Raw genomic sequence first — 143,006 nt, 5'->3', positions numbered from 1 at the left:
AGATGTAGACCTGGACCCAGAAGCTCACACCCTTGGATTCAAGGCTGGGGCCTAAGCAAGCCCCCTTTTTCCAGGAGTCATCTTTCCCCTTCCCTGCCCATGGGCTGAACCTGATTCCTGATCTGGGGAGTTCGAGGGTGACCCCTCCTAGGAATACCAGTGGTTTACTGATGGACCTTGTCAGCCAGAGGCCCAGTAGCCTTCGAGGGAGGACCCTATAGGGGGTGGAGACAGCTCTGTTGGGGACCAGCGACAGTCCACTCAAGGTAAAGTGGGGCAGCTGGCCGGCCCTGCTGATTCTACCCAGTCTGTAGGGCATAGAAACAGGGGCTGTGACCAGAGGTGCTCAACTCATGGCAGGTGGGGACAGAACCTGCAGGGGTTCAGCCAGGGGAGGGCACCTGCAGGGTTTGCCTGGGAGCTCAGGACAGGGGGGTGTTCCTGGCTCCAGCATGCTGACTGTGCGGCTGCATGGGTTTCCAGCCTCCCAAGCCTCAGGCTCCCCTTTGTAAGATGGGGCACTGATGGCCCCCATCTCTGGGAGCAGAAGGTAGGGAGGCCCTGCCAGCAGATTCACTCAGGACAGGTCAGGAGGTGGCTGTTGCTTAAAGCAGCCCAGGGCCTGTCCCCATGAAGAAGGTGCACACGTCCATGACCCCCAGCTCTGGGGTCCTGCTGCCAGCCTCTGGCAGTGACCCTCTTCCTGCCCTGTCCCCTGCCCCTGTGGATACGGGGTCTTCCTGGAGCTGTTCCTGCAGAATCACTTCCTGGTGGACACAGGGTCATCTACTATGTCTTCACCGACCAGCAGGTTGCTGGTGTCCCGTGTGCCCCTCCAGGAGCACTGAAGGGTGGTGGTTCTTGAGGTCTGCGGTGCCCCACACTGGCAGGATGTGTCCATGCAGCAAATGGCGATGATGAGCCGCTTCTGTGAGGAGCCCTTCCTCCATGAGGTGGATGACATGGTGTGCGGGGATGTGGACATGAAGTTCTGTGACCACGTGGGCGTGGAGATCCTGTCCCCCCTCTTTGGCACCCTGCACCCCGGTTTCTACTGGGTGGCCCGTGAGGACTTAAGCTATGAGCGCTGGTCCCAGTCCCAGGCCCACATCCCCAAGGACCAGGGTGACTTCTACTACATGGGGGCCTTTTTTGGGGGGTTGTGGCGGAGGTTCACCGACTGACCTCAGCCTGTCACCAGGTGATGGTGGTCAACTGGGCCAATGGGATCGAGGCCATGTGGTACGATAAGAGCCACCTGAACAGGTACCTGCTGGACCACAAGCCCACCAAGGTGCTGTCCCTGGAGGACCTGCGGGACCCACAGCTATTGGGCGGTCCCTGGAGGACCTGGGTGCAGCTGCTGGGCTGGCCCCAGGTCATGAAGAAGCTGAGATTTGGGCCGTGCCCAAGAATCACCAGGACACCTGGAACTCATGAGGGGCTGTCCCCGTCTCCAGCAGCGGGTGCTGACTTCAGCGGAGCCATCAGAGCAGGTTCCTACTTCTGTCCCCTCGAGGGACACTGTGGAGTCCAGTACTGTCTGCACGGGCACGTCCAGTGCCCCAGCCGCACCTGCTCACAGGAGGCCTGCCTGGGGATACAGCGTCCTCTCTTTGCGTTCACTACATTTTCTTCACTTCTGGGTCATTTGCAGCTGTGAACGGCTCCAGTTTTATGTCAGATGTTTTTCTGTGTCAATGCTGAGCAACCATTTTTAAAAAGAACAATTGAGGGAAAAGGTTTTCTCCCTGGTTCTAAACAGACACCGCCTGGTGGGGCTGGGAGCAGCCCTGTAGCAGCCGTGGAGCCAGAACGGGTCCTGGCTGGGTCTTCCCTCCCAGTCCTTGCACCTTGCCATGGCCATGGGGCTTCAGGGTCAGGGGTGCACCGAGCCACCTCTCAGAACCCCGGTGCCCTCACCGCCAGAGGTCTTGGCCGTGACCGCTAGCTCAGCCTCCAGGAGCATGGTGCCCTCTGGGTTATTTCCATTTCCTGCCGTGGATTTATTTTTTATTTATTAATTTTATTTAATTTTTTAAATTTAAATTCATTAGCCAACATATAGTACATCAGTAGATTTTGATGTAGTGTTCAGTGATTCATTAGTTGCGTATAACACCCAGTTCTCATCACAACATGTGCCCTCCTTAATACCCATCACCCAGGTACCCCATCCCCCCACCCTCCTCCCTTCTGTAACCCTCAGTTTGTTTATCGGAGTCCAGAGTCTCTCATGGTTTGTCTCCCTCTCTGATTTCTTCCTGTTCAGTTTTCCCTCCCTTCCCCTGTAGTCCTCTGTGCTATTCCTGACATTCCACATAGGAGTGAAACTATATGATAATTGTCTTTCTCTGATTTATTTATTTCACTTAGCATAATCCCCTCCCGTTCCATCTATGTCAATGTAAATGGTAGGTATTAATCCTTTCTAACAGCTGAGGAATATTCCATTGTACATATATACCACATCTTCTTTATCCATTCGTCTGTTGAAGGGCATCTCGGCTCCTTCCACAGTTTGGCTATTGTGGACATTGCTGCTATGAACATTGGGGGGCAGGCGCTCTTCTTTTCATTACATCTGTATCTTTGGGGTAAATACCCAGTAGTGCATTTGCTGGGTGATAGGGTAGTTCTGTTTGTAACGTCTTGAAGAACCTCCATACTGTTTTTCAGAGTGGCTGTACCAGCTTGCATTCCCACCAACAGTGTAAGAGGGTTCCCTTTTCTCCACATCCTCACCAACATTTGTTGTTTCCTGCCTTGTTGATTTTTGCCATTCTAAGTGATGAAGGTGGTATCTCAATGTGGTTTTAATTTCTTTTTCCCTGATGGCTAGTGATGTGGAGCATTTTTTCATGTGTCTGTTAGCCATTTGTATGTCTTTGGAGAAGTGTCTGTTCATGTGTTCTGCCCATTTCTTGAGTGGATTATTTGTTTTTTGGGTGTTGAGTTTGAGAAGTTCTTTATAGATCTTGGATGCCAGCCCTTTATCTGTAATGTCATTTGCAAATATCTTCTCCCATTCCATGGCTTGCCTCTTAGTTTTGTTGACTGTTTCCTTTGCTGTGCAGAAGCTTTTTATCTTGATGAAGTCCCAAAGGTTCATTTTTGCTTTTGTTACCCTTGCCTTTGGAGACGTGTCTAGCAAGAAGTTGCTGTGGCTGAGGTCGAAGAGGTTGCTGCCTGTGTTCTCTTCTAGGATTTTGATGGATTCCTGTGTCACATTGAGGTCTTTCATCCAATTTGAGTTTACCTTTGTATATGGTGTGAGAGAATGGTCCAGTTTCATTCTTCTGCATGTGGCTGTCTAATTTTCCCAGCACTATTTATTGAAGAGACTGTCTTTTTTCCATTGGGTATTCTTTCCTGCTTTGTGGAAGATTAGTTGACCATAGACTTGAGGGTCCATTTCTGGGGTCTCTATTCTGTTCCATTGATCTGTGTGTCTGTTTTGTGCCAGTACCATACTGTCTTGATGATCACAGCTTTGTAATACAGCTTGAGGTCACCTGCTTTTGTTTTATTTTTATTATTTTAGTGAATTTTAAATTAATGTATAATATATTATTTGTTTCAGGGGTACAGGTCTTTGATTCATCGGTCTTATACAATTCGCAGTGCTCACCATAGCACATACCCTCCCCAGTGTCCATCACCCAGTCACCCCACGCCTCCCAACCCCCTCCACTCCAGCAACCCTCAGTTTGTTTCCTGAGATTAAGAGTCTCTTATGGTATGTGCTCTGGTAAGCGCTGTGAATTGTGCAAGACTGTTGAATCTCAGATCTCTACCTCTGAAACAAATAATGCAATATATGTTAAGAAAAAAAAAGAAGAAGAAGAAGGTAGCAGGAAGGGAAGAATGAAGCAGGGGAAATCGGAGGGGTAGATGAACCATGAGAGACGATGGACTTTGAAAAACAAACTGAGGATTCTAGAGGGGAGGGGGGTGGGAGGATGGGTTAGCCTGGTGGTGGGTATTGAGGAGGGCACGTTCTGCATGGAGCACTGGGTGTTATGCACAAACAATGAATCATGGAACACTTCATCTAAAACTAATGATGTAATGTATGGGGATTAACATAAGAATAAAAAAAAAGTCTCTTATGGTTTGTCTCTTTCTCTGGTTTCGTCTTGTTTCATTTTTCCCTCCCTTCGCCTATGATCTTCTGTCTTGTTCCTCAAATTCCTCATATCACTGAGATCATAGGATAATTGTCTTTCTCTGAGTGACTTATTTTGTTTAACATAATACACTGTAGTTCCATCCACGTCGTTGCAAATGGCAAGATTTCATTTTTTTTGATAGGTGCATAATATTCTCTGTATATATATATACACACACCACATTTTCTTTATCCATTCATCTGTTGATGGACATTTAGACTCTTTCCATAGTTTGGCTATTGTGGACATTGCTGCTATAAACATTGGGGTGCACGTGCTCCTTCGGATCCCTACATTTGTATCTTTGGGGTAAATACCCAGTAGTGCAATTGCTCGGTCATAAGGTAGCTCTTTTTTCAACTTTTTGAGGAACCTCCCTAGTGTTTTCCAGAGTGGCGTCTGCCTTCGTTTTAAATGGCTATTTATGCTGGTGTTTGTGAAATGTGGGCACTCACTCAGTCTGGATGCATGTGCCGCTGGGATTCCTCAGTGCCCACAGATGGTTTGTGCACTCTCTCTGGACCATCTGCCTGCACTGTGTCTTAGCAAGCATTTAGTGATGCCACTGTGAGCTCAGGCACCCAACAAGGCGCAGAGCATGAGAGCAAGAACTAAGATACAGGATCCCTGCTCTTGGGCCTTCCTGGGACTTTCGATGGACCCGTCCTCCTGACTCACTACTCTCCTATTGTGTAATAGACATACAACTGATACCATTAAGCACGTTTCAGGGTACAATTCAGTGGCAATAAGTATATTCACTCTTCTGCACCTGCCGCCTCCATCCACTGCCACAACTTTGTCATCCTCCCAAACTGAACCTCTACCCAGGAGACACTAACCCCCCATTTCCCCTCCCCAGCCCCGGCACCCAGCAGCTCCTTCCACCTCTATGAATCGGAGTGCTCTCTGTCCCTCACAAGTGGGGTCCTCCCGTATTGGTCCTTTAGGGACTGGCCTATTTCACATAGCCCAATGGCCTCAAGGTTTGTCCCTGTGAGCCTGGACCTGACCCACTTTCCCCCCAAAGGAGTGTCTCAGCCCTCTCCTGTCTAAGCCAAGCCTCCTCAGTCCCTTCTGCTCCCCTCACCTTCCTCCTCCGCCTGAAGATGATCCCAGCCAATCTGCAGCTTTGAAGACCTATTCAGTCCAGATGCCAGGCACATACCCCGGGGACCTCGGGCCTCACCTACCCCATCTGTCCACGTCAGGTCCCTGCCCACCCCCCACCAGCTGGCCACCTGCTCATCCCACAGGTGTCCCCATCTCAGGAGAGGGAAACACCAAGTCCAGACCCTTGGAGTCCTCTGTGACTTTTTGCTTTCTACCAACTCTCCCAGTAGTGAAGTGGCTATGTACTGAAGTGGACATCCATTGTCCAAAACATTTAAAGGCATATGTGAGTCTCTGCTGCCTAGGCAATGGATGACAGTTGGGGCAGATAGAAACCGAACAGAATCACTGGAAGAAAGGCTGAGGAATGAGGAGCTTTAGGGAAGAAGGGCCTGGAAGCTGTGACTGCCCGTACCTGACCTTCAGATGCCCCTCAGTGACTCCTGTGCCTCTGGTGTCTTCCTGGAACCCTGACCTGGCTGTTTTCAGACAGCTCATCCAGCGGTACCCTCAGTTTCTGGCAGGGGGATTTGCTGGAATCTGCAGTGTGTCCTGCTGCCCCACCAGGATCACTTTCTGAAGGCACATTGTCTGGGACCCAAGACTGTGGGTCTGTGGCTTGGAGGGATTCTGAGCAGAGCTGGTGGGATGGGAAGGCTGCAAGGCACAGAGGTAGGTTTCCAGAAAGCCAGCTGGGGTCCCCGGCATCCTACTGTTTTTGATTCAGAGCCCTGAGATCTTTAATATGCCAGCAACGTTACAGCATGGGCCAGAAAAGCAAATTTCCCTGTGCAACCAACACCACCTAAACTATTGGCCATTTCTTGTCACTTGAGCTGAGTACAAAGGATTGGGAGTCAGGACTTGGTGGGGGGGCCCTGGACCAGACTTTGTATTTGGGGGACAAAGGCCATCCAGAGAAGCTTGTGCTGAGCCTAAGGAGAGGGTCTGTGTGGAGACCCCAGCTGCAGGCACTGCTGTCCAATGATGCCCCCTCAGCCCGACCCAGTGCACCTGCTGCTGGGGGAGCACCTGCCCCCTCCTCTCTGCCTGAGGGCTCTCTCCTGCACTAGGTGCCTCTTCTCCTGCCAGCCACTGCCAGCCTGCAGCCTGGGAGGGTGGATACCCCGAGTTCCTCCAGCTGCTGGGGGAGCACCTGTCCCCTCCTCTCTGTCTGAAGGCTCTCTCCTGCACCAGGTGCCTCCTCTCCTGGCAGCCACTGGCAGCCTACAGGCTGGGAGGGTGGATAGCTGGACGACCTCCAGCCCTGGGGACAGAGCCAGTGAGGGTGGGATGTGGTCTCCCAGTAGGCCTGAGCGCCAGGTCCCCACGGTGTTCACTCTCCTCCTGCAGGCTCACTGTGCCATGTCCTCCCTCAGGCTTCCTAGGCTCAAGTCCTCCTCTGCTCGCTGACCATCCTTGGCCCAGGCTCCACACGTTGGGACTGGGAGCAGGTCATCTGGACCTTCTGGACTCTCGCTTCCATGCCCGTGACACGGACACAGGTTGGTCTCACAGAATGCTTGGAGGAGACCCAGTGCAGGAAGATGCAGGCAGCTGCAAGGGAGATGCCATGTGACCCCAGAGGGAGCGCACAGGCTTTGCACAATGCACCGGGCTCACAGGACCCCCATGGGATGCGGGCGCCAGGCCACGGGGCACAGGAAGTCCTGGTGGGGGTGGCCCTGGCGGGGAGGCCAGAGAAGGGTCCCAGAAGGGGCAGGAGACAAGGAACACGACAAGACAGAGCTTCCCAAGGAGGTCAATGGAAGGATCAGAGGATCGCAGAGGCCCTTGGGGAAACTCGGAGGCCCTGGAGATGTTGGCTGAAATGCCGTCATTGGGTCAGAAAAGTTAGTCACAACCACCCAGTCGACACTGGGTAATTTACTTTGTGGTTCTAAGAATCAGTGCGTACCTGCCATTAGAACTCACACTGCAGGAAGTCTAGGATATACTCACTCTTCATCACTTTTCAGGACTCGACTTTTCTAGAGGAAGTGCCAAGCATTGGCCTCTGTTTTCAGGAGCAGATTCTTGGTGCTCATCACCACTCCTAGCCGTGAGGACTGACCCCTGTCACCTCCCACAGTGGACGTGACCATGTGGGTTGGGGGGTGCTCACTGATGAAGCCCCAGTGCTCAGTACACAGCAGGGACCCCCGGTCCTCTGCTGAATGAGGGAGGAAGGGGGGAAGGAGGGAGGGAGTGAGAGGGAGGGAGGATGGGAGAAAGGGAGGGAGAGAGAGGGAGTGAAGGAGGGAGGGAAACCACAGAAGTTGGGTCCATCCATCAGGAGCCCTTATTTGGGGTGAGGTCCGAGGGCACCACAGCCCCGGCCCTGGATGGTGGCTCAGGTCCTCCCAGTGCTGACCTTCCTTCTCCTTGGCCCTCTGTCATCCTGGATCCTCTCCACCTCCTCCTCCTCCAATTCTGAATGTTCCCAGGAACAGGGTGGCAGGAGGGGTCTCAGGAGGGGCTTCCCAGATCCTGTGCCCCGAATGACAATGTGACAGTGGCTACAGGACATTCTATCATGAGGACTGGGACTGTGGATCCCATCCATCTCCTCGGGCATTAGCGTTGTTCCATTCCCTGCTCTCTCCACCACTGCTGTGATAAACACTCCTGAGAGCAGATCTGTGAAAAACCGAGCCAGAGTTTCCGGGGGTTGGTCAGAGGCCAAGCATGCCAGGTGCACCTGTGGCCTGGGATGGGTGCTGCTCACTGTTCTCCCAGACAGGGGTGCCTGTCATCCTTCTCTCCAGGGTACCTGCAGGGGATCTCCGCTTCCTCACGTTCTCCCCAGACCAGACACCTGCCAGTCTGAGGGTGACCAGTGCTGCCTCCTTAGGGTTTCCTTTGCCAGAGTCCTTCCCCGGGAGCTCCCTCATCTCTGACTCTGCACGTGCCTGTCCTCCCCCCTTGGACTTGCATGCGTTTGGTGTCTGTCCTTGTGGAACCCAGTGACTTGGTGTGTTGTTTGGACAAGAGGCATAGGAAACCTTTCTCTGGCCTTGGGTTGTGAGCAATGCTTTTGTCCTTTGTGGTGTGTCTTCCAGCTTCTGCATTTTCCTGGTTTCTGTGTGGGCCACAGGAGGAGCCAGCCCTGTCCTGTCTGGGGTCAGGCTGTGGTGTCCCAGCAGGAACAGGGGTCTCGGCCCCAAGATTGTGCCCATAATTCCTAAAGCGGCCTCTCTGATTACATCTGATCTGTAATCCATCAGGCATTTTAATATCGAATAAGGGAAATTTTATGACAAATAAACACAGACGAAAACAAGTCCCCTTTGAAAATAGGTGGGCAGACACAAAGGCACCTATTGCGTGATTCCACTTACAGAAACATCCAGAACAGGGAAAGGAACAGGGAGAGAAAGCAGCTTAGGGGTTTCCAGGGTCTGGGCTGGGGGAGAAATGGGCAGGGGGACTTCTGGTTCGGGGACTCCTTTGGGACACGAGATATTCCGCAGCAATGTTCTGGGGTGTGGTGGCACAGCGTTGGGAATGTACTTCTGCTCATCACATGTTCAGTTGAAAACAAGTAATTTTATTTAAAACAAATAATAAACATTATACAGAACATGAAAATGAACAATATGAACCAGAACAATATGAACCAGAGAGAAAGAATATAGGGGGAGGGGATGAAACAATCTGGCGGGGCGTCGGGGTCCGGCGATGGAACTAAGGGCAATTGTACAAGGAGCTCTCCCCGCAGGGCTGTGGGCTCTGGATGTGGCTCTGGGAGCCCTGCAGGAGCAGGAGTAGGGGCAGGGATTAGGATAGGGGTAGGGCCAGGGACAGGGCCAGGTGTAAGAGCAGGGCCAGGGGCAGGGCCAGTTGTAAGAGCAGGGCTGGGGGCAGGGGAAAGGGGAGGACCAGGATCAGCAGTTATGGCAGGTGCAGGATCCAGGACAGGACCTGGGTAAGGAGCAGGAACAGGAGCTCCGGCAGGCGCAGGGGCAGGGGCAGGGGCAGGGGCAGCAGGTCATGCAGGGGAAGGGGCAGAAGCAGGAGCAGGAAAAGGAGCAGGAACAGGAGCTCAGGCAGGGGCAGGGGAAGGGGAAGGGGCAGCAGGTCTGGCAGGGGTAGGGTTATGAGCAGGAGCAGGGTCAGGGACAAGAACAGGAGCCCAGGAAGGGTCAGGGGAAGGGGCAGCGGAGTCTGGCAGGGGCAGGGAGAGGAGCAGGAGAAGGAGCAGGAACCGGAGCTCAGGCAGGGGAAGGGGCAGTGGCTCTGGCAGGGGCAGGGGAAGGGGTAGGAGGAGGATCAGGAGCTGGGTTGGAGCAGTGGCAGGTGCAGGATCCAGGGCAGGAGCTGGGTCAGGGGCAGGATCCAGGGCAGGAGCTGGGTCAGGTGCAGGAACAGTAGCAGGAGCTGGGCCAGGGGCAGGTGCCAGTTCTTCCTGGTCCACGTCAGGCTGTCCGTGGGTGGGTGCCGGGTCACCTGCCGGCTCCTGGTCTCCTCCTGAAGTCGCTGCGGTCACCACCCCTCCGTCCAGAGCTGCCGAAGGAGTTGGAGCCGGCAATAGCTCCTCAGGTGGTGGAGCAGCTGTGAGAGGAGAAAAGCTCACCCCGAGCCTGCTCTCCGTGGGCCTTTGCGGAGACAGAACCCAGCCCAGGGCCTCCCAGAGAAGCCGCAGCCAGGAAGGAGCCCTCCCTGGGGTGTCTCCCCGACTGCAGTCCACCCGCTGGATGCTCTGCGCCCAGTCTTTGCTCCAGGCCCCACTCCAGCCTCTGGAGACTCGTCCCTGTGGGGCCAGCACCGACCCATCCCCACACACCACAAACACCCAGCCCCAGCCTTCTCACCCTCGGGCTCAGTCTCCGTGGGCTCCGGCTCCTGGACCACTGTCCGGTGACCAACCACCTGGGACAGTGGTCTGGGTGGTGTTGGAGGTCTTGCCCGGCAATCCCCAGCACTTGTTTTTGGGGATGCCTGTAGGGTCAACCCCTCCGTCAGGGAGGAGGGCATGTCCGCCAGCCGCCTCGGGAGGTCATCCGTGGCCTTCTGCAAAGACAGGGACGGGTAGCCGGCTGGAGGCTTCACAGCCCTGCCCGGCCATCCTCACTGTCCTCCTGCCCAGTCCCCCTGCTGCTCCCAGATCAGACACAGACCTGTGAGTGCACAGCCCTGCACCCGGGATGCAGCGACCCATCCCTGCAGGGCTATCGGGATAAACCCTGGGTAGAAGGGGCAGCGCCCGCACACCCCATCCCACCCAGCCAGCCTTGACCTTCAACATGACCTGCCCACTGGGAATCTGACCCCTCATCAGCCTGCTCCTGCTCAGGGTGGCCCCACCCCGCATGACCCCTCTTTACACACACACACACACGCACACTCACGCACAGACACGCACAGACACACACATACGGAGGGGGGCCTGGGGCTGCACAGGCAGATCAGAGCGTGTGGGGCTGCGTGGCAGGCTCTGGGCCTCCTGGTGTCACCTTTCTGTCCTTCCGGCCAAATGGCCAGAGGCGGTGGGGAGCCCTGATTCGACATCCCCAGCGGGGGACAGCGTTTGCAGGGCGCTCTTTCTTCAGCCTACAGCTTCCAGATTTGGGGAAGCAGCACCCGAACATGCTTTTTGTTGGAGGGTCTCCAAAGAAATGAGCTGGGCAGGGGGCTGTCTCTGGAATGTGGGTGCCTGGTTACCGGGGTTCCAAACTCTGTTGGGCTCTGTTGTCAGGGAAGTGAGGTCACCACTGTCTGGGGTCCCCGTATCCAACTTCCTCCTCACACAAGAGCCCCCGAGGGCCCCCCTTCCCCAGCTGCTCCACGTTCACCCTCCCCCCATGCCCCATCCATACAGTGACACCCATACAGTCCATCCACAGCCCCTGGGAGGCCCGGGTTCAGACCGGGCTCCTGCGCGTGCCCGGGGCTGTGACCCAGGACAGACCCTGTGCCTCTCAGGGCCTACCCAGTCTGCCCATCTGCCCATTGGGGGTATTCTGGCTTCTACTTCTAGGGACGCCATCAGGGCTAGGACCTCTACACATGTTCCATACCTGCTCTCACAGGAGGCTGGGGCACACTTGGCAATGCAAGGATGAGCCAGGGGCTGGGCGGGACATGGAGCACAGCTCAGAGGGGCCTGGGTCTGCTCTGGGGTCTGGGCAAAGCCACCCCCTTCTTGCCTGTTCCCAGCCCCTGTGGGAACGTTGCAATGAACGGATTCCGACCTTGTCCCCTGGTGACACACACTTCCAGGGGCTCCCATTAGGTTTAGGCTCAGGCCCCGGGGCCTCGTCTGCGCCCATGTGCTGGGCAGTCCCCACAGTGGTTCCCGCGCATTCCCGCATCCTGCTCACACATCCCTGTGGAATCCCCTCCCCTCCGGGGTGGATGGCCTGTGTGACCGCGCTCTCAGGAAGAGAATGGGGCCAAATGCTGGGATGTCATTTCCAAGCTGATGGAGGAAAGTCTGTGACTTCTTCTGGTTCCCTCTCTCGTGTGTTCATTCTCTGTCTCCTTCTCTGTTTCTGTCTCTGTCTCTGTGTCTCTCACAGGAGCAGGATCTGTGGACTCCAGGGGTGATGTGAGAAACCTCAGAAGCCTCCCCTGTCCGTATTTCCCTCTTCTGTCCCGGTGCTCCATTCCTTCCTAAGGCCTTGTCACCCGGACCAGAGCAGTGAATCTGGAACCTCTTCCAAAGGGAGACCCGGAGGCTGCAACAAGGAGGGTCTTGGCCTTGGTCCCCAGACTAGTGGTCAGTGCTCTGCCACGTTCTGCGTACCCAGGTCCTCAGCCCCCCAAGCCCCCAGTCTGTCCCCTGCTCTGAAGGACCTCGAGGGAGGACAAAGCATTTTCCCAGGACTGGGAGCACAGGGGGTCGGGGATGGAGATCCAGGGCCAACAGGCTCTCCCACAAGCCTGTGGGACCCTAGGGACACTGCATCTCTACAGCCCAAGTGACAGAAGAGTAAGCTGAGGCCTTTGTGCTGTAGCCCCTCTGGACTTGGGGTGGGTATCTCTTCCTGCTTCCAAGTGCCCAGGCTGGTGATGGACACCGGAACCCAGACCCTGTCCTCTCCCAGTGCCCTGGCAACCTCCCTGGGCCCCTCGGGGACCCCTGACCCTCAGCCTGGCCTGTCTCCCCTCCCCATGCTATGGATCTGGGTCCTTGCCAGGAGTCCTGATGCCCTGCCCCATGGCCCAGCTGTCTGCAACCTATTTCTTCTTTCCCCCTTGTCACCCACCTCGCTCCCAGGGTGTCCTCCCCTTCCGACCCCCAGCTGGGCAGTCAGAGTGGTGTGTGTGTGGGGGGGGGGGGTTGTGGGGGGGCTGGGTGTGCAGGTGCACGTGCCTCTACGTGCCTGGAGATGCCAAGGTCATGTCCCCACATGGGACGGGGTGGGTAGCTCTTCCCGAGGATCTGAGGGGCTCTCACCCCCAAAGCAAACCTCATGGGAGGGTTGGGACTGGCCTAGGAATGGAAAGCAGCTCCTTGGACTCTGCACCCCTCATTTGTCCTGGGCCAGTCCCTGCCTCTCTTGACCCAGGTTCCCAACTGTCCCTGAGGGTCGGACATGGAAAGGCTTGAACGTGGCTGCTCCTCCAGGGGTAGGTGGGGGACAGGTGCACCAAGCACGCAGGCCTCCCCACCGAGAAGGCCAGCCAGGTGTGTCATGGCCAGGTGTGCACAGACGACCTGCCCACACCTCCTGTACCATGACCCAGCCCTGCGGCAGATGTGCACGAGACCCATGGCTCCGCACCTGACCGGTCCCCCACGTTCCCTCACCACCTCGGAGACAAGGGCTCTTCTTCGTCCTAGGGCCCGTCATCCTTCGGACAATGAGAGCAGAGGGATCCGTATGTAGAGGAGGCCGGCAGGGCGTCCCACGGAACGTCGTGTGCCCATCTCTGCTTTGTCGTCTAGGCTTAGCGGCGGACGCCCACCTAGAAAGAGGCCCGCGGGGCAGGGACATTTGTCTGCCCTGTTCCCTGAAGTATGGGAAATGTCTAGAAGGGGCTTCCTGTCCATGTGTGGAGTCGATGAAGCCCAGCCAGCACCTTTCAGATGTCTGAGTGGCTCTGGGGCCCCTCTGCCAGCCCCCAGGGATCCCTGCTCTGGCTCAACCCAGGATGGGAGCCCCAGATGGAATCTGAAACCTCCTCACAGCCAGGAATGCGGCTTTGCCCCGGACACAGGACAACGAGGCTTGGGGCAGAGAGCTCCTTCACGGTGGAGAGGAACGGCCTCAGCCCCAGGCCACCCTCCCCATGGGCCGGCCACAGGGTCGGGGAGCGGTCCCAACAGGCCCGACGGCAACCCCGTGTGTGGGGCCTGGCCTCGTGGCACGCAGGGTCCCCAGGAGACACCTGCGGTTCGGAGAGGGGACTTGCCAGGCCCGAGACACACAGCCCGCAGGTGAGGGGGAGTCTCCGGGCGGGACGGGGGGCCCTGCTCACCTTCGTGAGCAGCAGGTGTGGGAAGGGCTGGGGAGGCGTTCCTCTGGGAGGTGCTCGGCGAGAGGGGCCACAGGAGAGGGCCTTCCCGGCTCCACCAGCTTCCTCAGGCTGTCAGCACGGACCGCCCACCGCCTCTGGCTCGCCCCCAGCGGCAGGGCCCACTCAGGTTCACGGTGGGGCTGATCTGTGGTAAAGGAGGGACAATTCACAACACAGAAACTGCAAAACTATTCCTGTCCGTGTCCTGAAGTGCAACAGAATATCCAAATTGGTTTGGATCATCTTCCACGTATGTAAAGGGTGATTTTGTACCTGGCCAAGGCTGGGGCTGGACCGGGTGTGTGTGTCTGTGTGTGAAGGACCAGGTTTGTGTGTGTGTGTGTGTGTGTGTTTGAAGGACTGGGTGTGTGTGTGTGTTTGGCGTGTGTGTCTGTGTGTGTGTGTCTGTGACGGGAGCAGCCCAGACCCCTTGGGTTGAGATCATGGCCACGTAAGGGGCACAGCCGTCGTGGCACCCCGGGTCGTCAGTGTCCCGAATGGCGTCGGGGCAGGAGACCCTCCCGGCCCTCCCCGAGCCCGGTCCTGGAGCGCCCTCGTCCCCACACTCCCCCTGAGCCCGCACCAGCCCTTACCGACTGCCTGGTGCACGTGCCCCATGCCGGGGAGCCGTCGAGTGAGGCTCCTGTTGACGAGCTTGTCCCCCATTTCTTCCATGGGGCTCTGCGAAGACAGTGAGCGGCGCCCGGCCCGGAGGCATCACAGCCCTGCCCGGCCGTCCTCACCGTCCTCCTGCCCAGCCCCACTGCAGCCCCCAGATCAGACACAGCCCCGTGCGGGCACAGCCCTGCGCCCGGGGTGCAGTGACATGTATCGACAGGGCTCCGGATCAACCCTGGGGAGAAGGAGGCCGCCCCAGCACACCCCGTCCCTCCCAGCCAGCCTTGACCCGGGGTGTCAACATGATTCACCCATCAGGCATCTGGCCCCTCATCACCCTGCTCCTGCTCAGGGTGGGCTACCCTGCCTGAGACCTCTGCACACACACACACACACAGAGGGGCGCTGGGCTGCCCGGTCGGATCACAGCGGTGTCTGGCTGGCATGGCTGGCTCTGGGCCTCCTGTGTTCCCTTTGGGCCCCTCCAGGCAAATGGTCAGAGGTGTCAGGGGTGGGACCTGACCCCAGGTCTGCAGTGGAGGCAACGGCTCTCACTGTCGGCTTCGCTGAGACCACATCCTGGGGACCTCGGGATACAGCAGGATTGCAGCATCTCCAGCCAAGTGAACTGAGTAGGAAGGGTGCTGTCTCTAGAATGTGGGTGCCTGTGACAGCCCTTGGGCATCTTGGGGACGCCCTGGCCATCAGCCTGGCATGTCTCCCCCGAGCCCCATGCTACGGCCCCGGGCATGTTCCCATTAGACAATGCCCACAGCCCACGGCCCAGCTGCTTCCAACCTCCTCCTTCATTCCCCTTGTCCCCTCCAGGGTCCACGCCCCCTTGGACGCCCCTGGGGAGTTTGTGTGTGTGTGTGTGTGAGTGTGTGTGCGCTTGCGCGCGCGCACGCAGAGAGCCTTGTGCGTCCGTGTGCCCGCGCGAGGGTGACCAGAGGAAAGGCCCCTACATGGGAGTGTGGGCAGATCTTAGGGGCCCTCGTTCCCAAGGAAACCCCCTGCGAGGTGAAGCTTGGCCTCGGAAGCTGGAACCGTCCCTGTTCCTCTAGGCTCTGCTCAGCTGGTGGGTCCCAGGCCAGTCCCTGCCTCTCCTGCCCTCAGTTTGCCGACTGTCCCATGAGGGCTTGGAGGAGGACCTTCATTAGCATGGCTCAGCATGGCCGGTCGGCTCCCACCTTTTGGGTGGACGTGGCGCAGGTGCACTCTGGGTGGGCGGGGCCCTCCCACCAACGGTGGGTCGGAGGCAGGTGGATCCTGCGCAGGCGCACACGGCCCAGCAGACGGCGCCTGCGCGGGACCCCACCTGCCAGCAGGCCTGCGCAACCCCGAGGGGCTGGCTGTGGCCTTGGTCCTCCGTGTCCCGATCTCCACTGCCTGCTCAGTGACCCTCACGTCCTCTTAGGCCGGGGGCCAGCCCCAGTCCCGCCAGGCAGGGCCGCTGGACTGAGTGGACATGGAGACCTGGGGACTAGAGAGAAATGAAATATACCCCCGCTGCTGTCCTGGCCCCCACGTTCCACTTCAGTGTTCATCTCAGTGCATGGCGGGGGGGTCAGGGGAGGGTGATGGGGACACGTGTGGCAGGGAGGAGGTCAGGCTGCCTTTTCCTCCTCTACATCCCCTCCCCCTGTCTTCCTGGCAGCAGCCCCTCTCCCCAAAATCCAGGACTCACGCACCTTCATCTCCCTGCTTTCAACCCCAACCCATCCTCCTGAGGTGGGAGTCACTGACCCCATCTCCAAAGTAGAAAACTGAGGTCCCAGGCGTTCCCACAGGAGCTTGCCAGTCACAGGGCCGTGACATGGCCCTGCTGTGGGTTTGAACCCAGCTCAATCTGACCCAAAGCCTGAGCTTACAGAGGAGCCGGAGGAAGGAGCCTTTGAGCCCAGGCTTGGAGGTGAGGCCATCCTGGATGGGCGTCATAAGGAGGGATGGGAGGGGTTCTGAGGGGCAAATTCCTGCCGGGCTCCCTGGGGGACGAAGGCCCTACAGAGGCTGGAGTGGGCTGAGGGGTGCACACTGGGGAGCATGTCTAGACCAGATCACGCAGGGCTCTCTGGATATTGGGCGAGGAGTTAGGGGACACTGCGGGTTGGGGGGTTCAGGGGACACAATCCGGCCAGTCTTACCAGAGCCACAGCATCGTAGATTTAGAAGGAGCTTGGTGGGCATGTTATTGTCCCCACCCAAGCATGGATCACCAAGCAAGCACCAGCCGGAGGTGAGGAGGCTGCCGCAGTTTCCTCCTGTGTAGAGTGGGGGCCGTGGTGGTCGTCTGCGTCCTTCCAGGCCTGGGCATGCTGCCTGGAAGTTCCAGAGGTGGCTTCTTGTCAGAGTAGCTAGCTGTTCCAGTGAGGTCATTACTCAGAGACGTCTGAGTCAGGAGACCAAAGGGACGCCCCACGTGCCCAGTTCAGCGGGATGCTCTTGGACATGGTGCCGATCTTCATGTCCAGGCTGATGGGGTTGAGGCAGCAGCGCCCACCTGCTGCATGGAGAGCGGCAGCGAGGAGCCGTGGTTGCAGACCCCGAGACACGGCACTCGTGTGAGTCCGAGGCTGCCACAGATGTGATGGAGGCTGAGGAGGGGGAGGTGCTGACAGAGGCTGAGATGATGCCTGAGGTCTCCAGCGACGACTGGGAGGTCCACTCCGGAACTTGAGGAACGGCAAGGCCAGCAGAAACACCAGACTGTGTAAGGCAACCCCGGTCAGCATCTAGCCCAGAAGCTTCTAGAGACTGAGTCTTCTTGGCACCTTGTGGCTGTGGAGTGGGGACCCAGGCTCCAGGAAGGGATGTCTGTCAGGGAGAAAGGGTGGGACAGTCACCTCCTTTTCCTGGCCATCAGGGATCCTGGGACAAAACCCACACTAATGTCGTCCACATCTACATCGGGCTGGAGGAGCATGCAGAGCGGGTAGGCGATGTCCCTGCTGCGCAGGTAGGGGCTGCATCTGAGCTGGTCCCAGGACTTGGAGTGAGCGCTCTTTTTGGTCTTGGGTGTTGTGTTGGGGGTGTGGTGGCAGAATTGAAGGGCTGACTTTGCATTGATCCGACCCCCTGGGTGAATGGGTGCTCTAGGGTGTCCATGGGCACAGGTGGCTGTGACCCACACATGGGAAGGTGTGAAGGAAGCACACAGAAGACAGTGCCCTGAGCTATGCAGGTTTTCTGCTCATGGGCAGTGCTTCTTGGCAAAATTCAGCTAGTCTGCTTGTTCCTAGAGCACAGAAGTCCCCTAAGGTCGTGAGTGGTTCATGGGAAGTCAGGTCAGTCTGTTGCTGGGCATCATGCCTGGCAGGAGGAGAGCTTCAGCCTGAAATGACGGTCTGGGGGTGACCTGGAATGCCAGGTGAGGTAGAAATTGCCGAGGTAGCCTGATCCACTGCAGTCTGTATTGCTTCTCTACCCAACAACCCAGACCTAGACAATGGCCCTCTGGCTGGCTGGCATCTGGAACAGTTCGAAGGTTCCTCTGGTTCAGTCGAAGGAGAAGATCAACGTTAGTAGAGCAAAGGAAACTATGAAGATTAGGGCAGAGATACATGGAAGAGAAGAGCACGTGAGAAAAATCAGTGAAAAGAACAGTTCTTTCGTTTGCAGACTTAACAAAATTGACAAAAAGACAAAATGGAACCACTTTATACCAACCAATTGGCTCCCTGAGATGAAGCAGATCATTCTGAGAAGCACACAAACTACCAAAGTGACTCCAGAAGAAATGGAAACCCTGAGCAGACCTCTAATAAGTAAATAGACTGAAGCAGTCATGAGAACTTCCCAAGAATGAAAAGTCCAGAACCTGATGCTTTCCCTGGTGATTTGTCCCACACGTTTAAAGAAGACGGAATACCAATCCTTCTGAAAGTCTGAAAAAAGTACAAGAGGTGGGAACACTTCCCACGTCACCCTAGAATGCCAGCATTGTCCCGATTCCAAAGACTGACAAAGACCTTACAAGAAAAGACAGTTGCAGGCCAAAATCCATTATGAAGCGCGAGGCAAAAATCCTCAACAGAATTCTAGCAGACAGAATCTAGCAGCACATTGACAGGACTCTACATCATGACCAAGTGTGATTTACACCGGGAATGCAAAGGCTGTTCAATGTATCTAATCAGTGTCCTAGACCACATCCAGAAGAAACATGACCATGTCAATTGTTGTAGGATAAGCTTTGACAAAATCCAAACCTTTTCATAACAAGTGTTCTCAATAAAATAGAAATAGAAGGTTAAATTGTGATAAAGGAGAGGTGCCTGGGTGGCTCAGTGGGTTGAGTGTCCGACTCTTGGTTTGGGCTCAGGTCATGATCTCAAGAGTCTTCAGATTGAGCTGCAGGGAGGGCTCTGCACTCAGTCGGGAGTCTGCTTGGAGATTCTCTCCCTCTGCCCCTCCCCACTCTTGGGTTTGCATGCTCTCAAATAAATAAATAAATAAATAAATAAATAAATAAATAAATAATTCTTTAAAATTATGATAAAGGATATTTATGAAAAATAACTCATATGTATATCATTCTCTGTGGTGAAAGACTGAGAGTTTTCTCCTTAAAATCCCCAAAAAGTCAAGGATGCCCATGTCCACCACTTCATTTCAATATTGTCATGGAAGTTTGGTCAGAGAAATTATACAAGATTAGTTACTAAAAGCTCACAAATGGAAAGGAAGAAGAAAAAGTTTATTTATATAGGACATGATCTTCTATGCAAATAATCCTAAGAATTGGAAAAACTCTGTACGAGATTATAATATTTCCCGAAAGGTATGAGCAGAGAAGACCAACACATATGGATCAATGGGATACTGCTGAGAATCAAGGAATACATACATGTACAGTCAGTTGTTTTCGAACACGGAGACCAAGATCATTCAATGAGGCAAAAACAGTGTCTCCAACAAACGGTGTTGAGAAACCGGATATCCACATACGAAGGAGTGAAGTCAGAGCATTCCCTTCCACCCTATAAAAAATGAACTCCACATGGATCCAAGAATGAACTTTAAGAGCGAAAATTCTTAACACTCAGAAGGAAGCTAAGAGCACCTAGGGGCAGATCTTCCTTCCCTTGGATTTGGCAATATGGTGTCTCTTGTATGGCACCCGAAGCCCAAGCAACAACAGAGAAAACAGAGACACTGGACTTCAACGTTGCTAAAAACTTTTGTGAATGAAAGGGTAATCTCAAGAGAATGTAAAGAAACCCAAAGAATGCTAGGAAATATTTGCAAATCTCATAGGAGTCTTGCATCTAGAATGTGTACAAAACTCCTCCAACTTAAGAACCTAAACAACCCCACTGAAAATAATAGACATTTCTCCAAAGAAGATAGTCAGACGACCCAGTGAGCACATGGGGCGATTTTCATCATGAGATCGTAGGAAATGCAAGCCAACACCACAGTGACATGCCTTCCCCCACCCAGGAGGAGGGGCTCCAAGATCGGGTCAACCTTCCTCTTGTAAATTTCCACAAAAGGAAGCAAGCAGAATCCTAGAGATGTTCTTCCAGTGGTGACCCCTGTGACGCTCCTGGATCCGAGTGGTGCCAAGGTGGACTGCAGCCAGCGCTACAGTGTGCTGCCCAGATGCGCTCCTTGGGACAAAGGCTCTCATTTCCTCCGTGGCCGGGAGTGCTAGCTGCTGATGGCTCAGAGAAGTCCCTCTGAGGAGCTGCCTGCAGCTGCAGGGCCCCCCTCCCAGGGGGCAGCCGTGCAATGACTGGTTTGTGCACAGTGCAAAGGCTCCACCCTCTGGTCTCAATTCAGGATCTCTCTCCAGGTGGCCCCTCACCGTTCAACCTCTCCTCCCCAAGAAGCTGCCTGCACGCAAGGATCAGCCATGCCCAAGACTCCCCTGTTACCCAGCGCTCCAATCTTTGTCTCCCTGCTGCAGCTGTGATGCTCCCTCTCCCTGGAGCCACTCCTTGCATTTTGTCCCATCTTGCCCGCTCGCCTTAAACTACAGTCACAGGTCTCATCAATTGTCCCGACCCCTCCACGCCTCTCAGTGAACGCTGCTCATTCATTGTCTCATCCTTTTCCAAGAGTGTGCTCACAGACACAGCAGTAAGAGCTCCGTAATCAAACATTTTATACATGGGAGAAGTCATAAATAATATAACAACAGCAGCATACATTCCCTCGGCCATCAGAAATAAAGCATAATCATAAAACTGAAGCCCCTTGACTTCCTTACTTACTGATCAAAGTCCCCACCAATACCCAGAGGCAACCACTCTCCTGAATTTAGTGTTTAGCATTCTTTTTTACTCTAAAAGAATGGAATTAGGGGCGCCTGGGTGCCTCAGTCGTTAAGCATCTGCCTTCGGCTCAGGTCATGATCCCAGGGTCCTGCGATCGAGCCCCGCATCGGGCTCCCTGCTCCGCGGGAAGCCTGCTTCTCCCTCTCCCACTCCCCCTGCTGGTGTTCCCTCTCTCGTTGTGTCTCTCTCTCTCTCTGTCAAATGAATAAATAAAATCTTAAAAAAAAAAAGAATGGAATTAAACAGTGCATGCATCCATATTCAACTTTTTTTTCATTTAACCTTGTGAAAATCATTTGTGTTGATATATGTAACTAATTTATTCATTTTGTTACCATATACCATCCTATTGGATAGCTATGTATCATTTACCAATTCTCCTAGAGATGACTTGATGACCTTCCCCGCTGCCAGCAAAAGCAGCATGTTTCAGTGAATGTTCTTGTCTTTGCACACTTGGGCAAGCTGCTCTAGGGTACACACCAAGGGTGGAATTGCTGGGTTGTAGAGTATATGCATCCTTAACTACTAGAAATTGCTAGATGGCTGTTGAGAATCACTAAATCAATTTATACTCCCACCAGCAGTGAATCAGTTCATTCTGCACCGCTCACAAATCCACATCCTTGTCGATTTTGGCATTGACAGATTTTTAAGTTTTAGCCCATCTGTCATGTGTGAAATGGCATGTCCTTGGATTTAATTTCCATTAGCTTAAATCTTAGTGAAAGTGACCTTCTTGTTTGTTGGGGCACCTGGGCAGCTCATTAAGCATTTCCTTTGGCTCAGGTCATGATCCTGGGGTACTGGCATCGGGCCCTGCGTCAGGCTACCAGCTCAGCGGGGAGTTTGCTTCTCCCTCTCCCTTTCCCCCCTCCCCCTCTCGTGCTCTCTCTCTCTCTCAAATAAATTAAAAAAAATTATTTGTTGCACAGGGGTGCCTGGGTGGTTTAGTCTGTTGAACTTCTGACTCTTGATTTTGGTTCAGGTCATTATCTCGGGGTCATAGGTTTGAGCCCTGTGTGGGCTCTGCGCGCTCAGCAGGGAGTTGGCTTCTTCCTCTCCCTCCTCATCTGCCACCACCCCCCATCCCCTCTCTCAAATAAATAAACAAATCTTTTAAAAATTATTTGTTGCACAAATAAATACAAAGTGCTCCACTCATTCGTTCTGGTTCATGCATCTGTCCTGTTTGATGCCTGCAGAGATCCCATTCCTAGACTGTACATATGTTATACTCAGTTTGTACACCTGGCCTTCTACCAAACGCTCCTTTTACATCCTATCCTTACCAAGCTCCCCAGCCAAAATCTATTTCTGGGGATTGTTTCTTCTTGGCTTTGTGTTTTGATTATGTTTGCTGACCTATTCCTGTGACTTTGCCCTGGCAGATCCTCCCATCTCCTTGTCTGGACACTAATCTGTCCTCTAACCTCGTGCTTGGCTGAGGTCTTACATCCGTGACCTTGACCCATGTCATCCTAAACCAATCATAAACGTAGGCTGCAAACAGGCTGACCCCTTGCTCTCCTGTTTCTGATTGGCACTACTAACTCTTTGCTCAGTGGGTCCTGAAGCCTTCATCAATCTTGGTGTCAGTCTTGCTCCTTCCCCCAGGAGACCTGAGGCAGGAAAGCATCCTCAAGCTATAGGGACAACCGATCTAAGATGCTATAATTGCATCCAGCCAGTCACTAACTACTGTCCATTTTTTCTCTGTGAACTCTACTTCCATCATCTTCGGTCCTGCTGTCACCTCGCTGATTATTATTTTTTTTTATTCTTATATTAATCCCCATACATTACATCATTAGTTTTAGATGAAGTGTTCCATGATTCATTGTTTGTGCACAACACCCAGTGCTCCATGCAGAATGTGCCCTCCTCAATACCCACCACCAGGCTAACCCATCCTCCCACCCACCTCCCCTCTAGAACCCTGTTTGTTTTTCAAAGTCCATCGTCTCTCATGGTTTGTCTACCCCTCCGATTTCCCCCGCTTCATTCTTCCCCTCCTGCTACCTTCTTCTTTTTTTTTTTCTTAACATATATTGCATTATTTGTTTCAGAGGTACAGATCTGAGATTCAACAGTCTTGCACAATTCACAGTGCTTACCAGAGCACATACCCTCCCCAGTGTCTATCACCCAGTCACCCCATCCCTCCCACCCCATCCCCCACTCCAACAACCCTCAGTTTGATTCCTGCGATTAAGAATTCCTCATATCAGTGAAATCATATGATACATGTCTTTCTCTTTTTGACTTATTTCACTCAACATAATACCCTCCAGTTCCATCCACGTCGTTGCAAATGGCAAGATCTCATTCCTTTTGATGGCTGCATAATATTCCATTGTATATATATACCACATCTTCTTCATCCATTCATCTGTCGATGGACATCTTGGCTCTTTCCACAGTTTGGCTATTGTGGACATTGCTGCTATAAACATCGGGGTGCACGTACCCCTTCGGTTCCCTACTTTTGTATCTTTGGGGTAAATACCCAGTAGTGCAATTGCTGGATCATATGGTAGCTCTATTTTCAACTTTTTGAGGAATCTCCATACAGTTTTCCAGAGTGGCTGCACCAGCTTGCATTCCCACAAACAGTGTAGGAGGGTTCCCCTTTCTCCGCATCCCCGCCAACATCTGTCGTTTCCTGACTTGTTAATTTTAGCCATTCTGACTGGTGTGAGGTGGTATCTCATTGAGGTTTTGATTTGGATTTCCCTGATGCCGAGCGATATTGAGCACTTTTTCATGTGTCTGTTGGCCATTTGGATGTCTTCTTTGGAAAAATGTCTGTTCATGTCTTCTGCCCATTTCTTGATTGGATTCTTTGTTCTTTGGGTGTTGAGTTTGATGAGTTCTTTATAGATTTTGGATACTAGCCCTTTATCTGATATGTCATTTGCAAATATCTTCTCCCATTCTGTCGGTTGTCTTTTGGTTTTGTTGACTGTTTCCTTTGCTTTGCAAAAGCTTTTTATCTTGATGAAGTCCCAATAGTTCATTTTTGCCCTTGCTTCCCTTGCCTTTGGCGATGTTTCTAGGAAGAAGTTGCTTCGGCTGAGGTCAAAGACGTTGATGCCTGTGTTCTCCTTTAGGATTTTGATGGACTCCTGTCTTACATTGAGGTCTTTCAACAATTTGGAGTCTATTTTTGTGCGTGGTGTAAGGAAATGGTCCAGTTTCATTCTTCTGCATGTGGCTATCCAATTTTCCCAACACCATTTGTTGAAGAGACTGTCTTTGTTCCACTGGATAGTCTTTCCTGCTTTGTCGAAGATTAGTTGACCATAGAGTTGAGGGTCCATTTCTGGGCTCTCTATTCTGTTCCATTGATCTATGTGTCTGTTTTTGTGCCAGTACCATGCCGTCTTGATGATGACAGCTTTGTAATACAGCTGGAAGTCCGGAATTGTGATGCCGCCGGCTTTGCTTTTCTTTTTCAATATTCCTCTGGCTATGCGGGGTCTTTTCTGGTTCCATACAAATTTTAGGATTATTTGTTCCATTTCTTTGAAAAAGGTGGATGGTATTTTGATGGGGATTGCATTGAATGTGTAGATTGCTCTAGGTAGCATTGACATCTTCACAATATTTGTTCTTCCAATCCATGAGCATGGAACGTTTTTCCATTTCTTTGTGTCTTCCTCAAATTCTTTCATGAGTATTTTATAGTTTTCTGAGTATAGATCCTTTGTGTCTTTGGTTAGATTTATTCCTACGTATCTTATGGTTTTGGGTGCAATTGTAAATGGGATGGATTCCTTAATTTCGCTTTCTTCTGTCTTGTTGTTGGTGTATAGGAAAGCCACTGACTTCTGTGTATTGATTTTATATCCTGCCACTTTACTGAATTCCTGTATGAGTTCTAGCAGTTTTGGGGTGGAGTCTTTTGGGTTTTCCACATAAAGTATCATATCATCTGCAAAGAGTGAGAGTTTGACTTCTTCTTTGCCAATTTGGATGCCTTTGATTTCTTTTTGTTGTCTGATTGCTGTGGCTAGGACTTTCAATACTATGTTGAATAGGAGTGGTGATAGTAGACATCCCTGCCGCGTTCCTGACCTTAGGGGGAAAGCTCTCAGTTTTTCCCCATTGAGAATAATATTTGCTGTAGGTTTTTCATAGATGGCTTTTATGATATTGAGGTATGTACCCTCTATCCCTATACTCTGAAGAGTTTTGATCAAGAAAGGATGCTGTACTTTGTCAGCTTTTTCTGCATCTATTGAGAGGATCCTATGATTCTTGTTCTTTCTTTTGTTAATGTATTGTATCACATTGATTGATTTGCGGATGTTGAACCAACCTTGCAGCCCAGGGATAAATCCCACTTGGTCATGGTGAATAATCCTTTTAATATACTGTTGGATCCTATTGGCTAGTATTTTGGTGAGAATTTTTGCATCCATGTTCATCAGGGATATTGGTCTGTAATTCTCCTTTTTGATGGGGTCTTTGTCTGGTTTGGGGATCAAGGTAATGCTGGCCTCATAAAATGAGTTTGGAAGTTTTTCTTCCGTTTCTATTTTTTGGAACAGTTTCAGAAGAATAGGTATTAATTCTTCTTGAAATGTTTGGTAGAATTCCCCTGGGAAGCCATCTGGCCCTGGGCTTTTGTTTTTTGGGAGATTTTTGATGACTGCTTCAATTTCCTTAGTGGTTATAGGTCTGTTCAGGTTTTCTATTTCATACTGGTTCAGTTTTGGTAGTTGATACATCTCTAGGAATGCATCCATCTCTTCCAGGTTATCTAATTTGCTGCCATAGAGTTGCTCATAATATGTTCTTATAATTGTTTGTATTTCTTTGGTGTTGGTTGTGATCTCTCCTCTTTCATTCATGATTTTGTTGATTTGGGTCATTTCTCTTCTCTTTTTGATAAGTCTGGCCAGGGGTTTATCAATCTTGTTAATTCTTTCAAAGAACCAGCTCCTAGTTTCGTTGATCTGTTCTACTGTTCTTTTGGTTTCTATTTCATTGATTTCTGCTCTGATCTTTATGATTTCTCTTCTCCTGCTGGGTTTAGGCTTTATTTGCTGTTCTTTCTCCAGCTCCTTTAGGTGTAGGGTTAGGTTGTGTACTTGAGACCTTTCTTGTTTCTTGAGAAAGGCTTCTTTGCTATATACTTTCCTCTTAGGACTGCCTTTGCTGCATCCCAAAGATTTTGAACAGTTGTGTTTTCATTTTCATTGGTTTCCATGTATTTTTTTAAATTCTTCTTTAATTTCCTGGTTGACCCATTCATTCTTCAGTAGGATGCTCCTTAGCCTCCATGTATTTGAGTTCTTTCCGACTTTCCTCTTGTGATTGAGTTCTAGTTTCAAAGCATTGTGGTCTGAAAATAGGCAGGGAATGATCCCAATCTTTTGGTACCGGTTGAGACCTGATTTATGACCTAGGATGTGATCTATTCTGGAGAATGTTCCATGGGCACTAGAGAAGAATGTGTATTCCGTTGCTTTGGGGTGGAATGTTCTGAATATGTCTGTGAAGTCCATTTGGTCCAGTGTGTCATTTAAAGTCTTTATTTCCTTGTTGATCTTTTGCTTACACGATCTGTCCATTTCAGTGAGGGGGGTGTTAAAGTCCCCCACTATTATTGTATTGTTGTCGATGTGTTTCTTTGCTTTTGTTATTAATTGCCTTATGTAATTGGCTGCTCCCATGTTAGGGGCATAGATATTTACAATTGTTAGATCTTCTTGTTGGATAGATCCTTTAAGTATGATATAGTGTCCTTCCTCATCTCTTATTACAGTCTTTGATTTATAATCTAATTTGTCTGATCTAAGGATTGCCACCCCAGCTTTCTTTTGGTGTCCATTAGCATGGTAAATGGTTTTCCACCCCCTCACTTTCAATCTGGGGGTGTCTTTGGTTCTAAAATGAGTCTCTTGCAGACAGCATATCTATGGGTCTTGTTTTTGAATCCAGTCTGTTAGCCTGTGTCTTTTGATTGGGGCGTTTATCCCATTTACATTCAGGGTAACTATTGAAAGATAGGAATTTAGTGCCATTGTATTGCCTGTAAGGTGACTGTTACCATATATTGTCTGTGTTCCTTTCTGGTCTATGTTGCTTTTAGGGTCTCTCTTTGCTTAGAGGACCCCTTTCAAGATTTCCTGTAGGGATGGTTTTGTGTTTGCAAATTCCTTTAGTTTTTGTTTGTCCTGGAAGCTTTTTATCTCTCCTTCAATTTTCAATGACAGCCTAGCTGGATAGAGTATTCTTGGCTGCGTATTTTTCTCATTTAGTGCTCTGAATATATCCTGCCAGTCCTTTCTGGCCTGCCAGGTCTCTGTGGATAGGTCTGTTGCCAATCTAATGTTTCTACCATTGTAGGTTACATATCTCTTCTCCCGAGCTGCTTTCAGGATTTTCTCTTTGTCTATGAGACTCGTAAGTTTTACTATTAGATGTCGGGGAGTTGACCTATTTTTATTGATTTTGAGAGGGGTTCTCTGTGCTTCCTGGATTTTCATGCCTGTTTCTTTCCCCAAATTAGGGAAGTTCTCTGCTATAATTTGCTCCATTATACCTTCTGCCCCTCTCTCTCTTTCTTCTTCTTCTGGGATCCCAATTATTCTAATGTTGTTTCGTCTTATGGTATCATTTATCTCTCGAATTCTGCCCTCGTGATCCAGTAGTTGTTTATCTCTCTTTTTCTCAGCTTCTTTATTTTCCATCATTTCATCTTCTATATTACTGATTCTCTCTTCTGCATCATTTATTCTAGCAGTTAGTGCCCCCATTTTTGATTGCACCTCATTAATAGCCTTTTTAATTTCTACTTGGTTGGATTTTAGCTCTTTTACTTCTCCAGAAAGCGTTTCTCTAATAACTTCCATATTTTTTCAAGCCCAGCTAGTATCTTTAAAGTGATGATTCTGAACTCTAGATCTGACATCGTACTAATGTCCGTATTGAGTAGGTCCCTGGCAGTCGGTACTACCTCTTGTTCTTTTTGTTGCGGTGATTTTTTCCATCTTGTCATTTTGTGCAGAGGAGAATAGATTAATGAGAGAACAAAATGCTAGCAGAATAACCACGTCCCCAGAAAATATACTCTAAACAAATCAGAAAAGACCTAAAGCAGTGGGATAAGAAAGGGAAAGAGAGAAAAAAGAAAAAGAAAAAAAAAAAAAGATAAAGATAAAAACAAAAACAAACAAAACGAAACAACAACAACAAAAGGAAAATCAGAATATGATCAAATATGATCTATATGGTATATAGATCAGTGCCACACACTAGATTTGGGGTGTATTTTGGTCTTTTAGAAGAAAGTGCCTCCCAAAATTTTAAAGAAAGAAAAACTTATATATGTACAAAAATAAGGGTTGATATGATGAAGGGATGGAATATGATTGTAAAAATGGAAATTATAAAAATGTTATAAAAGGAATTGATAAGAAGTTGTTTGAAAAAAGAAAGAAGAGGATTTAAAAAAAGAAAAAACAAAAAGAGAAAAAAAAAGGGAGAGGATGTGATCAGGCAAGGGAATAGAAAGCACCATATACTAGAGATTTAGGGTATATTTTAATCTGTTAGAAGAAACTATCTCAAAATTTTAAAGAGAGAACAACTTATATATATAAGCCAAAAATATGGGTAACTACTATGAAGGGATAGAATATGACTCTAAAAATGAAAAATAAAGTTTTTTTTTTGTTGTTTTTTAAAAAGGGATTGATAAGATGTTGGTAGAAAAAGGGAAAAAGAAAAATTCAAAAAGATATAATAAGACAAAAAGACAGTTAAAAAAAATTGACTTTAAAAGACTAAAGAATCATGGTAAAAAAGCCGTGAATTCTATGTGCAGTAGTCCCCTAGCGCCGGAGTTCTGCCGTTCTCATTGATCGGTAAACTTGGTCTTGGCTGGCTGTTCTCACTGATCTTCTGGGGAGGGGCCTGTTGCCGTGGTTTCCAAATGTCTCTGCCGGAGGCGGAATTGCCCCGCCCTTGCCCCCTCCCGGCTAAGTAATCTGCTCGGGTTTGCTCTCCGGGGCTTTTGTTCCCTGCGAGCTTTCCGTACAGCTTTGGGGGCGGAGAGTGAAAATGGCGGCCTCCCAATCTCCGCCCCAGAGGAGCCGAGAACTCGGGGCCCCGCTCCTCAGTGAGCCCCCAGAGAAAAGCCGTCAGTCACTCCCGTCTCCCCGGTCTCCGCCGCACTCCGTGCTCACCGGGCCTGCGACCGCGCGTTTCTCTCTCTGGCACCCGACCGTGTGTGGAGTCTCCAAACCCAGCAGATCCCTGCGGTGCGCTCCTGCGCCGCTCCTCCCAGGGGAGGAAGGGGAGTTACCCCGGATCTGCCGCTTGTTGGGTCCCTGCTGGAGGAGCAGGGGCTCGACTGGGCCGCGGATCGCGGTTTATGGCCACCCCGAGCTGAGAGCCTGCGCCTGGGCCCCACCTCTGCAGCCGGCTTCCCTGCTCCGATCCCTGGGAGCTCTGCTGCACTCAGGCACCCCCGGTCTTTCTGTGACCCCGAGGGTCCTGAGACCACACTCTCCCGGAGGGTTCCACCCCCCGCTTAGCCACCAGAGTGACGTCCCTCAGCGGAGCAGACTTATAAAAGTTCCGGTTTTGTGCTCCGCGGCTCTATCACTTGCCAGAAGCGGCCGACGGAGGCCCCTCCCCCGCCGTCTATCCTCCCGAATATCGCCGCAGATTCACTTCTCCGCACGTCCTACCTTCCAGAAAGTGGTCGCTTTTCTGTTCAGAGAGTTGTTGCTCTTCCTTTCTTCGATCTCCTGTTGGGTTTGTAGGTGTTCAGAATGGTTTGGTCCCTATCCAGCTGAATTCCTGAGAGGAGACGAAATCCAGGTCTCCTACTCCTCCGCCATCTTGCTCCGTCACCTCGCTGATTCTTGCAATGAGCCAGAAGAGCTGCACAGAACCCCTGAGGTCCCCAGTGATGTCCACAGGGGACCCGGAGGCTGTTAGGAGCCAGTCTCTGAGAGGCTTTCTGAGGCCTCGGGGCTGTATATTGGGAAGAGGTCCCTGGGGCCTTCCTGAGCTCCACTAGGAGACAATCCCAGGAGACTGCCTGAGGTTGTGTCAGGAGGGAGTCCCTGCGGATCCACTGAAACTTTATTGGAAGATCTCTGGAGTTTCCCTGAGGTCATGTAAGGACAGGATCCCGGAAGAGCTCATCAGGCTATGAACAAAGGAGCCCTGAGGATCTAGTGAGGGTTTGTTAGCTGGGGATCACCAAGGATCCATTAAGATCACACCAAAGAGAAGATTCCTGGAGTTTCTATGGTGACAAAAGGGGGTCCCTGGAGAGTTCCCGTGGTTGTCATTCATCCAACACACACTTGCAGAGGCAGAAGACCTAGGCCCCACTGAGCAGGATCTCACAAGCTACCTGTGGACACAGAGATCATAAAAACAGTCAGGTAAGTGTTGCAGGGGGGGGCACAAGGACCTGTGGAAAGGGCATAAAATTCGGTGTCCGAGAGGTGAGCGAGCCATTCTGCTCTCCCGGGAGGGGCAGCCTTTGGGGGTGGTGGGCATACGGCTGCCGTACTGCATGTAAAGAACCCGGCGCAGATCTTGCGTGTGGCAAGAACTCCATCAGTGCTACCCATCAGTAAGCGAGGGGCACGGGCACACTTACACATGCAGCCCAATTCTTGTCTCGCGAGAGAACTGGCGGAGGTGTGTCCGCGGACTGTCCTGCAGTCGGGAAAGGGCAGGACCTGGCTTCTCGGTCCGGGTCCGCGACCAAGAGAAATCCAGCGCCAGTCACGCACGTCACCCCACATCTTCGTTGGCCACGTCGAGTTAAAAGAAGCAAACACCGAAACACCGAAACATAACCTCAGCAGCTGTCATTTCACCACGTAACCAACGCAGACTCGCTCTTTTCAAAGATTTCATTCACTCGAGCGAGCTCTCGAGCGAGCGAGGGCACCAGTCGGGAAGGGGCAGGCGGAGGGGGAAGCGGAGTCTCCCCGCCGAGCGGGGGGCCCGACGCGGGGCTCGAGCCCAGGGCCCTGGGGTCACGACCCGAGTCCACGGCAGACGGCGGGCCGACGGAGCCGCCCGGCGCCCCACCAGTGTAGACGGACTCTCCCTCCGCTCCGCTTCGTGCCGACTCTTCGAAAACCCTGCCGGGGGCTTCCTGCGCCGGGTTCCGCGACCCCCAGGCGCCCCCCCCCACCCCCCCGCTCCGCCGACCCCGCTGCCCCCCGCTGCCTCCGCGCGCCCCGGACCCTCCCGCCGCCTCGCCCGGCGGCAGAGCACAGAGCCGGACGGGGGCCCCAGCCAGCCGCCACCACACGGACCGCAGCCGCCCGCACCGCAGCCACCACACCCCTCCCCGGCGTCGCCCTTGAATGCCGTCACGCCCGCGCCTTGCGTCCGGCGCGCCTGGGCGGAGGCGGGACTTCCGGGCGCGCGGAGGCGGGACTTCCGGGAGCAAGCGGAAGAGCCTCTGGGCTCTGGGGTCATGACCTGAGTCCAAGGCAGATGGCGGGCCGACTGAGCCGCCCGGCGCCCCACCAGTGTAGACGGACTCTCCCTCCGCTCCGCTTCGCGCCGACTCTTCGAAAACCCTGCCGGGGGCTTCCTGCGCCGGGTTCCGCGACCCCCAGGCACCCCCCCCCCCCCCCCGCTCCGCCGACCCCGCTGCCCCTCGCTGCCTCCGCGCGCCCCGGACCCTCCCGCCGCCTCGCCCGGCAGCAGAGCACAGAGTCGGACTGGGGCCCCAGCCAGCCGCCGACACACGGACCCCCGCCGCCCGCACCGCAGCCGCCACACCCCCTCCCCGGCGTCGCCCCTAATGCCGTCACGCCCGCGCCTTGCGTCCGGCGCGCCTGGGCGGAGGCGGGACTTCCGGGCGCGCGGAGGCGGGACTTCCGGGAGCAGGCGGAAGAGCCTCTGGGCGCTGGGCTCAGGAGTCCGGGGGCCGCTGAGGGGCCGCTCGGGGTGCAGGAGAGGGCCGCCGGGCCTGGCCGGCCGCGCTCGAGGTGTCGGGCCGCGGGCCTGAGGGAGGAGGAGGGGCCGTGCCCGGCGACAGGGCCCGGAAGCAGTTCTGGAGGCGCTGCAACGGCGAAGTCCCGGGCAGGTGGAGGAGGAGGGGCTGTGGCCGGCGACGGGGCCCGGAAGCGGTTCTGGAGGCGCAGCAACGGCGAAGTCCCGGGCAGGTGGGTGTGACGGGGAGGCCGGGTCGGGGTCAGGGCTCGGAGGTCGGGCGGGCGCGTGGGCCCGCGGGGCTGCGGGTGGAGTCGGGGGTCTGGGGAGGGCTGCTGGGGACGAGAGCGACGTTGGGGGGCCGGGGGGCTCGAGCGCAGGGTCTGGGCGGTGACGGGGGCTGCGCGCAGACCGAGGCTTGAAGGGAGGAGGAGCAGCTGGTCGCGAGGCTTCCCGAGGCCGCAGGCTCCCCTTGGTGACACTCCTCGGCAGGCTCTCCTCGGTGACACTCCTCGGCAGGCTCTCCTCGGTGACATCCCGGGCGCCCTGGGAAGCCGAAGGGGACCGACTCGGGTCGCGCTGCGAAGGGTTCGGGGAGTGCGGACCTGGCCCGCTGGCCGCACGGGCTGCGCTTGCCGGGCGATCGCCTCTCCGGGGGGCGCGGCGGTGGGACCCACTTGAATGGCCTTCTTGTCCCTCCCGCGCTCGGCTGCGTTTGGCCTTGAGCTCGAGGACTCGCTCCGGTGGATTTGAGCCTCCCTGTGAATTTCCACGTACCCCACCTTCCGGCCGCAAAACCAACTCCTTTCTTGAGTCCGCAGCAGGAAGCGAATTAAGAAAAAGAAATTAAACAAAAAATGAAGTGCGTGCAATGACCCGGGTGCAACCTGGAAGCTGTTCGGCTCCAAAGTCCTGATCAGCGTGCGGCTGATCCCCGGCCCGCGCCCCGGGGAAGGTGAAGACAGTGCGTGGACAGTGCCTGGCGAACGTAGATTAGAGAGAAACGGATGTCAAGATTACTTTTTCTTTTTTAAAGATTTTATTTATTTATTTGAGAGAGAAAGAGAGAGCACATGAGAGGGGGGAGGGCCAGAGGGAGAAGCAGACCCCCCGCCGAGCAGGGAGCCCGATGCGGGACTCGATCCCGGGACTCCAGGATCGTGACCCGAGCCGAAGGCAGTCGCCCAACCGACTGAGCCACCCAGGCGCCGCCACACTGAGGATTTCTTTTCTTTTTTTAAATATTTTATTTATTTATTTGAGAGAGAGAGAATGAGAGAGAGGGGGGAGGGTCAGAGGGAGAAGCAGGCTCCCCGCCGAGCAGGGAGCCCGATTCGGGACTCGATCCTGGGACTCCAGGATCATGACGTGAGCCGAAGGCAGTCGCCCAACCAATTGAGCCACCCAGGCGCCCCCGATGTCAAGATTTCTTTTTCTTTTTTTAAAGATTTTATTTATTTATTTGAGTGAGAAAGAGAGAGAGCGTGAGAGGGGGAGGGTCAGAGGCAGAAGCAGACTCCCCGCCGAGCAGGGAGCCCAATGCGGGACTCGATCCCGGGACTCCAGGATCGTGACCCGAGCCGAAGGCAGTCGCCCAACCAACTGAGCCACCCAGGCGCCCCATGATTTTATTTATTTAAGAGAGAGAGAGCATGAGAAGGGGGAGGGTCAGAGGGAGAAGCAGACTCCCTGCCGAGCAGGGAGCCCGATGCGGGACTCGATCCCGGGACTCCAGGATCATGACCTGAGCCGAAGGCAGTCGCTTAACCGACTGAGCCACCCAGGCGCCCTGCCATCATCTTTTAAATTATGGAGTCTTACCAAAGAAACTGTGTCACTGGTGTATCTCTAGTAGGTGATTTGGCCAGGGTCTCACACTGCATGAGAGGTGGTCTTGCCAGTAGCCCCCCCTCCTCTATTCATGCTGGTCCTTAGGTTGTCTATTTGGCTGGGGCTTTCTTAGAAACTTCTGGATGAAGCAGGATGTGTGATGTGGTGGAAGCACCTCTGAGTTGGTTCTGTGGTCTGGGTTTCAGCCTTTTTTTTTCTATTAATCTCTGTGTGACTTTCACCAGGTCATGTCACCCCTGGGGCCATCAGTTTCTGCCAGTGTAACCTGCTGAAGCTGGATGAGACCTAAGTGGCTGAGATCTCCAGGCACATATTTGTTCGGTCTGGTCCGATTCTCTTTGATGAGCACGAGAGAGGGCCTCTTGGAGGAGCTTTGAGAGTTTGAAAATCCATTCATTCAGTAGATATTTGTTTAACCAACTCTTGGTGCCAGTAACAGTTCCAGGGGCTAGAGATACACCAGTGAACAAAACAGATCAGAACCAGTGCTGTCTCAGAGCTTACAGCGGAGCTGGAGGGGCAGAGAATAGAGACCATGACTAAGTTAAGAAGAGAGTTACCCCTGAGAAGGTGGGAACTGTTATCCTGTTATTGAAACCTCAAGCAGAGAATTGGGATTGGGAGGCGTGTGGAGTGGGGAGGGTTTCCCGGTGATAAGGTGGCCAGAGAAGGTCTCACAGAGGAGGTAACATTTGAGCAGGACTCACAGGAGGGGAGCGAACAGGCCCCCTGGGTGGCTGGGAGGACAGTGGTCTGGGCAGAGGGCCAGTGGAAAGCCCCCGGTTGGGAGCGACAGCGGTGTGCTCGAGAAGAGCGGGGGGCCTGGTGCCTGGAGCCAAGGGAGTAGGGGGAGAGTCCTGGGGCACGAGGTCCGGAAGCTGGTGGGGGCGGGCCTCGTGGTCACAGTGGAAAGACGTGGGCTTCCTGTCTCTTACTCTGATGGGGGAGCGCTTTGGAGGGTCTTGGCAGAGGTGAGGCAGGATCCCTTTGGCCTCTGGGTGGATGGCAGGTTAGGGGCTGGGAGGGAAGGACGGACGCAGGGAGACCAGTTCGGAGGCTGTGGTGAACGTCCGGGTGAGAGAGGACGGTGGTGTTGCAAGAATCAGAGGGCGGGTGGTGGGGATCAGGACGTGTTCAGTCTGTGACTCTCTGGGGCTGGTTCTCTCTTGGGCCAGCGACCCACTTGGCTCCGAGGGGCGGCTGCCCTCTGCAGTTGTGGGTGGCACTCTTGCCACACTTAGCTGTCAGTGGCAGGACGAAGTCACCGCCCACCGCGGTGCGAGCGCAGACGGCCCTCCGGCGTGGGTCCGCCGGGGCCGCGAGCGCTGTGCACAGGAGGCCGTGCGGGCGGTGGGGCCTGTGGAGGGCGACCTTTGTGAGCGGGATGGAGGCAGGAAGGGCCCAGACTGAATCGGCAAGGCTGTGGGTGCTTGGGGTGGAGCTGGAGGAGAAGACAGCTCACGGTGTTGTGGCTCCGACAGCTTTCAGCTTCCAGCGGCCACAGCCCGAGGAGTCTCCGAGCCGGTGAGACATCAGCTCCACCGTCACTGTAACAGGCCGCCATCACTCATCAGCTGAGGGGAGGACTTGTTGGGGGGACAGTTCATTCGTTCAGAACGCATTCTGTGTGCCAGGTCCCGTGCTGAATGCTGAGCCAAGAGATGTGGCTCTCAGAGGCTGCTGGGGTGAGGGAGACGGTAAGCACATTGGTATGTTCTTCGAAGGTCATCATTGGGGGCGTTGGCAGAAGCACAGGACCCTGCGTCAATGGAAGGCCATGCCCTTCCAGAAGAGGTCATGCCTGACCTGAGACCTCTAGGTGGAGAGGGAGCCAGCCCACAGAGATGCACAGATGCGGAGATGCAGGGTGGGCGTCAGAGCACTCCTGGCAGGGGAAGGGTGCTGCGGGGACCCTGGGGCTGGGGAGGAGGACGGCAGGAGGGGAGCCTTGTGAGAAGAGGGGTGGGAGGCGGGCAGGGCTCGGAAGGCCATAGAAAAGGGCCGCCATGAAGCACTGAAGGGTGGCGATCACCAGGGTTCTGGCCTGAGGGATGGGGCGTGGTTGCAGAATGATGAACCCCAAAGATGTCTGCATCCTTATCCCTGGAACCTGGAACCAGACCACATGGCCAAAGAGTGGAAGGTGCAGATCTGCTGACCCTGAGGTGGTACCTTTTCCTGGGTGGCCTGGTGGGTCCAGTAGAATGGAGTGAGCGCTTAAAAGTGGTCAGAATCAACAGCAGATGGACGCTTGTCTTGTCGCTGGCTCTGAAAGTGGAGGCGGGGGCCATGAGCCGGGGGGTGCGGTGGCCTCCAGCATTTGGAGTGACCTTCTGCTTGCAGCCGGCGGGAACCTCGGTCCTACAACCGCAGGGAACTGGATTCTGCCAACAGCCTGCATGAGCAGGACGTGGACTCTCCCCAGAGCGTCCAGAAATGAGTGCAGTGGCCAACACCTACACTTTAGTCCCGTGAGAACTGCCTTGGACTCTGACCTCCAGACTTTAAGATAATAAGTGCGTTTCAGGCTGTGTGTGGAGGACCGTTAGAGCAGCCACAGAAAAACCCTGAAGTGGGAGGAGGAAGGTTGGAGGAATGTGCGGGAGGGATGTTGGATGGGAAGGGTTGTGGGTCCGGGTGAGAGAGGTCCGCACCTGACCCTGCAGAGTCTTGCCCTTGAATGTGGACAGGGCACCTGCTTCCGTCTTCCCGGGTGGGCTGGCCCCTCACCGCCCACCTCTGCAAAGTGCATTTAGTCCCGAAGGACTGGAACAGCACTGGGAGGGCTCTTCCTCATGTCTCCTTGGGTCCAGGAACCAGGTGGAGGCCCTGCCTCTTTTTCCGGAAGCTCGGATCTGCTGCCCTGACCAGCTTGCTCTTGTGTTTTCAGAAACCTGTTTGTTTCCTTGCTTGTATTTTTGAAGTGGCTGTTTGGACGGAGTGCCTTTTTATTCCTCTCTTCCCGTGTTGCGAGGAGCCCGGGAGTCTCTCGGGTGGGTCTTTGTGTCCTGTGCGAGCGGGTCTCTCTGGGCTCCGTCTGTAAGTGGAGTTGGTCTTACTGTGCCAGCGCCTTGGAAGCACCGGGGGTGGGGGTGGGGGTGGTTTGCTATGCACACAGTTCCTCTTGCTTGTTTGTTTCTTGGTGGTCCTGTTTGATGTTACTAAATGCCTTTTTAGCTGGTCTGGAAACATTTTGAAAGATGAACTTGATGTGAATCATGTTTTTTCTCTTTTACACATTTGTCTAATGTAGCAAGTCTAGACTCTTATGGGTTAATCTTAAGTGAGGACAGAAATGATTAAAATAAATAAATCCCTGATGATTTTGATTAAACTTTTTTTTTTTTTTAAACTGAGAGCAGGGGCAAGTATTCCATTCCCCGAGGGCTGTGAAGACATGGTCGGAGGTCATGGGTGGGAACGAGTCAAAGTGCCCTGGGAGCCTACGTCTGTTTCTCTGTTCCCCAGACTGCCCTGGGCCAGCCCTGCCTGTGTGCAGCACGGAGGAGGATGGTGGCGCAGTGACCGGGGCCAGTATGGGACACCCGCCCCGCCCCGGCCTCTCCAGCAGCTCCGTCTCTAACCGCTCCTCAGCTTCCTGGTGCTCAGACATGTGCAGTTTGGAGACTGGCCCTGCAGGCCCTTCGGGGTGCAGCACGGGTCCGCCGGGGGTCCTGCAGACAGCCGGGTGTCGGGATGGCCCTGTGCCGGGCCCTGGGAGCGCAGACAATGCCGAGCGAGGCTGCGGACAGACGTCCTGGGGCAGGGTTTTGTGCCACACCCCGGACGAGGCACCGTGGGCCTTGTTGTGACACTGTACGCTCGAGACTGCTTCTCTCCTGCCGGGGTCCTGACACGCGCCGCGCCGTCGGCCCTCCCTACGGCCGGGGGTTTGCAGACCCGGAAGCCTCGGCTGTGGGTGGGTGGCAGAGCTGGCTCCCACTGCTGGCCCCTGGGCTCGGCCCTCGCCCGGCTCCTCTGGCCTGGGGTTCAGGAACGCGGTTCCTGTGCGCTCGGATTTGCACAGCGTGGGGGTTCTTCAGGAGGAGAGGAACAGCTTCTTCTAATTTCACCCTGATATTCCCTACACAGGCCAGAGGCGGAGGGGTTGGGAGGCCCAGAGGGAATGGGGCAGCCTGGGTTCTTCCCGTCTGTGGGGCCCTGGGCTTGGGGGACTTTCATTTTGAGTATCCCTAGTCTTTGTGTTCCCCCATTCTGAAATGCTGTTTCCTCTTTTCTGGGGGTTACCATGGCAATTCCAGCCTGAGTGCTGAGGGTCACAGAGGTAGGTGCCCGTGGTCGTCAGTGGTTAGAACAGTGTGGACCGCCTGCAGTCACGTGAATTAAGGGTTGCAGATGCTGTTGCCGGGGCTCGCACAGCCGGCCGGGGAGCCCGCGCACCAGGCCCTGTGGCAGCCCTGCCCGAGTGTGCTCCCATCTGCCCAGTCGGTGCTGCCGAGCTTGCGTCTGTCCCAGGCCCGTGGCTTCTAAGCGAGTGAGCCGCCTCTGAGCCCAGGCATGCTAGTTCAGGGCAGAGCTGGACACTTCTGGGTCCCCGACGGCATTAGCTCTGTTCCCTGGGGACCCTCCTGGGTGTTCTTGCCCGTCCTGGCATCCATCCTCTGGGGGTCTGGAGTTCGCCGGCGCTGGTGTGTGCCCACTGCCCCGGCTGGCATGTCTGTTGTCTGCTGTCTTCCTTCTCACACAGCCTCTGCACTTGAGCTTGGCCATGCTGCTCGTGGCCAGCCCCCCTCGGTACGCTTCTCAAATGTGCCATGGAGCAGCTCTCCACCTGTTCCCGCGTATACCTTGCTCCAGTTTTGAAAGGACCCTTCTTTCAGTGAACCTTTGTACTAAACTAAAAGAATAAGGCTTGCTGGCTCTAAGGCTTATGCCCAGGGGAGACAAACAGCGCTTAATTCCTGTCTTCTGGATGAGCTCCTGATCCTTCACGGAAAGCCCTCCGCAGGGTGACTGGGAATGTCACGGGGCACTGGGCATGATGTGTGTGGAGAGCAGGGCAAAGGGCAGGGTCTTGGAAAGGGGACGGGTCCCTCGGCGCCACTGTGAACATTGGAGGCAGGGGGCAGTCCGTTTGAGGGTGTTGATACACGGGGTTCTCTAGTTTTTCCAGTGAACTTGTTTGCAGGGGCTGAGGCCAGCCAGTTGGTGGGACGATGTGTTGGGCTGTCGGCGTGGGGATCTAAAGGGGGCCTCTGGCCACGCTGCTTTCAGAATTCAGGCCGGCTCTGGGAGGAGAAAAGCATTTTCCTCCTCCTGTCGGGGGCGCTGGGCAGTTTGATGGGGTGGGGAAGGAGCACATAGGCCTGTCTCCGCCGACGGTAGCCGTCTGCCGGGCCGTCTGCCGGGCGAGCTGGTAGTGCCTCGGGTCGGGCCGCCGTGGCATGGCTCTGGGCCCCGTTTTGTTTTCTCTTTAGGATTGTGCTCTTTCTTGGATTAGTTTTCTGTTCCCAAACCACTCACTAGAGCTGTGTGGCATTTTATTTCCAGACCAAATGTGGATTCAGAGACCGGCCTCATTTTCAGTGGCTCAGTTGGGATGGGTCAGGCCAGGGAAATGCAGGAGCTGATCAGAGGGTGCTCTCCTGTTGGGTTCTGAGAGAGTGTGCTCTGTCCTGTGGAACTTAACTCCTTCACGTGTAAAAGGCTCAATCATTCAAATATTTGTATAACGAAGAAGCATTAAATGTCTCAAGCATTTATTGGATGCCTTCTGTGTGCACAACAGGCCCTAAAGTTTGCTGGCCTGGGCCCCTGCAGGGCAGTCTGGGGGGTGCTCCCAGTTCCTGGGGCAGCGTGGGCGAGGGACGGGAGATGCTGGTGGAGGAGGGTGGGGGTGACCTCAAACTGGACCTTGAAGGACCGTCCGTTCCTATAGGTCCGTACTTGGTTGTGGGGGTGTTCTGTAGACAGGGCCCGGGGCTGGCCTGTGTGGCAGCCGAGTGGCTGCATGAAGGCCCGGCCGAGGAAAAGGTGAGCAGGAGAGAAGAGCATTGCTAGCAGGGACCTGACCGAGGGGGCTGGGCGTTCAGACGGGGTGGGCTGGAGGCCAGCGCTGGCCCCAAGCGGGGGTGTTGGTGTGGGGATGGGCGGGAGAGGAACAGGGAAGGTTCCAGTTGTTCCCCAAGGGCGACAGGAAGACCTTGCAGACTTTGAGCTGGGGAGTGAAGCTGTCCCCTGACTGGCAGAGCCGAGACCAGAACCAGAGGCAGCCGCGTGGGACAGTGACAGAGGGGAGGGTGGAGCTGTGGGAAGTGGTTCAGGGTTTAGGAGGACGTGGAGATTGGCTGAATGCGGGTGGCCTGCTTCAGGGAGGAGGGGAGGGGGGCCCTTGGGCTCCTGGATTGCCATTCATGGAGATTAGGTCATGGAGGGAGTTGGTGACCTGGGCAGGAGGAGAGACCGAGCCCCGATCCAGGGTGGTGGGGATAGCAGGTGGGTTTTGACGCCACAGACGTTGGCGGCCCAGGAGGGCCAGGAGCTGCTGGTGGCAGAGGGGCGTGAGGGGGTGCAGGAGGCAGGGTGCGCTCATTAGTCTTCTGCCTGATCCGTGGGGGTTGTCCCGGGGCTGGACACTGTGAGAAGTGGGCATGAGGTGTGGCAACTGGGGCAGAGCTGACTTCCGTAGTGGACCCGTTAATGTGAGGAGGGGAGCGTGTGGCTGAGTTGCCAGTGGTGCCCCAGAGGCAGCGGTTTGAGAACCCTTTACCTAGAGACGGTCAGGAGCATCAGGAAAGAGCGTGGTTTCCCGTGAAGTGGGAAGAAGGCAGGGCTGGGGCCTCGGCTGTGGGGTGTGGAGGTCAGGAATGTGCAGAACAGTCTGAGGAGCCCCTGGACAGGCCGGCAGGAAAGGGGGTGCGGTGGCATGGGGGGATGGAGAGCAAGGTCGGGAGGGCTGGACGAGGTGCGTCTGGAGGCCAGACGAGGGCAGGAGGATTGAGGGAAGGTGGGATTTGGGGGTGGCTGGCCACCACGCTATACACTTTCCCTGCTGATTCCAAAGCCTCCTTTCTTCCTACTCATCGTATCTTCTGTTTTCCATAATACACACCCATCACTTTTGTCTGGGTGGAGGTCTCGTGGACGTAGAACATTGTATGAGTTTTGGGCGACAGTGTAATGATTTGATACGTGTATATCTTGTGAGATGATCACCACAGCCTGTCCTTAACCTCCACCACCACACAAGGTTCAGATTGCTTTTCTTCTGGTGAGAACTTGTGAGGTCTTCTCTGTCAGCTGTGGTCAAGTCTGCGACACCGTGTTACTAACTGTAGTCACCGTGCTGCCCACATCACTTCCCCAGGACTTATTTAAGTTTGTGCCTCCTGCCCACCTTCACCCTTTTGCCTGACTCCCCCCACATCAGACAGCCACCAGCCTGTCCCCTGTATCTGTGAGTTCACACGTTCCTCTTCTCATGTGGAGGAGCACTTTTTTGTAAACATGCTCATTTCCAAGATCTATTCCAAGAGACTCTCCATGGAGCAACCTGCTGACCGACTCAACAGCTGCCCGAGTCTCTGCTGGGTTCTGGGGGCCCCAAGGAGCATGACAGGAGACAAATCCTGTCCCTTTCACGGGGAGCTCTGGCCCCGTGGGGGCACTGGACGGCCAAGAGCGTGTGGGACAGGCTGAGCGGCAATGCCGGGTGGGGTGGCGCGGGTGTCATTGCTGGGACAGCTCGAGAGGTGCTCCGGTCTGGGTCCGTGGGGCCACGTGTGCCTGCAGCTGGCTCCGCGGGGGCCGAGAGCTCCAGACTCTGCTGTGGGTGGAGGGACGATGGAATTGTTTGCTGTGGTGATAATGGTGTTTCACACATTTTCCTCTGAAGCCCTCTAAAGTTAATTTCCTTGGAAAACTTACTTCTTCTGAATATTTTATAAACCTGGGGAACATTGCTGTGTGTTAGAGCGAGCCTAATGGTAAATCAGTCGCTAATTGAGTTCATATTTCAGAAAAGCATGTTGAGCGCAGAGGGGGCGCAGCATGGTTTGTGAGCCCGGCCGGGGAGGCTGGTGGCTGGGGAGGTGGTGGCCGCGGGGGGGCTCCCGACCTGCCCACTGATGCCCCGCGCCCGAGCTGCGGGCGAGCACTTCATCCTAAACCGGCATAGGTTCTTGGTTTCCTTTTAGGTGCTTAGGACACTTCTTTTCCGTACTTTCCCTTCCTCTCACGCTTCACTGTCTCAGGGCTGAAAGCAGCCCTGCTACTCCAGCCTTTCACTGAGGAACAGAGAGCCATCCTGGTCCCTGGCTCGTCAGTTTTGTTGCCACGCCAGGGCCTTGGTGGTGGGGTGTCCTAGTTAGACCAGAGACATGTTTGCCAGGACACGCGGGAGAGAATCGCCCTCTTGCTTCTCCCGCTGCTCTGCTCACCTGTGTTCAGATGATCGCCTGCCATCGTGGGAGCCGGGGGCGGGCAGGGGTTGTCCCTGTGTCCCTGGCTCCCTGGCGTCTCTCCAGCTCCGGTGCCGCTGCCTGCAGCAGGTGCTCAGCCAGTGTCTGCCGAATGAAGGGTGCTCTCCAAGGGGGACCAGGCTTGAGCACTTGGCCATCCACAAGTGGGCACTCAGACAGCCTTAGATTCTGGTTTTTATTATACTTTCCCTGCCCGAGTTGTAAAGGTGGTGGAGCAGAGTCCTGAGGAGCCAGCGGTGATTGTTCAGGGGTCCCCGTCTCTCTTCTGTGGGCCTCCCCCAGCTGACCCGTGTCTCCAGCCTGTCCTCACCTGTGGCCTCCTCTGCCTGGGGGCGCCCCTCGCTCCCACCTCCTGCTTGTGGTGAATCTCAGCTTTACTGTCTCTGTCGCCTGCCTTCCCCTTCCTGGTGGGGGCGTTGCAGGGGTGACTCCCTGTGCCTCATGCAGGAGGGGTGTGCTCTGTTGAGAACTCAGGGGCTATTGTCGGGGGGTCCTCTTCCGGGCGCCATCCTGGGGGGCATCTCTCCACCTGCCTGTCCCTGGGCTGCCCTGTGGGGTACAGTCCTTGGTCTGGGCGCCTCCCTCTCAGCTGGATGGGAACCTCTGTGGGGCCAAGGGTTGGGTCCATGACTCATCGTGAGTTCTCGTGCATTTGTTCTTCCATCTGAGAGTCCTTCCCGGCCACCCAGTTGTGTGGTCGCTAACGCTATACACTACGTATACTATATACAGGATGGAGACCCGCCCGCCCAGATTATGTAGCTGTGGTCCCCACTGTTGGCCTGCTGATAACCAATGAATCCTTCTGAAGTTTCATGGTCTTAGTTCAGGGGTGATATCATGTCTGTCATTTTCACTTGAAGCTACTAAAATGTTTTGTTCTGGGCTGGTGGCATTAGGGACTTCTGTCATTCGGGGCTGCAGAGGTAGACTCGGACCTGTTTAAAGGCCAGCCGGGTGGCTGGTGCAGAAGGGCTGCCTTGCCCCAGCCTTCGCCCCCCGCGGCACAGCGGCCTTCCCGGACACCCGGTCAGGGAGGAGACCCTCCTGCTTCTTCCGCCTCTCCCCGTCCCTCCCTCCCTCCCTCCCCCTTTCCTCCCTTCCTTTCAGCATCTTTGTGGAGACGTCATTTACCTGTCCTCTATTTCACTCACTTAAAGTGTACAGTTCAGTGTTTTTAGTCTGTGGAGTTGGACGATCATCACCATAGTCAATTTTAGAGCATTTGCCTCACCAGCCGTGACTCCCCAGTCCCTCCTCCCCAGCCCCTGGCTGCCACTCATCTGCTTTCTGTTTCTGTAGACTTGCTTATTCTGGACATGTGCTTATTCATGTGTGTGGGATCATATGAATGTGGTCTTCGTGACTGGTTCCTTTCGCTGCGCATGATGTTTCCAGGCTTCATCCACGTGGGAGCGGCTGTCAGCCCTTCATTCCTTGTTGGAAGCTGACGGTATATTCCGGCGTGTGCCTGGTCACCCACCGATGGGCCTCGGGACTGTTTGCGCACTTTTGCTCTTCGGAGTTGAAGCCGTTGCATCCTCTTCCCGGCCCCAGAGTCCCCTCCACCCCCAGCCCTCCGCTCCCATCCTGTTCTCCGTTTGTTTTCATCACCATCATGAGCTGGGAGTTTTGACCACCATGTATGTATCCGACACGGTAGATAGTTTCATTTTCTCGTTTTAAAAACATTTTATAGATGACATCATACTGTGCATATTCAAGTTACTCTTCAGTGGTAGGCTTGTAAGTTCCCCGATCTTGGTTCTTGTAGTTCCTTCGTTTTTATTGTAGTTAGTATTCCATTATAGGTGTATGTTCCAGTTTGTTTATTTGTTACTCAGTTGATAATGGACAAAGGGATAATGTGAATTCATTCTTCAGTTGATGATGGATAAAAGTTTTTCTTAATTTTTTTTTTCTTTTTAGCGTTAGTGACATCGCTGAACCTGCCTCCTGCGTCCTTACACAAGGGGTTTTCATGGCGTGTGCCTAGAAGTGGCATTATGTCGTGTGTATCTGCTTTTTGTGAGGAATCACTGGGGTCCTCTTTAAAGCAATGAGTTACTGTGGTGTTTTTAAGCAGTACAATTCATTAAAAAGTTTATTGGTGAACATATTTTTTAAAGAAAGATTTCATGATGTGCTACTTATTCTTTTAAAATGGCTTTAGCTGAAGCCTGTTTTTCTTTTTGGCTATGCAAGACCAGATAAAAATGCAATTTTAATAAGATAAAATGAGATGCCTTTTAGTCTGAGCTTGAACTTTGCTGGAACATTTTCTGCTCAATAAACACAAGTGGTGTGCCCATGAAGAATTAATGCACTGGCGCTTTCCTGGGAGGCAAGGGGCCTGCAGCGTGTGGTAACACTGCAAGACCCATGGAAATGCCTTGCACATAGAGGGCAGAGGCCCACTGCCTGCTGGTTTTGAGCCCTATTCGTGTACTGAGACATAAGGGAAGGGTGCAAGCCAGCAAGGTAGGTGCATAGTACCGGTGAATGCTGTCTGTAGGTCACTTGGCGGTAGTCAAGCTGCTGCCATTTATGGCTGTCTCATTTCTTACACGTTCTTATTCCCATTTCCGAGACGAGGAAGCTAAAGCCTAGAGCAATTACCCAGGCCCTTTGGTTCTTAAAACAGGAAACCTACCAAGGTCGGGGAAGCCTCCAAGAGATTTCTGGAAAGGGACCACGACAGAGGGGTTGTGCATGACCTCCGTGGGCTGATACTCTTTCTTTCCAACAACAACAACAAACCCCCAAACCCTCCTGGATTCTGTGGGTCAGACTGGTCTCTTTTCCATGGTGTCACTGGGAAGGTTCAGAGGCTGGGAGGGAAATCAGAAGAAGGCTGGTGACTCACGCCTGTCGAGGTTGATGCCGGCCATCATCAGCTGGGACACCCCCTGGAAGCTGTGGTTCTAGTGCTTACATGTGGGCTTCTTCAAAGCCTGGTGCCTGGGTTCCAAGAGAGAACCCAAGAGAACCAGGTGGAAACTGTGCTGCCTTTAAAAGCTTACATCTTCATTGAGACTCACATATAATAATAGTTCACCCATTAAAATTCACGTACAACACCATTCCCTCATTTAAGGGGTGAAAGTCAGTGGTACTGCGGTGTATCCGTCACCACAGTCAACGTTAGAATATGTTTGTCCCCTCAGGAAGAAGCCCTGTAGTCTTCTGCTGTCACCCCAGTCTCCCATCCTCCACCCCAGGCAACCACTAGTCTCCCTTCTGTCTCCCTTCTAGACATTTCATGTCAGTGAGATCATAGAATAGGTTTTTTTTTTAAAGATTTTTATTTATTTGACAGAGAGGGAGTGTTAGAGCAGGAACAAGCAGGGGGAGTGGGAGAGGGAGAAGCAGGCCTCCCTCGGAGCAGGGAGCCCGATGTGGGGCTCGATCCCAGGACCCCGGGATCAGGACCTGAGCCGAAGGCAGACGCCCAACGGCTGAGCCACCCCGGCGCCCCAGAATAGGTGTTTTTTCATGACTGGCTTCCCACGCGTAGCGTGATGGTTTCAAGGTTCTTCCGTGTTACAGCGTGAGCTAGCACTTTATTTTTTAGCTGATGACTATTTCACTGAATAATATTCCAGTTTACCATGTTTTTGTTGTCCAAGAACATTATAAACGCCAATTCATTTTTTTTTTTTATTTTTGTAGGTAAACTTAAAGGTTCGTGCGAGTTTGGAGTCCAGTGTGCTTGTCTTTGCCTGCCTCATACTCCTCACAACCCCGTCGCAACGTGGGGGCTATCGAATGTACGTTAAATTTTGCTGAAACATTTTAGGATATAAAAGGGAACATTTTCTGTAATTAAAATGTTGTGTCACAGGCACAGACATGGAGGAATGAATGGAAAACTGAAAAAATGCCCCAGCATAGAGTAATCTCCTGCGTATTGAAGACAGTGTCCGCAAACCAGTAGGGAATAGGATAGGTTTTTAACCAATGTCATTGGAGCAGTGGATTATTTTTTAAAAAAGTTTTCTACAGGCGCCTGGGTGGCTCAATCCTTAAGCGTCTGCCTTCGGCTCAGGTCATGGTCCCAGGGTCCTGGGATCGAGCCCCACATCGGGCTCCCTGCTCGGCGGGGAGCCTCCTTCTCCCACTCCCACTCCCACTGCTTGTGTTCCTGCTATCGCTATCTCTCTCTCTGTCAAAAGAAAAAAAAAAGTTTTCTACAGTCTGTAGCAAAATAAAATAAATTCTAGGTGACTCAATACTCAAGGGTAAAAAATAAAACCACACAAGTGTGGAACTAGGACACAGTTGGAGATTTATGCCATCTCAGTAAGTCGGCTGGGCTGAATGTTCGTGCGCTCCCAAAACTCACAGGAAGCCCTACCCACCAGACTGAGTGTGTTAGGAGGTGGGGGTTTTGAGGGGGTGAGGAGGTCCTGAGGCTGGACTCCCCCAGGGTGGGATTAGAGCCTTTATAAAAGAGACCCCAGAGACCTTCCCTGCCTCTTCCGCTGGGTGGGGACGCAGCAGAAGGCACCAGCTGAGGCCCTCACCAGATACCAAATCTGCCAGCACCTTGATCTTGGACGTCCAGCCTCCAGAACTGTGGGGAATAAATGTCTTTGTTTATAAGCTGCCACATGCGTGGTATTTTTGTTATAGCAGCCGGGATGGACTAAGACAGTTGGGGGTGGGCCTTTTTAAGTAGAGTCCTCAAAGGAGAGCCCCGTGTAACGCATAAAAGTGAGGTTGACTTAACCACAGAGACCTTTAAGCTTCCATAAGCCAAGAGGATGGCTTTGTCACCTGTCTGTCACCATTCTGTTCTCTTTTGGTTTTCTGCTGCTGCTGTAACAAATCAGCATAACCCTATTGGCTTATAATACACACTTGCTGTCTTATAGTTCTGGTGCTGGGCTAAGATGAAGGTGTTGGCAGGGCTGCAGTGCCCCCGAGACCCGTGCTCTTTCTCATCTTCCTGCCGTGCCCGCGTTCTCGGGTGGTTGATATCTCCTGCTCATTTCTCATGGTGGCATGAGGCTGGGGAACCTCTAGGCCTCACATGTGTGTTCCAGGCAGATGAGGAAGGGCCCACACTGCTGGTGACTGAGCTGCGCTGGGTCACAGGGCCTCCCCTGGCTGGACGCCCCCGCCGAGGAAGGGGTGCGGGTGCAGCCACTCAGTGGACCGCCCTGGTGTCTGCCACGGGGGCTGTTTTGTTTCCATCTGTTTTCCAAGTTTACTCTGATGAACAGAAGACTTTATTTTTAAATTTAATTTTTATCTTTTTTAAAAAGATTTTACTTAATTAGAGAGGGAGAGAGAGAGAGAGAGAGGGCACGAGTGGGGGAGCAGCAGTGGGAGAGGGAGAAGCAGGCTTCCCGCGGAGCAGGGAGCCCGATGTGGGGCTCGATCCCAGGACCCTGGGATCATGACCTGACCTGAAGGCAGACGCTTAACTGACTGAGCGCCCTGGGTGCCCCCAGAAAACTTTTATAATAAAATCATTAAGTCTTTAAAAAACACATTTATCTTCTTTTTGTGATTCTGCATTCTGTCTTTGACGAAATGGCAGCAGATGGGAATTTCCAGACGGGCATTTCAGCATTAGTTCGTAGTCCTGCCGCTGGCACACGGTCCGGGAGCAGAGGCTGCTGGAACTGGGCGATGCTGAGTGGCTCCCAGCTCCCAGCAGCCTCGTCGGCAGCGGCGCCTGAGGCCCTGCCGATGCGGTCAGGGCTGCGGCTCCCTGGGCTGAGGCCCATTTGCCCGGCAGGCTGAATGCCCCGTTGTGTGTGTGGCGTGGACCTGTGTGGCGCCATTCATCCCTTCCAGACGGGCCCTCGGGACCCGTGGCAGCTGAGGGAGAGTTGCTGCTCAGGCGTGTAGGTTACTGGGAACTGGTCCTTTTCCCGAGTTAGTGTGGGCTCTTGAGGAAGCCGGAGAGAAGCTAATCGGTTTTCCTTTCTTTTTAAACAGCATCCAGCATGTGTACGGCGCCCAGCACCCCCCCTTCGACCCACTGTTACACGGCACGTAAATGAGGCCTGTGGTCATGCTGCATCACGCACGCGCCTGGGCGTCCTGGTGACCCGCCGGCCTCCTCGGGGTCCTGAGGGGAGCAGCGTGGTCTTCCCTCGAGCAGACACGCGTCAGGGCCTCGCACGACTGGTCCTCCGGACAAGGGCAGAGGAGGAAGCCCAGCCCAAAGTGGAGGAGAGCACGAAGCTGGCACCCCCTTAGCTGACGGGAGGGCCTGGCCCCGGGCCTGTTCTCGGTGGTCAGCTCACTTCCCTTGCCCTCCACTGCACGCTCTGCCCCTGTGTCTGGCTCCTCCACCAGAGCCACGCAGGGGGCTGATGTGACCCCCCGCCCGTGCTGGCGGGTGTCACTGGGCCCCCCGCGGGGCCTCTTGCTCTAGTGGTGCTGTGTCGTGTCTGCACACCGAAAGACAGCCGCTCCTGCCCCCGCCGCCCCCACTGCTGCCTTAGGAGGTTTGCGGGCACTGGCCCGGGTGAGGTTTGGGGACTCCCTGTGAATGCCGTGACTGCGGTGCTGGGGTTCCTCCTGAGTGGCTTCTGTCACTGAGCAGAGACTGCTCAGCGGTACTGCCCCTCGAGAGCCTCTCCTTCCTGCCCCCGAATCCTAGGAGTCCTCTTCTGTTTTTTTTTTTAGGATTATTTATTTGAGAAAGAGAGCGAGAGCACAGGAGTGGGGGGGTAGGGAGGGGGGCGAGGGAGAAGCAGACGCCCCACCGAGCAGGCAGTCCGATGTGGGGCTCGATCCCAGGACCCCGGGATCACAACCTGAGCCGAAGGCAGACGTTTAACCGACTGAGCCCCCTGGGTGCCCCAGGAGTCCTCTCTCGGATGCCTCTTTGGGTTGTGCTTGCTCTTCACCCTCAGCTCAGTTGACACTGGAAGCTTGAATGTGCACCTTTCATCCATGGGCTCCTTTCTGACCGGTCGTGGGGTGAGTCCGCTCCAGCCTCCGGGGGGACAGCTGAAGTCTGCCTTTGCTTTGCAGCTTGCTCAAGGGCGCGCCCAAGGCGCCCGCCACACCCGTGAAGGCCAAGAGCATCAGCACCTTCCCGGAGTTTGAGAGCAACACCAGCGACGCCTGGGATGCCGGCGAGGACAATGACGGGCTCCTGGCCGTGGCAGCCGAGAGCCTGAACACCGACGTGGTCATGGAGACGGCCCACCGCGTCCTGCGCAACCACAGCCAGCGGCAGGAGCACCGCAAGCCGCAGGAGGCGCCGGGCCCCGAGCAGGAGCCACAGCCTTCGGCAGAGCCTCCTTCGGTCCCGAGCGGTGACCTCGGCTGGTGAAGTCCGTCAGCGAGAGCCACACATCCTGTCCTGCAGGTGGGCGGGGGCGCGAGGAGATGACGCGCAGTGCTGCGAGGGAGAGGGGCTGGAGGCCTCTCGGTGCGGGAGGTTAGCGGGCGTTCCGTCCTCTTTGCCACAGGAGCTCGTGCCCTTGGAAGACCTTGGGGTTGTGATCCACGTGCCCACAGGCCTTCCCAGGCAGGAGAAGCCGTAGACTTTTCTTTGTGTCCCCAGCTGAGTGCTTCTCTCCTCCGGGTGGAGGGTGTGCTGTGTGGCTTTCGTGGCCTGGCTGTGAGAGGCCCACAGTGAGCACCAGGCCCCAGGGGACTGTGTCTCCCTTCTAAGTGTGCCCCGGTTGTCCCAGGGGGACATTTCCAGCTCAGGGGCCCGGCCAACTGCACATTCAGAGGCTGCACCTCCTCTGGCAGCTTCCAATGACACCCCCTCCCCCGCCGGGACACCTGCACGTGGCTCAGAGTCTGTAGGGGGCAGAGTCTGGGGTGTGGAATGACTGCCTCCAGGTCATACACTCAAGGATGCGATCAGCGCATGTCTCGTACCCCGTGCCTGGTGCTCAGTAGCCTTTCTGGAGACGGCTCTCAGTAGCTTTGCTTTTTGTTTTTGGGGGTGTCTATGATGTAAAACAACACAGTGTTTGATGAGCCTCTGTGATGGGCCAGACTCTTAGGGCTTGGGGTGCCCCCAGGAAGTCCCTGGCCTGGAGTGTGTGTTCTGGTGAGGGGGACAAGCACTGACCTACACGTTGGGTCAGTAAGGAGGCCTGGAGCGTGCGGGGAGGAGACAAGCGCCCTGGGTCGAGACAGAGGTGGGAGGTGGTGACAGCAGCCTGGACCTGGGGCGTAATCTTCAGTCAGAGCATCCAGATGCCCTACTGAGAAGGTGACACGTGAGCATCAGTGAGGTGAGGCAGTGAGGCGTGGGGAGCTGGTGGCAGAGGGGCCGGCCTGCACCGCGGCGGACTCACGGCCTCCCTCTCCCAGGGTCTCTGGGGGTCAGGGGGACTGCCCCTTGTTTACAGAGGAGAGAAGAGGGCATCGGGCAGCCTCAGCTTGCCCTGCTGGGACCACGGAGCTGGCGTTCATCCCCCTGTCTAGTTTTCAGAAACCCTTCCCGGGAGCTGACTAATGTTTGGAACATCACACGTCTTCGTGGGTGAGAACGCGGTGAATTAGTTCCTTTGACCAGTTTTCATATTGGAATCTGAACTGTTTTTCTCCAAAATAGGCTGAACTTCAAAGTATTTGAGTTTAAAAATGAAAATCTGTTTAGGGCTTCTGCGAGTGGGTCGGGGTTCCCCGAGACTGACGCATCCTATGCCGATTACCGCCTGCGCGCCCCGGCCGGGCAGTGCCCTCAGCCTGGGTGCCTGTTCAAGTTGGCAGGTGCCCCGGATTCCTCTGCCCTCTGCTGTGCCCCACGCCTCTGGGGCCTGGGTAGAGCCTCTGTGACACCTGCCATCTGAGCAGTTGCTGGGGGGCGGGCCTCAGCACCCGTAGAGGTGGGGGCCCATCTCGGCTGAGCGGGCAGGCTCCTGTTCTCTCAGGCCGTGGGGCTGCTGCGAAGAGCACCACAGGCCGATGGTGCATGAGCAGCAGAAAGTTAGGTCTCCTCGTTCTGGAGGCCGGAAGTCAGGTCAGGCGGCCAACACGGTTGGGTCCTGGCTCTCTTCGGGGCGCAGACAGCTGCCTTCTCACAGTATCCCAACATGGGGGAGACTAGAGAGGGGAAACGGGCTGTCTCGTGACTCCTCAGGAGCACCGATCCCATCAGGGGACCCCACCCTCCTGACTTCCTCTAAACCTGAGGCCCTTCTTCCTAACACCGTCCCGTCTGGGGAAGGACTTGCGCATACGGACTTTGGGGCCTCACGGCATTCAGCCCATGGCCAGGTATGCAGTTGGGCTGCATCCTGCCAGGGTGGGGAGCCTTGGGGTGGCCTCCTCCTGTAAAAGCCAGGTGAAGGATACCCCAAGCGGCTCATGCTGGGGAAGGGGCCGATTACTGTGTTTGCCTTCTGCCTCCACCCGCTTGCGCATCAACCATCTTTCCTTTGCTTTCTGAGCAGGCTTTTTGTGAGCAGTTCATTTCATGATAGCAGCTAGTGTTTGTCCATCGCTTACTGTGGGGCAGAGACTGTGTCGGGCCCTCGTCATGAACAGATCCCTCTGACTTTGCAGCCAGTCTAGGAGAGAGCTTACGGGGGAGGTATAGGGAGGTCACGTGGCTCGCCCAGCATGCTGAGCGGTGGGGTAGGGTTCAAGTCCAGGGCGTCTGAGGCCAGGGCCTGCTGCTAGCTGCTGACCTCCCCACAGAGAGCAGGGCCTCTTCGCTGGTGATGCCGCCCCCAGGGGACATGAGGTCCTGTGTTAGGACCTTTCCTGTTAACATCTGGGGCAGGGAGTGTGTGCTCCTGGCATGAAGTGGGCAGAGACCAGGGTGCCTGGCCCCCAGGGGACTCTCTGGCCCGACCGTGCACAGTGCCAAGGGGGAGAGGGCCGCTCTGGAGCCCGAGGTGGCCTCTCAGGGAGCCGACCCCACGGGTGGCTGGCAGTGGTGCGCAGAACTCGTGGGCCTGTGTTCAGTTCCCTTGGTGGGCTGTTAGTCGTGGGGCTGGCTTACTCGGTGTTGGCGCTAAGATGACCACGTCAGCCCTCATTCTTACTGGGCTGGGCCCGGCGCAAATGTGTTGACTGGCAGGCAGTCTAGTGGGGAAACACAAGGATCTGAGTCTTTCACCTCCCTGGGTGGAATGGAGCCTTGGAGTGATGGACAGGACCCAGAAGCACCCAGGGGTAGAAGTCCCAGTTCAGTCTTGTTGGGGAGGGCCAGGACGTGTCAGGGAAGGCTTCACGGAGGAGGTGATGTCTCTAAGGTTACCGGTAGGGTGAGGCTCCAGGCTTAGGAGGTGGGGCCATCCCAGCCGAGGGGAGGTGCCGGGTGGGCTGGGCTGGCTGACTGCACACCTCATCTACGTGGTTTGCAAGTTCCCCCAAGGCAGGGACCATGCCCCATTACCTTTGTTTCCCTTTGGGGTCCTGTGTCATTATGTGAATGTTGCTGAGCTAAACTGAGGTGTCTTCAGGGCCTGGTGACCGCGGGCTCTCCCCTCCTCCATGTTCTGCCCCACTCTTGTCCCTGCACCGGCCCCACGGCCCAGGGCCAGGCCAGGCCTCTGTTGAGGTGAGGGACCTTTGAGTGCCATTTCATGTGACTGTGCTCCTCGGAGCGGAGTTGTGTTTCTGGGGCCTGGACGCTGTGTTTCACGGGGCCCAGTCTGATCAGAGTGCTGCCTGCCCTTCCCACTGCCGGCATTGTGTCGGTGCCTGTCCCTTTATGGTGCGCCACCGTGGGAGCTCACGTCACCCCACGCAGCGTCCACAGGGCCTGCTGGCTGCCCTCGCCTTTGGCCTTCAGCCCTGGGTAGATGGCAGCCTGAAAGTTCCGGGATGCTGCAGCAGGGGTCTCCGGCTGGCCTTCCCCGCGCCTCCTGCTTACCTTTCGACTGTCCTGACTTTCTTAATCAGCGTCTGAGGTATCTGTACCTTTGTATCTGAAGTCAGATGCCCTTTGCTTGGTCTAGGGTGCCGCTGGCGTAATGGGGAGCCTGCGCCTTTGGCTGCGAAGGGCTCAGTGGGCGTGGCTGGGGAGGACTGTCCATCGCTGATGGGGACTGAGCTGCAAGTGGGTCCTGGGTGGACACTGGCTGCCCCGGAGGGGGACACTGATGTGTTTTCCACTTACAGTAGCAGGGAGACCTGCTGTTGACCTTCCTGCTTCCTCGGGGGGCAGGGGGCATCACTGTGCCTTGCAAACCCTGCCCGTCCCATCTTAGAGGGGGACCGGATGTGTGCTCTCCTCAGGACGACGTGGTCCTTACATGTCGGAGTAGATCACAGGGATGCTCTCTAAGATGGCGGAGAAGTAAAACTCAGCACGTTTGGTTCCGCGTTAGAACGAGGAATCCCTCCTCCCGCCCATCGTCTTTCCTGAGGAATCATGACGCACAGCGGAGTGGCAGATTCCGAGGGCGGGGAGGAGGGGGTCTGAGCATCGCTGCCCCGGGGCCTCCCGGAGGGCAGGCCGGTGGGGACACCTCCTGCAAGCGAGGGGTCAGCCCTGCGGAGGGGCTGGGACTTGCCCTCACCTCGACGCCCACCTCTCCAGGCTTTTCTGGAAGCTTAACTGGGCCAGACACTGCTCCTCTGTAGCCTGAGGGTTTCTGTGTGAAGCCTTTCCGGGCCTCGATTTTAGGGTAATGAGTCAGCTCTGCGGGAAGGAGGGGGTCGGTGGGAGTCTGATAGCGGCGGCCAGGAGCCGGCATGTTTTCTTCACTTTGTTTGGTTCCCGCCCCATCTCCTGGAGTTGGTTTTTTCCTCTACTTTAAATTTCAGTTCTGGGAGATGTGACCATTCAAGGGTATTTAGACCTGGGGGTGTACAGCCTGGTGCTGCCTGTTCCTGTGGGCCCCTCGTTGGTCCCTGGTGGCTCTTTCTGAGTGGGTGTTGGGCCTTGGGCTCTTTTCTGTGGCTCTTCCTGTTCTGGGTTCCTGGATTTAACGCACGGTTTCACTTCGGCCCTGTGTGTCCCTGTCGGTGGGCCTTTGTGCGTGGTGGTAGGTGGTGCCCTGGGGCGGGGGGTGCTGGGCAGGCCTGCAACCTGCTGCCCCTCCCCTGCTTGCATGCGCTCTAGCTTCCTGTGCTTTCTCTTGGTGATGGTCCCTGCCCGCCTCCCTCATGGGGCTTGGGGAGATCCAAGGGGTGCAGTGCCTTTGTGGGCTTCATGCTCCTCCACGTGTGGCTCGGTGGCTTCCTTCTGTGCTCAGGCCCAGGTGAGCCCCACAGGCACCAGCAGATCCTTGGGTTGTGTCACCTGGGCAGGCCTGCTAGCAGTGGGGGAGCCGGGGGGGTCTGGAGTTTTCTGGTTGTCGTTTTGCTTTTGTGTGAGGCACGTCTGTTTTCCCATGGAGTAACGCTCTACCAGTAAGGCCAGTGGGCTTCTTGGGTGTTCACTAGTTTCACTTTATTGCCCCGGTCACGCGGGTCTGCACTGGCCGGTTACGGGAGGAGGGGATGGCTGTGGCACGGTGGCGTTCCCGAAGGGCAGGTGGCGCGGGTGGGAGCCTTCTTACTGGGGAACAGGGCCATGGGGGGGGGGTCCAGGAGGCCATCCTCACCCCCTGCGCGCTCTCTCCCCAGACAGCGCCGGCGACACTGCTCCTCTGCAGTGGTCCCAGTCTCTCCCGCACTCGGTGGCGGCCGCCGTGGGTGGCGCGTCTGACCCCAGCGCCCTCAGCAGCTCAGCGTTAAGTGAACGAGAGGCCTCCCGGCTCGACAAGTTCAAGCAGCTCCTTGCCGGCCTGAACACAGACCTCGGTGAGTCCCTCGCCGGCGGAAGGCACGTGCACCTGCGCCCCCACGTGTGGTTTACTTTGTCAGAGGGCGATGTGTTTGTGCCGTCCTGCGCGAGTCACAGAGATGAGCCGTTTGTCCTTGAGGTTTACTTCAGCTGTGTGTTGGTCATGGGCTTCCGGGGCCATTGATCCGGTATTTTCTGTTCTGTTCTATTTTTTAATGCTCCGATTGAACTCCTTTGGCTTCTTGGGGCTGAACTGGTTTGCTCCACAGGACTGGCCAGCTTGGTGTCCCTGCTTTTCAGAGTCTTCGTGGGGACACAGAGCTGGTGACCGGGGTCCTGAGTGCTGCTGACTTTACACCTTCCTTGGTGTAAAGTGTGGGATAGGCTGTGAACACCCCGGGAGCGCAGGCGGGGCTGGGGTGGGCGGGCCAGCAGGGGGCCGTACAGTCAGCAGTGTGGTTCTCGGGGGTCACCATGGCCGCGGGGCCGCTCTGCCACCAGGCTCTGAGGCGGGTGCTCGCCTCCAGGTCCATTTGCTGGGCTTCCCCTCGAAGCTGCGTCCTTTCCTCGGTACGTCTCATCTTTGCGGAGTGCCACGCTGCATTGGGCATATTGCTGGCTGCGGGGGCTCTCCGGAAGGTGGTATGTGGCCGCGGTCACGAGATCACGCATGGTGGAGGGTGGGTGCCAGGGTGGCACGGAGGGCTGGCGCGCCTCGGCCGCAGTGGCCCGCTCCGCCAGCAGGTGGCGCGTGAGGCACGCGGCTGGGCTGCCCAGGAGGGAGGCGGGCGGAGGCGGAGCGAGCATGGAGCTGAAGGATAGGCCGTGTCCCTGAGGATGCTGCTCCCCTTGTGGGTGCAGAAGGGTTCCTCCCGCGAGTTTCTGCGTTTTCATTTTCCTGATTGATTTGCTCACGCACACGTAAGACAGTCACGCGGCACCAGAGGATGTGCGGTAAAAATGGGTCGCTCTCCTCTTCCCCAGCCCTGCTTTCCCTCCTTCGCGTGATTCCAGGTGTCTTCTTCCAGGGACAGGAAGGGAGGCCTCTCGTTCTCTTAACGCTGAGCTGCTGAGGGCGCTGGGGTCAGATCTCGCACATGACGATGCACGTGACGTCTTAAACCTTTTATTTAGGTGTAATTTCAAATGTAGAAGAAAGTTGCAAGAACGGGTTAGGGTTAGGGTAGGTGACCCTGTGACCCATGCAGCCCCACAGTCAGCATGTTGGAGCCAGGAACACTCCCCCTGTGCTGAGCTCCCGGGCAAACCCTGCAGGTCCCCTCCCCTGGCTGACCCCCTGAAGTTTCTGTCCCCACCTGCCATGAGTTGGAAGTCCCCACAACCTCCTCTTCAGGTTTGGATAATCTGCTCCAGTGGCTCATGGAACTCAGAGAAACATGTGTGATTCTTGGGCACAGCCATGAATCTCAGCTTCTTCATGATGGGGGGCAGCCCAGCAGCTGAGTGACCATGCAGGGCTGCCTCTGCTTTTATTTCATTTTTTTATCAGAAAATCAAGGGCAGTTGCCTCAAAGCGTGGGAGAGGAGGACAAAGGGATGGCAAGTATCCTGAAGCGGTAAAGCAGTCCTGCACCCTCCCCTAGGGGCAGGCACTCAGGGAGGCAGTCATGGGATAAGGGGAAAGTGGGATGTTTGTGCTAGCAAGCACCAGGTGCAGAAAGGGGACCTGAGGGTTACATTCTTTCCTAGCTCCTAACCTGTGCCCTGCCCCTGGGGATCATGGGATCCTGCTCCTACTGGGCCCTTGCGTTCAATAGTCTGAGAACAGGAACGCTGTTGACCTTTCAGCTGCTTCCACAATCACTCCTGTGGGCTTACAATATATTTTCTAAGAATAATTCCACACTTCCTCCGTGAGGTGGACTACCTGGTATGCACAGAGGTGGATATGAAGTTCTGCGACCACGTGAGTATGGAGATCCTGTCCCCCCTCTTTGGCACCCTGCACCCCGGTTTCTACCAGGCAGCCCACAAGGACTTCAGCTACGAGCATTGGCCACAGTCGCAGGCACACATCCCCAGGGACAAGGGCGACTTTTACTACATGAGGACCTTTTTTGCGGGGTCGGTGGTAGAGGACCAACTGACCTTGGCCTGTCACCAGGCAATGGGGGTCAACCTGGCCACTGGGATTGAGGCTGTGTGGCACAATGAGAGCCACCTGAACAGGTACTTGCTGGACCATAAGCCCATTAAGGTGCTGTCCCCAGAGGACCCGTGGGACCCTCAGCTGCTGGGCTGTCCCCGAGAGGACCTGTGGGACCCACAGCTGCTGGGCTGCCCCTGGAGGACCTGTGGGATCCACAGCTGCTGGGCTGCGCCCCATCATGAAGAAGCTGAGATTCATGGCTGTGCCCAAGAATCACCAGGACATCAGCAGTGGTTATTACTTGAGGAGTCATTTTGGTGCCCACCAGGTCTTTCACTTGAGTTAACAGATGAGCCCGAAGGAAGGACGTCATCAGTTAGGAAGTACAGACGAAGGTCAGAGTGGAGGTGGGCAAAGGCCTCTTTAACTCAGAGAGCGGGGGAGCCCCGAGGTTCTTCTACACACCTTGCCCTGCTCATCGATTCCAGCTGCCTGGCTCTGAGTTCTGTCCTTTTAATGAACTGGTCATCTAGTAAGTAACATGTTTCTCTGAGTTCCATGAGCCACTGGAGCAGATTATTCAAACCTGAAGAGGAGGTTGTGGGGACTTCCAGTCTGTAGCCCATAGCTCGGAAACAGGGGTGACCTCTCTGCCCAGCCACTGGCTGACCACTGAGTTAACAGCACAGGGATTCAGTGGCCACACACGGCAAAGAATCAGACTTGACAAAGTGAGTTCAGAAAAGTCACTAAGCCAACAGTAGCAACTACAACGAGCAGCAATCATGAAGCCTGGAGTGGGGAAGGTCTGATGTTCAGGATGCTTCCATTATAATATTCATAATCACACCCTGGACTTGTCACTGGGGCCAAGTCCCCCGGCTGGGGGTCAGGTAGCTCCTACATGTTCCACGTGCCTCTCTCTGGCTCCCCCAGCCGTGCACAGTCCTATGCTGCTTCCCAGCAGAGGTCAGTTTTAACCAAAGCCAGGAAGATGGGATGGGTTTTCCTGACTCCCCACCCCTGCCCCACAGGGCTGCAAGAGAGGAAAAAGGTTTCCTCAACCCTGTTAAGGTCCCCGGCTGAGTCTGGAAATTGACAAAGACAGATGAACAGGAGAAAAGCAAGCAAAATGTATTGATTGCTTTGGTGGGAGCCTCACAAGACCATGAAGACCAGCAGAGGTGACTGGAGCAGACAGCTCTTCTACCTTTTAGACAAAGAAGCAGTAAGTGTGTGAAGAATTGACAGACGCAGGGGTTTGGACTAGGGCTCGTAAACGGTAAAGAAGTAACTAGGAAGATAAGGGTTAGTTTAACCAGGTGTGTGTGTATAGACCCCGTGGTCCTAAATTCCTTGACTCTGGTGATAAGCACGTCATCTCTGTGGTCCGGGGAGAGAAAGTTCCACATGGCAGTCTTCTGACCTGCTTAAGGGAAAAAGGGCTGATGGCTGGGGGTCAGAGAGACCTTCTTGCTTTGCTCTATGCAAAAGTTCTTTTAGCTTCTGTATTTATTTTGCCAAGGTGCCGTATTTGGGGTAGTGTGTCCTAACCCTCACTGGCCTGGTGCTGTACTCTGTCTCCTAGTATCCAGGACATTGGATGTGCTGCTGTGGAGACCTTCCAGCCCTGGGGTAGCCCCTTGTCCAGGGAGGCACCTGCCTCAAGGGGAGGGTCGCTAAGGGTGGCCGCCCCTCCTCAGGGAGATTGGGTGGGAGAATGCAGATCTTACTTCGAGAAACTGACTTTATTTCCTGAAAAGGTCTACCTGATAGTGGGATCATACGGGAGTTCTTTTTTTAGTATTTTTGGGAAGCTTCATCCTTTTCCCAGCATGGGTGTGCCAACCAAAGTCAATTCCAGATGATTTTTACCTATAAACCAGAGATTTTGCAAGAACCTCTCCAGCAGAGAACATGAGGAGAACAGTTTCAAGACCTTAGACAGGCAGAGATTTCCCAGGATGCAAAATATACTAACCGTAGGAACAAACCGGTGACTTAGAAACTATGAAATGAAGAACTGGCTCTCCTTCTTCCATTTCTGGCTAGTGTGCTGGTCTGTGGCTCGATCTCACCTCAGGCAGCTGAAAGGTTGACCTCCCAGGTCAGCTACCACTGAGATGGCTACTGTTTCTAGAAATTCTTCGGGGTGTGGCCGGTTTTCCCCACCTGCGCACTGATCAAGTCGGCGACCTCGGACAGTGGAGCCACGGGTCCTCCAGGCATGGTTCCCCCCCCAGTGCCCCAGTAAAGCCATTCCACTGAGGGTTTAGGGGGACCGGAGCTGCCCCTAGGCAAAAACACCAGAGGTTCTCACTGTCCCTACCTGGCCTTCAGATGCTCCTCAGTTACTCCTGTGCCTCTGGTGTCTTCCTGGAACCCTGACCTGGCTGGTTTTGGACAGTTTGTCCAGTGGTACCCTCACTTTCTGGGAGGGGGATTTGCTGGAATCCGCAGTGTGTCCTGCAGCCCCACCGGGATCACTTTTTGAAGGCACGTCGCCTGGGCCATCTGAGGACTCAAGACTGTGGGTCTGTGGCTTGGAGGGATTCTGAGCAGCTGGTGGGATTCTGAGCGCTGGTGGGATGGGAGGGCTGCAAGGCCCAGAGGCAGGTTTCCAGGAAGCTGTCTGGGGTCCCCGGCATCCTGCCGTTTTTGAATCAAAGCCCTGAGATCTTTAAAATGCCAGCAACGTTACAGCATGGGCCAGAAAAGCAAATGTCCCTGTGCACCCAACACCACCTAAACTATTGGCCATTTCTTGTCACTTGAGTTGAGTAGAAAGGATTGGGAGTCAGGGCTTGAGGGGGGTCCTGGGTCAGACTTTGTGTTTGGGGGACAAAGGTCATCCGGACAAGCTTGTGCTGAGGCTGAGGAGGGGGTCTGTGTGGAGACCCCAGCTGCAGGCACTGCTGTCCAATGATGCCCCCTCAGCCCGACCCAGTGCACCTGCTGCTGGGGGAGAGCCTGCCCCCTCCTCTCTGCCTGAGGGCTCTCTCCTGCACGAGGTGTGCCTCCTCCCCTGCCAGTCACTGCCAGCCTGCAGCCTGGGAGGGTGGGAGGGTGGCTACCCCGAGTTCCTGCAGCTGCTCGGGGAGCGCCTGCCCCCTCCTCTCTGCCTGAGAGCCCAGGCTCTCTCTCACACCAGGTGCCTCCTCTCCTGCCAGCCACTGCCAGGCTGCAGCCTGGGAAAGTGGCTATCCCGAGTTCCTCCAGCTGCTGGGGGAGCGCCTGCCCCCTCCTCTCTGCCTGAGGGTGTATCCTGTACCAGGTGCCTCCTCCCCTGCCATTCACTGCCAGCCTGCAGCATGGGAGGGTGGATACCCTGAAAACCTCCAGCCCTGTGGACAGAGTCAGTGCAATGTGGTCTCCCAGCAGGTCTGAGCACCAGGCCCCCACATTGCTCACTCTCGTCCTATGGGCTCAATGTGCCACATCCTCCCTCAGGCTCCCTGGTCCGAGTCCTCCTCTGCTCGTGGACCATCCTTGGCCCAGGCTCCACACGCTGGGACTGGGAGCGGGTCGTCTGGACGATCTGGACTCTCGCTTCTGTTCCCGTGACACGGGCACAGGCCGGCCTCACAGACTGCTCAGAGGAGACTCAGCACAGGACGATGCAGGTCGCTGTAAGGGGAGATGCCAAGTGACCCCAGAGGGAGCGCACAGGCCTTGCAGAAGGCGCTGGGCTCATGGGGCTCAGTGTGGGATGCGGGCGCCCAGCCAAGGGGCATGGGGAATCCTGGTGAGGGCGGCCCTGGCAAGTGGGGGAGGGGGAAGCCACAGAAGGGTCTCAGAAGAGGCAGGAGACAAGGAAGAGGACAGGACAGAGCTTCCCAAGGAGGTCGATGGAAGGATCAAAGGATCACAGAGACCCTTGGGGAAACTCGGAGGCCCTGGAGATGTTGGCTGAAATGCTGTCATTTGGTCAGAAAAATTGTGTCACAACTCCCCAGTTGACACTGGATGATTTACTCTTTGTTGGTTCTAGGAATCAGTGCATACCTGCCATTAGAACTCACATGGCATGAAGTCTAGGACATACTTACTTTTCATCACTTTTCAGGACGAGATTTTTCTAGAGGAGGTGCTAAACACGGGTCTCTCCATTCTTTTCTTTGTGCGACTGGCCTGTTTCCAGGAGCAGATTCCTAGTGCTCATCGCCAGAGCTAGCCGTGAGGACTGCCCCCCATCACCTCCCACAGTGGACGTGACCATGTGGGTTGGGGGGTGCTCACTGATGAAGCCCCAGTGCTCAGTACCCAGCAGGGACCCCAGATCCTGTGCTGAATGAGGGAGGATGGGAGTGAGGGAAAGAGAGAGGGAGGGACGATGGGAGAGAAGGAGGGGAGAGAGGGAGAAGGGAAGGGAGGATGGGAGGGAGGCAGGATGGGGAGGGGGAGGGGAGAAAGGCAGGAGGAAAGGGAGGATGGGAGGGGTAGAGGGGAGGGAGGGAGGCAGGGAGGATGGGAGGGAGGCAGAGAGGCAGGGAGGGAGGGAGTGGGGGAGGGAAGGGAGGAGTGGAGGGGAAGGAGAGAGAGGGGGGAATGAATGAGTGAATAAATGACGTACGGAGGGAGGGAGTGAAACCACAGAAGCTGGATCTGTACCTCAGGAGCCATTATTTGGGGTGAGGTCCGAGGGCATCACAGCCTGGGTCCTGGATGGTGGCTCAGGGCACGTCCATCTGTCCTCCCAGTGCTGACCTTCCTTCTCCTTGGACCCGGTGTCATCCTGGATCCTCTCCATCCCCTCCTCAAACAATTCTCAATGTTCCCAGGAACAGGGTGGCAGGACGGAGTCTCAGGAGGGGCTTCCCGGATCCTGTGCCCCGAAGGACAATGTGACAGTGGCTACAGGACATTCTATCATGAGGACTGGGACCATGGATCCCATCCATCTCCTTGGTCATTAGCGTTGTTCCATTCCCTGCTCTCTCCACCACCGCTGTGCTGAACACTCCTGAAAGCAGATCTGTGAAAAACCGAGCCAGAGTTTCCGGGGGTGAGTCCGAGGCCGAGCATGCCAGGTGATGGGTGCACCTGCAGCCTGGGGTGGGTGATGCTCACTGTTCTCCCAGACAGGGGTGCCCGTCACCCTTTCCTCCAGGGGACCTACATTGGACCTCCGCTTCCTCACGTTCTCCCCAGACCAGACACCTGCCAGTCTGAGGGTGATGAGCGCTGCCTCCATAGGGTTTCCTTTGCCGGAATCCTTCCCCGGGAGCTCCACATCTCTGACACATATTCCCTGCGTGCCTATCCTCCCCCTTGGACTGGCATGTGTTTGGTCTCCATCCCTGTGGAACCCAGTGACTTGGAGCGTGGTTTGGACCAGAGTCAGGTGAAACCTTTCTCTGGCCTTGCTTTGTGGTGTGTCTTCCAGCTTTCTGCGTTTCCCTGGTTTCTGTGTGGGCCACAGGAGTAACCAGCCGTTTCCTGTCTGGGGTCAGGCTGTGGTGTCCCAGCAGGTACAGGGGTCTCTGCCCCGAGATTGTGCCCATAATTCCTTTTTTAAAAAAAGATTTTATTTATTTGCGAGAGAGAGTGAGAGGGAGAGAGATCACGAGCAGGGGGAGTGGGAGAGGGAGAAGCAGGGTTCCCATGGAGCAGGGAGCCCAATGCGGGGCTCGATCCCAGGACCCTGAGATCATGACCTGAGCCGAAGGCAGATGCTTAACGACTGAGCCACCCAGGCGCCCCTGTGCCCATAATTCCTAAAGTGGCCTCTATGATTACATCTGATCTGTAATCAATCGGGGATTTCAATATCGAATAAGGGAAATTTTATGACAAATAAACAGAAGAAAACGAGTCCCCTTTGAAAATAAGTGGGCAGACACAAAGGCTCCTATTGCATGATTCCATGTACAGAAACATCCAGAACAAGTAAAAGAATAAGGAGAGAAAGCAGCTTAGGGGTTTCCAGGGTATGGGCTGGGGGCGAAATGGGCAGGGGGGCTTCTGGTTCGGGGACTCCTTTGAGACATGAGATATTCCGCAGCAATCTTCTGGGGTGTGGTGGCACAGCGTTGGGAATGTACTTATGCTCATCATATGTTCAGTTGAAAACAAGTAATTTTATTTAAAACAAATAATAAACAGTATACAGAACATGAAAATGAACAATATGAACTAGAACAATATGAACCAGAGAGAAAGAACATAGGGGGAGGGGATGAAACAATCTGGCGGGGCGTCGGGGTCCGGCGATGGACCTAAGGGTAATTGTACAAGGAGCTCTCCCCGCAGGGCTGTGGGCTCTGGATGTGGCTCTGGGAGCCCTGCGGGAGCAGGAGTAGGGGCAGGGGTTGGGATAGGGGCAGGGCCAGGGGCAGGGCCAGGTGTAAGAGCAGGCCCAGGGGCAGGGGCAAGGGGAGGGATAGGATCAGCAGTCGTGGCAGGTGCAGGATCTAGGGCAGGACCTGGGTAAGGAGCAGGAACAGGAGCTCCGGCAGGCGCAGGGGCAGGGGCAGCGGCAGAATGAGCAGGAACAGGAGCTCAGGCAGGGGCAGGGGCAGCAGGTCTGACAGGGGTAGGGTTATGAGCAGGAGCAGGGTCAGGGACAAGAACAGGAGCTCAGGAAGGGTCAGGGGAAGGGGCAGCGGAGTCTGGGAGGGGCAGGGAGAGGAGCAGGAGAAGGAGCAGGAACCGGAGCTCAGGCAGGGGAAGGGGCAGTGGCTCTGGCAGGGGCAGGGGAAGGGGTAGGAGGAGGATCAGGAGCTGGGTTGCAGCAGTGGCAGGTGCAGGATCCAGGGCAGGAGCTGGGTCAGGGGCAGGATCCAGGGCAGGAGCTGGGTCAGGGGCAGGAACAGTAGCAGGAGCTGGGTCCGGGGCAGGTGCCAGTTCTTCCTGGTCCACGTCAGGCTGTCCGTGGGTGGGTGCCGGGTCACCTGCCGTCTCCTGGTCTCCTCCTGAAGTCGCTGCAGGCACCACCCCTCCCTCCAGAGCTCCCGATGGAGTTGGAACCGGCTCTAGCTCCTCAGGTGCTGGAGCAGCTGTGAGAGGAGAAAAGCTCACCCCGAGCCCGCTCTCCGTGGGCCTTTGCGGAGACAGAACCCAGCCCAGGGCCTCCCAGAGAAGCCGCAGCCAGGAAGGAGCCCTCCCTGGGGTGTCTCCCCGACTGCAGTCCACCCGCTGGATGCTCTGCGCCCAGTCGTTGCTCCAGGCCCCACACCAGCCTCTGGGGGCTCGTCCCTGTGGGGCCAGCACCGACCCATCCCCACACACCACAAACACCCAGCCCCAGCCTTCTCACCCTCGGGCTCGGTCTCCGTGGGCTCCGGCTCCTGGACCACTGTCCGGTGACCAAGCACCTGGGACAGTGGTCTGGGGGGTGTTGGAGGTCTTGCCCGGCAATCCCTAGCACTTGTTTTGGGGGATGCCTGTGGGGTCAACCCCTCCGTCAGGGAGGAGGACATGTCCGCCAGCCGCCTCGGGAGGTCATCCGTGGCCTTCTGCAAAGACAGGGACGGGTAGCTGGCTGGAGGCATCACAGCCCTGCCGGGCCATCCTCACTGTCCTCCTGCCCAGTCCCCCTGCTGCTCCCAGATCAGACACAGTCCTGTGAGTGCACACCCCTGCACCCTGGATGCAGTGACCCATCCCTGCAGGGCTATCTGGATAAACCCTGGGTAGAAGGGGCAGCGCCCACACACCCCATCCGACACGGCCAGCCTTGACCTTGAACATGACCTGCCCACTGGGAATCTGACCCCTCATCAGCCTGCTCCTGCTCAGGGTGGCCCCACCCTGCATGACCCCTCTTTACACACACACACACACACAGAGACACACACGCACGCACACACACACTCACACACAGACACGCACAGACACACACACACGGAGGGGGGCCTGGGGCTGCACAGGCAGATCAGAGCGTGTGGGGCTGGGTGGCAGGCTCTGGGCCTCCTGGTGTCACCTTTCTGTCCTTCCGGCCAAATGGCCAGAGGCTGTGGGGAGCCCTGATTCGACATCCCCAGCGGGGGACAGTGTTTGCAGGGCGCTCTTTCTTCAGCCTGCAGCGTCCAGATTTGGGGAAGCAGCACCCGAACATGCTTTTTGTTGGAGGGTCTCCAAAGAAATGAGCTGGGCAGGGGGCTGTCTCTGGAATGTGGGTGCCTGGTTACCGGGGTTCCAAATTCTGTTGGGCTCTGTTGTCAGGGAAGTGAGGTCACCACTGCCTGGGGTCCCCTTACCCAACTTCCTCCTCACACAAGACCCCCGCCCGAGGGCCCCCTCCCCCGGCTGCTCAATGCTCCCCCTCCCCCCATGCCCCATCCATACAGTGACTCCCTCAAATGGTTCTAGTTAAGTTGACATTTCTAACCTGGTAGGAGTGAAGAGCAGATTGCTGCTGCACATCTTCAAGTGTGATATCGGTCATTTCATTTGGCATTAGTGTACAATGTATTTAGTGAATATCCACTCTCTACCAGGTAGTATAGATTGGTCTCTTGAATTCCGTGTTGACACCTTCTGAGCAGGAGCTTGGGAGTTAGGACAGATGCTGAATGGAAGACTCACACTTAATGTTTGTGATTCTTTCCTCTTATGTGTCATATGCATATACACACAAGATATGGTATATCTAGTAGTAAACCTTGGCATTCATTTAAATGATCACTTATCCTTTTCTATGCTGGTTGCCTAGGGGAATCTGATTGGATGCTCAGTCATAGTGTATCTTTCTCATATCTGATTTATATGTTTGGTTTTTTTCTCTTATTTTTCTTTCTATTTGATTAGTCTCATTAGACATGTATTTTTTTAATTATAACTAATAATCCAAGGTTATTTTTGGTTAAGTGTGGAATATTAGTAAATTATTAGTAAAAATTAAGTACTCTACTGAACGCTAATCTCAGAAAACTATGTTATGTAAGAACATTATGGTTATATTTTACTCACCAAGTTATTGAATTTTGCTAATAATTTAATATTTGCAAAGCAGTTTCAGAGACTATCAGTATAAAAAGATCATGTGAATTTCTAAATTTAGTTAAATGTTTTTAATTTTATAAAATACTTCGTTCCATTATTGATGGTCTTTGAGTTTCTTTCGTAAGTTTTTATATTGTGAATTGGAACTTCTCGATAACCCTAGAAATGAAAATTGGAATACTGGGTAAAAAGCACATTAGTCATTTATCACTGATTTCTTAAGCTTGGCATTACAAACATAGAGAACTACTCTGAGTTCTTCATCCGCTTATTTAATTTCATTTTTATAAGCCATTCCTCTTAAATACTTTGTATTCCTAGACTTCCTCAAATGGTACCCCGGTTCAGCATTCAGCAGTTCAACCCCAAAGGTTTTCTGCAGAATACTAGAATAATATGAAATATAAAAACACATCAGCACATTTAGTATTTAGCTGACCTTTGGACTCATGGGTTAGATCTGAGGAAGGTAGAAATCAAAAAAGCTATTTGATCTCCAAAACTTTATCTGTTGATCAGCCCTGAGAAGGACACTGACAGATATCCAGTTTATTGATGGCAGGTGTTAAGTGAGTTGTTTTTCTTCCGTTTGAAGAGGAAATCAGGTTCTATAATTGGTTTCATTCAAACTATTAATTTTTTTTATGTGTAATCAGGCAAGTTTAGATCAAATTAGAGAAAGGCATCTTGAGTCAAAGCCAACTTCAAAGTTTATATAGATAAGAAATCCTTATTGTCTTCTTGGACTAAATTATCTTAAAATACAGGCAATCTGGGATCCAGTGTCTATGGCCGGGCTTCAGGAGGCCATTGATGTTCCCAGTAATTTTATGTCAAAGTTGGTATGTGACTTTATTTCTCTAAGGATAATCCATTGGAAACCTGTGGGTTTTTCTCTCTGGTAAGAATTTATGAATATATTTTTTAGAAGATTTATTTATCCATTTTAGAGAGAAAGAGCAGAGGGGAGGGGCAGAAGGAGAGTGAGAAAGAATCCCAAGCAGACTCTGCGCTGAGCACAGGACCTAATGCGGGGCTTGATTTCATGACTTAGAGACCATGACTGAGCCAAAACCAAAAGCCTGGATGCTCAACCAACTGCGCCACCCAGGCACCCCAAAATTTATGAATATTTTAAGTGGATAATGAAAATTAGTATAGTAGTTTTAAAAAATCTGCCTTATAAATCATACTAACCTAGAATACAGGTAAAATATACAACAATTTCTTTTAACATAATACACTTTTTAATGAGTTGCCCCATTGTCCTTTTCTTAGTACTGTTCTTATTTTCCTTTTTCTTTTGTAGGGCTGAGATGCTTCTAGATCAGTACCGAAAGAAGTCAAAGCTCTTCCATACTACAGTTGTCCTGGCCCCACTAGGAGATGATTTTCGCTACTGTGAACGCATAGAATGGGATCATCAGTATAAGAATTATCAGCTGCTTTTTGATTATATGAATTCTCATCCTGAGTATAATGTTAAGGTAATTTGAAAATATTTAATTATGATACTGTATTTGAAGTTGAGCCTTCATTATTAAATGAGGCTAAAACACAACAGCCTTAGTTTCTTTGTCCCACATCCCAATATTTCCTAGAATATGTAGTTTGTATGTAAGAGTGTAGTTCTTAAAGAGGAAAATTATCTAGTACTATAGTTGCATTTCTGAAGTTGTCCCTTTCCCCCCATTCCTACAGCATTAAAGAGACTTTACTTTTATGTAGTTGTAAATATGCACCTACTAAGTTGTGATCTTCAGTTTTCAGTGATGTCCTGTTTTTCTACCAGCATCAAAAGTTTGTTTCTCTGACGGCTGCATCCTTGTGATTTTAGTAATGTGACGGGCAATGCAGATGAACGTGTCATGAATTTTGCAAATTAATGTCTTGTGTCCAGAGAATACACTAGCATCTTTCTTAGTTGAGAAGACTTCCAAAATTAATCATTTACCTGTAGTTCTTTCTCTCTTTTTTTGTTTCCCTTTTGGAAAATTTTGAATGTACCCTAAAGTTTTGAGAACAACTTAAGTACCCTTCCCCTGACCCCTGCCTCCCCATATCCATAGCTCAGCTACCACATTGATCAACTCGAGGTCACTCTCACTTCAGCTGTGCCTCACTGTCCTCTCTCACCCTCTCCCAGGGATTATTTTGGAGGAAATAGTAGTCATGTAGTTTCATCTGTAACCATTTCATTATGTATCTAAATGATAAGGACTCTGTTTAAAAATACAATCATAATGCCACTATTATATCTAAAAAATTAACAATAATTCAATATTATCATATATCCAGATAGATTCAGATTTTCCTGATCACATACAGGCATTTTTTTTTAAGCATATGTTTCATGAGTCAGGATTCAAACAAGAGTCCTATATTAGACCCTATATGAGAAAATTACCCAATGTGTTTATTATATTCACATACTAACCTATGAGACAGTAGAATATTTGTGGAAATACTACAGAAAGGAAGAGATGTTACTGTTTAGGAAATTAGAAAGCTGATGATAGGTCACATTTTATGTAGGGAGAATTCAAGTTTATTAAGTAAATGTAAATAATATTAAATAGTTAAATAAACTTAAATAAAATGCCAGGTGTATTCAAGATACTTACAACTGAATTTCTACCAAATTATGAACTTTAGGTCTATGTTTAAATCATCTCTATAATCTCCTCAAAGATGAAGCTGATACACAAACATTTACTTAGGGGATGGCATATGCAGATGGGTATTTTATCCCTAAGTACATCTTCCTAGTGAATGGTTTTGAGATCCATAAAAGGATCTACCACTCATTCTAAAGAATTAAAGTACTGATTTTTGTATTTTACCTATTTCCTTCTTTGCCCAGTAGGGCAATTTGTAAAGTCACTTTAAAAAGCATCCAACTCTTGATTTTGGTTCAGGTCATGGTCTCAGGGTCACATACTTAAGATTTCCTTCTTGTATCATTTCAAAAGAAAAAACACTAACCATGATGATAGAAGGGAAAATAAGGTTACTTTTGTAAGATTTGGCAATGATTTGAATGAGCGGGGGGGGGGGCAGGGGGAGGGGAGAGAGAGACTCTCAAGCAGACTCTGTACTGAGTGCGGAGCCCAATGTGAAGCTCATTCTCATGACCTTGAGATCATGACCTGAACCAAAATCAAGAGTTGGATTTCTTAACCAACTGAGCCATCCAGGCGCCCCACAGTATATTCAATTTTAATACTGTATATTATCTTTAATATCCATTTGATAAATACATCACGATTTGTCCATTGTATTATTGATGGACATTTGGGTTGTTTCCAGTTTTTGTGTATTACAAATAAAGCCATTTTGAATATTTTGTGCATGTTTTTATATACATGTATGTGAATTTATGTGGGTATAAAATGGGATAGAAATTTTTGGTCACTGGGTATGCACATGTTCAACTTCAGTAGATATTGCCAAATGGTATCCCAAAATAGATGCACTAGTCGTTGCATTGTATGACAATTTCAGTTGCTGTACTTCCTTACTCAGATTTTTTGTTAGGATTTTTTTTTCATTTTTATTTTTTTATGATCGATATGATGGTTTTATTTTATATTTCCCTGGTAGTTAATGAATTGAACCTCTTTTCATAAGTTTATTGCCATTTAGGTATCCTCTTTTGTGAAGTGACTATTTAAATCTTTTGATGAATTTTCCTTAAATTGGGTTGTCTGTTTATTTTGTACCATTTATAACTCTTTTATATATTTTGGTTTGAGTCTTCCTTCAGATAAAAGTTATGCAAATATTGTCTCCCACTATGTGAGCCTGTTTTTTAATTTCTTTCTTAATGCTGTCTTTTGATAAACAGAAATTCTTTGTTTTAATTAAATCTAATATAACAGTATTTTCCTTTCCATGTCATGTTCTGCTTAAGAAATTTTTGTTTATACCCCATAATTATGAAAATACGCTTCCTATGAAGCTGTCCTCCAGAAGCTTTATTGTTTTACCTTCAATATTTAGGTCTGTAATCTGTTTGGAATTGATTTTTTTGTGAATTGTATGAAGACAGGGATCAAGGTGCATTTTTGCCCATATGGGTATCTACCACCATTTATTGAAAAGACCAGTGTGCCCACTTTACTGCAGCATCATCTTTTTCATTAATTTTGAGTGAAACTATTTGTGTGGCTCTTGTATAGACTCTATTCAATTTTGTCTATTTAGTCTCGGACTGTCTTAATTACTATAGTTTTAGAATGGATCTTAATTTCTGATAGCATAAGTCTTCTAATTTTGTTTTCTTTCTCAAGATTGCATTGGTTTTCTTTATAGTTCTGTATAGGTTTAAGATCAATTTTTAAATTTCTACCAAAAAAAGTTGGAATTTTGATTGGCATTGCATTGAACCTATAGATCAATGTGAGTACCGTTAACTTCTTTACAAATATTAGGCCATCCATGAATGTGGTATATTCCATGTATAAAAATACACTTGACTTTTGCATTCTAACCTTGTACCCAGTAACCTTCATGCATTTCCTTTCTTTCTGGAATTTTTGTCACTCAAGTGTCGGCTGCTTTGATTGTCCTTAGATACCTTCAAACAAAAGCTTTTTTTCTCTCTGTGGTTTATCTAGTATCTGTTCTCTGTAGGATGTTTGAAGTTATTTTGTCCAAGCCAGAAGCTTCAGTTTATTATTTTCTTTTAATGAAAGGAAAAACCCAAGTAAGCAATTGAATTTAGATGGCTAAAAAATTGACATTGTACCAACCAAGCCAGTCAGTTTCCCATTGGTCATCACTTATTTAACAATTTATGTATTTTTCTCATATGTTGCTCTGATAGAGGAGTTTGATTATGTTTAAGATTAAGGTTATGTTAAAGATATAATTTGTTGCCTTTTGAAGTAAAAAACATCTACCTTTTTTTTTGGTTATTTGGAATACGTACTTTGAGCTACCAAGAGACTATAGAAAAATTCACTCTTAAATAATTTCTTTTGAAACTACTCTAGGATAGATACAGGATTATATATCAGTCCTTTGAGATTGAATTAAATTTGTGAGAATGCTCACCAGGCTACTTAAATGAACTTTGCCTGGGGCAATTGCCAAGAAGGAAATACTTTCATCTTGGCTAATACCAAAAATTAGTTACAATATTCTAAAAGGGTATACTTTGTTGTGAATATTAACTCTGTAGCATGCCACAGTTCCCTAAAATCTGAAACTGAAGGGAATTTTTGTTATCTCATAGAAATCCCTTTTTATATAGATGAGAAAGTGAGTCAGAAATTTAGATTGTTGAATATTTTTTACTTTTATCAGTATACTTCCCTGAGCTTGTCTGTACTATTGGGCCTGAAGTTAATGCTGTATTTCTTTGCATTTGTGACCCTCATGGTTATACACACACACTTATATTCTGCTTCTTAGAATGTGTTAAGTGAGTAATAAATAACACTTAATTTTTGAGTACTTACTATTTGCTATTAACGTTTTCTTTTAGAGAGAGAGCATGCACTTTGGGGGTGCGGGGGCGTGGGGATGGGGAAAGGGAGAGAGAGAATCTTAAGCAGGCTCCATGCCCAGCACAGAGCCCAATGTGGGGCTCGATCTTATGACCCCGAGATCATGACCTGAGCTGGAACCAAGAGTCAGGTGCTTAACCAACTGGGCCATCCAGGCACCCCTGCTATTAACTTTTTAAAGTGCTTCACTTTAGTTAACTTATTTAATTCTCTGAACATTTTCTGGTAGGTACTATAATTATCCCCATTAGAGATGAGGAAACTGAGGCACAAATATATTAACTTGCCCAAGATACATTGTATTTGGTGAAGCCAAGATAAGACTAGGTAATATTATTGAAAATTGCTTTTCTGTGATGTAAACATAAGGATTTAGAAATAATTATCTATTTTGCTGTTATAAAATTTATTGTGTCACAGGTACATGATAACTTCTATTTGTCTTACTAATATCATCATGTTTCCAGCTGAAATTTTGCCTTTGCAATAGAAAAATGATAGCTAAAACTTAGACCATTATTTCCCAGTTGTGTTTCTAAGCATTTTACTTAGATCCCTCTTAGCTGTAACACAGACACAGAGACAATATATAAATATGCTCAAAACCACATTGTTAGGTAAATGGTAGAGATGGAATTCAAACCAATGCTATCTGGATCCAGGTTCTGTGCTGTTCTTAACCACTCTTCTAGAGTGCTACTCACTGTTTTTAACTACTCTTTTTTTTTTTCTTAAGATTTTATTTATTTGACAGAGACACAGCTAGAGAGAGAACACAAGAAGGGGGAGTGGGAGAGGGAGAAGCAGGCTTCCTGCAGAGCAGGGAGCCCGATGTGGGGCTTGATCCCAGGACCCTGGGACCATGACCTGAGCCAAAGGCAGATGCTTAATGACTGAGCCACCCAGGCACCCCTGTTTTTAACTGCTCTTAATTATTTTTCTGCCACATTGAATCAAAGTAGCTTTTAGTATCTGTGTGTGTGTGTGTGTGTGTGTGTATCTGTGTGTGGTAGGAAACAACAAAAATAGCATCTTAATATTCAAAGAAATACATTCCCTGTTAAATTCTCTGTTTATCTCTAAAAACACTGCCTTTTAATATCTGTTTACATGGTGTGGTATAATACTTCTTTTTTCCTTTGATTTATGGAATAGTTTGGGCTCATAAAAATGGATTTATGTTCTGGTAATTTAAATCATTAGTCAAAAGACCTTTTCATTTGAGCAGTCAACCTTGCAGTTCTTGTCACTCTTTGTGTTTTACTTCTATTCAATGTTACCTGCTGGTAGAGCAAGTCCATTTTTTTAATGACCTGCTGTTCTTAAAGTCTCCCTTATGAGAGCTCAAGCAAGGGGGATGGGGAGGCCAGGGGAGTGTATGTGCATATGACATATGAAAATACTTAATGGTTAACCAAACTGTATGTAAATGTTTTATTTTTGCTGCTTCCTCCCATCTTTTATTCATCTCTGAATTATTCTATTCCCTGACCCTTGCACACTTTGAAATTCTGGAGATGGGTAAGGTGTTTTCAGATCCACAGATTTGTATATCTCAGTAGTTCTTCTAACTGCTTAGGGGTGTAAGTTTTATTTTAGTTTACTTTGGGACCTGATGCAAGTGAAAGAGCTACTGTATATTTTTCCCCCTGCTTTTGAGTTTTGTAAAATCTGAGCTAGAATTTCATCTTAACTGGAAAGCGCATCTTAAATATTTACTGTTAACTTTTCCTTTTAGTGCTAGAAGTAATTTTAAGGTAGAGATGAATAAGTGTCACTTTTTTTTTTATTAGATACAGTTTGGGACTTTATCAGATTATTTTGATGCACTGGATAAAGAAGATGTAACCATTAGAAAGAATAGCCAATCCATGTTCCCTGTTCTAAGTGGAGATTTTTTCACTTATGCTGACCGAGACGATCATTACTGGAGCGGCTATTTTACATCCAGACCCTTCTACAAACGAATGGATAGGATATTGGAATCCCATCTAAGGTACAAAATTTACGTTTAGAAAGCTACATTAATTATTCACCTTTTTTATGTGATCATAGCACATAGCATAGCATAGAGTTTTGCATAATATACAACATGTATGCAGTATTGGGATGTGTTTAATGTAATTGTGAAATTTTAATGCAATCAGAGCTATGTCTCCAGTGCATAATCAGATTATTATATGGGCTTTTGTTCTGAAAAAAGCAGTTTATCTGATTAGACTTTCTCCTGTATCTTATGTTTTATATGTTTCTAATTAATTACTGGTATTGTTTGCACACCGTGATAATATCCAGTGGCATTGTTATGTGTGTCTGCAGGTCAGTAGCCAGACAGACTAAATTGCTGGAAACAAGCAAGGGTCACAAGGAACAAACAGGGCCTCTCTGTGGCTAAAATGTGGGCCTCAAAGTACACAATCTAAAACTAATGTATTTTATATGTGGGAGAACTTCAGAGGCTCCACCTCAGTTCTCATTTATTGAAACATATTTCTATAGGTGTGATTCTCTGCTTAGAAGAGCAAAACTTGAAAGAGATGAGAACTGATGGCGGCAGAGTGATTGGCTGAAAAAGCATAGTGACAGGGAGAAAGCAGAAAAGTCAGGAGAAAACAAAAACGCTCTAACCAGCGTTGTCCAGTAGAACTTTCAGTCACTGTCCAACAGAACTTTCTGCAGTGGTAGAAATCTTCTGTTTCTGTTTTCTGCACTGTTTAGTATGGCCACTTGCCACATGTAACTGTTGAGCACTTGAAATGTGACCAGTGTGGCTGAGGAAGTGAACTCTTAATTTCCTTTAATTTGAGTTGATTTAAATGTAAATAAATAATCACACGTGGCTAGTAGCTATCTTTGTGGGTCCTGTTGCTTTTTGGTAAGGATGAACCACCCTGGGGGCTCCTGGGGCTCTCTCTATGTGTGTGTAGCGTGGGAGCTTAATTCATTTTCAGGATGAGTTCACTTTCAGCTTAGTTCAGATCATGAATTCATGATGATTAATTTTCATGATGAATCTCAGTATTAAAAATAAAAAGTCATGTTATATCTACCTTCTTCTCCGTACTGGTAGAAATAGTACATTTTGGAAAGCCCTTTTATAAAGATCATGAATTTCTCCCAGAGTTGTACTTTGGTATAGTAGTGTGTTTTTTTTTATTTTTACTGTTTCATGCTGTCAGCATTATTTCAAAAGCCTGACCTTTGCCTTTTTTTTGGGATATTCACAAATGTGCCAGATGGATACGTATTCCTGTATTTGTAATAAAATAGTATTTCTATATTAGAGAGATTGATGCATTCTTGCCCAATAGAATATTAATTCTCTATTATGTTACTCTAAACTACCTATGATAAAAACAGAGAAAGTACTAAGTAATGTAGAGATTCTTTTGGACTACTGCACTTTTTTAAAAGTGTCAACTATTTTTTAGTGACAAAGAGTTACAAATATTGATTCAATTTTAATTTATTGAACATATTTAAGGTGAAGTACTTAGTGTGAGTAATAATATATTTTGAAAATTCTGCTTTAAAATAAAATGACAAAAAACCATATAATAATGACAAATTTCAAAATGTAATCAACTTACTTGAAAATAAGTTTATTGTCTGATTATAGATATTTCATCTTGATGCTCATTTGTAAAACATTTGGATAGGATAGAGGAGTATAAAGAAGAAAATATTTTTTAAACCCCCTTTTTACATTTTGGGATATCTATATGTATAGGTACTCTTTGCAAAGCCAGGAATATGTGCTATGGGTATAGATGGACATATATACACAATTTCTTTAATTCAAACTTAGTGTTTCTCCTGCCATGAATTTTAGAAAGATTAGAATTTAAAGGCAGAGATTATTTAGTATCTTCTAATTATTTCAAAATTTAAAACAATTCTTTTTTTTTTTTGAGTACTTTAAATTTGTCCTTTTCCTTATATTGTGATACATTTTCAAGCTGCCTTGGTTTTCTCTCCATCCTTCTTAATATGTTTGGCATAAAGAACCTTCTTAAACTTTTTACTTCATCAAGCCATCTCTCTTTTTTTTTTAAAGATTTTATTTATTTATTTTTAAAGATTTTATTTATTTATTTGACAGAGAGAGACACAGAGAGAGAGGGAACGCAGCAGGGGGAGTGGGAGAGGGAGAAGCAGACTCCCCGCGGAGCAGGGAGCCCCATGTGGGGCTCGATCCCAGGATCCTGGGACCATGACCTCAGCTGAGGGCAGACGCTTAACGACTGAGCCACCCAGGCACCCCAAGCCATATCTCTTTTTTAAAGAACTTTTTCGAAACCTGTCTTGAACCATATCCTCTGATGAAAAAAATAAAGCATGAAAATGATAAGTCCCCATATTCTTGCTCAAAAACTACTCGTAAGCCCAAGTGTTTTTTCTTTAAAATAAACGAGAAGCGACAGCATATGTTTTATCACCTTTCAGTTTATATTGTTACTTTCCCTCTAGTTGTTGAATGTTCTCATTCAGCACAGAGACTAGCTGTTGTCACTGAGCTGTCAGGCCATCGCTTTCTGCCTCTCCTTCACTGTTAGTCTCCCACTCATGTGACCATTTCTGCACCGTCTCTCCTTTAATGTATGTATGTGAGAGTGAATGGCTTTCTGGTGATGAAGTTCCTGGTATGTGTCTGGGCTGATCTTGGAGAGAAGAAAGGGCAGCAACCATTATCCACTTTTTACTGCTGTTTCGAGCTTTTTTTTTTTTTTCCACTATGTTATACATAAGTACACCTATCTCGCTGCCAGTGGGTACTGGCTTCTTTCCAGGACCATCTAGAACAAGCGTCCTTTATATCAATTTAGACATGATGTTCTCTGATGATTGATAATCTAGATATATTAGATGGATACCTAGATGGTTTTATAGGAATGTTTATTATCAATATCTTTTTTATCAATTGTGCTGAAATGTGGATTTTTTAAAAAATGCATTTAAAAATTGTATCAGTACCACATATTTTAAATAGTAAATGTTTGTTTTGAAATAAGAATTAATGACTGTTTTATACAATTAGGGCTGCTGAAATTCTTTACTATTTCGCCCTGAAACAAGCTCAGAAATACAAGATAAGTAAATTTCTTTCATCATCCCATTACATGGCACTGACAGAAGCCAGAAGAAATTTGGGACTGTTTCAACATCATGATGCTATCACAGGAACTGCAAAAGATTGGGTGGTTGTGGATTATGGTACCAGGTAATATAATTATTAAAAAGTGATTATAAAACAATTTTTTTTTAATTTTGGGTCACAGGCTTATATCTTTGATGAAATTGTTAATGTACATCAGACCATATCAATAATGACATCCCTTATAAGTATTGCTATAGAAAAACAACATCAATATTCAAAGCATTTTTCAAGAATTGTATGGAGAATGTACTAGCTGTCCTAACTTTTTATTGCAGTGCATTTCTGCAAATGGAGTAGTAAAACATTATTATAAAGCTGATTCTGTTTTCTCCCAAGTATAATGTGGTAATTGGGGTTACCTTGTTGACCAGGGATTTGGTATCAAATAAATCATAGCTGTAATCCAAGGAGATAAAGACCCATACTTGATTGTATAGCAGTTTAATTTCATCCTATTTCATATCCAGTTGTTCTCAGCCTAGAGTTTAGCCAGGAAGTAGAAGAACCTAGAAACTTTGACATATATAGATGATATAAGGAATTGGGATGAGAAGGGTTGGCTTGGGTATTGATATCAAAACCATCTTCAACTCTTAGAAGGTCTGTGAGATGAGTGAGGGAGGGGAAGCTCAGTTATTTTCACATTGCAGGATTGGAAACAGTGAGTACAGGCTTTAGCTCAGAACAGCAGGAGACTTTGTAAATAGTGCTTCCCAATAATCAAAAGGCTTACCTTTTGTGATAGTGAGATTTCCATCATCATGCCCTAGTTTGGGTAACCATTCATTAGGATCATTGTAGAGGAGATTCCTATGTTGGGGAAGGAGTTTTGACTATTATTTCATTATGGCTTAGTTATTATTTCTTCCAGATTTTTTTCCTATCAAAAATGGTGTACTTCAATAATATTTTAAAATTGTTAAAGTGTGCTCTGATTTTCTTATAATACAGATTTAAGAAGTGAACCTCTTTTTTTAATAAATGCTCTCTCCCGTATGTTAAAAGTGTATGCAACGTATAAAGTCAACATTACAGATTGATCCACAACTGATATCACTAATCATTATAAGTGTTAATTAAAATTTTAGTTATAGTATTTTGACTGCCTTTCTAGATATTTGAAAAACAAATTCTTGAGGTTTCATTAGTTGACTTGAATCCTTGAAAATATATTCATGGTAGCATCTTGAATATCTTCTCAGTTTTCTTGTGGCAAATGTATTTGGCATCTGTTGAGGTTGAGCTGGGCTTAAAATGGAAAACATTCATTGGCTGATAATGATAATTGGTTTTTCTCCCACAGAAGGCATTTTTTAAAATAAGGTCAGATCCTCCATTTTTTTCCTTTTCACCTGCTCCTGTCTTCTTGGTTTATTGAATTTAAAAGTGAGGCTTATATTCAGAAAAGAGTTCCTAAGAGGAAATGAAGAAGTCATTCTCCTATACTGTCTACCTGCTCTCTCTCTGGCTGCCATATTGAAAGAGACTTGGGTACAGGTCATTGAGTTTTTGCAACTGAACATTTTCTATCTCATAACCTTTCCAGAAGGGCTGTCATTAGTTCCTCCATATGTTTGGTTATGCTTTTAGCTTATAAAAACATCACCATACAAAATTGCATCTTAGAGAAAAAAGACAATAATTCTCAAATTATACTTGACATTTGTAAATTTGCTTTGCGAGCACTTCACACTTCATTGAGAAGTCATACACAATTATCAAGTCATTAGCATAGACATTTTAAGTAGGAAATTTCAAAACACAAGTTAGAGAGTTATAAACAAAGAGGCAGCTAGCATTGGGTGCTCTCTTGTTCTTAGACTGTTGACTGTTTATTCAAATGTTGGCAGAAGTGTCCCTGTGAACAAGTGTATGAGTTCAGGATTGCATTTGGCTGCTAGTAATAACAACTTAAAACTGAATAAATCCTATCCTACTTATTTTTATGCCACGTGGAAGAAGTCTGCAGGTCCCCAGTTCAGGTATAGCAGCTCTACAGTGCCGACAGGGGTCCAGACCCTTCTAGCTTTCTCTTCTGCCATCTAAAGGTGATTCTTACTTAGAGTACTGCTCTCAACAGTAGATTGAATGTTTATATAATTATCACCTGGAGAACAAGAATACATCATGGCTATTTGAAGGTTAATTCTAATCATGGCATGAAAAAATGAATTAGAGGGGGACAGTGTTTGTGATGGATGTTCAGCCTAAAAGTGGATAATGGGGCTATGTGCAAGAGAAGAAATGGTAATGAGATCAGTTACAGAAATATTTAGAATTCTGCCTATTTCTATGTTGTAGTTAAGGTAGGTAGGAGAAAAAAATGAACAAAGGGTAAGTATGAGGGCCCATATGTATAGATCAAACTTCACTGACAAACATGATAGTATCTGCCTGAAACAGTAGTAATGATACCAGAGTAGAAAACTGTGATTTCTAAGTGATGGTCCGGTTCAGTGATAATAAAATACGGGCATGTTAGAAAATTAGAGGCTCTGGGAAATCCCACAATGATGAATTGTTGAAACATTAAAATTTTGCTTTACCCAATGTTTCCCAAACTTATTTACTGTGTTTAGTCTTGTTTTGCTTTAAACAGAATGGCTTTATGCATCCTGAGAAAGCATTTGGGGAATACACTACCAGTTCTTAGTGCTTACCTCGTTAGAAGACTGTGCATGTGCCTTTAGGATACAAACATTGATGTGTGGCATTCCCTCAGTTTAAGCTCCAGTGCACTGTAATACATATAAGGTTTTAGCTGATGGAGAACGTGACTTTTTTTTTTTTAAGATTTTATTTATTTATTTCACAGAGAAAGAGACAGTGAGAGAGGGAACACAAGCAGGGGGAGTGGGAGAGGGAGAAGCAGGCTTCCCGCTGAGCAGGGAGCCTGATGCGGGGCTCGATCCCAGGACCCTGGGATCATGACCTGAGCCGAAGGCAGATGCTAAACGACTGAGCCACCCAGGCGCCCCAAATAATAGATTTTAAAGAATAGCATTGACCGTTCTAAGGAGTCTAGTTTTTTGTTGTTTCGATTTTTTTTTTAATCAGTGAGGAATTAAAGGTAAACTACAGCTCATAGTAGCCGTTCTAGGAAGGGTAGTGGATCCTAAGTATAAGCTGTATCAGTCTGTTCTCAATTGGACAAGAATTTGGGTTTGGGGTTGTTTTTTTTTTTTTTTAAGATTTTTATTTATTTATTTGAGAGAGAGAGTCAGAGAGAGGGCACAAGCAAGGGGAGCAGCAGAGGGAGACGGAGAAGCAGGCTCCCTGCTCAGCAGGGAGACCGACGTGGGGTTTGATTCCAGGAACCTGGGATCATAACCCCAGCCAAAGGCAGACGCTTAACCGACTGAGTCACCCAGGCACCCCAGGAATTTGGTTTTGATTGACTGTTCTTATACCAAAGAAAAAATGAAAAATAACAATACTTCTGGAATATTATGCATGGGCAATTGTGACTAATTTATTTAAAATTATTCTATCTTTAAATAGCTCTAATATTAAATTAAAAAACCAAGAGAATTATCATATATTTACAAAGAGAAAATAAAAGACTATCAGGGAGGCAGGTGGGTGCATCAGAAACAGGTAGGAGCCCAGAAATCCCCATGCCAGCTTTCATGTTCTTCCCTTACTTTTTAGCTATATGGTAAAATTAGGTCCAAGAACTTTGTAAACTCTTAATGCATTATATTAATTTCAGAATATTTTTTCTAGAACCAGAGAGGTACATTTGGAAGAAAATTTCACAGTTCTGAAAATCTGATGCTACTTAAGTAGTTCGCAATGCAAGCCTAGCTCGTCATGCCATTGTTGAGCTTCTGCAGCCTGTAATGCTTAAGAAAATATAATTCCTTCAAAAAAAAAGAGAAAATATAATTCTTCATAAATGCTTTCAATGTGTTCCTATGTCACAGAAGTATGTTCTGTTCCTGATTTTTCTTGACAACTAGATTCGAAATGACGAAACCTTAAACCAGTGGTTGCCATAGTTTTTTCAAGTTTGTAAATTTGCTTTATATTCAGTTCTTTCTAGTAAAAGGGCAGTGTGTTTTATAGACTAGTAAACCTAAGTGTGATTAAGCAATTCTCTGAATCCTGCTTTCTGTTTGCTTAGATGACTCCCTGTGGTCATCCTTGCCACCTGCCCGACCCCTGAACATTAGGGGGCCACGGTTATAATAAACGTTTGCCTGGGAAAATGTCACTGCTGTAGAATGAATGGTATTTCTAATAAATAGCACATGGACAATATAGAAGGGTTTTAATTAGAAATTTTTTTTAAGACTTTTTTTTTTTAAAGATTTTATTTATTTATTTGAGAGAGAGAATGAGAGAGAGCACATGAGAGGGGGGAGGGTCAGAGGGAGAAGCAGACCCCCCGCAGAGCAGGGAGCCCGATGCGGGACTCGATCCCGGGACTCCAGGATCATGACCTGAGCCGAAGGCAGTTGCTCAACCAACTGAGCCACCCAGGCGCCCTAATTAGAAATTTTTATAGCTGGGAGGGAATGTTTGTAGATCACCTAGGCCAGTCAAGTTGTAAACATTTTTATTTTCTATTTTCAGCACTTTTTGTCTAATGAAAAACCTTATACTCCATTTTTATAGCATGCGCCTGTTCTGATACCTTGTAAGGTTTTGTTTTCACTTGAGATTGCAAATATCAGGTGGTATGTATTTGCCATTTGGGAAATGATAATAAACATCCCTTGGAAAAGTTAAAAGCTGAAATTTTTTCTTAAAAATGTCATTTCCTCCTCAGCCTTATGTTTACACAACACTGCCCTTTGTCAGAGTGCAACGTGGAAGGTTTTACTCAGACGTGACTTGCTTTTTGGAACATGTTACCCATAGGGTCCGACTGTACAACATCCAAGGTAAGAAAACAAAGCAATAGCTGTGAAACATGTACTCTGGTTCTGGAATTCTTTGTGTGTCATTTTTAATAAACTAGCAATTGGTTTTTTGTGTGGGGTTTTTTTTGTTATGTTATGTTAATCACCATACATTACATCACTAGTTTTAGATGAAGTGTTCCATGATTCGTTGTTTGTGCATAACACCCAGTGCTCCATGCAGTACGTGCCCTCTTTAATACCCATCACCAGGCTCACTCATCCCCCCACCCCCTCCCCTCTAGAACCCTCAGTTTGTTTCTCAGAGTCCATCGCCTCTCATGGAGCAATTGGTTTTTGAACATGGTATTTATGGTGGTCTTTCCTAAACTTGTCATTATACTCACTGTGTGGTTTAAAAATATACTTAGCCTTTTGATAATCAGAAATGGTAAAACATTTAACTCTACATATGTATGTTCTTTCCCTATATATATCTCCTCTTACGTCTCATAATATTTGTCTTGGTCATGAGTTCATTAATTGGAATCTTTATTTCTAAGATCTAAAAACAGTGGGGTTTTTTGTTGTTGTTTTAATTTTACAAAATGGGAATTCTGTCAATTACGGCTTTCAGTTAGTAGATCATTGACCGTCTCTGACATGCACACACCCCCCCCACGTATGGCCTGCCTTAAATATGGAATGTATTACAATAGCAGGTGTTACTGGAATTTAACTTTCTTTTAAGAAAAACGTTCGTTACTAGTTCTTTCTGTTTACAAGTCTTTACCTGGGAGAGTATAAAATCGGGCGATTGTTTATTGCTTTTAGGATGGGACTGATGAGCAGCATCTTTATCAACCAAGTGACAGTAAATAGGCTTTTAATCCTCTTAGGGACTTAACCATGGGCAGTGGTTCTTGTCCTTCCTTAGGATTTGGATGGAGCCGTGGCTCCCAGACACCCTCAGAGTTGCACATTTATGTTGGTTCATGTTGAATTCACTTTTTTTAGAATGGAGTACTTTTCCAACCACAAATGTAATCCTAGTAACCAGACCACTTAACCATGGTATCAACTCTCTTAGAAAAGGACCTCATAAAAATGCCACTTTAGATTCTTCTTTGCTGTTAGCTAGGCTGAAAAAGTTAGAAAAGGAAATATTGTTTCCTTGAATCTTTATACCAGTAGATAATAAAGCGTTTGAAAACTAATGATAAAATATATGGGCAGGCGCTGTTTGCTTTTTGGGTTTTGTGGGGAAGCAAAGGGTACTGTGTTCAGGGAATGTTCACTTTGCTACCTACAAGAAAGTCTGAAATAATCTTTTATTGAGTTTTATTGAGTTTTCTAAAATCTCTGGTAAGCCAGAAACAATATTTTTGACCATCCTTTTCTACTCTTGCATAAGCCATTGTTCAACATCTCTGAGAGCTCTAAAATTATACCTTCAGCTACGGCCAGAGGTTTCATTTTATGGGTAGAAAGTAGCATCCCCATCACACAGGAGATGTGCTTATCTGCTTTTAGATTTGCTTAAAAAACTGTTGCTTGTAATGGAATGTTTCTTCCTTGAGTACAGCATGGCCCCCACTTTGGCCCAGGCCTGTGTCATCAAGCATGGTTTACTGTTGTTTTTCCTTAGGTCTACTTAGGAGGTAGGCTGTGTGACAGAGTTAATGCTGAAGCAGCTCGCCAGAGAATTCCTACTTCTCAGTCAAGTCCGTTTGCTTAATTGCTTTTCTTTTTGTTTAAATGAGTCTGTCACCATCATTGCAGCCTCAGAGTTTTCGCAGGTTGTCCAGGGGATCTGGAGCTCATCACAGAGGATGGTTTCCGTAAATTAGAGGGCCCTCTTCTGCTGCTGTGACTATAAGCTTAGTTTGCCGTCATAGCCCAGTGGTTGATTTGGAAATTAATAGGCTCTGACTTGCTGTGTACTCAACCCAACAAACATGCATTTACCAGGCCCTAAAAGCTTTTCTTTTCTCCTCTTTCCTTCTCCCCAGCTAAGCAGTCCAAAATGTCCAATGGCTGACTAGTAGCCCCTTTGCAGAACCAGGAACCACCAAGATTTAACTGCCTCCCAGCCCTCCAAGGTGACAATCCCAGTGGATTGGTCAGTTAAGAAAGAGAAGTTGTTCTCAACTGGACGCTTAGAGTATTAGCATAACAAAAATAATAATAATAAAATAAGAATACAGACCTCGAATTGCCTCTGGATGTCACATGGGTGGAATAAACAGGGTGAAGCATTTGGATGAGATTTCTGTAGCTTGAAAGCAGAAAGCTTCAGAAGTTGGTGGGAAACAACAGATAAATAAGTTAGGTATAACGTGAAGTTAACTTAGAGTGCTTCTCCAGATGGGTTTTACTGTTCTTGGCCTGGATTGAACCTGAAACCAGCGTGTATAACCATTCGAAGTGACATAGCGATCTTTATTTTTGCTCTCTCAAGCCCAGAGTGTTTATATTTTTTGTTTTTTTCCAACATGAAAGCGATCGGTGGGAGATGGAGATACCAGTTCACCTGAAAGGCTTTCATTCAAACTATACATCCTTCTATGTTTGTATCTGAGCCCCTCTCAACAAATCTCCCTCTTGGAAAAAATAAGCCCCGTTGTGGAGAGAGAGCCTCTTCTCAGTCGCCTTCCTGACCTCCCTCCATCTATCGTTTTCTTTCACATACCGGTGCATGAAGGCTCAGGTTGTCTGGATCCTGGCTCATTGGGGTTTTAATTAAATCACTGGTCGAAACCTAAGGAAGAGATGTGAGGTCTTCAGGGTGTTTGGATGTCGACGAGTTCAAAGTGCCTGAATGGGGTCTGGTTATGCTGCACCAAAGCAGCCATACTGTGAAATACTTGAAAGCTCTTCGGTGTTTTAAACTTCGGCCTCATGTAAACCAGGTATCTGGGCGATTGATCAAAATCCATGGACAGGATGTAGCTTTTCGTCTTAGGTGTAGAGAAAACATCAGCCAACTTCCATGCTTTTGTCGAGTGGCTTGTGTTTAATATTTCTTGAAAGAACGTAAATACCTACTTTCAAATTTAACTTTCTAAATTGTCTTTGGATGCATGCTAATTGTGCCCCCTTTAAATAAACTGACCAGATGCAGTTATTCGGATGAGTATTAATGAATAGAGCTTGTTTGTTGTTAGTACCAAATTTATGAGCCAGAAAAAAATGGGGCTTGGGGGAGAGAAACTATTAATATTTTATGATTAGGTACTATAATGGTATTAGGTTACTAAACCATTAATTATACAAAAGATTTTATTACCTCTCAGCAACAAGGATAAAGAAACAGAAAGAGTTGATATTATGGAATATCTGTCTTTGTTGAGAGTCTATATTAAATGTTTCAAATTCAGTTTACTTGAAATATTCTTTTAAAAAAACTAAAGTAATACAAACCTGATAAAGTATCCTTAAATTCCTCAGTCTCTATTTTAGTTACTCTTTGACCGTTTTCTCCCCCAAAGTAACCTTTGGCTCCAATTAAGCTTTGGGAGAGAAAACAAAAGCAAGAACAGAAATCAAACAGCACTTCCCAGATTATAAAAACTGTGTGGTCATCATTGATTTTGCAACAAACTGAGTTGGGAGGCGTAGGTTCAACCAACTTTGTTTTTTTGTTTTTTGTTTTTTTCTTGGTGTTTTATATTTAAGTTTTAGTGTCTATTTGTGTTCTCTCCAGATTCTGAAAATGGTCAGAGGTGCAGTTTAGAGTCCTCTCTTAACATCATTTAAGCTATTAAAAAACACTCTTGTGTTTCTTTTCATTATTGTTCAAACATTACATTCAAAACGTTTCTAGAAATATTAAATTAGAGGAAATCTTGTGCTCACTAGCTTTAAAAGCTCTACAAGATCAGAGGGATTTGAAAGAGTTCTAATGCAACACAATGTATCGCCTTCTATCAGGTTAAATAAGAAATCCATTTTGTAGCACCCATAATTTAATGAAATGCCCCTTTGGAACTATTTTTTTTTTAATTTTTCAAAGATTATATTTAGTTTGTAGAAAATAACATTTTTCTGGAGGAAAAGATGGGAGAAATGAGGATTAATTTTTCTTGCACTATAATCATCTTTCATTAAATTGAAGCTTTTCGTGTCACTAAGGCTACTTTAGCTTTTTTTTTTAATCTTGATATGGAAGATAGAATGTGATACAGGCAGAAGCCCCTGTATCCCCTTACGTTATATTTGTTTCATCACAACAAGTGCATACCTTGCAGTGACATCATGATCAGTAAGTGACATTTGCTAGCTGTGGCTTCATTTGTCTTTGGAGTTGTAATTATTAGACTTTGGTGCCCTAGTTTTTTGACATCAACAGCTACTTTGAAGAATGAGGTTGCTATGGGTTACCAGTGTGTCCTGTACATTTTCACTAGCACAAGGTTCAGGTTCCAGATCGGTTAAAATATATACCTTCAAGCTTCCCCCCGCCTCTCCGCCCCAGGACTACGTTCTCCTAGGCGGGTGTTTGTGAATGAATGAGTATGTGTGCAAACCATGTTTCAACCCTTAAGAGAAATATCTAAATGCAATACTTTTGCCTATTTTCCACCAACATACTATGAAAGTACTATATGTAATGGATCTTGCTAAAAGAAAGCAAGTAGCCTGGAGGTAAAATGTAATGAACTGCCATCAAAAAGTATGGAAGAAAAGACTTTCCTTTGGCTGCAATGACTGAGTAATTTCCTTGCATGGGCACATTTAGCATTCAAAAAGAGGTCGCTTAGTTTTTCTCTGTTTTGAATATGTAATGTGATTGGATTCATAACATGACCCTTGACTTTTAGAAAGTCAAAATGAACTCCATCTAGTTAAACACATAAGAGAATCACACTGGGAATTAGAGGTCTGAATCCTCAGTTGTGCCTTGAAGCCAACCAGTGACCTTGAGTTTGTCCTTAGATTTCTTACGGACTCAGTTTCTTAAACTGTAGAAAGACTAGATAGATGGCCAATTAGGTATAACCATTAAAGAGTCTTCACAAAACTTAGTATTACATAAAGTCTCTGTTGTGCTTAACTCCTTGCTCCTAAATTCATCTTCTAAGGATGGTTGAATCTGGGCCTTCCATCCCTGGAGTCCTCCTCCTTGTAAACAAGGTCTCAGAGCTTCACTGAAGTTGTTTTTATTTCCATGAAAAGATTCATGAGGATATTAAAATGGTTTGCAATCAATCTCTCATTTTTTTCCCAGGACTGCGTTCCATATTTAGTTTAAGAGTAAAAAGCATTAAGTAAGTTATGGCTAGGCAGACTTAGGTAATTCAGACATTTTTGGAATACCATAATATGCAATTGACTGCTAAGGATTTTTCTTTCCTGTTAATTGGAACTTTTAAAAATTGAATTAAGTAGCTATGTGTTGAATCTGATTATTCCCTACAGGCATGAAAGAGGAGGTTATTTTAAGGGACTATAAGCACATTCTGGCTACACAAATTGAGAACTCAGAGGTTATCTTGGGGGCTCGTTGACAGCAGCTGCTGTGTTGAAAGCATAGCTTCTTAGCAGGGAAGCATCCTCCCCTACAAATAAGTGTTGTGCTAAACTCAGATGAAGGGCAGGGGGATGGGAAATATAGGGGGAGTATGGTGGTTAAGAGCTCAGACTCCAGAGTCCACGTACCTGCATGTCATCTCCAGCTCCTATCCCAGCTCTGCCGCTTACTAGCTAGCTGCTTGACCTTGCGCAAGTTATTACCTCTCTGTCCTTGGTTTTGTCATACTGAAAAAGGTGACAATAATAGAATCCACCTCACAGAAGTGTTGGAAGATTAACTGAGTTAATATACATAAAGCCTGGCACATATTGAGTGTTGTGTCTCCTTAAGAGGTTGTGTAGGCTTTGGGCACCTGGGTGGCTCCGTCGGTTAGGCGTCTGACTCTTGATCTCAGCTCAGGTCTTGATCTTAGGGGTTGTGAGTTCAAGCCCCACATTGGGCTCCGTGCTGGGTGTGGAGTCTACTTAAAAAAAAAAAAAAAAAGAGGATGTGGGCCAGATGAATTAGACATAAGTGTTACAAAAGACAGTAGCCATTGAGGGTTGGGGGTGTTGGGGAAGATTTGATAAAGGAAGTGAGCTGTTGAGATGCTATGTCTTAGAGAAATGTCATTTATATAGGCAGAAAGGAGGGAAAGAACATTACAAAGCGTGAAGTGGGTTTTTTTTTTTTTTAATCAGACTCCTTTGTTCCTATTAGAATTTGAAAAACTTACATATATTTAAGTTGGCATCTAGTTTTTATACATTTAAAGAATTGCAGATGTTTTTTTCTGGAATATAATAAATATTGACATTTTAAAATAAGCATATCCAGTGAGTAGCAATTTGATTTCCAAATCATGCATTTTTAAAAAGGCCTGAATAAGATCTTTAACAGTCAAATTTCGCATCCTTATTTTCTCCTTGAACTCGTATTTCCATTCTACTTCCACAGAATTTTATCTTAATGTAATATTTTTATGCTTGAGAGTCTTGTTATTCATCAACCTTTCATTACTCTTATGAAATACATATGTATGTGTATATTAAGTTTAAAAATTCTATCATCCTAAAAGTAAGTATTAAATTTTTTCTGGATTGAGTTATAAAGATTATTAGTAGTATACAGTTGATCAAAACAGTCCCTGTATAGGGGCACCTGGGTGGCTCAGTCGTTAAGCGTCTGCCTCCTGTATATTGCCATTTTGGTCATTTATTTCATGAACTTATAGGAAACTTTTTGCTCAGTGGATGAATCGTTTCTACCCTTTGTATCCCCATATGTTCATGTATCCATTGGTGAATGTTACTTATTGCTAGAATGAGATAGGTTTCAGCATCGATTTTCTTCTTAATTTTTGTTTTTATAAAGGTAAGGCCAAAAAATGATGTTACCATAAATAGGTGGGAATGGAAGGAGTTCTATTATAAGAATGTCATTCAGTCCCTTGAACTCCTTATGAGTTATGGTCCATAAATCACAGAATTGTCTATTGTCAAACTTGAGTTTCAATCAATTATTTTTAATGATCTACTGTCTGACAAATTGATTAGATACACCTTCAGTTTTGTTGAAGGCAAACAATAGAAAATCACATGTTTTGGAAAATATTTGTTACCCAGCCTTTAAAGTTCAACCAAACACCAGTATTGCAAATTGTCTCTGTTCAGCGTCCACTGGAGTTAGGATGAATGAGTGGTATGCTACTGATTCTTTTTTGTTAATTCAAGAGAAGGAACGGTAAAAGTGTGATTTGAAAAAAACAAGGAAGAACTGCTTGCCTCCATAGCAAGATCAACTTGAGAAGTAAGAGTACACAGAATCCAGGCTTCCTGCATTAAGCTACCTTGGAAAGGAGCATGTTTGGGAGAGCGGGAAGTAGGCAAGTTCAGAGTGACTGTCAGTGTGGAGAGTATGCGAACAGACCATTATGAGTATTCTAGCATTCTTCCCTCGCTTGTCCTGGACCAGCCCCAGCTTGGATCCTTGGGAAGGGAACAGGAAAGCTCTACAGTGTTGTGAGCTGTTTTATTCACTCCCCATGGAAGTGCTTTCGTTAGATCTTGTCTGTTTTGGATTTAAAAAAATGTTACTGATGTAGATGTTGTATTCCCTCCAAGAGAGAGCTTCCAAAAAACCTATTGTTTCTTTTTTTTTTTTAAAGATTCTATTCATTTATTCATGAGAGATAGAGAGAGAGAGGCAGAGGCAGAGGGAGAAGCAGGCTCCCAAGGAGCAGGGAGCCTGATGCGGGACTCGATCCCAGGACCCTGGGATCATGACCTGAGCCGAAGGCAGACGCTTAACGACTGAGCCACCCAGGCGTCCCAAACCTATTGTTTCTTAAAATCAATGCTTAATAGGACAAAAAAAAAAAAAAGACAGCTTTCAGTGTTATTGTGTGTTTTTTTTCTATTACTAGGTCTTCAAGTATATTGTAGTTAATTGGTGTCATCTTTAACCAAAAATTGCAATCCATGGAATCAAAATGCTCTACTTTTCCTATTATGCATTTACTTTTGTGTCATTTTAAGAATTACTGAAATGAAAAGCCTAAAATATGTAGACTAGTGCCTTGCTCATGATAAGTTGATCAATAAGTCGTAGTAGTTATTTATCAAGTGCTTTAGAAATGAAACGAAGTGGTGCATCATCATTTTCTTAAATTCAAGACTTGGAATGAAATTTACTCAAATTTATATTCATGAAAGCAGATGTTAAAATTTTCACTTGTGGAGAAATAGTCAATATGAACATTTACAGACCTGGAAATCAGCAAGTACCTCAGAGGATAAATTAGATCTTACAATGGATAGGCAAGTTGAATAAGTCAACATGGACAAAAAGGTCATCTAGTTATGGGAGTTATTACCATTTTTATTCTTGGTACTTTCAGATATGAGTACAGTTTTTAAAAATGATAATATTTGCTTTTTTAGAAACATCATCTCCATATTGTCCTACTAAATTTATCATTGTTGCGAGAATTGTCGTTTATGTGTTGAGTGAAGCAGTGTGTATTAGTTAATAACCCTAAGCGTCAACTCCTGGTTAAGTTGGGTAAGTTCGGGGGCACCTGGGTGGCTCAGTTGTTAAGCGTCTGCCTTCGGCTCAGGTCATGGTCCCGGGGTCCTGGGATCGAGCCCCGTATCGTGCTCCCTGCTCAGCGGGAAGCCTGCTTCTCCCTCTCCCACTCTGCCTGCTTGTGTTCCTTCTCTTGCTGTGTCTTTCTCTGTCAAATAAATAAAATCTAAAAAAAAATAGAATAAAAAAGATAATAATTTTTATGTATACAAATAATATATATGTATACTCTTTTGACAAAAGTGTCACACATTATAGTATATGTATATAATGTAAAATCCCTCTAGAATCTGTGCGTGGTCCCTATCCACTACTCAAGAGAGGTAATCAGATACCTGTGTGCACCCTCGGATCACTTGCATTCTCTCTCTCTATCTCCTCTCTCTCTCTCACACACACCTCTCTTGCATGCATATCTGCAGAAAGGTATAGTATTGTGTTTGGTTTTAGCAAAAAGTTCATCACACTGTGCAAATGCTCCATTCACCTCTTGCATCAGATATCTTTCTTTGCCGGGGCAGAGAGCTACCTCATTCATTTGCTACAGAGCAGTCCAAAACGTGGATGTACTGGTTTTATTATTCATTTGTCTGTTGGTGGGCATCTAGCCTGTTTCCCCATGTTTCTACCCTTGGCACCAGTGCACAGTGAACATGCTTGTGCTTGTGATTAGTGTTCATCTTAGGTAAATACGTGAGATCACAGTGTCTTTAATTAGTATATATTACTTTATTGGCTTCTAAAGTGACCGTGACATTTTTAAAGAAAAGATTTCGGATTGTTTTGAAGAAGTTTTGTATTCTGGCAAGCCTGTCCCATAATTATTTTTTATTATTTTTATTTTATTTTACTGATAATGTATTTGTCTCCTTTAGGTAGCACTTGCAGCATATCATCCCAGATCAGTACCCTCTCCCTTTCTTAAAAAATAACCTGGAGGTCTCCTTTCTACTTAGAGTCACTGCAAAGCTTCTCTAATCCATGGTCCCAAAGTAACTTTAACATTCTCTAGTGGTCAATTTGCCAGTGAGACATGATGGCCGAGAGGCTTAGTGCTGGTTCTGTCAGCCTTGTGATCTGGGGCAAGGTATGTTCTCCTAGGCTTAGGGTCAGGATTGAATGAGTTACTGTATGTAAAGCATATGGCGGGGCATATGGTACATAGCGGGGACTCAGTAATTGTTGGCTGATTCTTCCATGTAGCTGCTGCCCGTTACTCAGCAAACACTATCTGCCTATTATGTGCTGGGAGCATAAAGATAAATAAGACATGGTCCCAGTGCTTGAGGAGCTTACATTCTAACATGCATGTGTTTGCTCAAAATCTAAGTACTTATTCCCTTCTTTCTATTTAAACTCTGTCCATGGCCTAGTTTGCTTTCCTCCCATGTCAGCTGACTTCTGCATCATGAAGGACAGCCTCTCACATCTTAACTCATTCTCTTTAATGGTGATTCAGCACGTACTACATCCCCAAATTATTGTTAAAAACTGGAATGCAGAGATGGTGTGTAAGACAATCTGTAAGGAGCTAACAGGCTCCAGGGAGGAGAAAAAAAAAAAAAAAAACAAAACTTCAGAGTTCTGCAAGACTCTTTCCGCTTCTCTATGATGGCTTTCCACCTGTGGACTTGCTCTGTTTTTACCTTGCATTGCCTCTGTTAATAAAGATAAATAATCTCCATTCTCTCTTTCTGGGGACAGAGGGTGAGGTGTTAGCAGCAAGGGAGTTCTTAATTCTCTGTCTTTATCAATGACATAACTCTTTGGACTACGCTTGTTAGGTAGGAGCTGTTTTCTTTCCCAGGACTGAAGAAAAACCAGAGGGGCTTAGAAATTCCTGGCCATCCATGCCCAGGTGGAACCAATTTGGTAAAAGAACCTTTTGCTGCAAAGGTTCTGCAGGTCACTGAGACCGATCGGTTCATACCCATGCTTCCCAGGGAGTTCTCCCCTCAATCCCATGAGCTTCTTTGGGAATGGCACACTTTAGGGAATTCTTGACCTAGAGTAGGAAAAGGTAGCAGTCCTTTATCCCCCTCACATAGATTCTTCTTTAAAAAGTAATAAATTACCGTTGATGACTCAGGGATACCTCCTTGCTTTGATTACCATTACAAGATTTATTTGGTTTGTTCGTAATAAGAGTATTAGGTTTGATCTTACTTTAAAAGCCTGTCCTGGCACAGATGTCTTGCTGAACTGTGAATGGACATCGAGGCTCCTTTTAAAGGAGACTTAAGCATTTGTTGCCACAACCGGATCTGAGCATAATACTGAGCTCAAGAAAGATCATTTTCTCAACAGAAATAATTTATTATTGCCGGAGGTAATGTGAAATTATTTATTTTTTCTTGAAGCATGTTTTTTGTAAATGTTTTCCAGAGATACGTGACTTGAAATTAATGACACTCTCCTTTGTAAAGACTTTATTTCATTTCATGTACTCTATTGACCCCCTGGGAGAATATCCAGTCTAGAGAGGAGAAAACGGACGTGGTGCCAAACAGCCACGAATGCCTCCAGTAGATGAGGTGTTCGCCTGAATGCTTCATGGGGGACTTCATCCCTATGCTGTATTTTGTGTTTTTTGGCATCTTTGGTTCATTTGTGGAAGCTTGTCTGTTAGAATTCCATATACATTTCATTGGCTTTGAAAGATATTGGGGTTGACATAAACCTACTGAAAGGAAAGTTTGCATCGAAAGTAATACATTTCCTAGTCAAAGAAAACACCGTTGTTCTGGCATCAGTGGATGTGATTTTTGTTTTCTTTTAACTTCCCAGTAGTAGTGAAGCTATTTGGGTCAGTTATCTGGTAATTGTCAGAAGGAAAGTTATATGTATATTTTACTGGTTAGTGGTTCAGACTGGCCATAAAGTGGGAGGGAAAAGAAAAGGACCTTCTTCCCCCACACATGAGGTCATACTGCTCATCACAGCTTTATGAACATAGTAAGAAACTGAAGTCATCTCTGACTGAGGTTGTCGAGTTGGAGGCGTAACATCTCCCAGAAAAGAACTTCTGTGAGAATTCTGAAAAATCTGTTGATGGAGGCTTCTGCCCATTTAGTATTGTCAGCATATTACTATTGATGTCTTACAATTTCCGGTGTACTTCTCACATAAACCTATAGTGCCTCAGCTAGCTGCATTTTCATTATTTTCCACCAGTCCCACCGATTCAAACTTCCTTCCTTTAACTGTTTGCTTTCATCTTCTCTAAGCCCTGGGGATTCTTCTTGGCTTCCAGAAAAAGTCCTCCTTACTCCCTTCTCCCACTCCCCATTTCTCTTTACATAGCCTTCTTTGTCTAAAGAGTGTCCTGGTGATCAGCACGCTGTGACAGAGTGTGTGTGAGGCCTGGTGGGTAACGACTGAAAACTGCAGGTACGTGTCCAGGGCTCTTAGAACCTTAAAAACCTTCTGCCGTATGAAATAGGATAGGGCCGGTCTTTCTTCTTTTGATTGCTTGCTTTCCTGATTGCTCTTTTGTAGGAGATCCAGTATCTCTTCTACATACTCAGTCTGTATTAGGAGTGTTGGATAACTCCATAACTCCCCTCTCCGTCTCGGAAATAGAACCAAGGCTTCACTCAGGACCAGAAGATATAGTTAGGGTGGCATGACAGATAGAAATTAGTGAAAAGTTTAGGCTTATCCAAAAAAATAAATGTTTGATACATCTGGGACTTCTTCAAGCTGTCCTCTGCTTCATATAGCAAAGGGCAAAATGAATCACTCCATAACAAGGGGTCCTAAGAGATACCAAACTCAATTAAAATTGATTTAACTTGGGGCACCTGGGTGGCTCAGTCGGTTAAGCGGCTGCCTTCCGCTCAGGTCATGATCCCAGGGTCCTGCGATCGAGCCCCGCATCGGACTCCCTGCTCGGCGGGAAGCCTGCTTCTCCCTCTCCCACTCCCCCTGCTTGTGTTCCCTCTCTCGCTGTCTCTCTCTGTCAAATAAATAAATAAAATCTTAAAAAAAAATTGATTTAACTTCTGGGGAGCTGTCCAGATTATACTCCACAAATACTAATATGATAATATCCATTTTAGCCATAAAGCATCTCATTGGATCTCGTGTCTCTTTTCCTAGATTATAGATCATGGGCAGTAATAGACTGTCTCTTGAACCAACAGAGTGTAGATCTCACTGCTTCAGATTTCCAGCACGGAAGGCGAGCCGTGAAGAAATAAGCTCACATGGCTCTGTTGGAGAATGGCCGTACACGTGACAGGCGGCCTGGCCTGGAGTGGGGCTAACCTTTTCTCATTTAAAGTTCTCTTTTCCCTCCAGAACTCATTGGAGAATCATTTGCATGTTATATTTCATCTGCGTTTATCTCATCCCAAGCTCTTCATCCTTCTGTTGAGTTACATGTTCTCCGGAGTAAATGTTTTCTACTGTCTGACAGTGTAAAAAAAAAAAAAAGAAAGAAAGAAAAGAAAGAAAAAGGTGAACGGTGGCACAGTTAGCATGAAAAATGGTGAAGATAGGAATAGAAAACGGGAAAATGTATGTCACTCTGGAAGTTCTGTACAGTATAAGAAAAGTGGAGCAATCAATTTCTATTAACATATATATTCTTTTAAATTTAGGAATAGACGGACAGTCTGTGGAAGTGTCCAATATCGTGGACATCTGAAAAGAACATAACCGTGAGATTGCAATGAGAATTTCTTCTAGCATAAACAGTCAAAACAAATTCTATACTGACCTGAATGGATATCAGGTAATTTTCCCTTAAAATGTCTAAGTAATAGCTGTGTTAGTGTGTAACTTTTATATATGGTAGTGGGCCAGTTAATTTTGGATCCTTTGAAAAATATGCTTAAGTTTACAAATTATTTCTAAAGGAAAACTGAATTTTAACAGGTACTTATAGGTTCTATATTCAACCAGATGTCCAAAGTTAGAACAGATATTTGAGAGATTGGTTTGTAGAGCATCTGATTTACGGAGGTAGTTTTTTCAAAGGCAGATTTGGTGACCATTTGCATGTTAAATGCCTTGACACCAAAATATATCTGAATTTGTTTAATAGAAAGGAAACATAATTAGGGATTGGTGGAGTATGTATTTTTCCCCTCATAAAGAAATGGTATGTGTGTATTTAATCTATTACATATATACTTTTAAATGTATAATGTAATAATGGGCTCTTTTAAATTTCAGGAAAGCTCTTTCCCTCTTTTTATCAATAATGTATGTGTATTTACCTTTATGCACACACTTGTGTACATATACATAGACAAAGAAATACAAGCACATATATAGAAATGTGGGCAGGTATGTATTTAATCAAAATGTTCACAAAATAGTTTGAAATAGTAATGAGAAAATTGACTCAATTTTTTTCAGATTGTTAGCTCTTTAATTTAATAGGGCTCTTTTGATTGTTACATAAATTTCTATATTCAGAGTATATGTGTGTGACAACATAGCTTTGAAATACTACCACTAAAAACATTAGCATGTTTTTGAGACATTAGCATTTTAGAAATTTCTGGCTATGAATAGAAATAATTTCACAACAAATGATTTTACTTTGTCTGATTTTCAACTGGGATGAGTGGAAGGGGTTGTGATAATTTTCTCTTCTACAATTTCCTGCAAAGGTTAAATTTAAACCTTTTCCAAAGCATAAAAATTGCATTATACACTTTGAATTTACATGTTAATTCTACCACAGCTGTTTGGTTTTCAAATGAAGCCCTGACTTTATGGTGATTCATTTTCCTTGTGTACAAAAGAAACTCTTTTCTTAAAATCTTACAAAAGCAATTATTTGTATGTGTGGGTGTATACATGAATGAAAAAAACTTAGTAAAAGTGAATAAACATGTGAATTTTCTTTTCAAGGATCAAGCATTTGAATAAATGGGAAAATATTATTTCTAAACTTCTAAATTTCTAAATTTATGACCTAAATATTTCTGCTTCTAAAATAGGCCATTTTTTAAGCCTTGGAAAGAGTAGTCCTTGAGCAAAACTAGAAATCTAGACTAACAGGTAGGGAGTGAGGGTGGCAGCCCTATAGTCATGACAGTGTGAATGTCCTTTTCAGTGAGTATACAAGTTAATTTGATTGGGAAGATCCAGATTGGAAAGGAGAAATGGAAAATTCTTTGAAACTCTCTCTTCTTTTTTCTTTCTTTCTTTCTTTCTTTTTCTTTTTTTTTAACATTTTGCAGTTGTTTCTTCAGGTTCATAATTTCCTGGGCCTGTGATACAAATTACCACAAAATGGGTGGCTTAGAACAACAAGAATTTATTCTGTCATAGTTCTGGACACCAGAAGTCCCAAATCAAGATGTCTTCAGGGCCACACTCCCTCCAGAGGTTCTAGGGAAATACTCTTCCTTGCCTGTTGGGGCTTCTGATGGGCTTGTAGACCCATCACTCCACTGTCTGCCTCTGCTGTCCCAGAGTCCCTGTCGCATTCTCCTTGTGTTGCCGTGTGTGTCCTTTCGTGTCCAGGTTTCCCGCTTAGAAGGACACCAGCCCTTGGATTAGAGCCCACCCTAATCCACTATACCTTATGTCTGTAGAGATCCTATTTCAGAACAAAATCACATTCACAGGTTATGGATGACCATGAATTTGGGGGACACTATTCAGTACAACCAGTAAGTTAAAGGATGCACTACAGGGTTGTTGTAAAGATTAAAGATCATATTTGTGAATGCCCGTACTTTGTCTCGTTATAATGGGCACTCAATACTATTACATTAACTTTGTACTCCTTTTCTTCTTGAGTGTCATGTCAGACTTGCATGAGCTGAACAGGAGAGATGTCATTTTTATGTGGTGTGAATAAGATACCTCATAACAAAGTCTCTGTTTGATGTTTCCTCCTGAGGTTTGAGGGACTCTCCTCAGCCCCAACCAGCTTAGTGAATTTTCGGTCAAAAAATAAAATAATGTATTTCATGCATTCACATACCAGACCAAGAGAAGTTAAAATATGGAACTACCTACATTGACACTAAACAGGAAGAATAAGCACTGAAGAGTTTTTAAATATAAATATTAATTTGATTATTTTAATGTAATATGTTAGAGGATTTGATAAGGGGATCTGTGGTATTTATTAAAACTGATTCAAGAATTATAAGAGAGATTTTTTGAAAGGGGATAGAGAGCTATTATGCTTAGCATTCATTACAAAAGCAGTATGTTAGATTTAGATGAGAAATGAATACTTGCTACCTTTATAATTTGTTTTATGCAAATATTGGAAAGCTAGAAGACTTTTGTTAAGGATTTTTATTCTGAATTTAAATAGGAATGCCTATTTTAAGAACCTGGATAAGTTCTACCTTTCTCACCTAAAAGTTTTCTAAGATCCTCATTTTTTTTTTTCATATTGTTTGAAAGAATGTTTTAATTCCTAAATTAGCTCTTCCTTTGAACAAGAAAGGAAGCTATACCTTTTTCTTTTTGGAAGAAACGTCATCTGTAGTCAGTACTAATTTTTTAAAGTACATCTGTAAATATCCCTTGATTTCTTTTTTTTAAAGTGAACTGTTTGGTCTTATAGATTCAGCCCAGAATGACGATGAGCAAATTGCCTCTTCAAGCAAATGTCTATCCGATGACCACAATGGCCTATATACAGGACACCAAGCATCGCTTGACATTACTCTCAGCTCAGTCTTTAGGGGTTTCAAGTTTGAAAAGTGGTGCGTGTTGTTTGGATTCTTTTTTGCTCTTACAAGTTTCAGTTCCAAATGTATAATTTTTCTGTTGGTCATATTATTAATTATCATCTTCAGACACCAGCTATTAGTTAATTTTGGTTTTGTGAGAATAACATAAAATAATGTATTTCTTCAATCTTCTGATGAAGAATGAGGGACCTAAAGCTCCATGAAACCATGGCTTCTTAAAGATAATTTTTCTCTCCTGATAGCTCATTGTTTGCACAAGCCTCTGTCGTTGTCATAATGGAATGGCTGTGGAAACTCTCCCAGAAGCCAAAGAGGAGAGGGAGCTGGGGTAAAAGTTAGAAATTCCCAGAGTTGCCTAAGTTCGCAAAGGCGGGACGTAACAGTTCAAACCTAGGTCCTTCTCTGAATCGTATCGTTCTAGGGCACTTCTACCCGAAAGAAGAAAGGGAGTTGCAATGATACAGCTAGGCAGATAAAGAGGTGACAGACACAACTTTAAGGATTCCAAAAGATAGAACAAGATGGACAGAGAAAATAAATCGTAAACACAGATTAATTTTTATAAAACCTTCTATGGAGAGGCGTATGTCCTTTATAATACATATTTTTTCATTATCATTTATATGTAGTCAAATTGCTCTTCTTTCTTACATATTAAGAGTTGCTAAGACAAATGTCTTAAGGAGCCAGGCAGATAATAAAGGTGTGCAGGTACCTGACGTACCCTTTGCCCCAAACCCACTTTTTTAATTGGGCATATACATACATTCCATATGTCCACCCCCACAAAAAAGCATACTACTCATCTTCTTTTGTGGCTTTCATTACACAGACTCATGAGATGATGCCGTAAAGACATTAACGCTGTTAGAAAAATAATAATGGCCTCACATCAGGGATGCAGCGGGGAGTGGTGGGGCTTCGGCAAACTGGGGCACACCATTCCCAGTGAACGGTGGGGCAGCCGCTGCTCAGCGCCAGGTTGTTGTCACCATGGGGAAAGGGGCCCAGGGTTGCCAAATTTTTCTGCTTCTGAAGAGCCCAGGAGTCTGGAATTTTTTATGTTTTTATTTTTATTTTTTTTTTGGAGATTTTATTCATTTAGTTGACAGAGAAAGAGAGAGACAGCGAGAGAGGGAACATAAGCAGGGGGAGTGGGAGAGGGAGAAGCAGGCTTCCCAGGGAGCAGGGAGCACAATATGGGGCTCGATCCCGGGACCCCGGGACCATGACCTGAGCCTAAGGCAGCCGCTTAATGACTGAGCCACCCAGGCACTCCATATGTTTTGATTTTTAAAAAATTAAGTCAACTATTTATAGATTGGACAACTTCACATAAAATTCCTAAATGTGGTTTAGGGACAGAGGAGCTTTATTTCTCAGCTTGCCTTTGTCAAGGGAAGTGACATAACTGTCTACTCCATGATTGCTCCAGTCCTAATGTCTAGTTCCCTATTTAAGGACCCAGCTTTGAGAATTTAAGGCAACGTTTAAAAATGGGGGGCTCAAGAGTCACACCTGGCCCAGGTGCCCCTGCTACAGACAGCCAAGCACCCTAGCATTTCAGTACCTACAAACAGAAGAACAATTTGAGTACAGCCCAGGAGATTTACTGAGTGTCACATATTATGAGGGCTAACATTTGGAGGCAGGGAGAAGAGAGAAACTGCCAAGAGATTGATGTACTCATTTGGGTGTGACATGATCAAGCTCTAGATGGCCAATTCGTCCCAGTGCCTGAGGAGCACATTCTAGACAGTTGTGTTCTAAAATAAATATGGAGGTAGTAACAACGAAAATTCTGACCATCACTGGCAGTTTTATGTACTGGGTACCTAAATTGAGAAGAAAGAACTAAACAGAGTTGGATTGACTGTGTAAAAATAATAGTTATTAAAATATTTTATGTATTGCTCTTTTATGCCAAAAGATCATTTAGTACTGTAACAAATGTGAATGAGTGGATGGATGAATATGCATATATTTTTTTATGTATGACTAGGTTTTTTTTTAGTGTAAATATATGACTGTGGCTCTGGGTGGTTTTTTGCTTTGTTTTGGATAGGGTTTTTTGGTTTGTAGTCTCATAGCCTAATTCTTAGCTTACAACTTAACCTAGAGGAGGTGTGGAATTACTGCACAGCCAATGAAGGAACCAAATATGACCTCTTCTTGAACTAGAGGAGAGAGGATAGTTGATGCCACTAACTTAATACCAGGGAGGGAAGGGGGTACGTGCTGGGTGTCTCCAAATCCTGGGGTTTCTTCAGAGAATCAGCAGATACCAAGTAACCAAAACGCTTAGTCTTTCAAATCCTTTTTAGATTCTACACATCTGTAGTTGCCTTGTTACTCCAGGTGTGATGTATGTTTCCTAATGAACCTCGTAAATGTTTTTAAATTCCAGGTGCTACCACTAAAAATTTTAGAGGACATAATTTACTCTTCAGATTAATTCTTTTTAAATTTCACTTAAGTTTTGATCTGTCTCATTTTCAAATTTCTTACCAAATTTTACCAGACATTTATGAAGAAGAATGGAAATAAAGTCCTGTTTTTTGCATTTATCCTAGCTGTTTTGAGAAAGCCCTTGGTACTTTGGGCTATATGGATCTGTCTCCTTGGCTTAAATCAGGACCGTGCCTAAACTTATGTGATTGTCACTGGATGTTTGTATTAAATAACTCTGGCCAGTTTGTTTGTTTGTTTGTTTGTTAGGTCAGATTGAAGTTATCATGGATCGAAGACTCATGCAAGATGATAATCGCGGCCTTGAGCAAGGTGTCCATGATAACAAGGTTACAGCTAATTTATTTCGACTACTACTGGAAAAAAGAAGTGTGAATACGGTAGGAAAAAATAATAACTCATACGTTCTGATGTTGTTTGTTCTTTGCCACCCAAAATTTGAAATTATGACTGTCCACTTTTTTTATGATTTTCAGTTCCCAGGATTGAGATATCTTTATAATAGGTGTAGCCTATATTGACAAAAAAGAGAACTTCAGTTACACATATGTCAGATTTGCATTTAGGTCATCTTATTTTTTATTTTTCCTTATTATGTAGATGTAAAATGTTAAAGAATCAGTTTGGGTGAGATTTTCTGAGATTATTTTGAAAGAAAATAAGAGTTGAATTTAAGAATAGAACTTAATCACATACTTAGATTAAGTTTGATTAGTAAAATTTATGGGAAACCTTAGTGTGCTTATTCTAGTCTTAGACTCCTCAATTGAAAATGGATTTACTTGTCTATCTTCTTGCTCAGTTTTCATTTCTCAAGACAAAACCTCAGCATTCCATTAAAAAAATCTGGCTAAAGCTCAGTTGGATGTAAACCAACATGACAATACGCCTCTTCAAGGCTACACAAAAGTCATCATCACAGTCCTCCGTGCTTTACTGATTTCCCACCTCAGATGATCTGTACACAGCCCTTTTTTTCTCACTCTGCTCTCCTTCTTTCTTCACTGATCCATTTCAGATCTTTTCTACTCTTTTTAGCTGGTGGCCTCACCATCGACTTCACATCTGACAGGGCTCTCTGTTCTAGGTATCAACCATCTCCTCCCACCCTTTCCTTCTTCCCTCATGTTGCAATAGAGACATTTTTACCTTCCTTTCCTCCCAGGCCAGTACCTCCACTTGTCCTTGCAACGTACCCCAGCGCCCTCCTCAGCATCATCATCCTCCTTCCCTCTCTCTGCCCTTCATAGCTGACATTTCCCTAGGAAAGAAACCCTTTCTGCAGGCTTTTAGACACTCTTCATTTTCTCCTATTAAAAATAAAAACCAAGGGCGCCTGGGTGGCTCAGATGGTTAAGCGTCTGCCTTCGGCTCGAGTCATGATCCCAGGGTCCTGGGATCGAGTCCCACATCAGGCTCCTGGCTCAGCGGGGAGCCTACTTCTCCCTCTGACCCTCTCCCCTCTCATGCTGTTTCTCGCTCGCTCGCTCTCTAAAAAATAAATAAAATCTTTAATAAATAAATACATACATACATACATACATACCAAAAACAACCTCCACACAGACTCGTGTCCATTTGCCCTGCTCTCCCGTCCTGTCTTCCACACCCAGTTGAGCCGCTTTGGAAGATGGGTTTATTTCATTGCTTCCGTGTCACACTCGACTCATTTCAGATTTGCTTTAGCTTCCCCCACCACACACACACCCTTGCCAGTGTCACGAGATCCACCATCTTACTTCACCTTGCAGCAGCATTCGACACTGACCATGTCACTTCTTAGAAGACAGTCTAGCCAGGGCTTCCGTGGTGCCATGCTCATCTGGTTTTCCTCCTAGCTCTCAAGTGGTTCTTTATCTCTCTGATGGTTATTAAGCCATTAAATGTCAGAGTCCTCAAGGGTTGGCCCCACGCCTTCTCCTTTTCTCGTTTTATATGTTCTCCCTCTGCAATCTCTCCTACTCCTGTGGCTTTGGTGACCACCTCTACGCAGATGAAACCCACACATATATTTCACCTCTTAACTGCAGACCCATCTACCTAGCTGCATCCTGCTATTCAGACCCGACATATCCATGATCACTCTCATGATCTCTCTTCCCTTCCCCCCAGACCTGCTCTTTTCTAGTGTTTGCTCTCTCGGGGACTAGTACCACCTTCCATCCAGTGCCACATACATAGCAGTCATCTCTCATTGATACTTCTCCTTTGCCTGCCCCTTTCTTAAAACAATGATCACCAGTGTTGACTATCTTATTGCCTAAATATTTCAAATCTATAAACTCGCTTATTTTGACCACCATTATCTAAACAAACATCATGTGTTTCCTGAATCATTCTGCTCTTCTTTTCCTGCCGTATTTGTTCTCAAATCAAGTAAGCAAAGTGATTCATCTTTTCAAAATTCAATCTGACCTCACTGCTCCCTTCTTAACCCTCAGGTGTCTTCTCATTGCTCTCCTAATAAAAGCCAAAATCCTTCCCATGGCCTGAAGAGCCCCTCATGATCTGGGCCCTGCCTGTCCCCCAGCTTCATCCAGCATGACTCGTGTTATTTCTGCTCTAGGCCCACTAGTTTTCTTTCAGTCCCAAGTGCTCCCTACGCACCTGGGGCCCACAGCACCTTTGCATTTGTGGTTTCATTCTGTGCCCAGGGAACTCTTCATAATAGTTCAGGCCAAAGCTGCCTTGGTCAACTGCTTTTTCTTGACCAGGCCAGATCACCATCCTCAGTGCCTCCTCAGAATTGCGCATCTGTTCTCCGTGCATAGATGTGATTATATTTGATCATTGTCTCTCTCCTCTTTTGGACCATAACTTCATGAGAGTGGGGGCCATGTTCCTCTGCTTCTAGAATTGTTCCTGGTAGAGGAAGCACCCGATATGTGTTGCATGAATGAATGCACAAATGCATAAATGAGTGAGCTGTAATAGCGCATGGTGCCACCGCATTTATCCCAGCCCCTGCTTACTGCCTTGTCATACTCGGCATGTTCTCTTCCCCTGCTCCATTCCAGGGACTTGTCTGCTTCATTTTTATGTACCCCACAGGGCTCCATGCCTATGGTAGCTATTCTATAAATAAAACACTGGTTGATTGAATGAAATGGCAACAGCTCATTAAAGCCAAGAATTCTTTCAGTATCTAGAATCTTTTAGGAAAAAAGATTTTAATATCCATTTTTATTTTTTTTTTTTTTTTTTAAAAATTTTTTTTTTTTTTAAGATTTTATTTATTTATTTGAGAGAGAGAGAATGAGAGAGAGCAAGCACATGAGACGGGGGAGGGTCAGAGGGAGAAGCAGACTCCCTGCCGAACAGGGAGCCCGATGCGGGCGGGACTCGATCCAGGGACTCCAGGACCATGACCTGAGCCGAAGGCAGTCGCTTAACCAACTGAGCCACCCAGGCGCCCTAATATCCATTTTTAGATGTCAAGATTTAAACCAGTTCTTGGGACTCATGGTTTAAATCAATTACTGACAAGATAGCTTAATTTGAGGACTAAAACTGCACAGGAAAATTATTGTCTGAGTGCTGGCAGCTACTGTCTTTTTCTCCTCCCGAAAATGTCTCTGGCTTTTATGATTTTTTTTTTTTCTCTCTATATAGACACTAATTTGCAAAGCTTCTATTAACTATGGCAATAAGCATTTTCATGTCAGATCTATAAAGCTTTCACTTAGAAGTGAAATAATTTGTTTATTCCCATTCAAAACTCCTTGGATAGTAATTGATTGAAATTTGATCCAGTGTTTGTATAATCCTATGTTGGTTAAATTTTTCTTTTTGCTCAACTATAGATTCTTGGACTTAAATCAATAGTTTCTTTTCAATAAAAAATGAACTAGAGAAGAGAAAATACATTTTAATTTCTAGTGCAATTGATTAAAAAGGCATTTGATTAAGGAATGTTCCATCTCCTATAACTTAAACTTTATAGAAAGTGTTTTTATTTTCAACTCAGACTCTCATGTTTAAGATGTCGATGGTAGGAACCATGGTGAGGAGACAGTCTCTGTACAGGAAGGCATTTTAGTAGAAAGTCTTCAGCCTGCCAGAGCCTCTGGGAGGAGTTATCTGGGTGACTAAGTGGAACCGAATCCTGTTCGTGAGTGTTCTGCAGAGAGGCAGTGAGAACAAGGACTGGAATGATAATTGCTGTGAGATGTGCAGATGCCCAGTGGGTTACTGTAGCTATGTGAGGTGGACTATCATCCATGTGTAATGACCAACGGAAGCGGAAAGTGGGAATTGTCTCTTTGGCATTGACCCTTTAGGTTTTGTTTCTTTGACACTTACTCCCTATCCCTTCCTGCTGAAGACTGCTATAGGTAGAGGGCATTGAACCAGGAATTAGAAGTGCTGGGAAGTGTTCAGGTATTACAGTTGTGTCATTTTACCTGTGGATACCAGTTCTTTACATGTCAGGAAAAGGAGCTAGGAGAGATCAGATGAAAAGCTCAAATGCTGACAGGACTCAGAAAAGTGATGGCATGAGGGAGGTTGGTCAGGTTTAAGGGCAAACGCGTAAGTGAGGTGACCCCAGGTCTGTGATGAGTGAGGACACATCCCACCAAGGAGCTACAACTCAGCTGCGCTTGAGGGAATATGGGGGCCCAGGGTGACTTGGGTTTCCAGTGTTTTGGGTTTTAAAAAAAAAAAAAGTTACCTGTTTTAGGGAGTTTTTTTGTTGTTGTTGACAATTTCACTGTGAAATCTCCTGGATTTTTTTTCTTTTTTGAGAGTTGGCCAAAAAACAGACAACTTTTTAATACCATGCAGACCTATCAAAACCTATCTGTAGGCAGATTTAGCTCACAGATCACCAGGCTTCACCTCTGCGCTAAATGAGATATATTTCTAAATCTTATGATTCATTAATTTTCATCAATTATTTCTTCTGTCTCTTTTTACCACATCCTTTCTCCTACTGTATTTTTCTCTCCTTTATTTATATTACATTTACTTGTTGATAGATTAAGTTTAAAAAAACATTTATCCAGTTCTCACCATGTATCAGGTCATACTGAATAAGCCAAAGTGACTCAAAATATCATCTCTTATTGTCTTAGATAATTTATTTAGCAAGTTTTGCTGTAGATGGATGGAAACCTTTGATGTTTAGGGATCAGATAACTTAAATGGGCTTCATGAAGGACACCATGGAGCCTAGCAGGAAGTTCTGATTTATAAAATAAGGGCTGGAACCCAATGGAGATCTCAACTTCTTGTGGTTTGGATCAGAATGTGCTATAAACTCTTTATAATTTCATACAGAATGCAAGGAGAAAGCTAGATCTGAACAGCTTGAAGCCTTCCAACCCACAAGGAACCAAATAATGTTTAGAGTAGTATATTAGTACTGCAAGTCTGGAGAATTCATTTACAGCTTAAAATTTCCTATAGCAAACATGTGTTATAAGCTTTGGGTTTATCATAAAGGTTACAGTTAAAAGATTACCTTTCCAGGAGATTAATCAAAAGGTGATAATTCACCAGCTAAATATCTTGTCGAGCCCCTCGTTGCTATAAACATGTTAAGAAAGTGCATGAATCATGGAACCTTCTGTGAGATTTTGTCCCACCCTGCCTGGCCAGCTTCCAGCAGCGTTATTTGTTCGTGGTGCTTTTATAGCTCTGAACCACAAATCTTCCCTAAACTTCTCTCCCTTATCCTGCTTAGGACAGTAAATGGCACAGTTCTTGAATTCTCGAAGCACTTACAGTCATGATATTGTTTCCTTTGACGAGACTTAGCATTAACATGTTTCTGAGTCTGAATCATTTTCTTAATCCAAAACTAGTTAAAGGATGAGACTCAGACATTTGATTGCAAAGGCAGCGGTTTCTTCTACAAGGTTGGGAGGATGTCTGGGGTGATGGTTCCCAGCACGTGTCCACAGAGCTGTGTCAGACTGACCGAGATTTGAGATTCACTCTGGGGGCTGTTAAGCTTTGGCTTCCTAGGGCTCACCCCTGGAAATTCTGATTAAGTAGATTTGGGTTAGGGTTCGGGGATCTATGTTTAAAGCTCCCCAAGCCATTTTTATGTATGGTAGGTTGCAGGGGGGCACTGAGAGTCAAGGGAACTGGTGTGGTTGGGAGGAAGAGTATATATGCACATTACTGTTTGAAAGGTATACATAATCCATCAAGAAGTATCCCACCTATTCACTGAAGTGTCCAGGGATTCCTCCAAGAGCATAGAACAAAGCCAGAGAGCTTTCTCTGAATGTTACTTGACCTAGAATGGACTTAATGCCTTCTGATTCTGATACGGCAGGTGTCTTCTTTTCTGTTGGGATCTTTTATCTTTTATTATTGAAAAGTGATTTTGTCAGCAATCCTGACCTAGATTATGAAGTCCTTTGATCTTGGAGTACATTTAAAGTTTCCAGTTGAAACTGTTCCCTCAGTATTCAACAACATGCATTAAATTTCAGTATTGTTGGTGAATATTATTATATATGCTTTTTTAATCTTTCTTTTAAAAAAAGAGTGTGGGATGGGTGCATATTTTATTTACAAGTCATTTAGACCTTGTGTCAGTATCTCAGTATGCACTGTCCCTCTACTGCCTTTAATTTTTTTTCTTTCTCCATAGTCTGAATTGTAATGACATCTACAGTTCGCTGCTGGCAAGATGCTTGTCACTCTTTGCTCAATACCCTCTGTTCAGTGCTAATCTGACATTCTGAATTTTAAGCCCCGTATCTCCTATAAATCCTATCTTTTCGGCCAGATAAGTAGCCAAGCCTTTTATTTGAGCCCTGTATTGCAGAAAGGATGCAAAATCAGAGGATATCAGTGAAATGGACAGTTTAAAAATAAGATACAAAATTAAATTTGTTCCACATGTCACTGTTGATCAAAAAACCTTTCTACATAAATTATTTTCTCTTCTCAGTGTTTTTCTCTGTGTGCTCTTATACCTTAGGCATTATTGGTTAAGATTCTACTTAGTCATTGATTTAGTTAATTGAGTGTGTCATCTACCATATGCCTATCGCCAGCCCTGGCAGACTTGTTTAATGTTTGAACATGCAGAACCACTTGTCTTTAAGTATATACCATAGCAATGACTAAAGTACTTTTAAATTCTACTGAATAATTGTGTACTAGGTAAATATGTACTAACTATTATATAACATAATTTAACAGTTTCAGTTCAGTGGTAGTGATTTACCAAATTTAACAGATGATATAGGTATACTCCTTGTGTTATTTTAAAAACCTTATTTATTTTGAGAGTTTTTCCCCCAAAAATCCTGTCATTGGGTAACATGTATGGAGCATAGCTTCAGATCACAAGATGTTATGGTCTAGTTGAGTGTATAAATGAAACCATGAGTATATGGTGGGTAAAACCTGAGGGAGAAGAGATCACATTTGATGATGTGCAAGATGTGTGAATATCCCAGCCCATCTATTTAAGAATTTTGTGGTAGGTTGAGAAAGAGTTTCCGTAAAATGTTATGCCTTGTCCTAAAATGTTTTTTGGAAAATGTTATCAGGATTTTTAGTACTAAAGCAATGGAAAAAAGATCTTTCTAAACATGAGTTAGGTGGACACTGTTCATTTTCTTGTATTGCTTACAAATGGACTTGGTAATCTCTGTGTTGGCTAAGACTGTTATTTACAAAATATAAAATTAAAATATTTGTTTTTGTTTATATTTCTTTTCTATTTAAACCCTGTCAGGTAATTCCATTAATATTGTGAAAACTGCATATATATATATAACACTTAAGCATTTCTGTTTTTTCTTGATAGGAAGAAGAAAAGAAGTCAGTCAGTTATCCTTCTCTCGTTAGCCACATAACTTCCTCTTTCCTGAATCATCCTGTCTTTACAATGACAGAAAAGATCCCCGTGTCCACCCCTCAGCTGCTAGGTGAATTCTCTCCGTTACTGTCATCTTTGCCTTGTGACATTCATCTCGTTAATCTGAGGACAATACAGGGGCGCCTGGGTGGCTCAGTTGGTTAAGCGACTGCCTTCGGCTCAGGTCATGATCCTGGAGTCCCGGGATCGAGTCCCGCATCAGGCTCCCTGCTCGGCAGGGAGTCTGCTTCTCCCTCTGACCCTCCCCCTTCTCATGTACTCGCTCTCTCTCATTCTCTCTCTCTCAAATAAAAATAAATAAATAAATCTTTAATAAAAAAAAATCTGAGGACAATACAGTCAAAGGTATATCCCAAAATGTATCTATAAAGAATTACTTTTTTGTGATGTATTTGATATAAGGGGATGAGAAGCAGAAAGAACTGCAGCTGACCCTTGAACAGCATGAGCTGGAATTGCACTGGTCCACTTACACAGATTGTTTCCCATAAACACACTACAGGACTGAAAATGTATTTTCTCTTCCTTATGATTTTCTTAACATCATCTTTTCTCTAGCTTCTTTTATTATAAGAATACAGTGTAACATACATATAACATACAAAATGTGTGCTGATCAACTGTTCATGTTATCAGTAAGGCTTCCAACCAAGAGTAGGCTATTAGTAGTTATGTTTTGGGAGAGTTAGAGTCATGCGGATTTTTGACTCGGGGGAGGGGGATCATCGCCCCTAACCCCCTGCACAGCTCAAGGGTCAACGGTACTGTGGGTTTTACTGCGCCTCAAGGAGCCGTTAAGAGGACTTGGCCTTTAGGCAAAATCATTCTACCTTTCATTTGACTGTTGCTGTGTAGTTTAGAGCATATCCCACTACTAATTTATGTTATTCCCGGAAAAGTTCTTTGTGGTGAGAAGGTCAGGGTATATTATCTTTGTACAGATAAGAAAGCAAAAACTGGCCCTGGGGTCACATTATAGTAGGTGGGAGAACAGGCCATAAGATCAGCTCTTCTGGCATTTTCCATTCATTTCTCCTTGTTAGCCAGTGTTTCTTGAGGAGTTAGAGAATTAAGAAGCATAGCATTTAATTATTTCTGTATCAGAGGCCTTGTACATTCATATCTTTCTCTTGAAAATCACTGCAACTCAGATGTTTGCATTGAGAAACCCAACTATTTAGAGACATCCAAAGATATACTAGAGGAAGAGAGGGGAAGGTTTTATTAGATTTGGAATTTTAATTCAGTTAGACTGCTTTTGTTTACATGTATGCCTACTTTTAAAGTCAGAGATTGCATTTGAAAAGAATAAAAATTAGACATTTGACATCATTTTTATCTTTTGTAGAGCTGTTTTGTGATATTGTGAATTGACATATGTGTAGCTACAAATAGTCTTAAGTGCTTAGGGATTCTGCAGGGAATGTAATAAATGGTCTGAGTATGAAAAGAAGAGAATGCTCATGTTTGAAGACCACATAAGAAGAGAAAAATGTTTCGTTTAAGCACAAAGAACTAAAGCAAACCAAGTAAAGTAAGGATAAATGCCTGCAAATTTGGACATATAGGGCTTTTAAAACTGTATGACCAAGAGAAGGAACTTAGGCCTATGTAGGAATATCCATGAGGCTTATGATAATGAATACAGGTGAACACAGGAGGCCTGCGTATATCTGCATGTGTCAAAAGCCTTGTTTGATCATGCGAACGAACCAGGATTTATTTCATGCCTACTACGTGCCAGTTATAGCTAAAGGCACTAGGGATACTGTCATGAGCAAACCAGACAATCACCCCTGCGTTTCTGAAGCATGGATTCTGGTGGGAGGAGAAAAATAAGAAAAAATAAGAGAAACATATAATGTGTTAGATGGTGATAAGTGTTAGGGAAAATAGGTAAGGATGGTTCTGGAAGATGATGCGAGTTTGCATAGTGTGGTTGGAAGAGGACCTTGCAGAAAGGGTGTTAATGGAGTAAAAATCTGAAGGAGGTTAGAGAGTAAGTGACTCATGCAGATTTCTGGGGGTAGAGTGGTCCAGGAAGAGTTACAAGCAAGTAGAAAGGCCTAAACGTGGGTGCCGTGGTGAGAATAGAAGCTCCATGTGAGCTGGTCTTTTCTTTGATTCCTTGCTGCATCCTGTTGCCTAGAAGAATGGTTGCACATAGAAGGGGCTCAGCAACAATTTGCTGATTGAGCGAATCTCATGAGCTCTGTTTCTAGGATTCTGCTAGTCTTTTGTGGGTCAACTTTTTGACTCATGGAAAGAACACACCAGCGATGGATAGCCTCCCTGAGCTTTTCCTCTCATTAATTCATAAGCCAAAGGGAATGAGGGGATGGGGGGGTGGTACTAAAGACTCTGAGCCTCAGGTTGCCACCTCTGGGCATGATGGTAGAGGACATTAGCAACCTAAGGATCTGAAGGCTTCTGGGGCACATGGCGGCCACTGTTCCTTAGCCTCGTTTCTAGATGACTCTTTCCCATGATTGTTTTCTGGAAGCAGATCCAGTTGTCTGGAGTCAATGAATGTTGCTATTCAGTTGGTTCACACTCTGAAGAATTCGGCTCCGTGTGGTCTGGTCTCCACTCACTATGTCCGCTTGGCTTCCCCTTGTTCCTCACACCCTTCAACAGGTGGCCCACCTCCACTCCCTGATGGCTGGCCGAGTGCCGACTCAGCTGCCCGTTATAAAATGGGGCTGATATCAGATCTGCCTGCTGCGGGTCTGTTGTGAGCAACACATAAACTAATGCTTGTGAGAGCCCTTTGGAAACAGAAGTGCTTTATAAACATACGTTGTCCTGATGGTGCTTATGGTACTTGCCGGCTCAGGTGCAAACTAGGGTTTTAGCAGAGGAAATAGAAAGCAATTTAACAATTTGACCGGAAGAATAAAGGCTGAAATATTATGTGTAACCATAACTAGCACACTGGCACATGATCAGAAGTCGGTATTATTGGGGGCTGTTTTACTTTATCCTATCAATCAGTGCCGGTTCCTGTGTTAGTCTTTGACTCTTAGCACATATTTCTAACAGTTGGTTAAAAGCTCACCGGTAATCCAAGGGGATTGATTTGTCCATTCAAAATCACTTCTTTAAAGAATTGCATTCTGTCCCTTAACCTCTGATAATAGGAAAATAATCATTGAAAGAAGCTGACGTAGGTATTGAATCAAAGAAAGCTCGGTACTTAAAAAGGTGTCAAGTGTAATTTCATGGTTACACTAAAAGAAGACAAAAATCACTTGGAAGAAATCCAGAAACCAGACCTCAGCATTTTGGATTGCATCCCTATTTCTGTGTGCTGGCAGCTCCAAACATATAATAATGAATTGTTCCTCTGGAGGTTGCAAAGCATTTTTCCCATTGAAGTAGTGTGAACATAGCTCTTAGCTTCCAAGCCAGACCAGGGTCTCCACTGGCCTGTATGTAAGTAAGCATTTTCCTAACTACCACCTCCCACAAGAAACATGTCTGAGAACCACCTTCACACGATGGAGGCATGTCTTTGTTTCTGCCGCACCTCCTCGTCGGCAGCGGGATGGAGGAGGCCCCTGCTTGCCCAGCTCCCGGGTCACCGTCTGATGGTTCCTCAAGTTCTAAACGTCACATGGGCAGCCTGACTCCTCAGGGAGAAAGGGGTTATGGACTCGAGCAACAGTGAGAGAGGCAAGGTAGGGTTGGAGGTGTTGCTAACCCACCAAGGTGCTGCAGCATTTCCAGCTACCAGTCCTCAGAGTCCTATGTGTCCAGATCACACCAGGGAGATTTTGAAATAGAGAAGACTTACAAATTTCCCCATCTCTGAGATTCTGATTCCCTAGGTCTGGGGTGGGGCAACTTAGGAATCAGTAATTTTCAAAAACTCTCATGATTCTAGAAATTACTGTTATCTCCATTGACTAAATTGGGAAAGTAAAAGTTAGAAATTAAATGACTAAGATAAAATTACACAGTGGTACATGGCAGAATTAGGGCCCACATGCAGGTTTTCTGAATCTGGGTGCTGTACAGGGCCTCAGAGGGTGGCGTTTGACTTCTTAAGAGTTACTAAATCTGTTCCTCAGAGTCCAGTTTTTCAGGAATTATTCTGTATTGGTAGATGAGTTTATGGTTTTATATAAGCATATGTTGCTCTTATTTTATATGTTTTTGGAAAAAACTGATTGCATGTCATCTAGTTGCAGTCAGAGGACGATGGGAGCAGGCATCTCTTAAACCCTGCCTCGCAGCACCGCCGAGTGTGCCAGTGAAGTCCCGTCTAGCAGTGAACTGTCAGCCTTCTCCTCCTGGAGGCTCGGCCCCCTTCTCTTCTCTTTACCATCTCCTTTTCTTGTACTGTCAGAAGCTTGAGATATTAAAAAGAAGATTCTGTAAAGGCTTGAAAGCTGGGGAACAGGAGCACCAGTGAAGTGGTCGGGAACAGGAAAACCATGCCATCCTCAGGAAAGGGTATTGATTAGGGGGGAAGGGAGTCTTGGTAGAGAGGATACTGGGAGAATCTCACAGGGGCATGGATCATCGGTTGGGGTTCTGTAGGCTGGAGAGATAGCTTCAGCCTGGAATGCAGACATTCCAGGGACCAGAAGGAATTTGATTAAGCCATTTAATTAAAGGCTTCATGGAGCCATGCTGCCTTGATGTTTTGCACAATGATACGTTGTTCAACCTTTTTCTTTCCCCCAGCTTATTTCCACCTCTTTTATGTTCAGATGTATTTTTATTTAATTCATTTATAGATATGTATCTTTATATCTGTATCTACTTCTCTCTCTGTGTATTACATTTAGCTCTATCTCTGACATTTTATTCTGATTTCTACTTAACCATTTCTTGCAAATAGTTAAATATTATCATTTCAACATCACCACTTACTGAATAAGATTTTCTCTCTCCACTTGTTTACACACCCCCTTTTCTTATAAGAGGCAGTTTAAGGTTTTTACTTCATTTTGCCTTTCTTAGAAGAATTGATCGGTGCTTTATTAATCTCCCTGGCTTCTGGAAAGGTGAAAATTGTGGAGAAAATTTTCTCGTTGCACAGCCCTTCACCTTCTCTGTTCTTTCTGTCATCTTATCTTGTTGATCGAAACAGGATAACTGTTATTGGACATTTTAATGAATGCCCTGGAAAATGAATTCCTACTGGTTACTTCCTGTCTCAGGACTTAAAATGCAGTGTGCAGTTTTCCCACCTTTCCAGTTGCCAGAATACAGGGGAAGATGGATGTCAGTCGGCATTTTCAAGGAATCTGGGCAGGTTGGAGAAATTTCTCCACCAGCTGTTTAGCCATGCCTTAATTTGTATGGACCTTAGACATTCTTTGAGGAGGATAGAGACACATTTCTCTTAGGGAATCTAGTCGAAGTTATGGCTTCTCTCTTCCACAGAAAAAAAGGGTGCACACATAACGTTGACTACAGTTTCCAGGAGTGTGCTTATCTGTGAAGCTCACCTTATTAATGAGCAAGTCAGATTTCTTTTGGTGTGAGACGGGATGGCCACAGCTCTCTCTTCTGGGTTCTCACCCATGTCGATGGAGGGACACTTGCCTGCTGCTCTGCTTATGAGACACTGCCGTGTGCATATATGATTTTCAGAATGGCTTTAAATCCCGTTTAAAATGGGGCGGGTGGGTGGAAATGACAGTGTCCATGCCTTCCTTTCTCAACTAATGTATGTTCTGATAAGTCGTGGTTTTAGGCTGCTGGAACCTTGGATTAAATACTCCCTTTTTCTAAGCTCAGATCAGAGAGTGAGCTCCTTCGGGTTATAGCCTTTTCTTCTGTTACATTAAAAGTGATCTTTCTCTTTCCCCTCCTAGCGGGTGTCCTTGAGCGCCAGTCCATAGCTAGCGTGAAGGCAGGGGGGCGAAGCTAGTAGAGCACTTTGGAGTCCCGCTGCCTTTGTTTGAGCACATCACCTGTGCTTACCGGCCAGTTTGCTTAGCACACAGCCCCTCATTCTCCCATTTGCCTCATTCGCAACGTGGCCCTGATAACAGGACACACCTCAGAGGTGTCCTAGGGATCAAATGAGTTAATGTTTGTAGAGCACTTAGAACAGTATCTGGCACGTACTAAGCACTGAGTGCGTGACGAATGAAGGTTGTCAACAGTGAGAGTTCAGTCATGAGCAGTGGTGATTGTTGCTAAAAATGAAATAAAATGTAGGCACTTTTTTTTTAATAAATTGGAGGTTGAATTTTATTCCCAAAGTAAATCTCGATGTCACCTTGACTTGTATTCCGTATATATTTTTTGAAAAGTTAATAAGATACCTAAAATTGTGTGCCGGGCATTATGCTGAGTGTTTTCTTTGTAAAGAGAGCCTTATTTAGCTCTCCCAGCAGTACTGTGAAGGTAGGCAATATTGTGCCCCCCTGTTACAGAAGAGGAAACTAGCTGACCTAAAGATGGTAGGTAGCTTTCCCAGGTCATGCAGCCAGTAAATGGTGTGCTGAGAGGCGCACCCCAGCATGTTGACTGCAGATCCCCGCCCAGAACCTTCTACTCCTCTTGTATGGAAACAAAGGGGAGTGAGAGTGCTGAAAATGTTAGGGAATACTCTGCCTGTTTTTCTCTTGACCACTCAGTTATGATGGGACACCCTCAGAAGGATCCACCATCTGTGGGAAAGGTCATGAAGGACTAATGTAGGGTCGGTCAGTGATCATTGCTAGTTGACTATGAGAAGGCATGCTTCATGATTGCGATGTTCATGTGCACTTAAATATAATAATACAAACTTGTATACCACCTCCACTGTTTCAAAGGCTGTTATGAGATGAATTGAGTTCTTCCGTGAGAAGTATTCTGTACAGGGTCCCACACACGGCAAGTGCTCAAAAAGTGTTAGCTGCGATTACTGTTACTGTCATTGTGGTTGGGACTTGATCCTCAGAGGGGCGCTTCACGAGTCTCCCGAGTTTTCTGAGTTCTGAGAGGTTAAATGACGTATCTGCAGACACAGGACTGGTTCGTGTGTTTTGCCCCCAGTCCAGCTTCTTCTAGCCTTGATGGCATCGTTCTGCCAGCCACACCATCTTCTGTCCCCCCCCACCCCACCCCGTTGCCAGAGAAACCTCCTGGGCCCTGCTTAGCCTCAGAGCCACAGGTTGCTTTATCCCCTGGAAGTAAGTTCTTTGGTGGATTCTCCAAGTGACTTCGGAACACCCAGGCCTTCCCGAGGGGATTCAGTCTCAAATGTGATCTGAGGTCCGGATAGTACTCATACATTAATGAATATAAAAACAGGTCTTTCAGAGTCTGTTTACTCTCCTCGAGTGAACAGCATCTTTTTTGTGAAGGTATCTGTTTTCTTGCATGCATATTCAAGTTAAATTCACAGTTTCCCTACTTTGAAAAACAGTTTTCTTGGAAATAAAATGACGAGACAGACTTTGAAACTGAAAAACTGCTGTTTTGCCTCAGGTATTTTTGCTTGAAAACTGATACTTTCATGAATATTTAATTTTTAAAAACTTGGACAAGATGATTGCTATTTCAGTTGGTGTTCTGGTCCTTACGAAAGTGATGCAGTTTTGGTTTTTAGAGAAAGTGTAACATTTTTCCATCAGTGAAAATTACTCTTTATGACTTCAATTTCTACTTTTGCATTGTTTAAATCTCTTGTAAAACTAATGGCAAAATTCCAAAGATGCTTCCTTTTGCTTTTTTTTTTATTATCACCTCCAGTCTGGTAAAGGCCTCACACATTCATTATTTCAAGAGCAGATGTGTTGCAGGAATTTTCACAAAGCCTGCTGTCTGGTGGTTTTGTAAGGATGGTTTAGTGAGTTAAAATGGCTAAATGCTTCAGGTTATAATGATAAGTGCTTTTAAAAGAGCCTCATCAATAGACCATGTAAATAGTGAATCTGAATTGGGACTTAGTCATGATTTTGTTATGTTATGATTTTGATGCATAATTGTTGACATACAGTTTGGAGGGTCTCTGATTCCTCAGCTACAGAGTTATAATGTCACTAAAGAAAATTTGTGAATAAAAAATTAAGTGAGCTATTGGGAAAATAATCACCAGTACTTATCTGATAGATTACAATGACAGAAAGAATAATGGCTAAAATGTACCAAGGGCTTCCTCTGCTGCAGACACTGGGCTGAGTCTCTGTTACACAATTGAATTTCATCTCCATTTTATGCTACAGGAGAAACCAGGTTTTGCTAAAAGCATCTAGGAAATTGCAGAGCTAGGATCTAGATGTCGAGCTGCCTGACTCCCAGCCCAGGTTCTGATCCATTTTCTGTAGCTTCTACACCAACACATTCTGTCCTATAAGCTAAGCCACCATACCTCGTATTTTCAACGTCTTACTAGACGCCATGACTCCATGAAGAGGGGAAACCTGCATTAGGTCCATTTTATAGGCAAAGAAACTGATGCTTAGGTGATCAGTAACTATTCCAAGCCTATACACTTAGCACACGAGAGACTTGTCCTTGTCCTTCTGGAGACCTTATGTATGTCATAAATGAAGGATTTTTTTTTTTTTTTTTTTTTTTTTTTTTACTATGCTCTTTTCATGCTCTTTTGGGACTGTGTGAAACACCTTGAAATTTTATTTTTTTATTTTTTTATTTTTTTAAAGATTTTATTTATTTATTTGAGAGAGAGAGAATGAGAGACAGAGAGCACGAGAGGGAAGAGGGCAGAGGGGGAAGCAGACCCCCCGCTGAGCAGGGAGCCCGATGTGGGACTCGATCCAGGGACTCCAGGATCATGACCTGAGCCGAAGGCAGTCGCTTAACCAACTGAGCCACCCAGGCGCCCCACCTTGAAATTTTATTAGAAAACATTGTCATATGATTTAAACTTGCTATGTGTATCATGTTGGTCCTGTGATGACTCAGAATTCCTTAAATGACTTTTTCCTCTCCCTTCAAACAAAATCTTAGCAGTACCACTGCAGAATACCAGTGTGAAATATCATAAAGCAGGTTATTCCAGCCAAGAATCCGAGGTGAGGCCAGCTTTAAATTGTTGAGGCACATTAAAGTCAAATCAGTGGTGAGAATGCTGACAGCTCCTCCTCAGAAAAGATGTCTCTGTGGCACATTTAAAAATCATATCCCCCAGTGAAGATGATTAAGAACTTGGACATATTCGTATCTGTGGCCACAGAGGAGAAAAAGGGATCATTTTCATCACAGGTCAGTGCTGAGCACACTGAACTCCTTTGAATAGCTGTCCCTTTCTTAATTCGTCCAAGGATTCTTAATTTATTTTGCTTATTATCAGAGGCGTCTCCCCCCTTGAGGAAACATAAAATTTATTAAGAGAATTGTAACTTAAAATATTCAGAGCACTCCTGGCATCTTTACTTAAATGGATGCAAGAAATTTTACTGCAAGAAAGTATATATTGATTCCTGTAGCTGACTTGTCATGTTTAGTATTTTTCTCTTTGCACAAGAAGAATAGCTTCTGTAATGTGAATTTAAATGATACATCAAGCTAATAAATGTGGTTGGCCTAGCAAGTGATAAGCATAACTAACTCAATTTAAATGTCTTTTATATAAAAATAATGAACCAGTGCATTAAAGATTAAAAATGTTAATGCAATTAGCAAAAATTAGCATTCAATAAAGAAGTGTGTTTCAGTTTTGAGATGGATGATACATCATTCAATGACCAGATAAGGACTAAATTCAGGTACACTTTATTCAGCTGGCGTGTATGTTAAAAACCAAATAAATAAAAATTAAATGCTTTATTTGCCCCTTTGCAACGACGTGGGTGGAACTAGAGGGTATTATGCTAAGCGAAATAAGTCAGTCAGAGAAAGACAATTATCATATATAATCTCACTCGTATGTGGAATTTAAGAAACAAAACAGGATCATAGGGGAAGGGAGGAAAAAGTAAAACAAGACAAAACCAGAGAGGGAGACAAACCATAAGAGACTCTTAATCATAGGGAACAAACTGAGGGTTGCTGGAGGGGAGGGGTTACAGGAATGGGGTAACTGGGTGATAGACATTTAGGAGGGCACGTGATGTAATGAGCACTGGGTATTATATAAGACTGATGAATCACTGACCTCTACCTAGACATGAAACCAGTAATACATTATATGTTAAGTAATTGAATTTAAATTAAAAAAAAGTAAATGCTTTATTTGAAGAAACTTTGATAAAACAGTATGTGGCATGTAGACAAAAGGACACGCAGGTCCTTGGGGACTGTGCCAGAAACCAGGGAATGAGGTGACTTAAAACATATTGTCACCTGCCTCCTTGTGGGGGAGGTAGAGGGGATGTCGCAGGTGTGACAGTGAACGTGGGACTGGAGGGGAAATGAATTTTCCTGGCTTCACTGCTAAATAAAGTGAGCATTTTTGGTTTGGGGACGCTGACTTTAAAACAGTGGAGTATACAGTGGTGTCGCTATTTGCCTTAATGTCGCTGTGGCGTCTTGTCACTCTATGCTCATCTGCAGGTGGATGGCAAGCATTCCGATGAGGCAGCCTTGATCCTCCACAGGAAGGGGTTTGACTGCTGCTTCTCGAGCAGAGACACGGGGCTGCTTTGTTCCACAACCCAGGGAAAGGTGAGCTGAAAAGTGGTTTTTGCTTGTTGATTTCATGTGCTTTGAAATCCTTGCTTTCTGCTAATCATTCTGACAATAAGATAATGTTTCATTGCCTCTTCGTGGACTCATTCCCCTCAGCTGCTGTAATTTAGCTCAAGTCTCTCCATCTTAAGAAAGCACTTTCTCAACCTTCGATCTCTTCTCCTTGTCAGCATCAAAATGCACGTCTGGAACATGGGCACGTGTAGGGGCAACATTCTCCTCCATTCCTAGGCCTTCCGTTGCCAGCCGACAAAACATCCTCTCCCCACCCCCCATCCCCCAATATTCCCTCCTCTCTCACACATGCTCATGTAGGATCTAGGTCCATGAAGTCTCAGAGGGGCAAAAGCAGGTTTTATAATAACTAAAGGTGGGGTGGGGTGGGGTAGGGAAGTGGTGACACTGGCCAGTCGGGGAGTTTCACCACGGCCCCGAAGCAACCTTACTTAGCTCCAGTCAGTTGTTGTCCCAGGGGAAATGAGGGTCTAGATCTCCTGATCAAGACAGATTTGCATAGGAGTCCTCACTGTGCCAGCCAAACAGGTCTTCAGGCTGACCTGCCGGCTGCCCAGTTTTTCTGTCTCCTTTGAGCTGGTCTTTCTGATAGTTCCCTCAGGCTCTCCTTGGAAGGAAATGAACCTCCAGCCTTCTGCCTCTGGCTCTGAGCAGGTTGTGCTCAGAGAAGACAGCTGGATGGCACACAGGCAGGTCTGCCCCACGGGGCAGCTCAGCTGACCCAGCTCTTCTCCAAAACCTCACAGATAACCTGTAGATCAGACTTAAGAGATTCATTTCCAACCCTACCAACTAGAATGTGCATAGGGTCTGAAAAGGAGAGAAAAGACAATATGGTAGGGGGTCAAAATCCACTTAGGCAGATAAGCTTCTTCATTTCTCGTATCATGCCCTCCGTGGAATTGGTGCGAAGAAAGCACTGATGGTTTGGGGTTTGTTTTTCATGATATTTACGCTTTACCTTATTACTGATGATGTGAGTGTACTTGGTTGTAAGCATTTGTATATAGACATTAAGGCGTCAAGTTTTAAGGGGATTATATGGTCCAGAGAGACATGGGATGAGGGTAGTACTTTCTCAGCAACCCCCCAACCCTGAAAATGGGACTCACTGACATGAGGAGCCTGTGTCCTTTCTCTCAGCTCTTTGGGAACAAGAAGAACGACAACTGTTAGGTGTAAATGTTGGGTGTAAGAGGATACGGATGTTTTTAAAGCTTGCTGGCTCATAGATGTGTTTCCTTTTATTGAAAAAGTGGCCCCTGCACGTGATAAGTTCTCAAGAAATTCAGAAGAAGAATGTAGAGTGAGCTGTCCTCTCCTGGTTACACTTCTCCTAGGTGTCCCTCCCAGGGTGGTCTGTGTGTCCAGGCATGCATAGCTGTATCTAATCTCCTTCCTCTTCCTCTTTTTATCATTAAAAGGAAACTTCAAATACACTGTTTTACTCTCCTACTATTTTCCACTGAATAAATATATAGATGTGCTACTAATCTTTCTTCAAAGTTGACCTAACTGTGCAATTTTTTTTATCATTTATTTTCTAGATTTTGGTACAGAAGCTTTTTAGCATGTTTACTGTCGCAAGTCTCATACCTTCATCATTATCCTTGATGCATTCACCTCCAGACGCCTGAAATATAAGTGAGATCAACTTGAGTCCCATGGAAATCAGCACATTCCGAATCCAGTTGAGATGAACCTGGCTTTCAAATTTGGATTGGGAAGCATTGTCTTTTATACACTTCTTGGTTTGACGTGCAATAAGGAAGCACATTATTTTAGCTTCTGGCTACTGTGAGGACATGAATTCTGTGATTGTTATTATAATTATTATTATTTTTTTTTTTTTTTTTACTAGTACAGAAAGGAAAAAAAAAAGCCATGCTATAGCCAGTTTTTCTTTAAGTTCCATCCATGAATCACCACCATCAGTATGAATCGATGCAACAATGAAGGAAGAAATGTCTAAAACAACCTCTCCACAGATTGTATCTCAGGTTAAATGCTAACTAACTATATCTGTGTCGGGAGTTGTGAAGAGATTGTTATAAGTATTCATGTTGCTGATCCTTCATTCGTTTTACAAAAATACCCATTTTTACCAAAATGGAATAAAAAGCTGAAGGGTAAAAGCTAATGGCCAAAATGGTTGCAATCGTTCATACGCATTCGAAAAATTTTGTGTATTGAAATATGTGGAAAAGTGCAATCCATCAACCCTTATGATATCTGTACATCATTGATCTTCACACCTTTTTCTAATGTACCACTTGACCCCTCCCTTCTCACTCTTTGTATTTCCAGAAATAGCAGATTTTGAATCATTCAATAGTAGAAAAAGAGGCATATTTTCATTACTTGACAATGTGGGATAGGTGCAATTTATTCTATTGTCACTAAGATAGAAAAAGCAATCCCATAGGTACCATAACCTCTTTTAGGTACCACAAGGTGTCTTTTTACACAGCTCATTTGAATACAGATGTTCGGAGAGGGGTTTTCTATTTTAAAAATAACCATATCAAAATAAATGTGCCTTATTTTTTTATAAGTCTTTTTAAATCTTTTGGTGTCCATATGACTGAGGAAGGGGGAGAGGGCGGGGGTGGGGAGGAGGTGAGTACTTTCTATGGCACGTAAAGTGTTATCGGTTTTGCCTGACAATGCTGGCCACATTCTGATCTGTTTCATTAAATTTGTGGTGATGTTATTCTAAACATTTTGACTATTTGAATGTACTGAGATGTCAGAAAACAAAACAAGGAAGAAAAAGTACTGTTCATTAAAATCCGCTGCTGCCAAGAAGATGGCAGCTTGAAGCAAGGATTTTGTGACATGCAAAATCCATACACTGTTTCCATTTCACAGGAGGTAACTCTATGAAAGAATGCTTTAAAAGGGACCCTGTTTTGAAATCCACTTATAGGTAGCTCATCCTGATTTCTTTTATTAAAGAACATGTGTGTTGAGTGAATTCCAAACTTTTGTACGTGCTAACCTCAAAGTGAAGTTCCAAGCCTATGTGCCATTACAGTACTTTTGATAAAATTTATTTGGGATCATGATTAACATGACATTAACACTGAAGCAACATTAGAAACATTTAGAATATTCAGTTTTAGGATAGAAAGGATTCACTGAGTATGTACACTTTTGAAAATTCTCTTTGTGTTACCTAATAAATTTAGTATTCTCTGACTTTAAACTTCCTTTTACCTCCTGCCATTCCAGCATCTTTATAGAGAAGTTGAAACCTAATTTCTGTTTCACCAGGTAGTCTGATGATCATCCTTTTTTTTTTTTTTTTTTTTTTTACCAAGATGCAGCTCCTACAATTATTGCTAAGTTATGTTAAGTTCATAAATTTTTTTCGCCTTTAATAATTAAGGAAACAATACTGGTGTTGATGAAGATATTATAAGGGAGTAATTTCATGCAATAAACATGTACTGTAAGTTTCCTTCCTCATTTTGGGGGATAAACAACTAAAAGAAAAAAAAAAAAACACTTCCTTTTTGTGGACATCTATAGATGTTAAGATTGCCAGAAGCAAATCCCAGGAATAAGATCAGTATTTTCATTGCATCTTAAATGTAAAACCTTCCTTTGGGAGTTCACTGTGTTCTGTGGTTAAGTGGGTGTGCTTAATCATTGTGGAAATTCTGATCAGTTGAAATAAAAAATCTTGATGCAATAACAGTGGTTTTGCCACTTCTGGTTGTTTGAGATGGATCTGTCCCATGTCAGTCGGGGTCTTAGTGTGTGTTGCCACCGTTCACAGGTAAAGCAGAAATTCTCTTTAAACCAGCAAATTTCTGCTTTTTATTTTTAGAATAAATCATCAGGGAAATGAGGAGAGGATGCTTTTGCTTTGGGTTGTGGTCACGAACTGATTAATTTAGTGTCTCTGGCACACCTAAAAACCATACATTTCTGTTGTGATCTCGGTGGCATATTTGTTTGCTTGGGTTTTATTACATTTGTTACCGCAGATGTTCAGTTGAGCGAGTAGGTCATTCCTGTGATTTTTTTTTTTTTTTTTTTTGGTAATTTGAGCTTTTACCTGCAGTGTTTGAGAACTCGGCATTCTTGTTTTCTTCAAATACTGATTAAAATAAAATGCTATAAAATGTGTTGTGAAACATTTTAATTACCTTCCCATGTCTTTGTTGTACTTGTGTCGAAATGTTTTCACATTCCTTTGGAAGAAAATCTTTGCTTTCATTTTGATTATGTTGCTTATCTTGGAATCAAATAGGTTTTGATATTTTTCTCTTGGAAGGTTTTATATCTTTTTGGGAATATGTAATATAAGATCTCTAATAAAAGATAAATCTTACCATGTACGTAGTCCTCCAGAGTGCTGCTTAAGTCTTATTTTGTAAACAACAAGAATTAGTACATTTTGAGGGGTAGGGTGGAAGAGTGAGGGTCTGTTCTTTGTTCCTTCAAGAATGAATCACTCCACCTTCTGCCCAGTGCTAGCTGGGAAATGCAGTTTGAGAGAGCAAGTGGCAGGCGGGGGTGGTGATGAGTTCGTCTGGGTTTGTGGCCACCTTTGGGTTTGGGGTGTGGGAACCTTCCGGACAGTGTGGTACCTGTGGGGCCTTCTGAGCCAATTGGAGGAGGAGGGTCTGGTCAGATTCCGTATGTTACAGGACAGTAGTGAGAGGAAGACGACACAGGAAGCCAAGAAGTTTCCTGTGAACTGATCAGGAGGGCGAGTGGGATCTGGAGGCACCCCGCCGGCCCCACCCGGCGCCCAGGGCGGTGGCTTTCAGAGACTTCCTTCAAAGCGGGAGGTGGGGCGGCTGAAGGACAAATACGCCGGAGGATCCTGTGGGTTAGCCAGGCAAGTGAGAACATGCTAACTGGGGAGTTTGGGCTTGTTTTGGGTGACGTAGTACAGAGGCTAGTCAATTTGTAGTATGCATGTGCCAAGCTAAAAACTCGGGAGAGAACTCTCCATAAGCATCTCATTAGCATATAAGGAAAATTGTGTTTGGCTCCATCACATTTGATTATCAACACGTCAAAATAATTTGACTATCAAGACTTGTAAAGAAACACGTAGTTTCGGTAGGTATCTGCTCGCGGACTCCCGCGAACCCGTGAGCGGCAACCAAGGGAGCGCGAGCGCGACTGGCCGGCTGAACGGGCGGCAGGACGGGGGGTGGCCGAGCGTCAGCAAGGCCCCGGCTGAAGCTGAACGAGGAGATCGATTGTTCCCGGTAAGGAACGGTCGAGGGTCGAAGGAGCTCCAGAGACAGGCAGAGCCAAGCACGAGATGACGTCGTCCAGGATCTGTCTTCGTCTCCTGGGTGCCCCGCTGAGAGAGCGCCTTCAATTATTCAGCCAATGTCCTGGCACTGACGTCACTGGCTTCCTCTGGCTCATATGCTAATGACCGTGGCCCCCCGGCTGAAGCGGAACGAGGAGATCGATTGTTCCCGGTGAGGAACGGTCGAGGGTCGAAGGATCTCCAGAGACAGTCAGAGCCAAGCACGAGATGACGTCGTCCAGGATCTGTCTTCGTCTCCTGGGTGCCCCGCTGAGAGAGCGCCCTTAATTATTCAGCCAATGTCCTGGCACTGACGTCGCTGGCTTCCTCTGGCTCATATGCTAATGACCGTGGCCCCCCGGCTGAAGCGGAATGAGGAGATCAATTGTTCCCGGTAAGGAACGGTCGAGGGTCGAAGGAGCTCCAGAGACAGTCAGAGCCAAGCACGAGATGACGTCGTCCAGGATCTGTCTTCGTCTCCTGGGTGCCCCGCTGAGAGAGCGCCTTCAATTATTCAGCCAATGTCCTGGCACTGACGTCACTGGCTTCCTCTGTCTCATGTGCTAATGACTGTGGTGAGGGCAGCGTTCGGCTCGCATGAATCACGCAGAATCGTGTGAGCGAGAAATAGCCCCCCCCCCAACGTGCACACCCATAGAAGATGGGGTTCTACAACCAGAGAAAAGAGCTGGGGACCTTGAATACGAGGTGGACAAAATACAGTAGAAACACATCGCGGAGAAAAACCAAATACGCAGATCGGAAGGAAGCAGCTCACCCACTTTCAGTTCCAGGAAAGTTCTGTAGAAGACACAGATTTGAGACAGTTCTTAAAAGATGCATCTGATTCGAACAGAGACAACACGTGTGTTCCTTGGAAAAGACAGAATAAGGAAAGATGGTAACAGGAGGCGTAGAGAACTAGAAATAGTTTCCTCTGCCTGGAGCAGCGCCACCCAGTAAAACTTTCTTTAATAAGGGCAAGTTCGTTATCCATGGGCTGTCCCATAGAGCAGCCACTAGCCAACTGTGGCTTTGAGCATTTGAGATGTAGTAGTGCAAATAAGGAACTGAATGTCTTATTTTAGCTTAATTAAATTTAGCAACATGTAGCCACTGTTTCAGTACCAGTCTGTACATGGTATGCACAGGACAGTAGTAGGAAATACAACTAAATATGTAAGTTAAGGTCACTTGTGCTAGAATCCTGCTACTGAGTGTGGTTCTCAGACCAGAAGCTGTGACATCACCTGGAAACTGGTTAGACAAGCAGAATCCCAGGCCCCACCTCAGACCTCCCGAGTCACAATCTGCACTTTACAAAGATCCCTAGAGGATTCACATGCACACTAAAGCACTGGCCTAGAACATTCCCAGGGAGTAATTTCTCTCTGCTCTTACCGAACTTTTCCAAGTAGCTCTTGACCGTAACTCCTATACCTCACAGTCTCTAGGAAGCATCCCATAATACCTGTCTACTTGTCCCACTGCCACCCAATTCCAAGTCACCTTCGTGCACCTGGGACTCTGCCTTACAAAAGAGTTGTAAGAGGGCTCCTGCCCCTTATGTCTCTTTTTTTTCACACAGAAGCCAGAAAATAAAAGAAAGTAAAATTTGAAAAATATCTTCCCTCTTGAAAACTGTGTGTTTCCCGTTACACCTGGAATAACATACAACCTTTCACCATGGCCAGAAGCCGTGCCTGGCTTGGTCCGTGTCCTTCTCCTTCATCTCAACTCTGAGAAGGGGGCGAGGGTGTTTAAGAAATCCTTTCCCGACCCAAATCAGCTTTATCTCCCACCACGCCCCCTTCTGACTGTTGTCTAGGATCCTTATGGGTCTCTAACATGCCAAGATTATCCCTCTTGGGGGCTTTGTACTTGTTCCTTCTGCTTCAAACTTGCTCTCAAATCCTCCCCTGGCAGGCACCTTATTATTCTGGTTTAATTCAAGCATCATCTTCTCAAGAATCTTCCTTGACCAGCCAATTTAAACCAGTCCCACCTCCACTCCCTCACTGAGTATTTTTATTACACTGCTTCCTTTCTGCTTAAACAGAGTCAAATTTGAAATGATGTAGTTTGCCTTCCCCACCAGAATATAAGCTCTCCTGAAGGCAAGAACCCCAGCATTTATTCAGCATTGCATCCTCACACTTGGAACAGCAGGCGTTCGGAAGATATTTGTTCAATAAATGAATGAAAATATGTGTACCACCAGTAAATGTTGTGAAACAAGAATTATAATTTTCAGAATTACCATTTTTCCAAATCCCTTACATCTTAATCTGCTCATGTTATTTCCCTGCTCAAAAGCCTTCAGGAAGTTCCCATTACCAGAAATTAAAGTATAGAGGTTTCAAACTGCATTCCTAATCTCCCTGAAGTATGTGACCTCCTTATGGAAGATACTGTCATTGCTTAATGACCAGTCATTGCCCCTCTGCCTTCCATGCTAATAAACCCTGATTTTATTCATAATCAGATACCCAGGAGCTTCAGGATGTGAATTGTTCTTGATCTAAATTAGTCATGAGAATTTTCTTCTCCAGGCTGGATGATGAATTTAGGAATTGGCATGTGACACAATTTTGGCCAACGGGAAGTCAGTTGGGGACTCCTGGGGGAGGCCTCCTTCCTCTTCAGAAGGAGGGAGCATCTTACCCTCAGAGTGCAATGTTTAAAGGTAGTATTGGTGTAAGTGTTGATGCTTGGGCTGCCGCAGCCACTTTTGCAACCTTGCAGTGGCAAGCCTGAGGACAAAAGTCAACTAGACGACCAAGTCAAAAATGAGTAGAGCCTGGGTCCCTGATGATATTGAGCAGCTGAATGAACCAACTCCAACCTTCTCGTTATGTGAAATAATGCCACCTTGCTAAATGTTTAAGCCATTTGAGCTTAGTGTTTTATTAGAAAGAGCTAAAAACACTTAAACTGGTGGTTCTCACCACTGCCCCAGTGCTGGGCTTTCTCCGTTAGGTACTTTCCTGGACGGGGGCATGTGTACTTGCACAACTAAGACTCGGTCGTAGTAGGTTCCTCAGAACACATCCTCTTACGTTGTCCCTGCTGCTCCCACCACCTTGCATATTTTGCTCAATATGTTTAATAAAATTGTGTTTAATTAATTATATCGTGAAGGAATTTTTTTCAAATGTAAGGAAGAAGAAGGTTTTTAAAAAATGATAAGTGAGTTAAGGATGTGTGTACTAGCAACTTGCCCAAAGATTGCAAAGTTCCTTTGGCACAGAGTCAGATTCACTTCAAGTGTGGGATTGGGGCTGGCTCCTGTGTACCGAGATGAACCTTCCAAATGTCAAACAAAATCTGGAAGGCAGAGGAGAAAAGGACCAAGGGGTTGGGGTGGGAACAACGAGTCAATGGGACTAGCTCCTTTGAAGTACGCCAGCTAACACTTTAAATATTTTAATATTTTTTCCCAATAAATGTCTATCATTGAAAGATTATAAGTGAATTTCTGAATCTCCGAACAGGCAAAGGAGGGAAATTGGAAGAGTGCTGTTTAAAAGGGCATATTTTAAGGGCTTTGGATGGAGCCTAGTGTTCTTGGCTCCCATGCTCCATATAGCTTCCCAATTTTTTTATTCACAAGCTTAGCCTTGGGGCTCATTTTCTGGTCCCAAATCTGAGTAGCGTTGCTACCAAGCAAGATGTGTCTCTAGGGTCTGGATGTATAAAACTCTTCACTAAACCAAAGGTAGCCTTCGTTGGTTGGCTTTCAAAGCATGATCTGAAGTTTCAGCAAGGTCTTTGTTTTGGTCCAAAACTCCCCTCTGGAGCAAAAGATCAGAGCACTTGCTTTTCTTGAGACAGATTTCCTTGCCACACGCAGGACTGAAATCATTCTGGGCTGCCTGTATGGAAGTGAGTTTTCAAGAAAAACAATTTGACTCATTCATTTGTCTTCCTAAATGGATTTTTTAAGTGCAGTTAATAAGATTACTTTGAAGTTAAAATCTATTTTCTTAGGTAAAAACTACAAATTAATCCCATTTAACTTATGGGGCTCCCCTTAACAGAGCCTGAAGGTAATCTGTTTTAGATTTTGCACTGAGCTTTCAATAAACATTAACTGAAGTTGTCATTTGGGCAGGGTACCTGTGCTAGGCTCCGAGGGAAAAGGATTTTAATAATCTTACCCTGTGGTCTAGTAAAGGAGAGAAGAAGTCCTGTATGGAGTCAAGAAGCCATACGATCAGAGATCAAGGGAATCACCTCAGCGCTGACTGCACGGGTGATGGATATTTGGATACAGGGGAAGGAGAGTTGGCTTCTGCCCCGAGTGATGCAGAGGGACAGCAGGGAGGTGGGAGGCTCTGAGCTGAGCCCGGAAGGATGGACGCATATCACCTACCAGGTGTGGGAGAGGAGGTGGCAAGGCACGAATGGCACCAAAAGTAGTTATCTCAAATCTGGCGGAAGTTTCATGAAGGGAAATCACTGGAAGTTAGACTGGAAGTGTCTTTGCTGAATTTAAAGACCCTCTGTAATGTGTATCTAAGCTTTGGACCCCACCGAAGAGGACGGGTATGTGGTAGTGTGCCCATGAAGGTTGATCTGTTGGCACATTGAAGAAAGTGAAAGGAAAGAAACACGTGTGTCATTTTCAGGAAACTTTAATGCAATGTCACATAGTTGCCAAAATTGTGAAGAAAAGGACACCTGTATCTCTGATTTTGTGATACTTTTTTTTTAAGATTTTATTTATTTATTTGACAGAGAGAGACAGAGCAAGAGAGGGAACACAAGCAGGCGGAGTGGGAGAGGGAGAAGCAGGCTCCCCGCAGAGCAGGGAGCCCAATGCGGGACTCGATCCCAGGACCCTGGGATCATGACCTGAGTTGAAGGCAGTCGCTTAACCAACTGAGCCACCCAGGCGCCCTGATTTTGTGATACTTTTATTGGAGCCATGCGCTGGTGCATTAAGGCAATTATGAGATGGATATTTCTTATATATGAACGTGTTGACTTCAGAGCTCCATGGCAATGATACGGTGAAGACTTCCAGTGTCGAATCCAAGCTTGGACAGAACAATTTTACAGGGTATTTCAGTAGTTTACAGTCAATCTACTTCAGGACTGTCTCTAGGGTTTAATTTGTCAACCATAAATTCAGGAATATTTGTCACCTAGATAAGAGGTTAAATAATTAATGAGACACATTATTAAATACTTTCAGCTTTAAAAGGGTTTAGTATTTTAAAGTTTAGTAGAACCTTGTCATAATGCAATCTCTGGGGCCTGTGTCATTGAAATGTAATAATGATGAAGTTTTATAATTCAGTAAAAACTACAGCAGGTGAAAGATAGCCCACCTTATCCTGAATCCCACCCTATTTGCATGAGGAGAGATGAGTAAGGTTTCAACAAAGCTGAAGCCCCAGTTCCTGTAGTTTTCACAAGCACTGGAAAGATGGAGCTCTGTGAAGTACAAAATCTCGAATGAGAAGGGAACAGAAGGGGCAGGGTGGAACCAGCAAAAACGACTGGTCTTTGAAACTATGCACCTGGCTTCATTAAAATCTCTAGAAATAAAGAGTGAAAGTGAAAGCTGTTCAATATTTTAAAAGAAACTACCTATTTGAGCACCTGGTGTCAGGGAGCCAGGAGGCTGTTGGAGCTCAGAACTTACCAGGGTTCCAAATAGAAGACACACTGTCTATCTGAGGCATACGGAGCCCTGGGAGCTCAGAGTGTGATGTTACCATCTGTGTGATTGTGATGATCAGCTACCCGATAATGTCCGTGAAGCAGTGGGGGGCTCATGGCAGTGGGCACATTTTGGTTTGTCTGGGGCAAGGGAAAAAGAAAGATCACTAAATGTTGATTCCTTTGTTTCTCTTCCTTTTCTTGGAAGGTATGGTAAAAAGTAAACTAGTGGTAAAATAATAATAAAAAAATAATAATAGGGGTGAATGGGTGAAATAGGTGAAAGAGATTGAGTATACTTATCATGATGAGCACTGAGTAATGTATACAATTGTTGAGTTACTATACTGTATACCTGAAATTAATATAACAGTATGTTAACTGTAGTGAAATTAAAAAAAATAAAAGGGGCACCTGGGTGGCTCAGTTGGTTAAGTGTCTTCATCTCAGGTCATGATCTTGGGGTTCTGGGATTGAGCCCCATGTTGGACTCCCTACTTAGCAGGGAGTCTGCGTCTCCCTCTCCCTCTGCCCCCCAATCCCCCCACTCAAGCTCTCTCTCTCTCTCTCAAATAGATAAATAAAGTCTTTAAATAATAATAATACTAATAATAATTGCCAACATTTATTGAGCGTTATGTGCCAGGTGCTATAAACAGATGACCTACTCACATCATTGAAGCCTTACAACCAACCTATACAGCTATACTGATTATTATACCCTTTTTACAGAACAGGAAAGTGAGGGTTAATGAAACTGGACTCCAACCTTAGTCTATATAGGGACCTGAGAACTACAGTCCACAGGCCAAAGCTAGCCCAATGCCTGTTTTTGTAATTAAAGTATTATTGGAACATAGTGATGCCGTTTGTTTACATATTTTCCATGGCTGCTGTACGGCTACACAGACAGAGTTGAACAGTTGTAACAGAGACCATATGGCCCCCAAAGCTGAAAATATTTACTAATGGTCCTTTAGAGAAAGCATAGAGTCCACTTGGTGTAGAATCCCTAGAGCTGTCACTCCAGGTAGTATTTTAGTTACAAGAGAATGGATGGGGTGCCTGGGTGGCTCAGTCGGTTGAGTGAGAGACTCTTGGTTTTGACTCAGGTCATGATCTCAGGGTCGTGGGATCAAGCCCCACGTTGGGCTCCGCAATCAGTGTGGAGTCTGCTCAAGATTCTCTCGCCTTCTCCCTCGCCCCACTTGTGTGCATGCTCTCTCTCTCTCTCAAATAAATAAATAAGTAAAATATTTTTTTTAAAAAAAGAGGGAGAATGGAAAATGTATCAGTAGTGGAAAGAGCACTAGACTGGGAGCCTGTAAAAAGTGGCCATGGGACCTTGGAAAAGTCACTCCACCTCCTAAGAAATCTTTTTTCTGATCTACTAATTAAAGCCACACTGCCAAGTTTCCAAATTAGAAGGTGTCCTAAACACTTCTTTCTGGTTTGCAAAAAGCTATTTTAGCAGAGGGAGAGAGAAAGAGAGAGAGCAAGCACAAGCAGGGGGAACAGCAGGCAGGGGAGAAGCAGGCTCCCTGCTGAGCAAGGACCCCGAAGCGGGGCTGGATCCCAGGACCCTGGGATCACGACCGGAGCCAAAGGCAGACGCTTCACCGACGGAGCCACCCAGGCGTCCCCTTTATTTTGATAGTTTTACATTTTAAATTTATCTACAGTTTTGAATGAATTTTGCTGTAAGTTGTAAAGCCTGTGTCTGCATTTCACTTAATTCCGTATGGTTTCTAATTAATTGTTTCCATTTCTGGAGAAGTCGGGGACAATTGGACTCCATTTCAGTTCGAATTTCCAAAATGTAATGGATTCAGCTGGACCCCAGGACAGGTGCCTCCGCTGAACTGCGGGCACCGCATCCTGCACTGCCCCCGCCTCCCGCAGGGGGCGCCCGAGTCCCGCTCCGAGACCCTGCGGGGCATGCGCGCTCAGCCCTTCTCCTCGGGGCGCGGACCGGCGTTCCAAAGCCGCAGAACCCACTGTGCTGACGCCCAGGCTTCGGGAGGACGTGGGTCCGCGTGCACGCTGACCGGAGCTGGGTCTCCTCCGGACCCGCTGTGGAGACTTCGGGAGGACGTGGGGCCGCTTCCACACTGACAGGAGTCCGGCCTCGTCAGGACCCGCTGTGGAGACTTCGGGAGGACGTGGGTCCGCGTCCACGCTGACGGCAGCCGGGCCTCCTCAGGACCCGCTGTGGAGACTCCGGGAGGACGTGGGGCCGCGTCCACGCTGACGGGAGTCCGGGCCGCGTCAGGACCCGCCGTGGAGACTCCGGGAGGACGTGGGTCCGCGTCCACGCTGACAGGAGTCCGGCCGCGTCAGGACCCGCTGTGGAGACTCCGGGAGGACGTGGGTCCGCGTCCACGCTGACAGGAGTCCGGCCGCGTCAGAACCCCCCGGGAGTAGAAGGTGAGGAGAAGCCGCCTGAGCGGGGACTGCGGGGGCGCGGGTGCGAGCTCCCGGGACCCCGCTGGGGAAGGGCGCGCTGTGTAGATGCGGGGCTTTGTGTGCGCTGCCGTGGGGTCCCGCGCGGGGCTGGGCGCGGGGCTGGCGGGTCTCCCCTTCCTGAGCTCGGATCCGCTCCGAGGCCCCGGGGTCTGTGTTTATGTGCCACTCGGATTCGGTTCCTGGGGCTGCTCAGACAGTCTGCAGGCAGGGAGGGGACACCCGCCGCGGGGCTCGGGCTCCTTCCCGCGTCCACGCGGTCAGGATCTGGGTAGGGCTCCGGCTCCGTCACGGAGGTTGGCGTCTCTGCTTCTCTGGGAGGTGCTGACGTGGGTGTTCAGAAGAGTCACCGACTGCGGCGAGCCTGTCCCAGCGGCACAAACACTTGGTCTCCGCACTCAGGCCCCCAGCTGTCGTTGGCTCAGCACATTCACCACCTCACACGGGGCGCTTGGGTGCCTTGGACCCCGAACAGGGACGCCGTCCCGCGGAACCGGCACATGACCCTAAGTGCGGAGATCATCCGGTGTCCACACTGCAACCCAGCCCGCAGGCCCGCTTCCACTGTCACCACCTGCCCCACTGTCTGAAGCGTACTTTTCCCCTCGCGTCCGGTTGTCTTCTTCTGGAACTGCTCCCGACACGTTGCCTTATGCGGGTAACCTTGGCGGATGTAAAGAGCAAGCTGGTTGCAATCTGGCCTTTCCTGTCTGGCTTCTGTCACTGCGGCTGTTTTCAGTGTCCACGCACGCTGTGACCTGCCTCAGTCCCTCATTCATCTTTTCACTGCGACTAAACATAATAGTATCGACCACTTACAACATTGCAGGTGCACAGTTCTCTGGCCTCAGCCGAGTTGCGCGGTTGTCCCTCATTCTCCAGCACTCTTTCCTTCTCCGCGAGGGGGACTCTGTGCATGAGACGCCAGCTCCCCTTTGCCCTTCCCCCTCGGCCCCTGCAGCCACATTCTACTTCGTGTCTCAGGATACTTCCTGTAAGTGGGATCACACAGTGTCTGTCCTCCTGTGACTGGCTGATTTCACTCAGCGAAGCGACTTCCAGGGTCAATCCGTGTTGTAGCCTGTGTCAGAACTCCCTTCGTTTTTAAGGCGGAATCGAGTTCCACACTGTATATGCCACATTTTGTCTATCCATTCATCCGTCAGTGGGCACTTGGGTTGCTTCCACCTTTTGGCTGTTGTGAAAATTGCTGCTCTGAATAAGGGCACTTGTACTTTCAGTTTTGGGGGGCATATATGCTGCAGTGGAATTCTGCGTTCAATATTTTGAGGAGCCACCCTATTTTTTTCTACAAATGAACCATTTTACTTCATTCCTTCATAGGGCAGAACAAGATTGCCATTTATGGATCTACCTCATTTTGTTTATCCTTTCCCCATTGATGGACATTTGCATAGTTTCTGGGTTTTGCCTATTGTGAACACTGCTGCTACGAATATTTCTGTATATTTTTGTTTGTTTTTATCAGTGTTTTCAATTTTGGGGGTATACATCTAGGAGTGTAATTTTTGAACCAAATGGTAATTCTACTTTGATCTATTTGAGTAAATGCCAAAATATTTTATACGTAGACTCACCATTTTTCACAAGCAAGGTGTAAGGGTTTCAGTTTCTCAACATCCTTTCCAAAATCTGTTATTTTAGTTTTCTTGATTAGAGCGATTCTATCGTGTGTAAAAGGACATCTAACTGGTTTAAATCTTCATTTCCATAAAGACTAAGGATGCTTAACATCTATTCATGTGCTGTTCACCATTTGTATGATTTCTTTGGAGGAAGGTCTATCCAAGTCCTTTGTCTATTTTAAAAAATGGGTTGTCTTTTTGCTGAGGAGTTGTAAAAGCTCTTTACATATTCTGGGCAACAGACTCTTATTAGATAAATAATGTACAAATATTTTCTTCCATTCTGGGGGCTTTCTTTTCACTTTCCAGATAGTATCTTATGATGTACAGATTTTTATTTTTTTTTTACATTTCTTTTTTTTTTAAGATTTTATTTATTCATAAGAGACAGAGAGAGAGAGAGGCAGAGGGAGAAGCAGGCTCCCCGCTGAGTAGGGAGCCCGAAGTGGGACTCGATCCCAGGACCCTGGGATCATGACCTGAGCTGAAGGCAGACGCTTAACCATCTGAGCCACCCAGGCGCCCTACATTTCTTTTTTTTTTTTTTTTAATTTATTCTTATGTTAATCCCCATACATCACATCATTAGTTTTAGATGAAGTGTTCCATGATTCATTGTTTGTGCACAACACCCAGTGCTCCATGCAGAATGTGCCCTCCTCAATACCCACCACCAGGCTAACCCATCCTCCCACCCCCTCCCCTCTAGAACCCTCAGTTTGTTTTTCAGAGTCCATCGTCTCTCATGGTTTATCTACCCCTCCTGATTTCTCCCGCTTCATTCTTCCCCACCCGCTACCTTCTTCTTCTTCTTCTTTTTTTTTTTTTTCTTAACATATATTGCATTATTTGTTTCAGAGGTACAGATCTGAGATTCAACAGTCTTGCACAATTCACAGCGCTTACCAGAGCACATACCCTCCCCAGTGTCCATCACCCAGTCACCCCATCCCTCCCACCCCACCCCCCACTCCAACAACACTCAGTTTGTTTCCTGCGATTAAGAATTCCTCATATGTAGGGGCGCCTGGGTGGCTCAGTTGGTTAAGCGACTGCCTTCGGCTCAGGTCATGATCCTGGAGTCCCTGGATCAAGTCCCACATCGGGCTCCCTGCTTGGCAGGGAGTCTGCTTCTGCCTCTGACCCTCCCCCCTCTCATGTGCTCTCTCATTCTCTGTCTTAAATAAATAAATAAATAATCTAAAAAAAAAAAAAGAATTCCACATATGTAATAAGAGATGAGGAAGGACACTATATCATACTTAAAGGATCTATCCAACAAGAAGATTTAACAATTGTAAATATCTATGCCCCTAACATGGGAGCAGCCAATTATATAAGGCAATTAATAACAAAAGCAAAGAAACACATCGACAACAATACAATAATAGTGGGGGACTTTAACATCCCCCTCACTGAAATGGACAGATCGTCTAAGCAAAAGATCAACAAGGAAATAAAGACTTTAAATGACACACTGGACCAAATGGACTTCACAGACATATTCAGAACATTCCACCCCAAAGCAACGGAATACACATTATTCTCTAGTGCCCATGGAACATTCTCCAGAATAGATCACATCCTAGGTCATAAATCAGGTCTCAACTGGTACCAAAAGATTGGGATCATTCCCTGCCTATTTTCAGATCACAATGCTTTGAAACTAGAACTCAATTACAAGAGGAAAGTCGGAAAGAACTCTAATACATGGAGGCTAAAGAGCATCCTACTGAAGAATGAATGGGTCAACCAGGAAATTAAAGAAGAATTAAAAAAAATACATGGAAACCAATGAAAATGAAAACACAACTATTCAAAATCTTTGGGATGCAGCAAAGGCAGTCCTAAGAGGAAAGTATATAGCAATACAAGCCTTTCTCAAGAAACAAGAAAGGTCTCAAGTACACAACCTAACCCTACACCTAAAGGAGCTGGAGAAAGAACAGCAAATAAAGCCTAAACCCAGCAGGAGAAGAGAAATAACAAAGATCAGAGCAGAAATCAATGAAATAGAAACTAAAAGAACAGTAGAACAGATCAACGAAACTAGGAGCTGGTTCTTTGAAAGAATTAAAAGATTGATAAACCCCTGGCCAGACTTATCAAAAAGAGAAGAGAAATGACCCAAATCAACAAAATCATGAATGAAAGAGGAGAGGTCACAACCAACACCAAAGAAATACAAACAATTATAAGAACATATTATGAGCAACTCTATGGCAGCAAATTAGATAACCTGGAAGAGATGGATGCATTCCTAGAGATGTATCAACTACCAAAACTGAACCAGGATGAAATAGAAAACCTGAACAGACCTATAACCACTAAGGAAATTGAAGCAGTCATCAAAAATCTCCCAAAAACAAAAGCCCAGGGCCAGATGGCTTCCCAGGGGAATTCTACCAAACATTTCAAGAAGAATTAATACCTATTCTTCTGAAACTGTTCCAAAAAATAGAAACGGAAGGAAAACTTCCAAACTCATTTTATGAGGCCAGCATTACCTTGATCCCAAAACCAGACAAAGACCCCATCAAAAAGGAGAATTACAGACCAATATCCCTGATGAACATGGGTGCAAAAATTCTCACCAAAATACTAGCCAATAGGATCCAACAGTACATTAAAGGGATTATTCACCACGACCAAGTGGGATTTATCCCTGGGCTGCAAGGTTGGTTCAACATCCGCAAATCAATCAATGTGATACAATACATTAACAAAAGAAAGAACAAGAATCATATGATCCTCTCAATAGATGCAGAAAAAGCTTTTGACAAAGTACAGCATCCTTTCTTGATCAAAACTCTTCAGAGTATAGGGATAGAGGGTACATACCTCAATATCATAAAAGCCATCTATGAAAAACCTACATTTCTTTTTTAAGAGTGAGTGAGAGAGAGTGTGCGAGTGGTCAGGGGCAGAGGGAGAAGGAGAGAGAATCTTAAGCAGGCCCCACACTCAGTGTGGAGACTGACGTGGGCTCGATCTCATGACCTTGAGATCATGATCTGAGCCAAAATTAAGAGTCGGACGCTTAACCAACTGAACCACCCAGGCACCCAGAACAGATTTTTAATTTTGAGGATATTATTTTATCTATTTTTTTCTTTCCTTTCTTATGCTTTGGTGTCAGATCTAAAAGCATTGCTAGATCCAAGCTTATGAAGATTTATCCCCATTTATTTCTTCTAGAGTTTATAGTTTTACCTCTTACATTTAAGCCTTTAATTTATTTTGAGTTAAAGTTTATATGTGGTGTGAGGTAAGGGTCCAGTTTCATCTCTCTGTACATGGATAGTCAATTGTCTAGCACCCTTTGTTGAAAAGACCATTCTCTCCCCCAGTGTAATGTTGCCACCCTTGTCAAAATTCAGTGGACCATAGATGAAGGGGTTTATTTTTGGGCTGTCAGTTAAATCCCACTGATCTGTATGCATATCTTTTTAAAAAAACTATTTTATTTATCTATTTTTAAAAACGTTTTAAATTTAAATTCAACTAATTAACGTATAATGTATTATTTGTTTCAGGGTGAATGCTACCTTTATGACAGTATCACAATGTTTTATTTACTGTTGCTTTGTATTAATATTTGAACTTTGGAAGTATGACCTTTCACATTTGATTTTCTTTTTCAAGATTGTTTTGGCTATTTTGTGGTCCCTTGAAATTCCATATGACTGTTAGGATTAGCTTGTGCATTTCTTTCCAAAGGCCTTTGTGAATTTCCTCGGGAACACATTGAATTTCCACATTGCAGTGTGTACTACTGCCATCTTATCAATAGTATGTCTTTTCATCACCATGGGGTCCTCAGATTTATTTAGGTTTCCCTTTCTTTCAGCAATGTTTTGTAATTTTCAGTGTACAAGCCTTGCACCTTGATTACATCTATTCCTGAGTATTTTGTCAATGTTAATGTTCCCTAAAATAGAATTGTTTTCTTAAATTATTTTTTGGATGATTCATGGCTAATGTATACAAATAAGAGAGATTTTTGTGTGTTGATATTAACTGGCTGTAATCATTTTTTGTTGATTGTTTAGGAAGCTCTCTATATAAGACAATGTCATCTCTGGTCTCTGAATAGACGTAGTTCTACTGTTTTCTTTCACAAGTGGATTTCTTGCCTTATTATTCTGGGTAGAACTTCCAGTACGATACTGAGCAATGAGTGAAAGCCAGCATGATGGACTTGTTTGTGATTTCAAAGTAGAGCTGTCAGTCCTCTAAATTGAGCATGATGTTTGATTAGAGTTAGGGTTGGGTTAGGGGTTAGGGTTAGGGTTAAGGGTTTGGGTAGGTGACCCTGTGACCCATGCAGCCCCACAGTCAGCATGTTGGAGCCAGGAACACTCCCCCTGTGCTGAGCTCCCGGGCAAACCCTGCAGGTCCCCTCCCCTGGCTGACCCCCTGAAGGTTCTGTCCCCACCTGTCATGAGTTGGAAGTCCTCACAACCTCCTCTTCAGGTTTGGATAATCTGCTCCAGTGGCTCATGGAACTCAGAGAAACATGTGTGATTCTTGGGCACAGCCATGAATCTCAGCTTCTTCATGATGGGGGGCAGCCCAGCAGCTGAGTGACCATGCAGGGCTGCCTCTGCTTTTATTTCATTTTTTTTATCAGAAAAGCAAGGGCAGTTGCCTCAAAGCGTGGGAAAGGAGGACAAAGGGATGGCAAGTATCCTGAAGCTGTAAAGCAGTCCTGCACCCTCCCCTAGGGGCAGGCACGCAGGGAGGCAGTCATGGGATAAGGGAAAAGCAGGATGTTTGTGCTAGCAAGCACCAGGTGCAGAAAGGGGACCTGAGGGTAACATTCTTTCCTAGCTCCTAACCTGTGCCCTGCCCCTGGGGATCATGGGATCCTGCTCCTACTGGGCCCTTGCGTTCAATAGTCTGAGAACAGGAATGCTGTTGACCTTTCAGCTGCTTCCACAATCACTCCTGAGGGCTTACAGTATATTTTCTAAGAATAATTCCACACTTCCTCCGTGAGGTGGACTACCTGGTATGCACAGAGGTGGACATGAAGTTCTGCGACCACGTGAGTACGGAGATCCTGTCCCCCGTCTTCGGCACCCTGCACCCCGGTTTCTACCAGGCAGCCCGCAAGGACTTCAGCTACGAGCATTGGCCACAGTCCGAGGCACACATCCCCAGGTACAAGGGCGACTTTTACTACATGAGGACCTTTTTTGGGGGGTCGGTGGTAGAGGTTCACCAACTGACCTTGGCCTGTCACCAGGCAATGGGGGTCAACCTGGCCACTGGGATTGAGGCTGTGTGGCACAATGAGAGCCACCTGAACAGGTACTTGCTGGACCATAAGCCCATTAAGGTGCTGTCCCCAGAGGACCCGTGGGACCCTCAGCTGCTGGGCTGTCCCCGAGAGGACCTGTGGGACCCACAGCTGCTGGGCTGCCCCTGGAGGACCTGTGGGATCCACAGCTGCTGGGCTGCGCCCCATCATGAAGAAGCTGAGATTCATGGCTGTGCCCAAGAATCACCAGGACATCAGCAGTGGTTATTACTTGAGGAGTCATTTTGGTGCCCACCGGGTCTTTCACTTGAGTTAACAGATGAGCCCGAAGGAAGGACGTCATCAGTGAGGAAGTACAGACGAAGGTCAGAGTGGAGGTGGGCAAAGGCCTCTTTAACTCAGAGAGCGGGGGAGCCCCGAGCTTCTTCTACACACCTTGCCCTGCTCATCGATTCCAGCTGCCTGGCTCTGAGTTCTGTCCTTTTAATGAACTGGTCATCTAGTAAGTAACATGTTTCTCTGAGTTCCATGAGCCACGGGAGCAGATTATTCAAACCTGAAGAGGAGGTTGTGGGGACTTCCAGTCTGTAGCCCATAGCTCAGAAACAGGGGTGACCTCTCTGCCCAGCCACTGGCTGACCACTGAGTTAACAGCACAGGGATTCAGTGGCCACACAGAGCAAAGAATACAGACTTGACAAAGTGAGTTGAGAAAAGTCACTAAGCCAACAGTAGCAACTACAACGAGCAGCAATCATGAAGCCTGGAGTGGGGAAGGTCTGATGTTCAGGATGCTTCCATTATAATATTCATAATCACACCCTGGACTTGTCACTGGGGCCAAGTCCACCGGCTGGGGGTCCGGTAGCTCCTACATGTTCCACGTGCCTCTCTCTGGCTCCCCCAGCCGTGCACAGTCCTGTGCTGCTTCCCAGCAGAGGTCGGTTTTAACCAAAGCCAGGAAGATGGGATGGGTTTTCCTGACGCCCCACCCCCTGCCCCACAGGGCTGCAAGAGAGGAAAAAGTTTTCCTCAACCCTGTTAAGGTCCCCGGCTGAGTCTGGAAATTGACAAAGACAGATGAACAGGAGAAAAGCAAGCAAAATGTATTGATTGCTTTGGTGGGAGCCTCACAAGACCATGAAGACCAGCAGAGGTGACTGGAGCAGACAGCTCTTCTACCTTTTAGACAAAGAAGCAGTCAGTGTGTGAAGAATTGACAGACGCAGGGGTTTGGACTAGGGCTCGTAAACGGTAAAGAAGTAACTAGGAAGATAAGGGTTAGTTTAACCAGGTGTGTGTGTATAGACCCCGTGGTCCTAAATTCCTTGACTCTGGTGATAAGCACGTCATCTCTGTGGTCCGGGGTGAGAAAGTTCCACATGGCAGTCTTCTGACCTGCTTAAGGGAAAAAGGGCTGATGGCTGGGGGTCAGAGAGACCTTCTTGCTTTGCTCTATGCAAAAGTTCTTTTAGCTTCTGTATTTATTTTGCCAAGGTGCCGTATTCGGGGTAGTGTGTCCTGACCCTCACTGGCCTGGTGCTGTACTCTGTCTCCTAGTATCCAGGACATTGGATGTGCTGCTGTGGAGACCTTCCAGCCCTGGGGTAGCCCCTTGTCCAGGGAGGCACCTGCCTCAAGGGGAGGGTCGCTAAGGGTGGCCGCCCCTCCTCAGGGAGATTGGGTGGGAGAATGCAGATCTTACTTCGAGAAACTGACTTTATTTCCTGAAAAGGTCTACCTGATAGTGGGATCATACGGGAGTTCTATTTTTAGTATTTTGGGGAAGCTTCATCCTTTTCCCAGCATGGGTGTGCCAACCAAAGTCAATTCCAGATGATTTTTACCTATAAACCAGAGATTTTTCAAGAACCTCTCCAGCAGAGAACATGAGGAGAACAGTTTCAAGACCTTAGACAGGCAGAGATTTCCCAGGATGCAAGGTATACTAACCATAGGAACAAACCGGTGACTTAGAAACTATGAAATGAAGAACTGGTTCTCCTTCTTCCATTTCTGGCTAGTGTGCTAGTCTATGGCTCGATCTCACCTCAGGCAGCTGAAAGGTTGACCTCCCAGGTCAGCTACCACTGAGATGGCTACTGTTTCTAGAAATTCTTCGGGGTGTGGCCGTTTTTCCCCACCTGTGCACTGATCAAGTCGGCGACCTCGGACAGTGGAGCCACGGGTCCTCCAGGCATGGTTCCTCCCCAGTGCCCCAGTAAAGCCATTCCACTGAGGGTTTAGGGGGACCGGAGCTGCCCCTAGGCAAAAACACCAGAGGTTTTCACTGTCCCTACCTGGCCTTCAGAAGCTCCTCAGTTACTCCTGTGCCTCTGGTGTCTTCCTGGAACCCTGACCTGGCTGTTTTTGGACAGTTTGTCCAGTGGTACCCTCACTTTCTGGGAGGGGGATTTGCTGGAATCCGCAGTGTGTCCTGCAGCCTCACCGGGATCACTTTTTGAAGGCACGTCGCCTGGGCCATCTGAGGACTCAAGACTGTGGGTCTGTGGCTTGGAGGGATTCTGAGCAGCGGGTGGGATTCTGAGCGCCGGTGGGATGGGAGGGCTGCAAGGCCCAGAGGCACGTTTCCAGAAAGCTGTCTGGGGTCCCCGGCATCCTACCGTTTTTGAATCAAAGCCCTGAGATCTTTAAAATGCCAGCAACGTTACAGCATGGGCCAGAAAAACAAATGTTCCTGTGCACCCAACACCACCTAAACTATTGGCCATTTCTTGTCACTTGAGTTGAGTAGAAAGGATTGGGAGTCAGGGCTTGAGGGGGGTCCTGGGTCAGACTTTGTGTTTGGGGGACGAAGGTCATCCAGACAAGCTTGTGCTGAGGCTGAGGAGGGGGTCTGTGTGGAGACCCCAGCTGCAGGCACTGCTGTCCACTGATGCCCCCTCAGCCTGCCCAAGTGCACCTGCTGCTGGGGGAAAGCCTGCCCCCTCTTCTCTGCCTGAGGGCTCTGTCCTGCACCAGGTGCGCCTCCTCTCCTGCCAGCCACTGCCAGCCTGCAGTCTGGGAGGGTGGCTACCCGAGTTCCTCCAGCTGCTGAGGGAGAGCCTGCCCCCTCCTCTCTGCCTGAGGGCTCTCTCCTGCACGAGGTGCGCCTCCTCCCCTGCCAGTCACTGCCAGCCTGCAGCCTGGGAGGGTGGGAGGGTAGCTACCCCGAGTCCCTGCAGCTGCTGGGGGAATGCCTGCCCCCTCCTCTCTGCCTGAGGGCTGTCTCCTGCACCAGGTGCCTCCTCTCCTGCCAGCCACTGCCAGCCTGCAGCCTGGGAGGGTGGCTACCCCGTGTTCCTCCAGCTGCTGGGGGAGTACCTGCCCCCTCCTCTCTGCCTGAGGGCTCTCTCCTGCACTAGGTGCCTCCTCTCCTGCCAGCCACTGCCAGCCTGCAGCCTGGGAGGGTGGGAGGGTGGCTACCCCGAGTTCCTGCAGCTGCTGGGGGAGCGCCTGCCCCCTCCTCTCTGCCTGAGGGCTGTCTCCTGCACCAGGTGCCTCCTCCCCTGCCAGTCACTGCCAGCCTACAGCATGGGAGGGTGGATACCCTGAAAACCTCCAGCCCTGTGGACAGAGTCAGTGCAATGTGGTCTCCCAGCAGGTCTGAGCACCAGGCCCCCACATTGCTCACTCTCGTCCTATGGGCTCAATGTGCCACATCCTCCCTCAGGCTCCCTGGGTCCGAGTCCTCCTTTGCTCGTGGACCATCCTTGGCCCAGGCTCCACACGCTGGGACTGGGAGCGGGTCATCTGGACGTTCTGGACTCTCGCTTCTGTTCCCGAGACATGGGCACAGGCCGGCCTCACAGACTGCTCAGAGGAGACTCAGCACAGGACGATGCAGGTCGCTGTAAGGGGAGATGCCAAGTGATCCCAGAGGGAGCGCACAGGCCTTGCAGAAGGCACTGGGCTCATGGGGCTCAGTGTAGGATGCGGGCGCCCAGCCAAGGGGCATGGGGAATCCTGGTGAGGGCGGCCCTGGCAAGTGGGGGAGGGGGAGGCCACGGAAGGGTCTCAGAAGAGGCAGGAGACAAGGAAGAGGACAGGACAGAGCTTCCTAAGGAGGTGGATGGAAGGATCAAAGGATCACAGAGACCCTTGGGAAAACACGGAGGCCCTGGAGATGTTGGCTGAAATGCTGTCATTTGGTCAGAAAAATTGTGTCACAACTCCCCAGTTGACACTGGATGATTTACTCTTTGTTGGTTCTAGGAATCAGTGCGTACCTGCCATTAGAACTCACATGGCATGAAGTCTAGGACATACTTACTTTTCATCACTTTTCAGGACGAGATTTTTCTAGAGGAGGTGCTAAACACAGGTCT

At 47.3% G+C, this 143,006-nt stretch overlaps 1 protein-coding gene, 2 long non-coding RNA genes and 1 pseudogene across 3 annotated transcripts; all 4 read left to right on the top strand.

Annotated features, from left to right (window-relative positions):
• Positions 1-722: 722 nt before the first annotated feature.
• Positions 723-1,440, top strand: LOC135363098 (histo-blood group ABO system transferase 2-like; annotated as a pseudogene).
• Positions 1,441-31,141: 29,701 nt separating this feature from the next.
• Positions 31,142-54,434, top strand: LOC135363097 (basic proline-rich protein-like). Its single transcript, XM_064583783.1, has 4 exons — positions 31,142-31,818; positions 47,830-47,886; positions 48,877-49,216; positions 54,397-54,434. Exons 1-3 carry the CDS (start codon positions 31,142-31,144, stop codon positions 49,178-49,180), a joined length of 1,038 nt encoding a protein of 345 aa, XP_064439853.1. The 3' UTR covers positions 49,181-49,216; positions 54,397-54,434.
• Positions 54,435-54,482: 48 nt separating this feature from the next.
• LOC135363074 (uncharacterized) lies at positions 54,483-108,012 on the top strand. Its single transcript, XR_010408796.1, has 9 exons — positions 54,483-54,573; positions 66,922-67,099; positions 72,919-73,121; positions 76,164-76,346; positions 81,058-81,172; positions 94,337-94,470; positions 97,282-97,423; positions 100,130-100,260; positions 107,658-108,012. It is a non-coding gene; the product is annotated as an uncharacterized LOC135363074 (long non-coding RNA).
• Positions 108,013-117,132: 9,120 nt separating this feature from the next.
• LOC135363073 (uncharacterized) lies at positions 117,133-122,691 on the top strand. Its single transcript, XR_010408795.1, has 2 exons — positions 117,133-118,310; positions 119,897-122,691. It is a non-coding gene; the product is annotated as an uncharacterized LOC135363073 (long non-coding RNA).
• The last annotated feature ends 20,315 nt before the right edge of the window (positions 122,692-143,006 follow it).

Source organism: Mirounga angustirostris, unplaced genomic scaffold (assembly GCF_029215605.1).
Source record: "Mirounga angustirostris isolate CCGP_5_RB_7025 unplaced genomic scaffold, mMirAng1.0.hap1 SCAF_18, whole genome shotgun sequence".
NCBI lineage: Eukaryota > Metazoa > Chordata > Mammalia > Carnivora > Phocidae > Mirounga > Mirounga angustirostris.
Note: the sequence above shows the minus strand (reverse complement) of the source record. Positions and strands in the feature narration are given on the sequence as shown.

Coding starts and splice junctions, on each gene's coding strand:
- LOC135363097 (XM_064583783.1), top strand. CDS start 31,142: ATGGCGGGCCGACTGAGCCGCCCGGCGCCCCACCAGTGTAGACGGACT. Junction 31,819..47,829: donor AACGGCGAAGTCCCGGGCAG/GTGGGTGTGACG, acceptor CTTTTTAAACAG/CATCCAGCATGTGTACGGCG. Junction 47,887..48,876: donor GACCCACTGTTACACGGCAC/GTAAATGAGGCC, acceptor TTTGCTTTGCAG/CTTGCTCAAGGGCGCGCCCA.